This window comes from Pseudopipra pipra, chromosome 18 (genome assembly GCF_036250125.1).
Source record: "Pseudopipra pipra isolate bDixPip1 chromosome 18, bDixPip1.hap1, whole genome shotgun sequence".
In the NCBI taxonomy this organism is placed as follows: Eukaryota; Metazoa; Chordata; class Aves; order Passeriformes; family Pipridae; genus Pseudopipra; species Pseudopipra pipra.
This window is the reverse complement of record NC_087566.1, coordinates 6,878,056-6,990,170: the sequence shown is the minus strand read 5'-3', so window position 1 is coordinate 6,990,170 and position 112,115 is coordinate 6,878,056. Positions and strand designations below refer to the sequence as shown.

General features: G+C 54.3%; 6 protein-coding genes across 10 annotated transcripts; 2 read left to right on the top strand and 4 right to left on the bottom strand.

Annotated features, from left to right (window-relative positions):
* Nucleotides 1-805: 805 nt before the first annotated feature.
* HPS4 (HPS4 biogenesis of lysosomal organelles complex 3 subunit 2) lies at nt 806-14,828 on the bottom strand. Of its 2 annotated transcripts, XM_064674850.1 has the most exons (13): nt 14,685-14,828; nt 13,758-13,848; nt 12,942-13,085; nt 11,914-12,021; nt 11,497-11,613; nt 11,280-11,374; nt 10,144-10,216; nt 9,449-9,482; nt 8,747-8,843; nt 7,355-8,273; nt 4,776-4,908; nt 3,782-3,890; nt 806-1,992 (listed from the first exon to the last, which is right to left on the bottom strand). In XM_064674850.1, exons 1-13 carry the CDS (start codon nt 14,717-14,719, stop codon nt 1,821-1,823), a joined length of 2,127 nt encoding a protein of 708 aa, XP_064530920.1. In that variant the 5' UTR covers nt 14,720-14,828; the 3' UTR covers nt 806-1,820. The 2 variants fall into 2 exon arrangements, with proteins under 2 accessions (XP_064530920.1, XP_064530922.1); XM_064674852.1 differs by lacking the exons at nt 13,758-13,848; nt 14,685-14,828 and adding an exon at nt 12,791-12,854 and having other exon boundaries at nt 12,942-13,053.
* A 16-nt stretch (nt 14,829-14,844) lies between these two features.
* On the top strand, nt 14,845-16,758 carry SRRD (SRR1 domain containing). The gene is made up of 7 exons (XM_064674859.1): nt 14,845-14,997; nt 15,084-15,124; nt 15,248-15,384; nt 15,460-15,558; nt 15,664-15,818; nt 16,053-16,098; nt 16,379-16,758. The coding sequence occupies exons 1-7, from the start codon at nt 14,852-14,854 to the stop codon at nt 16,583-16,585; spliced, it is 831 nt and encodes a 276-aa protein (XP_064530929.1). The 5' UTR covers nt 14,845-14,851; the 3' UTR covers nt 16,586-16,758.
* Nucleotides 16,759-17,550: 792 nt separating this feature from the next.
* TFIP11 (tuftelin interacting protein 11) lies at nt 17,551-26,413 on the bottom strand. The gene is made up of 12 exons (XM_064674853.1): nt 26,031-26,413; nt 25,432-25,585; nt 24,599-24,755; nt 23,949-24,076; nt 23,335-23,487; nt 21,972-22,481; nt 21,319-21,425; nt 20,914-21,082; nt 20,481-20,724; nt 19,718-19,860; nt 19,047-19,212; nt 17,551-18,000 (listed from the first exon to the last, which is right to left on the bottom strand). Exons 1-12 carry the CDS (start codon nt 26,225-26,227, stop codon nt 17,645-17,647), a joined length of 2,484 nt encoding a protein of 827 aa, XP_064530923.1. The 5' UTR covers nt 26,228-26,413; the 3' UTR covers nt 17,551-17,644.
* Nucleotides 26,414-26,575: 162 nt separating this feature from the next.
* On the bottom strand, nt 26,576-43,998 carry TPST2 (tyrosylprotein sulfotransferase 2). 2 transcript variants are annotated; one of them, XM_064674854.1, is made up of 7 exons: nt 43,912-43,998; nt 35,997-36,056; nt 32,105-33,007; nt 30,102-30,300; nt 28,400-28,450; nt 28,157-28,205; nt 26,576-27,382 (listed from the first exon to the last, which is right to left on the bottom strand). In XM_064674854.1, exons 3-6 carry the CDS (start codon nt 32,938-32,940, stop codon nt 28,176-28,178), a joined length of 1,116 nt encoding a protein of 371 aa, XP_064530924.1. In that variant the 5' UTR covers nt 32,941-33,007; nt 35,997-36,056; nt 43,912-43,998; the 3' UTR covers nt 26,576-27,382; nt 28,157-28,175. The 2 variants fall into 2 exon arrangements, with proteins under 2 accessions (XP_064530924.1, XP_064530925.1); XM_064674855.1 differs by lacking the exons at nt 35,997-36,056; nt 43,912-43,998 and adding an exon at nt 33,620-33,731.
* An 818-nt stretch (nt 43,999-44,816) lies between these two features.
* CRYBB1 (crystallin beta B1) lies at nt 44,817-49,543 on the bottom strand. 3 transcript variants are annotated; one of them, XM_064674858.1, is made up of 6 exons: nt 49,276-49,536; nt 48,478-48,637; nt 47,488-47,606; nt 45,688-45,820; nt 45,416-45,558; nt 44,817-45,145 (listed from the first exon to the last, which is right to left on the bottom strand). In XM_064674858.1, exons 2-6 carry the CDS (start codon nt 48,616-48,618, stop codon nt 44,965-44,967), a joined length of 717 nt encoding a protein of 238 aa, XP_064530928.1. In that variant the 5' UTR covers nt 48,619-48,637; nt 49,276-49,536; the 3' UTR covers nt 44,817-44,964. The 3 variants fall into 3 exon arrangements, with proteins under 3 accessions (XP_064530928.1, XP_064530926.1, XP_064530927.1); XM_064674856.1 differs by having other exon boundaries at nt 45,416-45,820; nt 49,276-49,543; XM_064674857.1 differs by lacking the exon at nt 49,276-49,536 and having other exon boundaries at nt 48,478-48,660.
* CRYBA4 (crystallin beta A4) lies at nt 48,630-63,104 on the top strand. The gene is made up of 7 exons (XM_064674861.1): nt 48,630-53,095; nt 53,215-53,333; nt 53,545-53,686; nt 53,778-53,920; nt 54,071-55,898; nt 56,410-58,323; nt 58,546-63,104. Exons 1-5 carry the CDS (start codon nt 53,057-53,059, stop codon nt 54,216-54,218), a joined length of 591 nt encoding a protein of 196 aa, XP_064530931.1. The 5' UTR covers nt 48,630-53,056; the 3' UTR covers nt 54,219-55,898; nt 56,410-58,323; nt 58,546-63,104.
* Nucleotides 63,105-112,115: the final 49,011 nt, after the last annotated feature.

Below are 112,115 nucleotides of genomic sequence, written 5' to 3'. Positions count from 1 at the left end.
AGCCCAGAGCACCGAAGAGGCTGGAGAACACAGCCCCTCCCCTCCTGCCTTCTCCCACCCACGCGATGCCTCCCTGTGCTCTGCTCCAGACCCAGAGCAGCTTGGCCATCACTCAAGGCAAGTGCACAGGGAAGTCACACAGGGAAGCAGCACCTTACCTTCCACATGGATGTCACTGAAAGAGGAGGTCACTAGGATGGCTCCAGCTCAGGCTTCCCAGTGAGCTTTCACTCCTACACTGCCAACAGGCTCCTGACAGCCCTTCTGTGCAGAGCAGCTTCCCTGCCATCGTGCCCAGGACAGGAGCAGTGCCATACGGCCCTGCTCCTGCTGAAACACCTCCTCAGCTGCCAGGGCTGGCATCCAGGTGGCAATCCATGCCCAGCCACCTCTGAGCAAGCAGCTGGCTTGTCCTCTGGAGTCCTCTGAAGTTCCCAGCAAGGTCTTCAGAGTAGCCCTGCAATGGCAGAGACCTTGGGAACTGCCTGTGTCAGAGCAGAACCATGAGCTGTGACCATGGTGACCTTGCCATGTCCAGCTCTGATGCTGACACGAGGCTGCTCACCATCTCACCATGTTCATGTCTCTCTCACTATCTCTCAGTAACACCAGTAATGCATCTACCTTCAGGAATCTTCCAAGAAGTTGCTCTGCAAGAATGACTGAACCAACAGGCACTGCCTGTTCAACCCCACCAGTGCAGGAACTACCCTTGGCACAGAGCTAAGAGGGGGAACAACTCACCCAACCCAAGCCATCACACTACAAACCACAAACACGACAACCAACATGACTCTGGCCTCTGACAGTGCTAGAATGAGCCTTGGAGACTCTCTTTTATTTCCAGTCACACTGGGGGGGGGGTGTACATACCAGCAGCAGGTTTCCAAGCCCAGCCAAACAGCTATCCATCCCTCAGGTCTAAGCAGCCATCACCACAGACCCCCCCAGCCACCACTGAGAGGGGACACTCTGTCAGAGCAGGAAGGGAACAGTTGCTGAGGGGCTACAAAACCTCTTTGGTCCCATCAGCTTAAGAGGCGGTTTCAGGGTCAACAGTGCGTGGGCAAATGGAGCATCAAGAGCAGCAAAACAAGGTCCTGCACCAGGAGGGAGGGAGCAGAAGGACACTCACACCACCACCACCATCACAGGGCCCTGTGAGGCCACGGGGTCCAGGTGTGGACAGCACTGGGCTGCACCATCACTGACCAGGCAGGTGTGGAGGGACAAGAACCTCCCAGAGTCACCTACAACATAAAAGCCTCCTGAAAGCACCCGGAGGAGGCTTATGAGTTCTGCAGCACTTCTTCAGTCTGAGAACAGGCAGGCTCTGCTAATCAAGGTAAGGCACTACATCATGGCAGGGCTCATTCCTGTGGATTAAGAGATATAAATAAAGCCCAAGTCTGAGCAGGGCAAGTGCAGGCACAGACAGTGTCTGACTGACGTGTCTCAAAGCCAGCGCTGCCCGGGGTCTGTGTGGCTCAGAGGAAGACGAGGTTTTACATCAGGTCAAGGCACATGGGGAGTCTGCAGAGCACCAGGAACTGGCCCAGAGTCCATGTAAACCAAGCGCCCAAACATGGCTGTGTTCTGTCTTCAGTCTTTGGTAAGTGCTAATGTCAGTAACACCTGCCCTGGCCCCAGATGAGCTGCAGGACAGGGCAAAAAGTGACCCTTTTGAGGGTCAGGCAGGCTGGAGACCCCATAGAGGCAGGACAGAGCCTCGTGCCTCTGACGGAATAAATAGCTGAGATTTTCCTTATTGGAGATGAACATTCAGCAGGAGCTGAGACACGTTGTCTGAGCACATCAGCTCACAGCAGGTTCACCCCGTGCTTCAGCAGCTTCTGCTTAGCCTTGCTGGGCAGGCTGAAGGCACTGTCGTGCGGGTTGGGGACGCCTGAGTTGCGGAGCGGAGCACCCAGCTGCTGGAAGTAGGTTTCCTGGACGGGATTCCGACAGGCGTACACGGCTGTGGAGGCATTCCTGGCAGGGCAGCAGAGAGGGAAGAGGTCAGATTTACAGATTTGGGCCAGATTCACAGGTGGGCACTGGTGTGTTTACAGTACTGGGCTCCCAGCTACTGAGAGGGACTTTCAAATGTCTCAGCGAGGGAACACGGAGCTAAATGGGCACCAAACCCCTGCAGTGCATTCCCAGAAGACCACAGGGAACCAGACCCTTCTTCTCAAGGGTCCTGGCATCCTAAAAGGGAAAATGGGATATCACAGAACCTTTGAGGGCTGAAAAAGACCTCCAAGACCATTGAGTTCAACCTGTGACTGATCCCTACACAGTCAACCAGCCCAGAGCACTGAGTGCCACGTCCAGTTGTTCCTTGGACACCTCCAGGGGTGGGGACTCCACCACCTTCCTGGGCAGCCCCTTCCAATGACTGATCAGCCTTTCCATGAATAAATTCTTCTAGGACCCACTCAGCAGCACTAACACCTGCATGTCACCAGCCCAGGACACCATGAGCTGGGATGGAACACTCCTCATGCCCAGCACTCCTCCCTCTCCCACAGGAGCCCATCTCACTGCTGCTGGCCATAACCAAATCCCAGTACAGCACCTTGCAGCAGGAACCACATGCAGTCACAGGTGTGATGAAGCTCAGACAATAGCCAGATACTGTAACCACAAAAGCTGTGATTATTAACAGCAATTAAGATTAAGAACCCCCACAAAGCATTCTCCTGCAGGAAGGCTGGCAGGGAGAAAAGCCAAGGACCCTGGATTCCTCCTCAACGGAGGAAAGCAGCAACTGCTATGTTTGCTGACACCCTTCTGTGACAACTCTCCATAAAAGAAAGCAGTTTTAGTCATCTTGTTACTCAGGCTGATTCACACATGGAGTTGCTTTTTTTGGGGTAACACGGAATACACCAGTTTAGGCAGCCAGTTTAGGATTGGATTTAAGGAGCCAGTCAAGCTCATGCTAAACAAGGAGTTCTCCAGCACTGAAGTGTGTGATTCACATTCCCTTGGCAAGCTGTGCCAGAGCAGTGAAACTGTTTAATTCCCAGAAGCATCTTTATTTCATCATGTTTTGGACAAACAAGCAGGACCAGGCAAGCAGAATCTGTGCACTCACAACACAACCCCCCCCCAGCTCAGCTGAGGAATGGAGGGTTCGCTTCAGCCGTGGCCTGGGGAAGGGATCTGGGTGTGGGGAAGGGATATGGATGTTGGGAAGGGCTCTGGTTCTGGGGATGAGCTCTGGATGTCAGGGAGGACTCTGGCCAGGAGGAAGGGCTTTGGATGTCATGGAGGGCTCTGGAAGTCGGGAAGGGCTCTGGCTGTGATAAGACCATCCTGCCTGGTGCATCACAATTGAGTTTGCCACGCACATCACAGTGTGTTTCCAACCCAACAAGCCGTGTAAGAAAACAAAATCTAGGTTGCCAATTCTGGGCGCCTTTGGCTCCCCGCCGAGACACAAATTTATTAGGAACAGCTATATTTAACACTGCGTCTTAGAATCTTACGGTGCCAGGAACTGGCAATGTTTGAACATTATATCTTAATCCAACTCATGGCACCACTCAGCTGTGCCCTCAGTCCCGGTGCCACTGTAGCCTCTCAACATCCAGAACACAAAGGAACCCACAATTAAAAGCAGACTTAGGGAATAAGGCGATGTGACTGACCCTTGCCAGGAGGCACCGGTGTGGTTACAACATGTGCCAAAACCCAGCCAGACTTAAAAAGAGGTTCCCCCCTTCTGTGACCACCCAGCCTGGTGTGAGGAGGGGTTGTGAGCACCCCTTACCTGATGATCACCTCTGAGGCCGAGGGAAGCTGGCTGAAGTCAGAGTGGATCAGCGTGGCCGCCCTCAGGAAGTGCCGGTCCAGAGGCCCAGGTGTGTGGGGTAGGTTGGCTGCACAACAGGAGCAAGGGGGGGTATTAAAAGCCCACTCTGTATTGTGTCCCCATTTACTGAACAGAAAAAGGCCCTGGATCTTCCCACAGACCCTGCATAGCAGCAGAACACGCTGGTGACACCTTAAGTCCCAAGGTGACCTCAAGGAACCAGTCAGCGACAGCCCCGTGCTCAGCCAAGCACATGCTGGGGTACCTTTCCCTGCAGGCAATACACATCGAGGGGTCACAAGGTGGCCTGAGGCCTAGAGTACCTAGAAACATTGGGGTTTCTCTCTCTCTTTAAAGCACTCCCAAGCTGGACAGAGCCAGGCCACTGTCTGGGAGGCTGCCAGAGAAAGGGAACAGCAAAACCAACTGGAGCAACACATGCACAGGGCTTTCTGCAGGTCAATGGTCCACCCACACCCAGGGCAGCAGCCCCCCAACTGCTGCCTGGTCCCAGCTCCTGCTTCTCACAGCCAGAAACAACTGAGAGACCCTCAGGTGTGACTGACAGACCCTCAGATGTACAGTGGGACACAAGGCATCACACCAGGGATGAATGGCTGGGGGCAATGGCTGGGTTTGAAGGGGATGTCAAGTCCTGTGCTCACACCCAGCCCTCAGCAGAACCCCAAGGGACATCATTCTGAGCAAAGCACCAGTGGCAGCTGCTCCAGCTCCCACAGCCTCTGGCTGTCACCCAAACAAAGCCATCAACAAGTCTTCAGCAGATTATAAACTCTCAACAAAGTTCCCTCAACAGGGCCTTTCAGCCAGGCTGTGTGGTAGGAGTTACAGTGAGAAATGCTTCTGAGCTGTCTGAGGTATGAGAAAAGGTTCCCCTAAAACCCATTTTCCTCACTATTCCCTCCTGCTGTTCCAGAAGATGAAGACTCACCTGTAAGGACATTCTGGACACGGTCATAGTGTGTGAAGCTGTAGGTTGTCCTGGCTGAGGCTGAGGAGTCCTTGGGCAGAGTCTCCCTCAGGTGAACCTCGAGGCCATTCAGGGATGCCAGGCTGCTGTGGTACTGCAGACAGGGGAAAGGCAAGGGTCAGAGCTCCACCTGTGCTTCACCTGGGCTTCCAAGGAGATGCTGGAGGGCGCTCAGGTGACAGAGGGACCAGACCCTTCCATGCTCTGCTGTGCTGCCCAGGCTCCCACATGGAATGGCTGGGAAACTTGGGCACAGGGGAAAGCAGACAAGTCCCACAGCTCCCATGTCAGTGATGGAGCTCAGAACACCCTGGTCTAGTGGAAGGGGACCCCATGGAAGGGGTCCCTGCCCATGGCAGGGTGGTGGAACTGGATGATCTTTACCAACCCAAACCATTCCTTGATTCCGTGACTCAGGAAAGGGCACTCCAACCTGAAAATAAGCCAATAAACCACCTGATGCTATTAATTCCAGGAAAATGCAGGGCTCCATTAATGTACCATCAACCATTACTCTCCAGGGCTCATTTTCACATGACTTTCAGCCACAACAAGGAATATTCCTTTGCTTCCCAGCCCTTATTACACCAGGCAGTACAAATACACACAACAACGTACACACAGACACACACAACAACGTACACAATCAATGCCAAGCTGTTCTCCTGAGTGGACTTTCAGTAGCCCAGCTGGATGGCTGTGCTGAGGCTCCCTGGGCACAGGCAGAGCACAGGCAGGGGCCCTCCACCACTCCTGGGAAGATTAACTCCATAATCCTCATCCTGCCTGTGTGCTTTCCTCTGCTGTGGAGAGGATAAAGCCTCTGTTCAGCAGGACGGCACTGCATGGCCTATGCTTGACCCCCTGTTAAAGAACAGATTTTCCCTTCTGTGCAGTGAAATGGAGGGATTAGACCTAAAGAGCAGCAGGAAGGAAGCCCCAGAGCCTCCTGCTCCACAGGGAAAGCCTGCGATGGAACCCGCCCTCCCAGAGGTTCTCAGCAGCACAAGTAGCATATTTTACCCTTCTTTGGTGTCATTTTTGGGCCTCAAAGCATTCAAAAACATTAATTATAATGCAGCTTTTACATCCCTGAGAGCTGAGGGTCATTTTTAATCTACAGATAAACAAAAGGATAGACAAGCTGAGGTTATGTCTCAAATCCACCAGCAGAAGAGCCCAGCTGGACCTCCTCAGACAATGCTCTTCCTCCTGGGATAACTGGACATGCAATGCAGCTCTAAGGGATAACAAACACCTGCATTCACAGGAGGGTGTAGCAGAAGAGCCCAGTCATAGCCAAAATCCAGGCTGTGACAGTGCAGTTTGGGTGAGATCCAAAGCAAGGGTATGTGAGATGGAAGCAGGATGTTTGGGAAAACAGCAATCTGGATGGAATGGAGCTTTGTCGACCCTGGGGCAACACATAAAGGAAAATGGACTGTGCAATCTCTGTGCAACAGGGACAACCTTCAGCTCTCCACAGTGACAATCCCCACCTGCCTGTTTCCCTCTTCCCCTCTTTGGAGAAGACATGGCAGAGCAGATTTGTGCAGCTGCCTGTTCCAAATGAACAGAAAGGGGACCAAGTGCAAAAGGCACCAGCTGCAACTCCTGCCCTCAACTGATTCTGCAGCAATTCCTCCCCAGGCACATGATCCCTCCCATGCTGAGTGAAGGAGATGCTCCCCAGCTCATAGGGGAGCCTCTGTGTCCCACAGCTTCCAGGGAAAGGAGCAACCTTGAGGCTCTGCGTTAGTCTGAGCTTCCCTCCACCTTCCAGTCTAGCTGGGTAGGGAAAATAGGTTGTTCCTATGGCAACTGGCATATCAAACAGGGCTCTGCAGCTTTGACTCAGCTCCTGGGAGGGAGGCAGAGGCCAGGCAGCAGCTCTGCAGGCTGAAGCTTCCCAGGAAAGGCGGGGGACTGGCACATCTTGCCCCTGCAGCCTCATCGGCTCCATTCACAGGGAAGCCTTGGCACCCAAATCCCACAGCAGAGTAATCTGGGATTGCTCTGATACAGCCCCTGTGCAGTGCCCAAACGGCATCCTTCTCTCCAGCCCTGGGGAGCAGGCTGGGGGCTCCCACAGCCAAAGGAAACACTCCAGGACCTGCTGCCAGACACGTCTCTGGTGCTCCCAGAGGGAGAAGCTGTGACGTGCAAAGTGGGGGTTAAACAGAACAAACCTTGCTTCCCAAAAAGCACTAAACTGAGGGGTTTTCCCAGTGAATCCCAAATCCAGCCCAGGCCTTCTGACGTCACACCCACACACTCTGCTCCAGTGCTGGCACTGACAGACAACAGCAGCACCAGGAGCTGTGTGAGACAAGGCTCTCACCTCCCTGCTCGCTGCCTCACACCCTCCCACACAGCCAGGGCTGTGGTGACGAGCCCTGAGCCAAACGGCTTCGCCTTGTGCAGCACAGAGCAGGTGAGGAAAGGATGGGAAGCGCGATCCAACATTCCCTCTTCAGTTGTAAACCCTGTCCCTCCCACCAGGAGGGCAGCTGAAGGTGGGAGAGATCTTTCCCACTCACCACATCTTCCATGGCACTCTGGTCCCCTCGGAGATGGTCCTCAGCCAGCAGTGACAGCACCAGCCCCTTGATGCAGTGAACATAGAGGCTCATCCGGGCTGGATCGCCCTCTCTGCCCAACTCCACGGCAGTCCGGGCTCCCAGCCGGTCCCCTTGGGGTGCCCAGCTGCCCTCCCCACTCCTGGGACACGGCGTGTGCCCTGCTGGGTCACTGAGCAAACCCTCCTGAACCCCCACAGCCGGCAGCCGACTCCCACTCCAGAGCTGTGACTGTCCAGCAGTGCCTGGACCATCCAAACCCCACACATGGTCACCAGCAGAGCTGCCGCTTCCTCCGGACACACGGCTTTGGCTCACAGTCTCTTGCTCGTTGTGTTCTCTGGATTTCCTCCTGCTCAGCTCCTGAGCAGGAGAGGGAACAGGAGAGGAGAGGGAACTTTGGTTCTCAGCATCAGAGTGCTCAGTATCAGAGTCCACAAGGGATTTCCCCATGTCCCGACTCTCCTGCTCCCGGGCATAAGGGTTGGGAAAGGAAAAGCCTTCCAGGTATGGACCCATAGTTTGAGCACATTCAGAAGTCCGGAGTGTGGAAGGGCTTGGGAGATGCTCTGTGTCACTCTCTGATGGGATGTGTGTTTTCCTGCTGAGCTCTGAGCTGTCACTGCCTGGTCCACTCAGGTTTGCAGCTGAGGAACTCCTTGTGCTGGCTCCCATTCCAGGGAAGCCTGTCAGGGGACTTGCAGGGTTGCCTGACTGCAGAGCATCTCCTGGGGCAGCTGTGCCTGAAGCCTCCTCAGGGGACTCCTGCACAGATATACCATCCAGGGCTTGGTTTTCATGAACTCCTGTTGACTCTGGAACTGCTTGGGAGCACGAAGCACTCTCCTCTGCTCCGGTGCCTGCTGGGGACATGGATGCCCTAGCGGGAGATGACAAAGGGGTTAAACTACTGAGCATGATCTGTGTGGAGTTATCCTATACCTAATAACCCCACTGCCCCCTGGTACTGATCAATGGCTGCTATAAAGAGCATCTTCCTGGGAAAAGGAGGGGCTGAGGTCTAACACAGGTGAAAAGCCTGGGAATGTTACATTGCAGGCGCCTGGGAATGTCCCTCCCTTGTCCACAAAGCACAAAGGCTCCAAGCAGTGCTGTAAGCTGAGAGACAACAGGTCACAGATGGTCTGGGGAAGCAGTTCTGCTTCAGGCTGCTCACAGCAGGGATATGGACACAGGAATTCCGTCCAGCCCGAGAGGCCTCAGACAGCTCCAACAGGCAGCAACAGGGTCCGGGTTAGTTCCAGGGAAAACAGTGACAATGACAACAAGGACACAGAGCCATGTGTGAGCTTCTGCTGCAAATCCTCTCTCCGTGTCAGGTTGGTTTCCTACCTGGCCATCCACTCCACTGGGAAGTCCCGGAGCACTGAGACTTCGTCCCCTGTTAGGAACACTGGGATGATTCGGACACCCTGCGGCAATGGAGACTCTGCAAGAGCAGTGGAGGTTTCAGGATTAAATGAACATGCCCCAACATAAAGAAGAGAAGCCAAACTCCATCAGTTTAAAGGCTTCTGCAGGTGGAATAGGTCTGCCATTGTCCTGCATCCCAACTGAGCTGGGCAGCATTTGCCCACCCTCCTCATACACAGTTAAATTTTCCCTCAGTGTTTCTTCCTAACCATCCTGGCAGATCATCTCTAAACTGATGCTGAGAGATGATGACTGGAGGTTTGGACTGCAAGAATCAGCCATCTGTTGTCAGGGTTCCATCAGGGCCAAGTAGGCACATGAGGAACTGGAATGAAGGCAGGCATGTTGGGAATCTGCAGAACTGACAAACCCAAAAGAGCAAACCCTCTGCTTAGCCAAGGGAAGGAGCTGGTTCTGATTACACAACACCCACTGGTACTGCTGACTAGTGCCAGCAACACCCTCTGGGATATACTGGATATACTCCAGTATACATCCAGCAAGATCTTGGATGTGAATCCCTGAGACCCAGCTCATGCTCCCATGCAGAGAAGGCAGCCTGGGGAGTGCCCACGTGCTGCTGCTGGTGGGCACTCGGCAGAACTGCAGCTGGATGCTCACCAGGCTCCCGTGGCTCCTCATCTCCAGGATCCCTCTGCAAGAAAAGTCAAGAATCGGCTCAGTGCCACCAGGACACCCCTGCCACCCTGCTCAGCCTCCCCAAGGCCACAGCAGACCCCACATCACCCCTCCAGCAAATGCTGTGACTGGTTTATAGTGCTGGGCAGGGGTTTGTTCCTTAGAGAGCTCTCAAAGCCAAAGAGACCTTCCCAAGGACCAAAACACACCTGAAAGCCAGGACAGAGCCACAATTTGCCATTACTGCCTTCTCAGGCCACAGAAACTCAGGTCATTACACAGAAGAGCAGACATATTCCTCATATCTGCATTGTGGTAGCTTTTCTGTCACATAAATAATAACTTTTGACAAGTTTTAATGCAAACAAAAACTGCTCTGTTTGTCACTTTCAGACATTCATCGTATTTCCCGCTAAATACTTAAATGTGGGTAAAAAGCCAATCAAAACAACCCACAGATGAGAACTCATGAATTCAGTAACTTAAAGACTGAAAAAAACCAAATTCCTAGTGCAGAAGTCTCAAAACCTTATTCAATCATAACTAATAAAAGCTTTGAGCATCAGCATCAACATTTGTCCTTCCCAGTAATGGCACGTGTCAGATCTGTGTGACAAGAGCTCCCACACCACATCCTTGCAGGTATCTGCATGCAGGGAATGTGTTTAGCAACATACCTGGCCTGGAGACTCGCTGCCTTGGAGGAGAACTTTGGCAGTGAGGGAAGGTGGCAGCTGGGTGCTCACAATCCTAAAAGGACAAAACATAGTCATAGAATCACAGAATCATGGAATGGTTTGGGTTGGAAAGGACCTTAAAGATCATTTAGCTCCACTCCTCTGCCATAGGCAAAGACACCTTCCACTAGACCAGGTGGCTCCAAGCCTCATCTGACCTGGCCTGGAACACTTCCAGGGATGGGGGAGCCACAGCTTCTCTGGGCAACCTGTGCCAGGGCCTCACCACCCTCACAGGGAAGGATTTCTTCCTAATATTTAATCTAAACCTACCCTCTGTCAGTTTGAAGCCATTTCCCTTGTCCTGTGAGCAGAGAATCCTTCCCTAAAGCTCAGCCACAGGCTCCCAGGGCTCCAGGACAGGCAGAACCAGCAGCAATGCTCACGATGGACACACTGGACTTGTGCTCTGAGCAAAGCCAATGGTGCTGCAGGAACCCAAAAATACCCTAAAGAAGGAGAGGTTTAACTCCAGTTCAAAGCCCTTTGCAGTGCTGCAGTAAGACTTAGAGTTCACAGAACTCTGAGGACATTTGGTGACAAAATATCTCTACCAGACGCAGCAGTGATACAGTGACACACACATATGTGTGGCAGAGGCAGGACAAGGCTCTCAACTCCCTTCTCAAGCCAAATGTCCACCTCCCTGCACATGCTGCCAGCTTTAAGGTGCTGCAGTGACTCACGCCCAGCATCCTGGCCATGGGTATGAGATCACTCCCTGTCAGCCCTGGAAAATGCTCCCACTGTGGCACATTTCCAGTGCTCCTAAAAGGTGTTACTGGAACAGTTTATGCCAAAGAAAAATGGCACTTAAATGCTGCTGCCAAGGAATTCTCGGAATTCCCCACCTCCTGCCTTTCAAGGCCACCTTAGAGGCTTTCCTTGAAGTCGTTCAGTCATCTTCGGTTGTAAGAAGCTGGAATTCCTCATGGGAAATCCTGCATTTTCTGTCAGTACAGACAGTGGTCCTAGTCAGCAGGTCAGACAGAACCACGAACACACAGACATGCCTGCACTGATCTGCAGTGGATTTAGGGGCAGGTCAAGCCTTCAGGGAACACCTGGTTACTTACAAGCCTCTGTAGAGGATGCAGCCTGCCAAGACATGGGGACAGCGCTGGCACGTCTGCAAGATGAGAGCTGCCTTCAGCAAGAGCAGGGGATCCACCTGGACAGGGAGAACCACAGGGAGTGAGGCCACAGAATTCTGGGAAATGGTCAGAGCAGCAAATAATGCACACTCCCAGGTAGGGCAGCTCCAGCCAGGTAGTGCAGAGGATTGGCTCTTACCTTGGTTTTGTCCAGATGCCAAAGAGAATTGAAAATCCTGTGGAGGTCACTGGTGTTTTTTTGGATGTGTTCAATGTACCTGTCCCACTGCCTGCCCAGCTCCTCCTGGGAAAATGCCTGTGGACAACAAAACCCCACACACTGTCACTGCACAGGTGTTCCTGCATTGGGGATGGGCAACGCAATTCATGTGGGACAGAGCCTCCGAGGGACAAATCTTGTCAGGATGAGGGGGAAGATGATACCGAGAGGAAACTGCTTTAGTCTGAACACCTAGGAAATGTTTAGCAGACACCCAGACATCCTTGGAGCAAGGGCAGGACGGGCCTGCACACTTTTCCAGGTCCCAGTTCTTGGATATGTGAGGAAGAAACACAAGAGAACATTCCAGCCCCAGGGCCAGGGGTCTCCCGTTACCGTGTAGGCGCCGCGCACGGGGCCGTTGTAGAAGGTGAAGAGGCTGATGAGCTGCTCCAGAAAGCGCCTGCAGCTCACGTCAGGGAGCTCCACTGCACAGCCCAGAACCTGCAACAGGAGAGCCATGAATGGGGGATGTTCACTGACAAAACCCAGGCACAGCAGGTGAGAACAACTCTTATCACTTTCCAACAAGGACAGACAGCTCTGTCAGGCAACCCCCCCCCCAGACTCACGAGTCATATGAAAAGGAAATTCAGAAATACCCACACAAGAGCCCTGGCACAGACAGGATAAATAAATGATATCAGAAATGCAATGCTTCAGACACACTTTCTTCCCACGCTAGATGACCCAGCTTGGTTCTTTAATAGCTAACAACATTTTCCTGAGACGAAGTACTTTGAAACATTCAAATTAAGCTGTTATTTACAGCAATGAAGACACTTCATTCAGCTTTTAAGTTGCTGAGAGAAGTAGAAGCATCAGGCCTCGTGCCTCAGAGCAAGCCATGTGAGCCTGAACAGCCAGTTAAATGGGGCTGACTGGTCTCAGCCCAGTTCCCAAGGGATGGTTTGGGGGCATTTTTGTCACAGCTCCGCCACACACTGTTCTTTGTATACTAAATGTCTGTGGACACTGACATGGCTCTGTAGCAGGAAATGCTGAGGGTTAGAAGGAAAGAGCAATCAGACCAGCTTGAGATTCTGTTCCCAGTCATTGCCAGTAGCCCACAGATACACACAACGATGTGGAGCTCAACATTTCACAGCCATTGGACAGGAACATCTAAAGAAATCATGTTGGGAGTAGACACACAAATGAGGTACATGAAGCCTAGTGACTTTCAGGACACAGTGACTTAAACTCAAGTTACCTTGCAATGAAATTCGTGCACTGCAAGGTCCCTCCCAGCTCTCCCCAGGTGTGCAGCCCCCACCCTGAAAAATAAACCCTCTTTGTTTGACACAGTCCTGTAGCCTCTGACTGTTCCCATTCTGGGACTGCTCCAGACCTCCTGAACTCACCCACAGATAGTCTCCATCCACCACCACAGCAAATTTGAGCTTCCTGAGGCGGATGAGGCTGGGAGGGACCCCGGAGATTTCGGTCATGCAGCGAACCACCCCTGCCATCTGCCCACACAGCAGCTCCTGCTGCTCTGGGAGGGTCTGCCCAGGGAGAGAGGGAGGAGAAGCTTTAGTTTCCCTTTAAAAGAACTTGGAAAAAAATCACTACTGTAATCAGGTATAAATAAAAACTAATTATCAATTCAGTTATACAGAAAGAATTGTAAAGCATTGGAACAGGCTGCCCAGGGCAGTGGTGGAGTCACCATCCCTGGAAGTGTTCAGAAAACACGTGGAAGTGGCACTTGGGGACATGGTTAGTGGTGAAGGTGGTGCTGGGTTGATGGTTGGACTTGATCTTTTCCAACCTTAATGACTCTGTGATTCTATGAATCAAACACAGTAGCACAGGCATATTTCTGGGAGAAAAGAACTGGATTGCTTTTTCCAGGCAGCACAAGGGCCTGGACCTTATGGAGGGGAACTTTCATCTCTCACGTGTGTTTATATACATCACCAGGACAGACCTGGACTGTGCTGGACCATTCCACAGTGGGGGAGCAGAGTGTAACCCCACTGCTGTGTCCCGAGCCAGGTGGAGCCCAGCTCCACTCCACCTGGAGTTAATTGTACAGGATTTCTTAAAACTTTTGTGAATACTAAATAGGGATTAATCTGAATCTCCACCTGGGAACCAAACCATTCCTGATCCAGAACTATCAGCCCTGACCCACAATACCCCTTCACAGGTACTGAAATGAGAGCAGACGTTACCTGAGAAGGGTAAAAGTAACAGATCCCAGCACTTGTAGGATCTCCTTCCTCCTTCACCTTTGAGCCGTCGTAAAGGAAAAAGTAATTCCACCTAAAAAAGCAAAGCAGTACCAGGAATTATTTTGCATTTGAAAACTGTTGCACTTCTCTGTCTCCTTTCTATTAGTTCAAGAAGAGCAATTAAAGGTTATTACAAATGGAGAGAGACATTGTTCTTGCACAATCACACTAAGTTTACACCCAAAAGCAGCACCAAGTGTCCCTTACAACTAAATTTGACCTTTTTTGTGGGCTTAAAATAGGTTCTATAACTCAGCAGCTCAGACAGGTGGAAAAGGATATGGACTTGTGAGATATTCTACCTGAGCCCAGGGAGGAGTTGTCATTGAGCATTATCCACGTGCATTGTAAACAATTCCTGGGACCTGCTACTATTAATTCAGTTGCTGCCTGCACCCGACAGCCCTCGAGAAGCATGAGACAGAGAGTTCCCTCGGAAGACAAAATGTTATTCCACTCGTAACTTCTTTGATTCACATATTCATAACACTTTTTGTCCTCTCCTGTCGTCACATCTCGGGACAAGCTTCCCCCAGGAGTATTCCAGCAGGAACAGCCCAGGTCTGGGGCAAAGGCAAAAGACGGCTCCAAGGTGGTACCGAGGAACCCGGGAACCCGCGTTACGGCCGGGCCAGGAGCAGGAGGCTGGATCCGTTCCCGGGGCGCCTCTCCATGGCCCTGGAATGACTCCGGGAGAGGGACGGAGCTGCTGAGCCCCTGCTGGGTTCCCGACCACGGGATGGGCTCTCCGCTCCGCGACCGGTGACCGTACCCACGGTCCGGCCAGCAAAGGGCCGAAGCGCCTTCCCGGGACACCCGCCACGCGTGTCCGGGCGGTGCGGACGGGAGGGGAAGGGGCTCACTCACCACGGCGCGGGGCCGGGCTCGGTGGGCCGGGACATGGCTGCGGGCGGCTGCGGGATGCACCGGGATGCTCTGGGCGGTTCCGGGATGCTCCGGGACCCCGCGGTCCCTCCCGCCGCCGGTTCCGGGCGCGCCCCCGCCGGTCCCGTGACCGCCGCACGTGACCGCGCATGGCGGCGCCGGGCGGGTGGCGCGCGGCGCGCGCGCGACGGCGGCGGCGGGGCCGGGACCGGGGAAAGGAGGAGGAGGAGGAGGAGGAGGAGGAGGAAGGCGGTACCGGCACCGAAGCGGTGCTGCGGCGGCTGCGGGAGGCGCGGTGAGTGCCCGGCCCCGGTACCGGTCCGTGTGTCCCTTCCCGCCCCGGGGCTGCCGCGCCCCGCTGACACCGCGCTCTCCCCGCAGGGACGATCTGCTGAGCTCCGGCTTCTGGGCGGCGAGCGCCGGTGAGTGCGGGGAGCGGGAGGGGAGAGCAGGGGGAACGGGAGGTGCGGGGGCAGCGCGGTGACGGAGGGCGGCGAGAAGCGGCCCCGTCCCCGCCGCGCTGACCGCGCTCCCCGCGCCCGCAGGAGCCGTGCGGGCCCCGCTGAGCGGCCCCGCCGAGCCGCCCGCCCGCTGCGTCTGCTACGGGCTGGGCCGGTTCGCCGCCTGCCCCGCCGCCCGGTACCAGCTCGCCTTCCTGCTGCTGCTGCTGGAGGAGCTGCGGGTGAGCACCGGGGCCGGGGAACGCCGGGGGCACCCCCGGGCCGGCCCCCGCCCACGCCGCCCCTCTGCCCCGCAGGTGCCGCCCGCCCGGTGCGCCCTGTTCGACCCGGCCTTCTCTGCGCGGGAGGCGGCGGCGCTGGGAGCGCTGGGGCTGCGGCTGCTCCCGGAGAATGAGGTGAGCGGGACTCTCGGCTCGGCCGCCGGGACCCCCGAGGCCAGACCCCCTCGGGACCCCGCGGCCCGGGCTCAGCAGTGACGGGAGACGCCGGTTCTCGGGCAGGAGGGGAAACACGGCGTGGGGGACTCGGCCACGCTGTTCTACATGGTGCACTGCGGGAAGGCCTTGTACAACAATCTGCTGTGGAGCAACTGGAGCCCAGCGGCACTGTCCAAACTGGTCATCATCGGGAACAGCTTCCGAGGGATCGAGGAGAGGTCTGTGCATGCCCCGGAGACGCTCTGATGCCTCCAACCCCACTTTCCTCTCCTCCCTCCCTCCCTCTGCTCCTTATATTCCTTGTGACAGTAAGGTCCCTGTTTTGCTCATTTTCGTTGCCATCAGTTTTACAGTCATGAGCCCTCTTTCCCCTTCTCTGTTCCACCCCCCTGTACAGAAAACCCACCTCACAGGAACCTTGTGTCTAACATAGGCACGTTCTGTTATTCCAGACTGCTGTCCAGAATACTGGAGAGAGATTATTCTTACATAGCAAAGGTATGAGGCAATAGTTTAACATTATTGTTTTGTGTTGACAAAGCACCTTTAATGAGAAAGAAAATGAACTGCAGTTGGAAAGAAGAGGGTGGTTGTTTTTAAAACCTTTTTCCTGGACACTGCAATATAAAAACTAATTGCCTTAGGATTGTTCAACATCTGCAGAACACTCTGCACACAGGGGCTGGGGGTAACATACACCATCCTCATCCTCACTGACTCAGCTTTGTAGAAAGGGACTTCTGCGTCATCTATAACTCTTTTCCCAAATGCTCTTTAGGTCTTGAAAGGGACGGAGGAAGTGGCGCTCCCGAGTCACCCCCGCTACCTGGACACCTTCAACGACACCTCTGTCCACTGGTTTCCCTTGGACAAACTGCAGGAACTCTCCCCTGAGGTCTGGAACTTTGTGGAAGAGCCAACATACCAAGATTGCGAGGACCTGGAGATCATCAGGAATCAGGACAGAGCTGCTGCCCAGTCCTGACTGCTCCCTGTGTCAGGAGGGCTCGGATCCTTATCTCTTCCCATGGAAGCTTCTGCACAGCTGAGATGAAGCTCAAGAGTGACACTGACATTAGGCTCTGCCAAAAGTGGCAGCACCTGAACGCTGAGGTGATGGGACATTTTTGTATCTTATTTAATAAAATGTAAAGCTGAGCTTTGACTTGCACTCACTGAACTACAGCAAACTAATTCCCCTAAAACCTGCCTTTAGAACCATCTGTACTGCAGTGAGTGCTCTTTGATTCTCTCCCCTTGCATGAACAATTCAAGGCCTTTGCACATACTACTCACATCTCAAAGCATGAGGAAGAGGGAATTATCTGAGAGGAACTAGCAGCTGGAGGTGTTGGTATCTAGTTCCCAGTGCAGGCTTGTAAAAGCTCTGAGAGCTGCTCAGTGCTGCTGAGTTCAGTTCTCCATCTGTTCAGTGAACAACCAGGTCACCTCCCTCCAGGGACAAAAGCCTCGGGTTTCCTCCCTCACCTCTGTGTCCCCTGAACCACTGTGGTCCCAAAGCACCTTCTGTGAGTTTGCTGGGAGAAATCCCCCTGCTCCAGCTCTGCACTGACAGGGCAGAGGGAGCACAGGCACCAGGCTGAGGGAGAGAGGTGGGACAGGTCCTGGCTGCATGTGGCAAAGAGGAGCCCACTGTGTGAGGGGCATGGGGACAGCAACTCCCTGCCAGTGCAGTGCACAGGCAGCAGAAGCTGTGACATCTGTCACTGGATACCCTTGGGGCTCAGCTAGACCAGCCCTTGCTCATCTCTGGGATCAGGGAATCACCTCCCATGTTCCCTTCTAACCTGCTGCTGAACCTCTGTCACAGGTGGCAATTGTGTTGGAACTCCTTTTTCCTCCCTCAGCCTGGGTTTCCAGGTCGGGAAACCTGCTCTCAACACTGCCTGAACAGCTCTTCCAGAACAGAAAACCATTCTGGCATACAGCTTCAGTTTCACTATTTACAAACCTGTAACTTCTTTATTCTAAGAGTTACACTAAAGCTATTCCCCGGGAAGGTCTCTGGGTCCCCAGCAGGGCCTCACTTGGCCATGTCGATGAGGCTCTGGAGGGAGGTGGGCACCCACGTCTTCTCCCCCTGCACGAACACCACGCCCCTGTCGATGTAGATGACGATCCGGCCGAACGTGTACAGCTGCTTCCCCTCGTGCCGCTTCCCGATCACAGGCATGAACACAATGTTGTGCTCCTCGGCCTTGGTCTGGATGAGGTCCTTGAAGTTCATGGGCACGGAGCTGGCAGCCACGCCAATGCCACGCTGGGCCATGTTCTCGGCCTCCCGCCGCTCCTGCATGGCCTCGTACTGGAAGTCCTTGCGCCGCTCCGTGTGTGTCAGGTAGGCGATGTTCTCCCGGGCTCCCGGCTGCATGTACCCCCCTGTGGGAGACAGGACAGTGAGAACAGGGTCCTGGTCTGTTCCCAGTGCAAGGTCTGTGGGTAACTCTGTCCAGGACACGTAGACATCAACACATCTGGAGTGCTGTGTTCAATTCTGGGCTCCACAGTTCAAGACAACTGCTGGGGAGGGTCCAGCAGAAGCTACAAAGATGGTTTGGGGTCTGGAGCATCTCCCTTATGAAGAGACTGTGGGAGCTGTGCCTGGTTAGTCTGGAGGAGACTGAGAGGGGACCTTACCAATCCACACAAATATCTCCAAGGGGTGTGAGGATGGTGCCAGACTGTTCAGTGGTGCCCAGTGATAGGACAAGGAGCAATGGCCATAAACTAGAACACAGACATTTCCTCTTAACTTGAGGAAGAACTTTCCATGGATGGTGGCAGAGCACTGGAACAGGCTGCCCAGGGAGGGTGTGGAGTCTCCCTCTCTGGAGACATTCCAAACCCACCTGGATAAGTTCCTGAGCCACCTGTGACTCTGTCACACCATACAGCAAGAAGGCAAGAGGAGCTCAGGATAGGATATCTCAGTCTTTGATAGAGGGCAAATTCCAGGTGCTGCTCCCTCAGGCATGGCCTTCCCTTTTATACAGTGTAATTCCCTGTGAAGTCCTAACAATCTCTTTTAGGTCACAGGGAGAGTCATGTGGAAGGAGAGGGCACTGTTCTAAAGCTAAGGAAAAGAACCAGTAATCTCACTATAAGGGGAAAAAAAGCCAGTAAATTACAGTTTTAGAAGTCAACCCATAAACGAGGGTGTCTGACAGGAAATCCACTGTAACAGGGCAAGGCTGGAAGAGAATCAGTCATTTAATGGCCCAGGCAGCCACCAAAACTGTTTCTGCTTCAGTGCAGCACAGAACAATTGAGCAGCACCTCCAAGGACACAGCAAGGCAGAGCATATCGACTTTCACTGCTCATAGGAGCTGCTGCCATGCTGACAGCAGGGCCATCCCAAATCAGCCTCCCAGGAGCCACACGTGGCCTTGGTGCCATCCCAGAGCCACCCCCATGAGCCACCTACCCACGCTGGAGGACACAGCCCGGTTCATGATGTCCAGAGCCTCATTAAACTTGTCTTTGATGGAGGGATGTGCCAACACCTGGTCTGAGAACATGGACTTCCAGCCCAGGTACCACTTGGTGATCTCTTCATAGTTGGGGCTGTTACTGAGCCAAGAGCAGAGCACCTGCAAAACACAGGGACGTGTCAAAGGCAGCACAGGTTTGGGGAAAAGAGGCCTCACTGCCACAGAATCCCAGAATCATTCAGATTGGAAAAGACCTCTAAGATCATCAAGTCCAACTCTTGACCCATCCCCGCCTTGTCACAAAACCAGAGCACCGAGTGCTACATCCTGTTGTTCCCTGAACACCTCCAGGGATGGGGACTCCACCACCTCCCTGGGCAGCTCCTTCCAATGCCTGGACACCTTTTCCATGAAGAAATTCCTCCTGATATCCAACTTGAACCTCCCCTGGCTCAGCTTGAGGCCACTTAGTTTATTACTGAGCTGTCACTAAAAGGAAATGCTGTGACAATCTGAGGACAGTCTGCTCTGATGGGTACAGAGCTGTGAGTGGAAATCAGCCCATTTCAGCATCACGGCAGCAATTCCTGGTCAGGAGTCAGGAGTCAGGAGTCACTAAAACAGTCCCCAGTAACCTCTTTCCTCAGTCCTCACAGCATCTCACCTGCAGCCACTTTGGGAAGAAGTGTTTCTCCAGCAGCCCAACAAGGCTGGAGACAGAAATCATCCCCTCCCAGTCGATCACCCAGTAAAAGGCATCCATGTGCTGCTGGTGAGGATTGATGATGAGCTCGTTCAAACACATCCCTGGGAAAGGGAGAGGAGAGTTAGAAAAGAACCTGACTCAGGTTTATCAGTTCCCTGACATCTTTCACTACCAACACACATGATTCGAGGAGCACCTATTTATTGCACTAAGGGACACTGGGGATTTTTAAACTCTTTGGCTGATCCTGCCACCAAAACAGTGCATTTCCTCCTCCAGTAACTACAGTTTGCTGCCAGAACTCAGAAACTTAAAACCTTTGGTTTTTAGCATTTGAGCCAGTTCACGTTACAAAACGCATGATGTGAAAGCATTAGCACAGACCAAGGAATTCAGGAGCAACAGAGAGACATCTTACAGCTTGGTCCTACCTGACAGCTGTCAGATATTCCTGCTAGTTGAAGAACAGAAGAATTAGATAATTTTATAAAAAGTAAGACAGAAAACACAGAGAATAATCAGAGTAATTCCTGTAGTTTTCTAAGCTGTCTGCCTCTTCATGGGACTGGTAGCAGAAAAGAAGAGGGAAGCTTGGTCTAACCTTGCTAATAACATTCTCTGAAGTAACATTGGCACCCACATTAATGAATACCTTTCCTGGGTGTCAGGGGAAAGAGCAACCAGCAGATTCCCAAAATTCAGCACTGTCTGGTTGTCTCACCTAGTTTAGGCACAATGTTTTTGACCATGAAAGCCTCCCATGAGCCAGGAGTGAACACATCCTTCCAGGGCTGAAGGATGAGCTTGGCAGAGGAGTCACTGGGATGCCACTTCTGCAGGGCATTGGCCAGCTTGTTCCTGATAGGAGAGTACAGTGGCTCCAGCCGTGCCTGCATCAGGGGCAGCCAGGGGTGGATCCAGGAGTGGATCGGGACCGTGTCCGTCAGCGGATTCCAGCTTTCAACCTTGAGGTGGAACAAAAAAGATTAATTAAGTCCATCCATTACCAGCAAGTCTTGTCCTGAAGCACAAGGAGCCGTGATGCAACCTCCAACTCCTCTATCCATCAGTCAGTTGGTGTTCTAGAAGTTCCAGTTGGAATTCAAACACTGGTTCAGAGCATGGCTTCGCTCTACCCATCCCTCTCCTCTCACCTCCTTCTGTAGCTTGGGGAAGATGAGCTGATCCAGAATGTTATCCAGTATCCACACAGGAACAACGTTTACCCAGCTATCCAAGAAATCCACCATGGATCCACAGTTCCTTGGCTGCCACCGTGCCACGATGTTTCTGACATATGGCATCCAGATCTCCCACATCAGTCTGGGAAAAAAACCCAAACAATTAAATCAAAGTGAAGCTCAAAGGTATAACCCAGGCCTACATAAATCAAATATGAACTGTTAGTTAAAGCTGCTTCTCTTCTGTAGCTGGCAGCTGGATTTTAACAGGCACAGCAAGAGAATTGTAAGGAAAGCTCCTTTGTGTCTGCTCTTTTCTGTCCCTGAGGAAACAGCATGTGAAGATGCTGCACAAAGTACAATTCATTTGCTCTTTACCTGTGGAAAGCATCTGTCGACAGGTCCTGCCCACTGTGGGATAACAGCTGGTCATTTTCCAGAAGGCTCTTCCACTTGGCTATGATCTCTGTGCCATAGGAACAGTCCTGGGAATGATAAGGCACTCGGGGTCAAGGTCTCTATCTTTTTCCATTAATTTCAGCTGGGACCTGCACAGAGCAGGCTGATGGTGTGCTGGGCTACAGCCACCATTCTCACCCCTCACAAGCCCAGCCTATCTTACCCATCCCAGCCTAAATGGCATTGAGACTAGACTGAGCATCTGTGATACCTGACAGACAGACCTCTCCTACTTTTGCTAAAAAACAACTGGAGACTTTTTTTTCACCTACTTTTTCTTTCCAACACTCATAAAAGGGATTGATTTTAACCTTACGAACTTCTCGGCAAATGTTTGAGAGGGGGCACAGAGCAGGGTTTGGTTTTGTTTCTTTTCTTTCTCTCCAGACTGATCAGGAATTTAGAATCACAGAACCCCAGACTGGTTTGGGTTGGAAAGGACCTTAAAGCTCATCTCCTTCCACCCCTCTACCATGGGCAGGGACACCTCCCACTAGACCAGGACACTTAAGACAAAGTAAAAAAGACTGCTGAAGCCATCAAGTGAGAACTGCAGATAACCCAACACACACCTTGAGGGGATCCCAGTTCTTGAAGTAATCCTTCATGAGAGGATAAACTATGGCCACTGCCAGGTCCACTCTGTCTGACATCCTGTACTCCTCGTAGTACTTGTCCTGAAGTGTCTCAAAAATCTTTGCACACTCATCCAAGGTCAGAGGGTTTTCACAGCCGGGCTGCATCCGCCTCTCACACTCCTCCACCATGTCCAGCACCTTGCTGAGGTTGCTGATGGCCTTCTCCTCGTGCGAGAGCACCTCGGACATCTTCTGGATCTCGTGGCTCAGGTTGACCACCATGTCCCTCTCGTACTGCAGCTGCCGGTCGTTCTGGATGATCTCCTGCTCCGTGATGTCGATCAGCAGCTGCAGGTTGTGCTCCAGCTCAGGCAGGGCGAACCCCTGGGGCTTGGAGTCCTTGCCCAGGGGCTGCTGGGGGCTGTCATCTGGGATGTTGTGCTTGTGGCTGATCTGGCTGTAGCTGTAATAAACCTTCTGCTCCCGGCCTGTCATGTCTATAACCTGCCAACAGACAAGGACAAACAGGTCTTAAATAAAATTGTATCTCAGAATCACAGGATCACTGAGGTTGGAAAAGACCCCCAAGATCATCGAATCCAACCTTTGACCCATCCCCACCTTGTCAACTAGACCAGAGCACTGAGTGCCACACCCAGTCGCTTTCTGAACACATTTAAAGGAGGAGGTAATCCCTGACTCCACATTAAAATCTTAATTACTCCAGGAGGCTGCTAATACACACTGTATCTCCAGGAGGGGATTGCCTCCACAGTGGCCTTCTCCAGACATGAGGAGTTAGAATGAATAAGGGACAACCTGGAATCAGAGCTGGAAAAGTCTCCTCCATCTCATCTCAGTTTCACTGAGTAATTCTACAAGCAGTGATCATGCCATTACTATTCTATTAGTACTCAGGTACTTTTATACCTTTTTTAAAGACACTGTAATTTTAGATTAATAATTTTACTAAGTACACACCAGACAAATCCCTTACTGTCCCCTTGAGGCAGAAGAAGGTTCAAACCATGTGTTTAGTTGCATAATCCCAAAAAGGATAACTGTGCTTTCAGAAGTGGGTGAGTGTTGATCTATGACTAATGTGAAACAATTAAACAACCTGCAATTCAAAAAAACCAAACCCACCCACATTTAATCTAATTGGCATGTTTTAAACCAAACCTGATGTCCAGGTGACACAGGGGGCTATTACATGGTTCAGTGATGAGTCCAAAAGGCTGCACAGGCAGCTCCTAGAACTGGCTTTACCAAGGTTACTGGTGGCTAAAATGCACCCGTGACACCAAAGTGGACAAAGTGTTTCTCAGAGGTGTCACCTCTCAGGTATCAGCCTTACCTTGACCTGGGACAGCTCCTTCTGAGGGGCTGCAAGCTGCTTGTTGATCCTGCCCTTGGCTTTCAGCTCTTCCACTGTCTTATAGCTGTACTTGGGCTTCTTCTTGCCTCCGTTCGGGTCCTTCCGCCACTGACTGAGCTCCTTCTGAAATTCCTGAACAAAACAACAGGAAACTGTGGGAGCTGCTCTTTGCTGTGCCCCGAATCTGCCTCTTTCTACAGGACAATAACCATCAGATCAATGAGGAATTCTGTACAGAAAATAACTGGGAAGTGGTGAAGCTGAGTGCCAAAGCACCACAGATGCTGTGGGTCAGTCACCCACCCTACGGCCTGTGCTTACAGGGTGTTTGTGGTCTTTTTTTTAATTTAAATAAAAGACAAAGACTATTTACCTGGGGGGACTTTTTATAGGTGGGATTCTGAGACAAAAAACAACAAAAAACATTACAGTGACATGAAAAATCTGTCTAAATTAAATCAACATGCTCAATCTTTGGCTTCTTACCTAAAACAAGCCCAAACAGTTTTCTCTGACACAGAAACTAACAAGAGAACTGAACTTTGTACACACAGCACAGCACGGAAACAGATACAGAAGAATCACACCAATACCTCCTCAGCTTCCTCTTCTGAGTCCACCACAGGGAAGTCCTGCAGGGACTGAGTGGTCCTCTCAGAGCCATAGGCCCCCACGGCACCTTTGCCTTTCCTCTGCTTGGCCTCGATGGGATTGATGATGCCTGGGAGGATGGAGAGGGGTCAGGAGGAGCAGTTTGTGTGCTGGGGGAGCACAACAGCCGGGTTTTCCCTACCAGTTACCAGAATAGCACCAAGCCCCTTGTTGGCACTCTGCCCCCAGCACTGGGGTACTTCCACCACCTCACTAATTTCCTATAAAATCACTCAATCCCAGCACATACCAAAATGCCAAAGCCCAGTATTATTCCCATCCACATTTCACTGCCTTTTTATTCTGCCAAATAAAATAACATTTCTTTTTCTGTGAGGAGTTTTATATCCTTTGGAATTTATATCGCAATTTTTGTTCAATATTTTCTCTCTTGCAAAATACCAAGAGGAATAAATGACCAAGGGCCAATTTTAACACGCCTGACTCTCACCACAGGACCTGAATCATTTACAAGAGAGGCAGGAAAATAACAATGAAGTTTATGCCACCTTGGGCTGGCATTTCTTTAAGGAATCCATTCTCTTCTCCACGTCACCAGTTAACAATAAACAACCAAACACACTGACAGTACCTTGAGCATTCTTCCCAAGACCTCTTCCAGGGACATATCCCATCTTCTGGAGAAGCTTCTGCCCAATTCCCTTAGTGTGTCTCTCCCAGCTGCCAAAATCCATGAAAGATTTGGTGCCCCCTACAAAGCCTTTCTGGCTGGGCTTGAAGTTTCCTCCCTGTTAAAACACAACACAAACCCCACAGCCTTGAAGCATTGCAATAACCAAGTTGTGTAGAATTTTCCTCAAAAGGCTCTTCCCAGAAGTGATTCCCTTGTCCCCACAGTGCCCAGCTCACCAGGACCTCACTTGTGCATCCAGGAAAGCTGCCTGACACCTAAGGAGCTTCCTGAAATTCCTCAGATGGAAGATAAACATCCTGACAAGCTCAGACCGACAACCTGACATTTCTCAGTCTCCACCACCAGCTTTAGCTGAACCTGATTCCTGATTTTTTCTGTTTTTAACTGAAAATAAGAGTTTGATTTTTAATCTGTGACATTGTTGGATTTGTCTGTTCTGTGAGATTAAAAAAATAGGTCTCCAAAAGGAAGCAAACCATGGGAGTTCTTCTCCTTAAACCTCCACTGACCAAAGGGAATATTAAGAACAATGAAAGGAGTGATTCCCAAGGACATACAGTGATCCATCATTAGATCAATGATTTATTATTATGGTTGCTATTTTATCAATTATACAAAAGCCAGAGAAAACACCTCCCTTAATGACACATTTGGGTTTCTGGTTTAATTATTTCCCCCTTTTTTAGTGCTCTGTTGTAGTTTCACTGGTTTGGCTACAGTTTCACAAACACATTAGTTATACAGGTCAGAAAGTTTCCTGGAGAGCTCACTGTTTTCAACTTCTTGGGCACGAACTCCTTGGGGATCTCCTCCTGCTTCCCAGGTTTCTCATCCTCATCCGAGTCCTCGTCTGACTGTTCCTCGGCCGCCGCCTTCCTGAGCCCGGCGCTGACAAAGCTCACGGGGGCGGAGTAATCCCTGGAGCTGAGAAACACGCCGTCAGGGAATGCTGCTCCAGAGCACCTTCCTGGGGGAGCCTGGGGGCTGCTGTGCCTTACACCCGCCCAAAATGAGATATTAAAGATGGTCCAGCTGTTTGACGCTGGTTGTGCCCCTCCATCTCCCCGGACTGCAGGGACGGGGAGCAAAGGGGAAGTCCCGCAGGTGAGGGGTCCCAAAGGCAGCCCCGGGCCAGTCTGGGCTGCTCAGGGGGGTGTCCACAGCATGGGTATCCTCAGGGAACGGGGAAATCTTCACGGAAAGGAGAAAGCTCTAGGGAACGGATGAATACCCAGGGAACGGGAGGAACCCAAAAGGAATGGGGGGAGCTCCCCGGGAAGGAGAAACCTGTAGGGCACGGGGGGAGCTGCCGGGTCCGGGGCAGCCTCAGGGGCGGCACAGCCCGGCCCGGCCCCGCTCCCGCCCGTACCGCTTCCCGCCGAAGCTCGGCCGCTCCTCGTCCGAGTCGCGCTCGGCCCACACGCCGTAGGTCGCCTCCTCCTTGGTCTGGCGGTGCCGCTGCCGGTGCGGGTTAAACTCGTTCTGTAGGTCCCAGTCCGACACCTCGAAACTCTCCATCTCCACGCCATCGGCACCGTCCGTGCCGTACAGGTGCGACATCGACATCGCGGCAGCGCCGGGGCCCCCGGCCCGGGGACCCCCAGCCCCTCAGGGACCCCCGGCTGGACACCCCTGGCCCCTCCGGGACCGCTCAGGAATCCCCAGATACCCCAGGACCCTCTGGGACCACTCAGGAATCCCCAGACCGCTCCGGCCGCGCCGCTAAACCGGATGAACCCCGTTCACTTCCGGTTTACTTCCGGTTACGCTGAAACCCCGCTACAAACCATAGAGTCGCAAGGGGCGGAGCGGCCGCGCCTGGGCCGCGCCCGCAGCGCCACTCTACGGCCCGGCGGAGTATGGGGGGGAGGCGGAGCCCGCGCTGTCAAATATCAAATATTGAAACATTAAATATTAAATATCAAACCAACACTTTAATGGTGTCCGACACCGGGGGCAGGGGGGCCATATATTAACTCTGCAATAGCCTCTGCAGGGTCAGGGAGGGGGTGTGGGGAGGGGGGCACGCGCACCACAAAGTCTCTGCAGGGCCAGGGTGCTATTCCTGACCCTGGGAATTGGGAACAGCAGGGACAGGGCGGCTGTTCTTGAGCCTGGGAACAGGGAATGGCAGGACCAGGATGGCTGATCCTAACCGTGGGAATAAGGAACAACAGGCCCAGGATGACTGTTCACAACCCTGGAATTAGGGAACAGCGTGGCCAAGATGGCTGTTCCCAACCCCAGAAATACAGAACAGCAGTGCTGGGAGGGCTGTTCCCCACCCTGGGAACAGGGAACAGCAGGACCAGGGTGGCTGTTCCCAATCCAAGGAATACAGAACAGCAGGACCAGGGTGGCTGTTCCTGACCCCAGGAATACAGAACAGCAGTGCTGGGAGGGCTGTTCCCAGGAACAGGGAACGGCGTCACAAGACACTGATACGAGATGTAATGAGTCCTCCGGCCACGGCACACACGGAACCTCCTCCCGCCACCCCCAAGCCTGGATTCCCACAGCTGCTTTTCCCACGGAGCGCTGGGAGAGGCCGAGGACATTCCCGCTGTGGAGCACATTTGGCCTTTGCAAATAAATGCAAATACATTCCTGGAGCGCAGTCATTTGGCAACAGTAGGAGCAAGCAATATGCTTGGAGAACCGATTTCCACGGGCCAGTGCAAACTCTTCCTTCTTGGGCAACAAAAGGCCATTTGCAACGTTCTGGAAGAGAGAAACACAGGGAGAACACAGGGCAGGATCCCCTCAGGGGCAGGATCTCCTCGGGAACAGGATCCCCTCAGGAGCAGGATCCCACACACCAGCACAGCAGTGCCCAACAGATGGTTTAAAGCCCCTGTGACACAAAACACAGTCAGCAAGGAACCAAATCCCAGCCCAGGACATTGGACACACAATTCCTGATCCTCTCTCAGCACTTCTGATCTTCTTCTAGCTGAACCAACTGCTTTCACACAGGAATTAGTTTTCAAAGGGTCAGTTTTAGCACCAAAAATGACATTTTATGCTTTAGCGCAGAGGGTAGAGAGGGAAAAACATCCAACACGTCAACAGTTGTCTCTGGAGCAGAAGCCCAAGGCAGCATCTTTGTTTCCCATCATGTTTCCCTTTGTTTTCTATCCCCTTCCTCAGGTCCATGGCACGTCCTTGGAGGCAGCTGGGGAACAGCTCAGCCCATCCATGCATTCCACATCCCCTCCCTGTGCTGCCTGTGGGGACAGGCAGCAATGACCCTCCCAAGTGGCTGATTCTCATTTGGCTGCTTTAAGCCTGTTCCCAGAGCTCAGGAAGAGAAATCCTGACAAATGGTCCCACACAGCAGCATTGTTTGGAAGATCTAAGGCAACTGTGAATGATCTTTGGCATCAGAAGCGTGCCTGGAGCCCTGGCTAATCCACAGAAATTACACAAACCAAATGCCAATCCTGGAGCAATGTGGGCAGATTCGCCCAAATCCCAAAATTACAAGGGTCTTACCTGGAAATCATTAATTTTCTTAGTGAGAAGATGACGTGTTCTGAGTGACCTGAAATAACCCAGAAACAGAAGGGTCAGCTCTGAGCCACCATCTGCATTCCCCAGGAAAGGGAGCAGGGACGTTCCCTGAGGGAAGGGAGCAGGGACATTCCCAGCCTGCAGACACCCCTAGGAGGGAGGCAGGGACCAGACACCCCAGATTAACCCAAAAACACAACCCCCCAGGGCACACCAGACTCTTACCTGCAGGTGACCTTTCAGATTGGCCGGTGTTTTATAATCCCCCTTTAAAACCTGTGGGAAAGAGAACCTGGAATGACCCTTCTGGGGCAGTGGCTCCACGAGCATCAGCCAATCCACCCCATTCCATGTGTCCCATGTCCCAGGACACCTGAACCAGGTGGAACACCCTGATGGGAGTTTGATCTACATCATGGGGTCATATCAGGGCAAAGACGGGAGGTTTCATCCTTTTTGACTATAAAGACAGGGAGCAGGGAACCGACACAAGCAATTCCCAATTCCCCCCTTAGTCTGAGAGGGGACAACGTTTTGGTTTTACCACCATGCCAATTCTCCAAATTCATCCAAAAACCACTGAAAGGTCCATATCAGAGACCCAGAGTGGCCCTGACCCTGCCCAGGGCAGATGTTCCCCCAAACCACCCGTGTCCCAGGACAGCTCTCAGCAGGCACTGAGGAGCTGTGAGAGACCAGAGTGCTGGGAGTACAGAGCAGTTCCAGGGAAGCTCTTCCCACCTCCCAGTCAGTGCTGCCACTTCCCTGCCTGCCTACAGCACCCTGGGGACTGGTCCCACCCTGCTCCCACCACCATGACAAAGGACACCTCATCCATGAGCACTGTCCCAGGGAACTGGGGGGCTGCAGAGCCCCACCCCAAACATGGGAACCTCCCTCTGCCTCCTAACTGCTGGCTGGGACTGCAGCTCCTTCCTTCTTGTTCTGCTCCAGGGACATGAGTCAATATTCAAAAAAAAAAAGGAAAAATCTGTTGGTTTTGCCCAAAGGCATTCCAAGCCTCCACGTGTGTTCCTGGTGAGAGCACGGGAGTGGCTGTGGAGCTACACACAGACACAGCACAGCCAGAATGTTGTCCCAGGTCCCAGCCAGGGTACAGTGCCCAAAGAAACCATCAGCACACACCAGGAACGCCCACACCGGGGTTCAGGAGCAGGGCTGGGGCAGGGAGGGACAAGTCAGGATCTGCCACAGCACCACAAACAAACACCACCACAAAACCATCGGCAGCACCGTCAGCATGAGCCCCATCAGGCTCCACCCGGAACACGCAGCTGGGCTGGAACCACCTTGGGGGAGCTTCAGCCATTCCCAGCCTTCCCAAGGAGAAGACTGCACCTCAAATCGTGTGTCCAGGTCTGGACCCCTCATTCCAAGACAGACAATGAGGTGCTGGAGCGTGTTCAGAAAAGGGAACGGAGCTGGGAAAGTGTATGGAGCATCAGGAGTGGCTGAGGGAGCTGGGGGGCTCAGCCTGGAGAAAAGGAGGCTCAGGGGGGACCTTCCCTGACAGGAGAGGGAGCCGGGGGTGGTCGGGCTCTGCTCCCAGGGAACAAGAACAGGACAAGAGGAAATGGCCTCAAGCTGTTCCAGGGGAGGTTGGACATCAGGAGGAATGTTTTCACAGAAAGAGTTGTCAGCCATTAAAAGGAGCTGCCCAGGGAAGTGGTGGAGTCCCCATCCCTGGAGGTGTCCATGTGTCACTCAGTGCTTTGGGCTGGGTGACAAGGTGGGGATCAGGCACAGGTTGGACTCAGTGGTCTTGGAGGTCTTTTCCAGCCTCAGTGATTCTGGGATTCTATGTCCATTTCCCCCCTGCTCTCTCCTGACCTGGCTCAGCAGCCTCCTCTGCTCCAGGGGCTCTGTGAGCCCCCCAGCTCTGCTCCCCCATGGCAGTGACACTCACCCTGTGTGTGTTGTTGACAACCAGGGGGTCGGGGTGGCCGTAGTTGGGGGGGTTGGCGTAGGGGTCGTAGCCCAGCCTGGCGAGCATCGGGGCGATGTGGGCCATGTCCTGCAGCACATCCCCTGGGATGTGCCCGATCCATTTAGATAACGCCTCCATGTTCACCGGCTTGATCACCTGGTCTGTGGATCTTTCTATCCTGGGGAAAAGAAATAAAAAAACCAAAAGACACTAAAGTTGGATTTCACACACGTGCTGGGGTCACACAGAGCAGCCTCAGCCAGGCTCACTGTCACCTCAACATCAAATCACAGACTGGTTTGGGTAGGAAGGGACTTTAGAGCTCATCCTATCCTACCCCTCTGCCATGGGCAGGGACATCTTCCACTAGACCAACCCCCGTCCAACCTGGCCTGGAACACTTCCAGGGATGTGGCAGCCACAGCTTCTCTGGGCACCCTGTGCCAGGGCCTCACCACCCTCACAGGGAAGAATTTCTTCCCTAAATCTGACCTAAATTTCCCCCATTTCAAATTGAAGCCATTCGCCCTTGTCCTGTCACTACAGTCCCTGATGAACAGTCCCTCACTGGCTTCCCTCCAGATCCTGGGAGGTACTGTGAGGTCTCTACACAACCTTCTCTTCTCCAGGCTGACCAGCCCCAACATGTCCCTTCCACTCCCAGGACACAAACAGTCATCACCTGCCAGGCACACCTGAGGCAGAGCCAGGGTGAGGCACAGAGGGGCAGTCCCAGGGCAACCCTGTCCCCTCACAGCCCTGATCTGGGGGAGCACACCCAGCAGGGGGTTGCACAGCCCCAGAGGTGGGGTCCCCCTGTATAGAATCATGGAATCATTAAGGCTGGAAAAGCCCTCTAAGATCATCAATTCCAGCTGTTCCCCCATCATTGCCAAAGCCACCACTAACCGTGCCCCTAAGCACCACATCCACGTGTCTCTGAACACTTTCAGCAAGAGTGACTCCACCACCGCCCTGGGAAACTTGTTCCAATGCCTGACCACTCTATCCATGAAGAAATTTTCCAAAAGACCCAATCTAAATCTCTCCCAGCACAACTTGAGACTGCTTCCTCTTGTCCTAGAGGGGGGATTCATCCTTCACTGGGGTCAGGGTGTTACCAGGACACCTCTCCTTACTACAGGAAAATAATGTAAGATGTGTGGGCTGTAGCACAGATGCACCACAGGGCCTCTAGGGAAATCCAAAATCTTATCTGTTTAAGGAATCTGGGCAAGATTTCCTCAGAGCAAACAGGGAAGCAGAGCCGGCTGCACACCCACGGCATCCCAGAGCACCGGAGCAGCTGCACATCCCCCCTGGCTCCTGCTGCCCTCACCACCGGGGCACCAGCAATTGATACGGAGACTCGGATAATTCCCTTACACAGCTGATTACATTTTGCTAAGCCTGACTTAAGCCTTTCACTTAGAAAAGAAAAAGCATTAAAAGAGGAAAAGAAAGTGGGAGCAGGTAAACACCCCCAACACACAGAGAGGCCAGGAGGGAGTGCTGGGTGTGCCTCCACGGAGCAGGGATTGCTTTGATTCTGCAATACCAGCCCCAGACCTGGCAAGAACTGCTGCTCATCATCATTAGCAGCACAACTAATCACACTGAGGAGGCATCTGAGGACGGGTAGAGAAAGAGGCATTAAAGAGCTCACGTTTCAGAGCAAGCAGTTCTTTCCAAATTAGAGACTGAAATAATTTCTGCAGTGTCAAGAGAGATTAAACAGTCACCTGCTCCTGAAATCCTTGCTTGACAAGCTGCTCTGTGGAGTACAACAGATTGGGAGCATTAAAACCATCTCTTACTCAGAAACACAAACCCTATTGCAGTACAACTGATGTGTTGCTCCTTCTGCCCCCCAAAATCACACAAAAACACCAGCAACACAGCTTTGCCCCCAGTTTTAGCCTTGACCTGATTCGTGTAATGAAAATGCTTCTTGAAAAGCTGAGGAAGGAGCTGAGACTCACTTGGAAAGCGACACCCCACCAGGCTTCCCAATGAGCTCCTCGTGGTGCAGCACCGTGTCGCTCCAGGAGATGTCCAGGAACTTCATGATGTTGTGCATGGACTGCTCGGGGTGCAGCACCAGCTGCTCGTAGTAGACGGGCAGGCAGCGGGCCCGGCCGACCTCCAGGCACTGGGAGTACATCACCTCGATGGCTTTGTTCCACTTGGTCAGGCAGTCCCGGTAGCTGTTCAGGTCAAAGCCCGCGATTGTCACTTTCCGTGTGATCATGGAGTGCACTGAGGCCCGGCCATCCCGCACCATCAGGAGGAATTTGGAATTGGGGAACAGCCTGGACAGGTAGACAGAGGACTTGAGCGTGAAGGGGTCCTTGTTGCACAAGTACCTGGCGGGCTCGCCGTGCTTGGCGATCACTTCCAGGATGAAGGCCTGCATGGCGGCGTCCAGGACCTGGTCCGTCACCCCCGCCTCGTCCAGGCGCATCTTCTCCCGCCCGGACTTGGACCAGGCCTGGCGCATGGCCAGCACGCGGGGGATGATGCGGGTCTCCTCCCCGCAGCGCACCTCGGGGTGGGCGTCCAGCATGGCCCTCATGAGCGTGGTGCCGCTGCGTGGGACCCCCCCGATGAAGATCAGGGGCATGTCCTTGCTGTAACGGTACTCGACGTGGTTGGCGTCCATCATGACCAGCTCCTCGTTCTCGGGTCTCATCAGCCTGTGCCTCCTCTCGCTCAGGACCTGCTGGCACTCCAGAACCTGATGGCCAAGGTGCAGAGTCACCATCAAGGCAGCCACCGAGCCCAGCACCAGCAGCACCCTCCGCATGGTGACCCGCATCCTGCTCTCCTGGGCACAGGCTGGGGACTTCAGCTCTCAGCTAGCAAGTGTCCAACCCCACGGGCATCTGCAAGAGAAATGGCATGGTCAGAGGAGCAGGACCCACACTCCAGCCCAGAATCCAGCCTGGCTCCAGAGGGATGCTGACACCATCCAGGATTTCATCATCTCGCTCACTTATCAGCAACTCCCAGACTCGCTGCCTTCCACCCAGCAGGTAATTAAAGTCTCTGTCAGTGCACACCCAAAGAGACAATTTCTGTGCTGTTTGTGTTCTCAGAAACACAGGTTTACAGCTGGAGCAAAGCTCCAGGAATGTTTTGGAGAGGAGGGGCCATGTATACCCACTGAGTCCTTAAAGAAAATCTTTACAGAGAGCCTGTCACATGCCAGATGAAGCCCAAACCCTCCCTAAAGTTATTCCTCCCAAACCCGAGTCAGCACTCCACCACTGCTCACATTTCAGCCACCTGCCTCCTTCCTACATTTTCTTTAGTTTAACCCTGCGGTCAAAAGGGAGGGGGAAGCTGAAATAATAGAAAAACAAACGCCTCTCATGCAAATCTTAAGTGTCTGAGTCAGGAGAAGCCGTTAGAATGAAACACTGAGAAACTCAACCATCTGACAGTGAACAGCTACACACAGTGTTCAACACCCTGCCCTGCCTCCGGAGACTGACCTGACGGAGAAATCCTTGAAACTTCATCTGGCACGAAGACTCTTTGGGTTTTCCAGGGCTCGGTAGGACATCCAGCAGGAAGGCTGCAGCCTCTGCGAGTGCCCAGCTCTGCTGCGTGCCCAGAGGGACTCCCGGGAAGGCTGGCACCGCTTCCCACCCCCTCCCCCCATCCGCCCCAGTTGCGAGTTCAGGTTTTGCAATCCTACCCTGGGCTCACCCCAGGATTTCCAGTTCTTTGTGATTATGTGGCTGGGGCGGGAGCTGAATGGAGTGGAAGGAACGGGCCGTCCGAGCATTCTGTTTTGCTGACAGGCCAAAGAACTGCTCCAGAAAAGTGTTCTCTCCTATCAACTCTTTCCCGAAGGAGCACACTGCGCAGCGGCCCGTGCAGAGCAGGGAGCAGGCAGGAGAGAGCCCGGAGCCCGGCAGCCTCCCTGCCCCTGCCCTCCCTTCCAAGCACTTGGGGACTTGCTCTGCTCCCCCCTTCCAGCCCCTGACATCCCACTCCATTGTTCCCATCTGCCCACTTGGTGTTTATCCACTTCTGCCCAGGCAGAGCCCCTGTGCCAGCCCAGGGACACACTTTCCCAGCCCAGCAGCACAGTAACATCACCACCAAACTATTTTTGTGGCTCTTTACTACCTGGTCCATCTTGGCCAGCTGCTCAGTGACATACCCAGGTTAAACAGTCTCAACTGCATCCCCAGGTCTCAGATAAAAGTGTGTGGCTTTCTTGGGATGTAGATCAGAGGGATACCCGACAGCTCTGGTATTTTTGCAGCACCAAGCAGAGTCAGAGCCATTAACAAGGCAAGTGTTGCTCCTTCCTGCTATCTTCATCTATTTCAGTCATGTAAATATATTCAGATGTTCACCCAAAAATAAATGCAAATGCCACAAGACCCATTTCAAAGGATGGCAGTGGATTGCAGGATTTAGGGCCAACTGGAATAATTAGGGTGATGCAGACCAAGACAGGCTAATTAGCAGGAAAGGCTGCAGTGTGAAAAGAGGCTGGAGCACAGAAGTACTCTGTTCTCCCAAAAAACAGCTGACAGGGAGCAGTTCCCACCGAGATGCTCCAGCAGCTTCATCTGAGCTGCGGAGGGAACAAAGGGACTCGCTCATGTGCTCATGTTGAGTGCCGGGGGCTGCGGTACCAGCACCACAAGCAGGACACGGCCTCGAGCTCTGCCAGGGAGGTTCAGGTTGGACATCAGGAGGAATTTCGTTACAGAAAGGGTGGTCAAGCACTGGAATGGGCTGCTCAGGGTGGAGCCCCCATCCCCTGAGGTGTCCAAGGAATGACTGGATGTGGCACTCAGTGCTCTGGTCTGGTTGACAAGGTGGTGATGGGTCACAGGTTGGACTCAATGATCCTGAAGGTCTTTTGCAACCTAAATGATTCTGTGTGCCTGGGGACTGTCCTGCCTGTCTGGTGGGCAGGGACACAGCCCCCCCACTCCCACCCAACACCACCAGTGTGGGGAAGCTCTCAATCCATGAAGCAGCAGAAAAGGAAGCTGCCCACAGGAGCATGGCTTCTCCTCACTGTTGTGCTCTGGGACTCTGCCTCTGCTCCTGCATGGCAGCCACAGGCCCTGGGAGGGCTGGAATGGAACAAACTTCTCCAGTGGGATCATCCTGGTGTGCCAGGTGGGCTGAACAATACCCACGAGCACGTCTGGCAGCAGGCTGGGAGCAACCACAAACAGCCCGGCTGGCTCTCAACTCTTTGTGCAATTCTCTGTTAAGAATTTCCTAAAATATATGGGGCTCATTAGTCTGTGAGGGAAGAGGGATGGGTCATTTCCTCCAGAGCAGACACTGTGGTGGAATCATGGCATAATTAGGCGCATAGCTGTCTGATCAAAGACAACCCTTCCAGAGACAACAGTCGTTCAGATTCCCAAACTGGCTCTGAGAGCTTCTCACTCCAGCAGGAATTAGGGAGCTCTCGGGGGCTTCTCTAGCACATCATGGCAGGCACTGGAGACATGGGAGCAGAAATCAAAGTACCAGCAGCCAACCCCAGGCTGAAGTCCCCCGAGTGCTGCTTGGACACCAGGGGACAGGGAGGGGCTGTGACCCACAGCCAGGGGCTCCATCCCTCACCACCATCAGGGCAAGGCTGGCACCCAGAGCATGGGGGAGGATGGAAACCAGCAGGGAAGTGACAGCAGAGTGACAAGAGGTCCTACAGGCACAGAGCCTTCCCTATTCACATGCTGATGAACCATTAGCATGAATAAGGCTTACACCACCTCCTGTCAGCTTGTGAAGGCAACAGTATTCATTGGGCACCAGTGCTGGTGTGGACAGATGTGAAACATTCACCCAGCATCCCAGGGGAACCAACAACCCATGTGTGCTTACCTTGCCCCCATAAGGTCATTTTGCTGCTAGCCGAGCTTCATGCTGCAACCTCCAGAACACCTGATGGGGAAGAGAAGCCATAATGTTGATTTATTTATTGCACATATGTGCTCTCCTCCTTGGCACCTTCCACTCCTGCCCACAGCCTCCCTCTCGTCCCTCCCAGGGAAAGGTGGTCCCAGCAAAGCCTTGGCACCAGAAGCTGCCCATGCTGCCAGGACCTCCCGGCTCCAGCCCAAGGAACAAAGCTCTCTCCAGCCTCACCACCCCCCAAGGCAGCAGCACCAGCCCCTCAGAGCACATGAATCCCTCCAGGTAGGGAGCCGAACCCCTGTACACCAGGTTTCCCACAAGGACATGGCACCTGCACCACAGGGATTGCCCCCTCCCCGGGGAGCCCGGCAGCTGCCTGCAGTGCCTTGGCTGGAGCCACCCTGCAGGCACATCCCAGGGACAGCTCAGAGACACTGCGCTGCAGCAGAGCACCCCGAGGGGCCGGACCCAGCTGGATGGGAGGATGTCACTCTGCTCCAAGGATCACAGTGGGTGCACAGGGCGCTGGCTTGTCATAGGGCTGCTGCCACTTGGCCCTTCCCAGTCAGCTGCCCCTCAATACATGACAGTGTCCCGGCCTCGGAGGATGTTTTTTAGAACATTTCAAGGACAGACATTAATTGCTATTCCAGACACTCAAGTCTCCTCCTCTCCTGCCATCGAGTGTCACCAGCCCCTCTGCTTCAGCATCAATGAGAAACCAGAGGGAAACTCCACCCAGCATGAACTTCGGGAGGCCTTATCCGCAGTGCACATGCTGCCCTTCTTCCCTGCCAGGCTTCCTGCTGGATTCTGGCCTGGCCTCCATGGACCATGGGATTTCAGCTCTGGACGAGGCTGCATGCCCACGGAGCAGCATTTGCATCCCTGGATGCACTTCTGCAGTGCCACAAATGCTCTGGATCAGGGAACAGCAGCAGTTTAACAGCCCACCTCAAGACACCCCGCTCCGGAAACAGCTCCAGCTCCTGCCTGTGCACAGACACACACAGACAGACACACGGACATGCACTCGCTTTGCTGACTTCCTTCCTGACACTGTGCAGGGTGTCACTGCCAGCCGGGCTCCAGCACTGAGCTCTGAGCAACCACAGCCTCATGACCCAGCACCTGCGGTGGGAGCGGGTAAACCACCAGCAGCACCGGGAACAGCCCCGTGTGCCAGCACCGCCGGGCCCAGCACCACCTGGAGTGATGAAACAACATCGACCCCATTTTTTAAAGTGTGAAAACAACCGCAAAAACAGTGTCTACAAGAAGCTCCATACGATCAGAAGCTGCATTTTTCTTTAAAACATTCCCAGAAATGATTGTCACTAACTGCAGCTTCCCCAAAAGACGTAGGTGTGGCCTGGAAAATTTGAGCTCAATTTGTTGGTGCTTAATAAAAGGATGAGGAACTGGAGGCGCCTTTGTGGCGGAACAGCAGCAGGAACTGTGGTCAGCAAGAAATGTCCTAATATATCCAACTCACATCTTTATAAATCAGCAATATTTAATTACTTAATTAGTAGTCTACAGTTCATTTACAAAAATAAACACAGCTTGCCTGAGGACAACTGCTTCATCACAACCTGAGCTCAGCCCAACTCTGTCACTGCCAAGTGGTGGCCATGACAGCAGCCCTTTTTCTCCTGGTCCCTGCCTGGCGGCAACATCACATTTCAAAACACCTGATAACTCCCAGGTACCTCCCTTAGCAGGACAGGGATACTCCCATCCTGCTTGGAGGGGGCAGCAGCAAACAGCAGAGCGGTCAAGCCTCCAGGAGGAAAAAGCCGGGAAGAGCTGTCGGGGACTGAGGGCAGCAGGAAGGGACAGGCTGCTGGCACTGCTGGCACACAGACACATGAGGCGTCTCTCCATCTGTTTCCAGGCAGCCCGAACAAAAGCTGATCAACAAATTTCAAAGCATTAACCCACTCTGATGAGCAGCTCCGGGACACAGCGAGCACGGGACAGCCCTGATCCCCGCCGGGTGCCCACGGAGGCACCGCGGGGGCGGCTGCGGTCACCGAGTGCAGCGTCAGCCCCATTGCACAACCCCCAACGCGTGCTCATCCGCCCAGCATGGCATGGATCGGGATTGGTCCCGTGGGACAGCCATCTGTAGCGAGCAGGGTCCAACCTGCCCACCCCAATCGATGTTGCAGCGCTGGCAGTGGAACAGGGGCTCTGCACCCACCTCTGCTGCAGGAGAGCTACAGCTGGAGCCTCAGAGCCACTTTGATATGCACAAAATTAAGCTGCAGCACTCAAAAAAAAAAAAACAAACACAACAACAAAAGAAGCTGCTTTCAGCCACCACGTGGCAAAAGCAGCACCACCGACAGCAGGACAGGTTTGGTGACTAAAGCTGAAAATGCACTGCGGGCCATGAACCCAGAACATCCACCAGAAACAGAGGCCAATCACAGTAAAAACACCGGGAGTTTAGAGCACTTCAGGGTTCTGTGCCCCTTGGAAAATCCCCAAATAGCACTAGCAGCACCGTGGTTTGCATTTGCACCGCCAAAAAAACTGTAAAATCCAAAAAAATCCCAAATAAAACTGAAAGAAACAGTCAAAAGTCAGCAAGGATAAGTGTTCAAGCACCCAAATCACACAGAGGATGCTCCAGCTGCATCTTAGCACACAACCGGCTCAGAAGGGAAGGAGGAATTTATTCTCACTGCTGGGTACCTAGAAAAATAAACCAGCAGAATCTGACGCCCTGAGGATTAAGGCAGTGTGTGCCAGTTTCAAACACTGGCTTTCTCACTTGGAAAAGCCTGAGAGGTGAGAGCCTCGAGCCACACTATGGATTCCAGCTGAGCACCCCAGCACTCCATCCCAGAGAGCCTGGCCAGGGATACAGACACGGTGCACCAGCTGGCTCCAACAGGCTCTAAATCACATCAGCAAAGAATCCACAGACATTTCACAGCACAAATGGACGGCTGGTTTATCGCCTCAAGGCTGTTATGATTAGCAAAACATTTTATTATCCCGCTCAATGCTACAGTGTTCCTCAAACAATAAAAATCCCACCAATTTACAGAATCTTCCCTCTGCCCGTCCCTCATTCCAAGCACAGTGATGGCATTTTATGGTCCGGCAATGGAAACCGCAGCATCCACCCCGCCAACCCCGGACGGCAACGGCCCTCGGCCCAAAGTGGCTGATTAATTATGGAACGCCCAAAGTGAAAGCTGCTGGCAGGAGCTGGGCATGGAGGCACCTACCCAGCACCTGGCTCCATGCCCACCATGCCCCAGCAAGGCTCCAGCAAAGCCGGGGAGAAGGGGCTTGACACGTCTCCCCTTTGCTCAAGGAGCAGGGTGGGGAGGCAGAGCTGCTGCTGGAAGAACCGAGACGAGTGAGGGGGGACAGGAGGGGAAGGGAGAGCCCCCCACTCCATGCTGCGGGCTGTGAGGGATGGGGACCAGAGCAGAAGGGGTGTCTGTGACCCCCCAGTGATGGATGGAGCCACCAGATCAGCTCCATCTCCACGTCGGAAGTGCCTGTGCCGAAACAGGACATGAGCTCTGTGCTTTGGAGAGAGCTCCTGATTTTTAATCAACCCACAGAGCTTCACCTTTCCTTAATTACTCTGCAGTCACTGCCTCGGGGGGGACAAAGGCAAAGCCAGCGCAGGTGCCACTGCAGCACGCTGCAGCCAGAGAGACGCTCCCTCGCTGGCTCCCCTTGTGCCCTGACCCAGGAGCTCACCATCCTGCTCCCTGCTCAGAGCTGGATGAGGGGGCTCTCGGGAGACACAGAGCTGTCCTCCTGTTCCCCTTGCCCAGAGAAGTTGTGGATGCCCCAACCCTGGAAGTGTTCAAGGGCAGGCTGGCTGGAGCTCTGAGCAACCTGGTCTAGTGGAAGGTGTCCCTGCCCATGGCAGAAGGTTGAACTAGAAGATCTTTAAGGTCCCTTCCAACCCAAACCATTCCATAATTCTGTGATGGTTCCATGAGCCCTCCCCATGCCTCTGACCAGGTCCCTCCAACTCCCTCCCCAGGGCCAGGGTATGCCCCAGGGATCCCCAAAGGAGAGAGGCACAGGGCGATGGGAACTGGAGGTTGCAGCCCCCGTGTTCACTCACCACACCCAACGCAAACACAACTCTTCCCTCCCACAACTGCACAAAGATTCCCTGTGGGAATGTGGGTGGTCAGAGCTTGCCATACAATAGGGAGAGAGAGAAGTTAGAGGAACTCCTAGAAAAAACAGTAAGTATCTTCAAAAAATATTTTCCCAATCCACAGGCCAAACCCTAAGTCTCAACAAGCTCTATTCTTGCACGCACAAGGATCAGGATTTGCAAATAAAAAGTTGTTTCTGCAAGAGAAACCCCAAAACCTCAAATTTGCTTAAGAAACAAAATCAAAGTGGTTTATTTCCCCATGCAGGAGCAGCAGCGGCAGCCCCAGGACTGGAGGCACTGTCTGAGGGGAGGGCAGGGAGGACAGAGGGGCTGCTGCTCATCATGGGCAGTGAGGGGAGAGGGGACACGGCTGTACCTCATCTCTGCCAGCCCCTCTGCTCATCCTTGTCCCATTTCCTGCAGCTCGAGGCCTCAGGAACCCTGAGCATGGACCAGGCCCCGGATCTCCACTGTGGCCCAGACGGCCTCGGCACAACCGATGCCACAAGGGCAAGCATTTGGCGTTTCCACAAAGCCAGAAACTTTGGGAAGCACCGGCACCCCAAGGCCGTGTGCTGGCATAGCCCCAGCAAGGACAGGAAATGAACCCCACCAAGCCCCAGCACGGGAGTAGCCCTTGTGAAACCATGGAAGGAAGAAACGGAACCAAACCCTTCCAGACTGCGTGGCTGCTGACTGTCAGCCAAACCACCCTGCACGGCACATCCGAGTGCTTTCCTGTCTGCAGGAGCCCAGCTGTGAGCCCTGGTCCTCTGCTGCCACTTGCATCTGCAAATGCTGGGCACCAAGGCCTTGTGCTTGGTGCCCTTCCCCTGCTCGGTGCCCTTCCCTTGGATGCCACCCAGCCCCGCTGGCCCTCAGCCAGCTGTGAGCACAGCTGCCAGGGGGACCAGCTGCTCTCCCAACCCCCTTGCAGCTCAGCCACTGCCAGGAACAGCCACTCACACCGCAGGATCCATCCCAGCACCGAGCAGGAACAGGAGCACTGGAAAAACCCTGGCTGCTTCCCCCTGCCCCACCAGAGCAGCCTGCGGGCTGCAGCAGCTCCAGAGCTAAAACACCCATGGTCACTTGTCCATGGAGAAGCATCTGGATGCTGCAACCACCTGTGGAGTCCCCGGTCTCAGTTTGGGGTCAGTGGCCTGGGAATCCACAATGGGAACCAGCCACTTGCTTCACTTCCGAGCACTGTGGGTTGAGCAATCCCCTGCTGCTGTTCTTGTTTGCTGTCCCTGTGAGGAGACAAAAGGCTCCTCAGCAGGGCCAGCCCCAGCACACCCTCCTGCCTGCGCCATGAGGCCAGCACAGGATGGACTGGAGACGAAAAGGGGGAAAAAAAGCATTATTCTCCTTGAGACAGGATTTCTGTGAGAGAATTGCTGCAGAATTGGAGGCAGACAGGTGTTTAGAACTGCAGAACTAGAGGCTTGAACAACATTGTGAACCAAAGCAGGCAGCCAACACCATGGCAAGCTTCTCCCGCGTTCCGCACACTCGCTGCCCGCAGAATCCAAAGGGAAACACGCCTGGCTGAGGCACAAGGCTGAGGTTCCTCAAGGCATCACAAATTCATCAGAAGGCGCATCTGTAGGGTGCCAAATAAAACCACCTGCTGGGGTTTGTTTTCTCTCTCCAAAAATCTTCTTGACAGTCCCTGCATTTTAACAGCACTCCTGCCATCCCACACATCCCTGAAGGCTCAGCGTATCCGTAATGCAAACTGCCTTTGGAAAAATCCCCTTAAAATAGCAACAGAAATTACTAATACAGTTTGTAAAACCTACAGGCAGAGCACGGCAGTGGCCTGGGCCTGCCTGTCCTGGTGAGTCCACCAGTGTCCTGCAGAGACTCCACGGCAGATCCCACCCCCTGGCCTGGCACATCTCACCAGTGTGGAGGGTACAACTCTGCACTTATCCCCCTGCAGTGATGCCCCTCCAGTGCCAGCTGCTGCAGGTGACACTGGGAAGGACCCACATGGTCCCCAGCTCAGCTGCTGCCCCCATTGTGTAAGCCCCCCACAGACCTTCAGCTCCCTGTGGGCACCACAGCACGGCCGCTCCTGCTGCGCCTCACGCAGCAGCCACCGAGCATCAGCTGCCACCAGGCACAGGATGGCAAACCCTGCTCGCAGCAACCTGCGTTGGCACTTGACAGCTCCCCACGAGCACGCTGCACCGTTCCCAGAAAAGCAACGGCAAATTTGGAAACCTGTTAGCACCAATCACTCTGAGCTCTGCACTCACCCTTGCCTGGTGCCCGAGCAGAAGGGAGCAGCACTGCTGTGCTGAGAGGGGACTCGTCACCCCACAGTGCACCCAAGCAGCTGGCAGGGTGGCTCTGACTGGCAAAGGGAGGCAAGTTAAGGGGTTTCAAGCTGTGAGATGGTTTTTGGACAGAGCCTGAGTGTGCAAACAAACACAGCAAGGGACAGAGCAAAGGTCCATGTGATGCAAACCCCCCTTTGCCCATGGAGGACATCGGCCCAGCTCACGCTGCCCACCCTGGGACACACTGTCAACAGTGCTGGGATGGCAGCTCCAGCCACGAGTCCCAAGAACTTGAGCTTGCTATGGACACAGGGTGGATGTCACATCCCTGCCACGCAGGGCAAGTGACAGATGGGCACAGCCAAGGACAGCGTCAGTGTTTTGGGTGGGCTGCAAGGTGCCAACGCAGCCGCCTGGGCACCCACCTGCACCCCCTTTGCCAAGGGATCTGCACCCCACAGCCACCCCAGCCTCAGCACTGCAAACATCTCTTGTGCCAACAGCAGAAGCTGATGCTGACCAAGACCTGAAGGTGCAGGTTGCCCCTGACGCTCACCTGCTCAGCTGACTGCAGCACGGGCCACCACACTCACCCTGGCAGGGGAGGGCAGCGCTGACACCAGTTCAGCTCTGGACACCCAGATGGATGGACAGTCCCTGCCTATGGGTGCCCTTCTGTATGGTGATGCTTGGGTTATGGGGGGCACGGCTGGGCTGATGCTGGGCTGCCAGGAAGGTGCCAGGGGAGCAGGGGCATGAGGAGTGGGTGCCAGATAGCAGGAACAAGGGGAGAAAGGCACAAGGAGCACCCCGTGCTGAGCACCCTGTGGCACCTGCCATGTATCCTGCACCGTGCACTGAGCACCCTGTGGCACCCTCAGCACACCCTGCACCCAGCACCACCCCGTGAACCCAGCACGGAGCGTCCTGCTCCCAGCACTCACCACCACTCCGTGAACCCAGCATGGAACACCCTGCACCGGCCACTGCCCTGTGTACCCAGCACCCAGCACCCCTCTGTGAACTCAGCACCGAACACCCTGCACCACTCCGAGCATCCCTCACCGAGCACTCTGCACTGCTCTGAGCATCGAGCACCGCTCCGTGCACCCAGCACCGAGCATCCTGCACCGGGCACCTTGCACCGTTCTGAGCACCCAGAACGGTGCACCGAGTACCGTTCCGAGCACCGCTCTGTGCACCCGCGCACCCCCCGCACTGCGCACCGAGCATCCCCCGCCGCTCCGCCACTCACCGAGCCCCGAGCCCTGCCCGCGCTGCCCGCACCGCCCGCCGGTACCGAGTACCGCGCGCCGCCCGCCGCGCAGCCCCGCCGCTGTCACCTGCCAGCCGGGGTGACACACACGGTGCCGGGGCGGGGCCGGGCGGGGCCGATCCCCCCCTCCCCGTTCCCCCCCGGTGCCCCCCCCGCTCCACTCACCGGGGCCGCCGCCGGCCCGGAGCGGCGCGAGACGCGGCGACGTCACGCGCACGAGGGGCCGGGATCCCCGCGCGCCGCACCGCGCGTGCGCCGCGCGCCCCAGGCACCGGGCGGCACCGGGAGCGCGCGGGCGTGTGCGCGGGTGTTTGTGTGCGCGTGCCCGGGGCGCGCGGGCGGCACGCGGGAGCGCGAGCCCGTGCCGGCGCCGGTGTCGGTCCCGGCGGCAGTGCCCGTACCGGCCGTGGCACCGCAGCCGTGCGGGGTCCCGGGCCCGGGAGAGCCCCGGACCGCGCTCTCCGCAGCTGCACCGTCACCCCCGGCCCCCGTGCTGCTGCCTGTGCCAGCGCTGCCGTCACTGCTATCGCTGTAATTAATCACCGCCGTCGCTAATGAGCGGCGTGGGAGCGCAGGAAAACGCCACCCGAGGTGCTCGGACGGGATGGAAAACGGGGAATGAGGCCGAGGAAGCGCCCGGTGCGGAGCGACAGCGTCCGAGGGGAATAAAAACTCATTGAGAGTGAATTGGTCTTTGATTGCAGTTACGGCTGTTAATTAGTTCCCAGGTGGATCCCACCGGCGGGCCCGCAGCCCCCCGTCCTGCCGCACGGACGGAGCCCGGAGCCCTCCATGGTCCGAGTGCTCTGGAGGTGCCCTGAGTCCCCCCAGCCGAGACGGTCCCCGCGGGTGCTGGTGGGGTCCAGTTGAGGAGGCTCCTGCCCTTTCCCACACCACCTCTTTTCCTCCACACGGAGGGTCTCCCATGTCCCAGCAACAGCATGGGGAGCAACTCCCCTGGGAAGACCACCCTGCACCATGTCCCACCCGGCTCCAGCACAGGGCTGGCACAGGCCAGGAAGGCAGAGTGTCCCGCGGCCGCGCTCATGCACCACCAACCCCCGAGCAGCTCTAATCTTCTGTTTTTTTAATTTGCCTCACAAGGTAGAGTACATCCAGGGAATGTGCAATGTACAAGGAAAGTGCTGGGCAGGCGAGCGCGAGGGGAGGCGGGGGTGCCCCACGGGGCCCGGGACTCGTAGCTAGCAGGCGGCACGCTCAGTCAGAGGGCGCGTCGGGGGTGACGAAGGTGCCCTTCTGGTCCCACTGCATGTCCCGGATGCGGCGGATGGACTGGATCTGGGGCTGGAAGGCAGACCACTCATTCCAGTGTCGGAAGTCTCCGGTCTCAAAGAGGTACTGGTAGCCTCTGTAGCCAGGGTACTGGTACCCGACCCAGCTGCAGGGAAAGCAAAGACAGGGCACCTGAGCGGGCTCAGGTGTTACAGGCAGCAGTGCCACAGCCGGTACACACTCAAGGAGCCGGCAGAGCGCCCCTGCCTCCCTGCGCTGGGCACAACCCTGGGTGATGGGCCACCAAAACAGCCATGTGGTGCTTTCTGGCTGCCTGAGAGCCCCGTGTGGGTGCTCAGAGCAGCAGCAGTGGATCGGGGCACAGGGGAGGACAGGGAGCCTGACACAAGACAGCTGCCACTGCAGCCTGGCTTACGTTCCACTGGGCACCTGCACGCTGCCCACACGGTCGCAGAAACCATAAGCCCAGAGGCTGGGCACATCGTCCTCCTGGATTTCCATCTTGTTGCCCTTGAAGTCAGCAGACTCGTAGAGGGAGATTTTGTGGTCCTCAGCCTCCTGGGGAAGACAGAGGGAAGGTGTTGGCTCGCATGGCTGAAGCCCTGGAGCTGCTGCAGCGAGGCATCGAGCAGCACAGTCCTGCCCTGGGCAGACCCCGGCAGGTGCTTCCTGCTCCCAAGCACTCACCATTTTGATGGGACGCATGGACATGAAGCAGTCGCTCCGGTAGCTGCTGGACCAGGTGTCCCAGCGAGGGTACTCGCCCTTCTCCAGGATGAACATCTCCCCACGCATGTTGGCCTGCTCATAGGCCACCCAGCTGGGGAGAGGGGTGGGCAAATGGCAGGTCAGATGCCACCCTGCAGCTCCCCTCCTGCTCTGCCAGCCTGTGGAGTGCTGGAGGGGACTCCCAGCATCCAAAAAGGCTGCAGGTACCAGGAGTGGCCCCACCACCCTGCTCCAACCTTTCTCCCAGCCCAGGCACTGTGGTCTGGGCAGAGCTGGTGCTGATGCGAAGCAGAGGTGAGGACTCTTGGCTGGAAGCTCAGTGGTATGTGTGTCCAAACCTGCAGCTGCACCCCTTCCTCAGCTGGGGAGCAGTGGGACCCCCAGGCAACTGGTGATCCCCACACGCTGCACACCACAGAGTCATTTCAGGACTCTGTTTTCCCTCCCGCACCCCCAGGCCCAGGCTGCCCAGGCTGTCTAATCCTGGCACGCTCACACGCCTCACTGCACCAGTGCCAGCCAGTGCTGGCACCCGGCCCACTGCTGGGGCACGGGGCTTGCTCAGCTGCAATGTCACCTCTTTAGCAGTGCCACGAGGTGCTGCAGTGCTGTGAATGTCATGGGCCTGGGGCCTCAGAAGCCCTTGGCACCACAACAGCCCTGCATTTGCTGCTTCCCATTTCCCTGCAAAACTGGGCTCTTCCTGCTAATGCCAACAGGTGTTTTCCCGCTGGCAGGAGACATTCAGGTGCCCCAAGCAGCATGTCCTAACACTGGCTTCTAAGGCTCAGCTTGGTTGATTTTGCTTTTCTCTTTCCTTAAGCACATTTTTAGGCACAGAATCTCACCAGTGACTCTCAAGAAGCCTCCATGGGCCCCAATGATACCTAAGTTCTCTGTTCACCCAATTTAACCCTTTATATCTAGTGCAGCTTCCCAGGTGTCACACCTGAGCTCCTTCCAGGCTTCTCCATCCCCCTTTCATTTCAAGAGTTGAGCATTCTGGGTTCCTAATAAAAAAGTCATTGGTGCTACATGGTGTCATTTGAGGTGACCACAGGTCACTGTCCTGATCCCTCAGGGCCGGTGTCAGGGCAAGCTGTGTCCTGTGCATCCTGCTTAAAGCCCTGCAAGCCCCCCTGCCCTTCAAGCACACCATTTCCAGCCAGGCACAATGCGGAGGGATGCTCTTTCAACATGGAGATCATCTGTCTGTTCAGTTATCTGCTTTGGGGATCGTTTATGTCCCTGCCTGTGTCAACTGTTCCCATGGCTTTCAGACCTGCCCAGCCCCATTGTCACTGCTCAGCTGCCTGGGTGCAGGCAGGCGTGTGAGTCATCCCTGCCTGTCCTTGCCCACTCCAACCTTGTCTCCATAGTGGCCCAGACCACCAGCCCGGTCCAAGGCTCCCAACTCATTTCACCTTGGCTTCTTTAAAATCCGCAGGTTCCTTGCATTCCATGGACAGCTCCAGGTGTCCAGGTGGACACCTTTCTTCAGCACTTGGCTTTGTCTGGTGCCCTTTGCTTTGCAAGTGGCCCTGGCATCCTTCCCACCCACCCTGGCCTTCTTGCCCCCCTTGAAGGAGATCTGGGACCCCCACCCTGCTCCTGTGCTGGCCCTCCACCGCTCTGCCCAGGCTGCAGGGAAATGCCCCTGTATGCCACATTGTGCCCAGGGCTGCCCCCAGGGCTGTGTCCCCACCCCCTTGGGGCATCCCCAGGGACACGGTCCCCTCTGTGGCTGGGGTCACTTACGGTCCAGAGATGACAATGACACTGCGCACCCGGTCGAAGCCGCGGTCAGCCAGGTTCAGGCACTCGGCGGTGAACTCCATCTGCCTGCCCTGGAAGTTCTCCTGGTCAAAGACGACGATCTGGGGGTACAGGAAAAGGGTCAGATGGGGACAGGCATGCTCAGGGAGAGCAGGGTGGTGCTGTGTGTCCCTGCATGACCCTGCACACATGAGCCTACTGCCCCACGTGTCCTCCTTAACTCTCCAAGCCTTCCTGCAGCTTTTCAGCTCTGGTGCCCAGGCAAGCCGAGCTGGGCTCTGTGTATGAGCAGCTCTGTCACAGCACAGACTGAACACAGGAAGGTCCCGCCTGACAGCTGTCCCTGGTCCAAGATGGCCTCATCCAGCTCCCATTTTTGATGCTGCAAAGCCACATCTCCCTGTGCCGGTGCCCAGGTTGCTGGGAAGAAGCTGCTTCTTCCAGAGCTGCATCCATGCCATGGCCTTTGCTACCTGGCACATGCACAGTGTCACCACAGTCCTTGCATCACTTGCCCCTCATCCCCAGCCCCGCTGCAGTGCCTCGGTGGCATTCTGCCCTAGAATCACTGCAGCGTTTCAGTGCTGGCCCTGTCACCTACAGTGTCCCCTCCACCCTCCCTGAGCACCACAGAACCCCCACATGCAGAGGGTGACCAGAGGGAGCAGTTGGCAGCAGCCAGTCCTGATGCTACAACCCAGGGGACAGCGTTTCCAAAGCCTGTGGTCCCCAATGGTCACTGATGAGCTGTCCTGACCAAGGAACTCCCAGAGTGTCCCTCCTGCAGCAGTTGCCCAAATCCTGTGCCTGTGCCAGAGGGACAGAGCAGGGAGGGATGGTGGCACCTGCGCTCACATCCTGCTCTGGGAGGGGGGTCCTTCCCTGTGGGATGATCTCCTCCTGCCCCAGAGATGCTGCCACTGTCCTGCAGCCCCGGAGTGTGTCCTGCGCGTGGGGAGCCGCGGCGCTTACCCTGAAGGCTTCTGGGGAGGGCTCCTCGCCCTTGCTGTTTGCGACAGGAGCAGGGTCAAGGGATGGAGTTGGCGCAGGAACTGCCTTCTCCTTCTCCTCTGCAGCCTGTCCAGGAGCAGTGGGTTTTGTGGTCTCAGACATCGCGGTGGTGGGCTCAAGTCTGTGACAGGGCACCAGCAGCATGTTAGAGGAAGGCATGGTTGGGGCACCCACCACCCGCCCCAGGGATGGTCACATCGGGATGGGGTCTCTCAATGGGGTAGGTGGCCAGGGCCAGGAGAGAAGCCGCTGGAAGGTTCTCCAGCAGGCACAGGCAGAGGATCTGCCTTCACCAGGAGGATCGCATGAGGTTCTGGTGTCCACACTCTCCTTCTGTGGTCAAAAGATCTCTATCACTGCAGAGGTCCTACCACTGTGGGGGTGCCCAGGGCAGCCCCCAGCTCTGTGTCCAGGCACTCCCTGCTCTCCCTGGCCAGGCTGGGGCCTGACACTGCGCCGGGCACTGGGGCCACCCCGCACGGGGTGCGCATGGGAGCCCAGGGGGCACGGGGTCAGCATGTGAGGAGTGGGAAGGGGACAGCCCTGGTCTGCTGAGGCCCTGCAGCAGGCACCCTGCTGCGGCCCTGCAGGTGAATGTCACCAGCAGCTCCCCAGGGAGAGGAGGGCAGTGGGATGCTGAGCACCGAGGTGCTCCCAGACGTGATGACCACAGCAATGGCCATGGCTTAGACCCTGCATTTCCCTCTCCCCACCTCGGGTCCGGCTGCAGCCCGGTGCCCGGGGACTTTGTCCTCTTACCTGGGCAGCTGCTGCTTCTTGTTGGAGTGAGCGGGCTTGTGTTTCGGGGCGCCGCGAGGCCCCCACTTTATAGCCTGGCAAGGGCAGACCCCCGGGCGGGCACACAAAGGAACTGCCAGCTCATCAGTGTCTGCGCGGCCGCCCAGTCATCACATCCTGCAAAGCGCTGGGCGAGCTGGAAGCCTCTCCCCGGCCCCGTGCCCAGCCGCTGAACCCAGCACTTTCCTTTGTGCCCGCGGCACAACAGAAGACCTGACCGTGCCACTTTGCAGCGCGCGGCGGCACCCGCTGCCCCGCGTGCGGCAGCCCCGGCAGGGCATATATAGCCCTGGCACGGCCAGGCCAGCGCCGGCACCGGCACAGGCACACTGCCCTCCCCTGCCCACCGCCCCTGGCACCAGGCTCGCACGGACGCCCCAGTGCCACTGCTGCCGCAGCCCCACAGCGCCCAGCCTGCAGCCACACTGTACCCATTTCTCCCCTCCAAACACTGAACCTCTTGCTTTGAACATCACTCTGTGCCCATAAGTGCCTGCAGCAGTGCTCTGAAGATGCCAGAAAGTGAGACCTGAGTGTTCTGAAATGCTTCAGAAACTGTTTTTTTTCTCAAATGATGTGTAATTGAAGCTGACACTTTCTGAACCATCTGAGTGCCTGAAAATGGAAAATGGTGTTTGCTCTCTGTTGGGAATGTCCCTGCTCACTGGCAGGGCTGTTCTCTTGCTTTTTAGCCCATTTGCCCCGTGCTGTGCTCCCCCTGTACCACCCCTAGTTTTGCCACCACCACACTCACGGTGCCAAACCCCATACAGTGTTTTGGGGCATCAGCTCTGTCTGACTGGCACAGGAGAAGGGTTGCAGGGTGGCTGGATGGGGACATGCCAGCACTGGGCTCTGTGGCAGATGAGCCTGAGGTGCCACTTCTCCTGCACGCCATGGTACCTTGGGGAGACCTTCTCCTGAGTTCCTCTGAGCCTCTGATCAGATCCTCTCCCTGTTTGCCTGCTGTGATCCTTTTCATCCTGTAAATACCTGCACACTCCTTTGGAACACCCCCAGCTTCCCGCAGCATCCAGCATCAGTGCTCCTGGGCACTACCTCACCCGAGGGTGTGTGGTCAGAGAGTTCAGAGCCCTGTGTTTTGCCCTCATCTTTTGTTCCCCTCATGTGTCACCCAGCAGCAGTGGGATCCAGCTGTGCCCTCTGGGCTATTGCTCAAAATCCCTAACAAAAAGGAAGTATTGATCTGCTCTTTTCCCGAGGTTTTTTGGCGGCCGCGCTGTGCCCATGATGTGGCTGGGTGTGGGGGCTGCTGCCCCATTACCCTGGGCACTGCCACAGTCTGGTTCTCACCTGGACACTGGGCAGTGGTTTAGGATTCATGATTTCAATTGGCACCATGGATTTTACCCGACTTTCTAATTTAACCTGCCCTCTCTTCCTCTGGGAGCCAGAGTGGATGTTCTACCTGGCTGCCTCCCCTGTGCCTCCTGGGCATTAATCAGCAGGTCTCACCCACCCCCTGCTCCTGACTCTGCTTCCTCTTCCAAATCCCAGCACCTTTGAAATTGGGTATTGGGAAAACATTTCAGAGGGACTGAGCTCTGCTCCTGATGGCTGCTCTGTGCTGCTCCACGTTACTCTGATCACACAGTAGCTCCATGGTTTTCCTGAGCCAGTGCTGTGGCAGGGCTGACAGCAGGGATCTGTCCTCGGTGGTTCCTGAGCACCCCAGACACAAAATCTCTGTCCTCCCTGTGCACCATCCCTGCCGCTGGCTGCAGGTGCTTTAGAAAGCCCCTCTCTGCTCCATCCCACCCTGGCACGGGGGTGCCTGTGGGATGCGCAGCTCCAACAGCAAAGCACAAGGCCAGAGCTGGCACAGCAAGGCTGCAGAGGGCACGGGAATGGGCACAGGGGTTTGTTCTGCCCTGGTGAGTTCCACTGCCCACGGAGCTCCCGCTGCTGCAGCCCTGCCCAGTGCTGAGTGGTACCGTGGGTACACCCGGCACAGCCCAGCTCTGTGGCCATATCCCCGTGCCAGGACATGGCGTGGAGAGCAAGCGCATGGTGGTCACTGTGCTGGTGGCCAGCACAAGCTGAGTTTAGCTCAGGCCACTGTAAGAGGTTGGGGACAAATTGTGCCAAAAGGCTTTTGCTGGGGTTGCAGATGTCGGGACAGCCTGTGCAGCCGTGGTGCAGCCGGGGATGGCTGCTTGCATTGAGCCCCCCAGGCTGCTGTGCTCGCCTGCTCTGCCTCCCCTGCAGTGCCCAGGGCTGACGGGGCTGCAGCTGCACGAAGGATGCTCCAGCTCAGCTCCCTGGCAGTTTCCTGGCAAATGCTGTCCCAAAACACAGCTCTCTCTGGGAATACAAGTTTTCTCACTTGGCCTAACAGCCTCCATTGGCTGCTGCCTGCTCTGAGGTGCAGGCTGGGTGGGTGGCTCTGCCCAGCCCTCGGAGCCCTGGCATGCTCCTGACACGACCCCGGGGTGATTTATGAGGTGTGGGGGTCACGGTGAGTAAAGCTAAAAGGTATTTAGGTTCCCAAAATGCAGGTGCAGCAGACTCTTTTCAGTGCACAGAGGCAGGAGGCTGCTGCAGCAGCGGCCCAAAACATGACCTACACCTCCAGTCCCTCACATGCCTTTGCAAACCCACCCCTCACTTCCCATGCCCTTGTTCCCTGCTTGTTACAGTGTCCATGGCTGCTGTGTGCCCACCCTGCAATGAACTGCCCTGGATTTCAGGGAGAGCTGTTCTGCCCTCCCAGGGAGAGCAAGTACAGACGTGTCCTTCCTCCCACTTCCCAGAACTGGGTGAGGAAATCTCCCTGCGCCCCCAGTGCAGGCAGTGCTGCCTGCAGGCAGGAGGAGCACTGCCAGAGTGGGAACACGGCCCCAGCTCAGCCCTGTGCTGGGGAGGGCACGCTGCAGAAATGCTGGCAGACCCGGGGGGCAATGCCCCGGCTCTGGAGCTGTGGGGCCGGGGGTCAGAGCCCACGCCCGGTGGGCCCGCTCGATGTCCCGGCTCATCAGCGTCTCTGACACGTTTCCTTTGTTCTGCCCGGTCCCTCCTCCCCGCCATGTGCTGAGTTAGGGGTTTCAGTAATGCTCCCCTGGGCTCTGTCTCTATCTGGAGGCTATAAAAACCCAGCCAGAGGCTGCGGGACGTGTCACCTCCCTGGGCACCAGTGCCTCACCCCAGGTAAGCGGCAGAGCCTGGGGCAGCTGCCCTGTCACCGTGGCTGGGGCCTGGGAGCAAGCAGTCGTGGGAACACGTGGAGGAGCATCCAAGATCTGGGGTTAGACCTCACCTTGGCACAGGAAGCAGTGGCAGTGGATTGGGGGACTGGGGGCTTGGGAGACTGGGGAATCAGGGGTCATCGCTGGCCATGGCAGTGGCAGGGTGCTGATACTCAGTGTGGGCACATGGCCACCTCCACAGCACTCCCAGCTCAGCACTCCTCTGCCTGCACTAGCTGCATGCACGGGTGCTTTGGCTCAGGGATCTGCCAGTGGGAGGAGTCTCCCCGGGCACGGGCAGGCAGTGCTAGGATGGCTGCCAGGGACAGGTGCCCACTGCTCTGCACAGCCCAGGCAGCAGCTCTGGGTAGGCAGGGAGAGCCCTAGCCCATGCTTTTCTGCTCCAGCAGGAAGCAACCCCCTTTTTGCCACCCACGCTTCTGGTGAAGAGATGTGCGTGGGCTCCTGAGGGTGTTTCATCTGGGCAGAGGGGCAGTTTTGACAGTCCTGTTCCCCTGTGCCCTGGCAGAGCCACCATGACCCACCGCTGCAAGAGATCCTCCGGTCTCTGGAAGGTACAGGAGCCTGGGCAGTACCAGCACCACATCCTGTGAACATCTGGGAATGGGGCTGCAGCGTCTACTCAGGGCCTCCGCACCCCCGGAGCCCCCTGACTCCCTCCATCCACCCCCAGATCGCGGTGTGGGATGAGCCTTTTTTCCAGGGCAAGAAGCATGAGTTCACCACCGACTGCTACAGCACCCTGGATCATGGCTTCAGCACCGTCCGCTCCTGCAGGATCGAGAGCGGGGCGTGAGTGGGGGTCTCGGGGCACTGCTACCTCACGGTGCCACGGGACCCCATGGATGGAGGGGGGTTGGGGGATGGAGGTATCCAGTGCCTTTTGCCACCTGAGCCATGGGGCCGCCTCCTCTGGACACCCGTTGTGCGCAGCGGGCACAGCCCTGGCTGTGAGTGGGGCGGTGGGCACCCCGAGGGTCTCAACCCCCTCCCGCCCCGGTAGGTGGGCAGGCTTCGAGCACTGCGGTTTCCAGGGGCAGCAGTTTGTGCTGGAGCGCGGCGATTACCCGTGCTGGGAGGCGTGGAGCGGCAGCAACGCCTACCATGTGGAGAGGATGTGCTCCTTCCGCCCCATCGCCTGCGCCGTGAGTGCCCCCGCCCCGGCTCCCCCCGCGGGGCCGGCCAGGTGAGCCGGGCAGGGCGGCCGTGCCAACACCGTGCTCCTCTTGGCCGCAGGACCACGGGCGCAGCCGGCTGATGCTCTTCGAGCAGGAGAACTTCCAGGGCAAGCGGGCAGAGATGAGCGACGACTGCCCCTCCCTGCCCGCCCTTGGCTGGGGCAGCAGCACCGTGGGCTCCTTCCTTGTCCGCTCCGGCGCGTGAGTACCCGGGGGCTCGCACCCTGCCAGGACCCAGCACCGAGGCACGCGGCGGGGCCGAGGATGCTCTGGCAGCTTCTGGCACCCGCAGCGCGGGGGCTCCATGGTGCTGCCAGCCCTGAGCCACTGCCGTTCTCTGCTCTGTCGCAGGTGGGTCTGCTCGCAGTACCCGGGGTACCGAGGCTTCCAGTACCTCCTGGAGAGCGACAGCCCCGCAGGCGAATACAAGCATGTGCGGGAGTGGGGCTCCCACGCACAGACGGGACAGGTCCAGTCTATCCGCAGGGTCCAGCAGTGACTGCGGTGCCGGAGCCCCTGCACCACCGGCCACGTGCCCTGGGCACCGTCTGTCCCGCGGGGCAGTGGGGGCAAAGCTCAATAAAGGCTCAGTTGTCCAAGGCGGCACTGGCAGTTGGGGAAGGGGGGACCATGAGGGTGTGTGGTCGGGAGTGATGTCATGTGTGGAGGCAGAGTGGGGGGTCTGCAGGGGCATGGATGGAGTGAGTGGGATCTTTTCTGCCCCTGCAACCAGCACATGTCCCTGTCACAGGCAGGTAAAGCCCTGTGCCAGCCCAGCTGCAGGCTCAGGGGCTCTGCAGAACCCCCACATCCCACTACACTATAGACCCCGTCTGCTCTACCAGCACCTGCCAGGGGCTGGAAGGAGCTGCAGGACTCAGCAAGTGGCAGGTGCATGCTGTGCACCTATCCCCACATTCATGCACACCCCTGCACCCATCCGAGCACTGATCCCTTACTGCCCTACGCCCAGTGCACAGCCAAAGCTGGAAATGTGGCAGGAAAAGGCTGGTCTAGAAAAATTCCTCATTTCAGAAGAGCTCTGGAGAAAAGGTTTGATGTGATGAAAATGTCCCATCCATGACATTTGCAGTAGCAGGGCCACCAGTGGAGGGAATGGGGAATGCTGCCCAGAAAGGGATTCTGTCTGCTGGAATCACAATAAAAAAGGCAAAATAGAAGAAGAAACAAAAAGTTTTGGGAAGGGCTGAGTGAAACCCTCCTGCACCCCAGGGCAAACCCGTCCAGGGCCAGCAGCCAGCGAGACCCAAGGAGTGGAGCTTCCTGGCCTCTCTATGGCCAAAGATGGGGGGGACCCCTGTCCTGGGCCCCCTTCCGACCCTGCCTAGCTCCTGAGCCCCAGGGTGGGGCAGGGGGCTGGGTGATGATCCAGCACACAGCCAGACACGGTGGACAGCTGGCAGAGGGACCGGTGGTCCCCAGGGACCCGGCAGGGACCTGGAGAACAATGCAGGAGCCCAGCAGCTGCACAGCTCTGAGGAGGGGCTGTCACGGCCCTCTGACCGGGAGTGGGGCTGTCCCCGGGATGGAGGGGCTGTCCTCCGGCAAGGCTGTGTCCCCAGGCCGGGCTGGGTCTCTTGCCATCCCCCCTACCGAGCCCAGCCACATCCTGCCCACCACGGCCCCAGGGATGTGCCCGCAGCAGCCCCTGCCCAGCGACCCGTGTCCCCTGGGCCACCCCAGGGCTGTGGGGTGCCCACACCACCCCAAAGGGCTGTGGGGAGCCTGTGACACCTCGGGGGACGGTGTCCTGGCAGGGGGCATGACAGTGGCCTTTCTATCGGCTGTCGTGGCAAAGGGGTCCCCGGGGTCTCCCGAAGCGGGATCGGTGCAGAGAAGTGCGGGAAGGGTGCGGGGAGCGATGCGGGAGCAGGGCTGGAAGCGATGCGGGAGCGATATGGAGCGGAGAGCAGTGCGGGAGTGCTGCGGGGGGAAGGTGACTTGGTCGCATTTCCAGCATTAAAATTTAAAGCGAGTTGCAGCATCCTCCTACGCCGTAGGTAGGGCCGGGGGGGCCGGGGGCTGCGGGAGGAGGAGTTTGCGCGGCCGCCTCTTCCTCAGGGATGCTCTGGGAAAGCTCCAGCACAAAGGAGCGGCGCGGAGGGCAGAAGCGAGCGGAGCCGGCGCCCCCCAGCCCCAACCCGGTCCCCGGGAGCAGGTAACGCTCCGCGGACATCGCTCCGTTCCCTCCGGATGGAGGTGGGGCACCAGTGGGGTCTGGGGGCGCGGGGAGCCCGCGGGCCGCCCCCACCTCGGGGCGGGAGCGGGGGGCGATGCCGCCCCGGGGCTCGGGGGGTCCTGTGGGCATCGCTCCGGGGGGTGCGGAGCCGGCAGGCGGGGCTACTCCTGCCGCTCCGTCTCCAAAAAATACACCCCACCCCTCCCATATATTATTCCCTATAATCCCATGAGAGCCTCGCGCCCCGGCAGGAGCCCCCGCTTCCCGGGGGTGCCAGACTGGGGCAGCCCGGGCCCCTTCCCTTTGTTAAGGCAGGGGCAGCCGCTCATCCCGCAGCCTGTTCCCGGCCGCTTCCCGGCCCGGCCGGCGATCCCGCGTGATCCCGGTCCGGAGGCGGCACCGGGCAGCCTGGCCCACCCTGGACACAGCCTGCAGCCCCCGGCCCAAATCAGAACTAATTGCTGCACCGCTTGTTTGTATTTTTTTTCAGAATCCTCACCAAGAATAGGGCTCCTGCCAGGTAAATGGATTCTTGCCTGATTTTCAATGCCCCTGGGAAGAATTGTAGCCAAAATGCTGGTTTACTGCTTTGTCTCCTAATCCCCGTTTTCTCCTGAAGCTGGGGATCCTGGGTGGGGATTAGAGGCGAGGCTGGGGCCAACACTCCTGGGGCACAGCACAGCCCCTCCTTCAGAGTTAACCTGCCAGATGCTCCTCTTGCGGAGCCATTTTCTCTCCCTCATTGTCTTGCAGCCTTTTGTGTGTGTGAGTAGGTCCTGCCCAGGGCCCCAGGAGGAGCCCAGAAATAATCAGGTTTTCTGGCGTTCTGGGTTTTCAGGGAGCCTTTCACACCCTCACCCTCCCTTCTCCCAGGCTGCAGACTCAGAGCTGCAGACAAAGGTGGTAGTGCCTGGCACTGCTGCAGCAGCACGGGAGCCTGGGATGTGCCAGAGCCTAGGCTCTGCTGGATGGCAGCAAGGGTCAGGCAGCGATGGCAGGGCCCAGGGCAAAGGTATTTGGCCACCCTGCTGGGAGCTGGGGGACTGGGGTGCCCAGATGCCACATCCCACAGATCATCTCTCTGGGCACAGGCAGTTCATGGCAATGCCGTGCCTGCTGTGGCCTTATCTCCCTGCTCCTGCCTGCTGTGGAGCCTGTGCTCCTGTCCCTCCCTCTTCACTCCAAGGGGGGGGTCTAGCCCCTGTTTAACCCAGGTGCTCAGCAGCACCGTATGTGCCACCCACCCTGTGTGGCAGAGGAAGCTCTGGCTCATGGCTGGCAATCACTGCTCACTGTGCCCCAGACAGAGTGTTTAGCTGAGCCCTGCCTGCACAAAATTGTTTTCCCTCCCTGTCTCCTGGGATGTGTTTCGTTCCCGGGTGAGAGAGGCCATCCCACAGCCATCATGTCCCGCCTGCCTCACCACAGGCACCTCCCGCTCTGATCCCACCTCCCGCTCAGATCCAGGCAGGGGATCCATTTATCAGATGCTCGATGGCATCTCCGGAGCTCATTCCCGCAGCTGGGTTGCAAATGCTGCCTGGACATGCTGTCCCCATGGGAGGGACTGTCCTGCCAGCAGTGCCTGCGGCATGTGGTGACAATGAACAGCGGGAAGCTGGAGCAGCTCCACAGCTGAACATGCAGAGTCATCACGGCCCAGCTCCCCCAGGACCTGCTGCAGTCCTGGCTTTTCCAGGTGGGCAGGGCAGGAGCAGGAGCAGGGCAGCAGCAGGAGAAAGGCAGGAGCAGGAGCAGAGCAGGAGCAGGAACCGGAGCAGGTCAGAAACAGGAGCAGGGCAGAAGCAGGAACAGGGCAGGCAGTGTGGCTGGCTGCAGACATGGGCTGGCTGCTGGCACCAGCCACGTGTCCCTGTATCCCTGTAGAGGTGGAGTAGCATCCACCACAGTGCAGTTGTGACTGCCAGCTGTCCCAGTACAACTGGTGCCTGCGAAACCACAGGGTCCCAGTGACCCAGCTTAACCACAGGGCAGGAGCAGAGCTGGCAGAGGCAGCAGTGGCAGTGGCAGTGAAAGTCAGTCCCTGCCCCCAGTGCAGGGGTTCCCACACCAGGTAGGGACAGTTTGGGGCATTGCCACCATTTCTGATGTGGTGGTTCCTGGTGCCCCCCTGTGCCTGGTGGTGGGTCTAGCTCCCCGCTCTGCAAGGGGAAAGGGACAGGAGGATCCCTGCCCAGCCCTCCTGCCAGGCTCCTGCCAGCTTGGCTCGGCTCTGCCTGAGGACGGTGCTGTGTGTCTCTCCCTTGCTGCGTTGGTTGTTTCTTTTGCAGCTGCTAATGACTGACCTGAAGTCTGTTCACACAGTCCCCTCGCGGCCTCCACAGCGCAGAGCCACACAGGATGGGGGGACATTGCACGGCACTTGCATAGCTGGTGACCACAGGTAGGATCCCCAGGGAGGGGACACAGGCAGTACCAGCCCCAAGCTCTCCCACCCCTAGCAAGCTGGGAGGGCTCTGGGCAGCCAGGAGCCTTCCTGCCCAGGTTCCAGTGGTGTCCAGGGGGTCACACCATCTTCAGGGCCACCTGCATGAGAGAATGCTCACCAGTGGGGAGGGGGTGGTTGCCACGCTGCCCAGGGTCTCACAGCATCTCTGCTCCCCAGTGCCACCACCCCAGAGGCACGGCCTCAGCTCCTGCCTGGCCAGACCGGCTGTGCCTGGAGAGGAGCCAGGCTCGGGGAGCCGACGTCGCCACCTGCACACAATGCCAGAGCCGGGCTGGCCCCAGCAGAGCAGCCTGGTGCTCAGTGCCATGGGCCAGAGCCACGAGCCTGGCCACTGCGGGGGACACAGCCGAGGACACGGCGCTGGGGATACCTGAGGACACGGGTCTGCACGTGCGCGTGGTTTTCCTGCAAGGTGCTGGGGTCCCCTTCCCTTCCGCTGCTCCACCCCAGCCATGGGCAGGATGCGACCCATCCCCTTTCCTGAACACAGTGTAGGGAGAGGGAGAAGAGGAAGACTACAGGGATGGAGCTGTGCCAGCTCCTCAATGAGACACAATGGCCAGAGCACAAAGGGACTCTGGTTGTCCCCACTGATCCTGCCTGTCCTTCTGTCTATTGGTGAAGTCCTGGTGCTTTCTGCCCTGGAACTGCCTTGCAGTGCTAGTGCTGTGTTCCAGCAGGACCCTGTCTCCCCTGCCCTGTGGAGCAGCCTGGAGTGTGTGGAGGGACATGGGCAGTGAATCCTCCTCCCATGACCTCTGTGGGGGTGGCAGTGGCCCAGTAAGTGGTTGGGCTGTGGCTGCACCGAGCAGTCGCTCCAGCCCCTGTCTCTGCACAGGAGGGAGAACTGGGAATGAGGTGGGCTGGGAGCTGAGGGCAGACACAGCTTGTGGCAGGTGTTAGAGCCTTGAAGTCCAAGCTGGAAAAGCATCCTCTTGGAGACCAGCAGGAGTTAGTGCTGCAGGAGGAGGTAACCCAGAGGTACATGGGGCAGAGGGTGCCCTGGGTGCCCCACCACAGCCCTGTTTCTCAGGGCACAGTGCTCTTACTGCCCCTCAGAGCACTGCTTAGCTCCATGGAGAGGCAGCTTCTGACAGGGAAGGAGTAAGCTGTGGACCACTTTTCCTCTGCTCCATGGCATGGTTTTCCCTGCTGAATCTCTTCCTCCCTTCACAGGCAATGGGAGCTCAGTGGAGACCCAGAGCAGCTCTCTGCAGAAGCCCTGCTCTTGCAGAGCTGCCCATAGCCTTGCCCCAGGCATGGTCAGTAATGTTTTCACCCCTTTCCTCTCTGCTTCTTCCAGCTCCTTTAGTGCCCTGACCTGAGTCACTGCCTTGCACTGCTGGGACTGTCTCCTCCATGCATCCAGTCTCCCACCCTCACCAGTACCAGGAGTGGGAAGCACACTCTGTGTGGGGACACACTGCTTGGGGCATTTGGTACCTCACTGGCCTGGATGAGAGGGGCAGATCCTTGCAAAGCATTTAACTCAGAACAGGTTACATCATGCAGGTTAAACCCTCCAATAACACCTTCCCAAATCTCGATGTGGTAGCAACGCCCCAAAACGCCTCCTGCTCTTGTGAGCCAGAGCCCTGCTGCTCACTGGGCCCAGCTCTGCATGCTGCCGCTGCGCTCCGACATTAACCTACTAACCCGCTGGGACCCTGTGCCCTCACCGGGGGCTGGCACAGCCCCTGGCACACGGACTAACCCACTAACTGGCCCCAGTGCATGCCCTACTAACCCACAGCCAGCCCTGCCTCACACCCACTAACTGTGGCGGCAGTGCTGCCTTTAAAGGGGAACGGAAAAGCTGGGAAAGGAGATTTGGAAGTGCCAGGTGTCAGTGCCAGGCTGTACAGGCAGGGACGGGCAAGGGCAGCCCCAGCTGTGGGCAGGAGAGGGGATTGGCAGCCCCTGCCCAGCATTGGGCCGTGTCCATCAAGCTTTGCCTATACAGGCAGCCCCAGCCCCAGCTGTGAGCAGGAGGGAGGACTGGCAGCCCCTGCCCATGCAAGCAGCCCCTGTTCTGGGCAGGAGAGGGGACCAGCAGTCCCTGCCCCAGGCAGGAGAGGGAACCAGCAGCCCCTGCTCTGGGCAGCCCTTGCCAGCACGAGGAGAGGGTTTCTCCTCGCACGCCCTGCCCGGCTCTGCCCGTGAGCCTGTTGCTGACTAGGAGCCTAAAACGGTTTTATCAGCAGAAGCTTTTCAGTTCCTTTTTAAGCCAGTAGATCTCTGTTACTAACACATTCCTGAACTGAATTAAACAAACTAACCATTGCTGCTTTTCTCTTCATTTCTCTTCCAGTGTGTGTGTCCTAAGGCAGACCGGTGCCCTGCTTCTGTTACTAACCTGTACTTCTGTTAGCACTGTACTAATCCTTCCTGACCTGTTTCTCTCTTGCTACTAACCAACTCTCTTTGCACTTTGCCTCTCGGATGCTATTTGCCATGACAAGTGACGGTGGCTCCTCCTGGACTTCTGGTTATCAACCTGCAGCACCCCAATTTTCAGTGCTGCTGAGCATCCCTGGCTCCCATTCGGTGCGATGGAAAGGAAGATACCTTTACTGGAGGGTTTTGAAAATTTCCCCATTTGCCTTCTGTTTTCTGAGAAATTTCATGTGGCACAATGAGGAAAAGAGGCTGAGAGGCAGTAGGACAATACAAAACCATTAATAATGACCAGTAATGGCTGTAAAGATCCAGCAAACCCAGAGAGATTCAGCCACAGAGTGATGCTATTGCCCATGAGCCCCACCAGAGCCTGAGTTTGGAGCTCTCCTGGGGCCCCACGTCATCTGTCATGGGGAATGGTCTTGTGCTGCTCCCTGAATTGGCTCACGGACACTCCCGGGCTCCTCTCTTCACTCCCTTTGTCTTTCCACAGTTTATCTTGTGCCTGGTGCATGTGGAAGCTGTTGCCAGCAGCGTGGGCGTGACTAACCATACCTGTGTGTGACCGCTGGGCTGGTAATGAGCCAAGGGCAGGAGGGGGCAGTGGGTATCAGAGGGGGCTCTGCCATCAGGCTGTGATGGAGGCACAGCCTGGGCTTTGCTTTCTGTTTGTCTGTCAGTTGGAGGAACGTTCCCAGCCTCTCAGGGGTCCTGCCAAGGTGAAGGCTCCAGGACCTGGCCTATCAGTGTAGGTTTGGACATGGGCTGGTGACCCAGGGCCAGGCACCACCAGTGTTCAGGACTGCCATGACCAGCGGGGCAAAGCCAAGCCCTGTGTGCCAGCAGAGGATGGTGGCCCTGTGCTGCTGGTAGGCATGGGCTGGCTCATGAGGACATCCCAGACCGTGGCTGCTGTGGGGACACAGCAGTGTGGGGCTGTCCCTACCAAGGGTCAGGGCAGCTCTGTCTGGGGGTTACAGATCCAGGCAGCATCCAGCTCTGGCTGCTCTTTCTTGGCTTTGCTTTATGCTCACTAACCCCATGGTCTCCCCAGTCACTATCACTGGCTGGTGTCACCATCACCCCACAGCAGCTCCTGCCTTCAATGGAAGGCAGAACCAGAGTGGGGTCCCCCCGGATGGCTGGGTCCACCCCCTAATGCTGCCACTACTCCTGGGCATCCCAGCTCTGCACTGACACAAGCCTGCTCCTTCAGCTGGGGTGTCCCTGGGCTCTCAGGCTGATGGGGGTCCCCTCCTCACCCAGCTCCGTGTCTGTCCAACCTCCACCTTATTCCACTAACCGTGTGCCTACCCTTCCCCCACACAGCTGGCACCAGGGTGGGTTTTTGGGCTGATGCTCCTATGTTTGATGGAAGGGGGACACAGGGCCCTGCTGTGGGCTGGGGGCAGAGGAGGAAGCAGGGCTGTGGGGACAGGAATGGGCTAGGAGGATAAGCCAGGTTGGGCACAGGGTGGGCAGGTTCAGGGCTCCTGCACAGGTAGGAGCACCACCAGCACTGGGCTGGGGTTTTCAGAGCCCACCATTGTGAGGGACTCTCCTCTCTGCCCCATAACCCCTCTTTCTGCTCCAGAGCAGCCCTCCTGCACCCAGGGGGACCTCCCCAGGCTGGTCACTGAGGGGAGTCATGGGACCACAAGTCACCCTGATAGCTAAGAGGATGCACTGGGCAAATGTGGCCCTCCAGGGGCAGCCAATGCTACCCACAGACCTGTCAGTGGGGACAGGCCACTTTGGGTAGCTGCTCCCCTTGCAGAGCCACCATTGCTGAGCTGAGCAGGCCTGGAGGGCAGGGAGGCTTCCCCAAACAGCCTGGTTGCTCCTTTCCTCTGCTCCAGCACCTTGGGGCTCCCTGCCCCTGCTCCCCAATTCTTGCAGCTGGCAGAGGAGTTGGTCAGTCTGTCTGTCTGTTTCTCCCACTTCGCTGGTGCAGGGAGGAGTGGGGCTGGGGCACCCCAGCAGCAACATGGGCAGAGGTCAGAAGGTGTCACTCAGCCCTAGGTGCACCATCTTGCCCAGGGTGCCCCAGACCAAGCTGGCCAGGGCTGCCCCTGCTCTGCAGGACCCCACACTCACCCCATGTCAGCACGGTGAGAGCGGGCACAGCCACAGTGGGACTGGACTGGACACTGGAGTGGGGCGTGGGGATGCTCTGGGGCAGGGAGTCCTGGAGTGGCCTCAGCGGTGTGAGCAGGAATCCCGCAGGTCACCACGGCCCTGAGGATGAACCCACAGCCCCGAGGATGTCCCCGCTGCCTGTAATGTCTACTGTGAACATGGCAAGTGTGCAACCACCCTGCAGTCTGGTGTCTTTGTGAGGTGTGGGGGGCTGGGGGAAGCGGGTGGGGTGGGGCAGGGGGTGCCCCAGCTCCCACGGGACACACTATGGGGTGCGGGGTGGTCAGGACAGATGGTTCTCACCGCAGCCACCTCGGCATGTTGCTGAACATCTGGGGCCACCCGGGGCGGGCGGAGGGACAGGAGGGGATAGAGACGCCCCGGGCCCTGAGTGGACGGTCCTGTGGGGACTCAGGAGGGGGATCACCCCCCCACCCGCGCACCGCCGGAGGGTGGTCCTGGGGGCGGTGGTGATACCACCCAACGCGGGCAGCGATCGGGGCGGGCAGCGCGGGGTGCGGGGTGCAGTGCGGGCACGAACCCCACGCCGCGCTCCCAGCCGGGAGACCCCGCGGCGGGGCCGTGCCCGGGGGTCGATTGGGGAAGCCGCAAGCAGCGCGGAGCGGGGAGGCAGCGGCCGGGGGCTGCGGGGGCGGGGGGCCGGTCTGGGGGGTTCGGGGCACCCGCAGGTACCGGGCCGGGCCGGGAGGGCGGCGGCAGGTGGAGCTCGTGCTCCAGGAAAGTCCCTGCCCCGGCTCCATCCCTGGAAGTGTTCAAGACCAGGCTGGACGGGGCTTGGAGCAGCCTGGGCTAGTGGAAAGTGCCCCTGCCCATGACGGGGTAGTGGAACGAAATGAGCCTTCTTCCAACCCAAACCATTCCATGATTCTGTGATTCCTGCCTGGGACACGATGGTCACACAGAGCAGGGCGCGGTGCCTGTCCGTCCCTCTCCTGTGCGGGAGGCTGGAGACCCCCCCGGCTGTCGCGGGGAGGGGTCGCGACTCCATCCCCTGCCCGGCCATTCCCGGCGGAGCGGGAAGGCAGCATCCAAAACGCCGTATTTATTTTCCCCGCCGTGAGCAGCATTTTGACATGTCACAGTGAGTCTCTTCAACGTGTGTTGACAGGGAATGTGTACAAGCAAGAGAAATGCTGTTCATTTGCATCAAATTGCGCCGCGGTTCTGTGAAATGGATGCGTGGCATTTCGCGGAGCGGCTGCGAGCGGCGCTGGGGTCTCTGCCACCGAGGGGCCTCGAAGGAAGGGCTTTGCCGGAGGGATTGTTAAAGCCCCGAGTACCGGATGATGGCCACGGAGCTGCCAAAAGAGCTGGGCAGGCGAGCAGGACGCCAGGCCAGGGAGCAGGTCCAGGGCAGCTCCGTGTCCGGAGCCTCGAGAGCGCAGGAGGCTGCTGCTGCCATGGGAGCTCATCCCCACCTCATGCCCCTGCTCCTGAGTCCCTCCCCTGCCCCTGGCTCTCCCACTGTCTGGCATTCCCTGTGCTGGCTGCTCACCTCTGGGCAAGGAAAGGTTTTCCTCCCCTAGAGCTGTGCCCACCGCCAGGAATCTTCTTGTTTCCCAGGTAGTTCTGACTATTCCATATCTTGCAGCAAGCAGGGCTGAGAGAGCCATATGTGGAATAATGAGTGAAGCTGGAGCTGAAGGCAAGATATTCTGGCACATCTTGAAGCAATTTAAGTCTCAGTTACAGAGCTCTGCACATGTGAAGCCACTGTCCTTCTCTTCCACCTTTGTAGAACAAGGCAGTGGCTGCAGCTTAGTTGGGCACCAGGATAATGTCTTTAGGCTGACAGAGAGTAGGTTTAGACCAGATATTAGAGAGAAATTCTTCCCTGTGAGGGTGGTGAGGCCCTGGCACAGGTTGCCCAGAGAAGCTGTGGCTGCCCCATCCCTGGAAGTGTCCAAGGCCAGGTTGGATGGGGCTTGGAGCAACCTGGTCTAGTGGAAGGTGTCCCTGCCCATAGCAGAGAGTGGAACTGGATGGCCTTTAAGGTCCTTTCCAACCCAAATCATCCTGTGATTCCATGCCATGCCCAGGGCTCCTGGATCCTGGTTTCTCCAGGAGTGATCACATTTGGGCTCTCCCCTCTGCCGAGAGTGGGCTCTGGGCCTGCGCTGCCGCACTCTCATTAATGCGCGGGATTGTGAGGCAGTCCATAATTAGATGCTAACTGAGTTTTCTCTAAGTTGGGTGAGAGAAGGTCACCAAGGTAGGACTGGAGTCAGCTTATTGTTATTATCAATCAATAACCTATTTATTTTCCAACATTCCTATTAACCTCTGCGAGCCACTCGCCGTTTCCCTATGAAAGGGCTGTGCCGCTGCTTTGCTGACTGGACAACTCTGATTGAAAATGGAGCAGTGACCTGACCCCAAAGGCAGAATCCAATTAAAACCATTTTCATTTGTAGATTAATATTTTTTAACATGTTCTACATCCCTTGCTTCAGCATTTCACACAGGAACTGCTGCCTCATTACACGAGCACCTGTATCGATAGAGCCATAAGGAAATAATTACAATTAATTAGTCATGGAGAAAATAGGACTGTCCTTTTCCAGGACTGAGGGACAGTGTCCAGTTGTGACGTGCCATCCCTGTGGTGGCAGTGACCAGGATGCCTGTGGCTGGTGGGACAGGGCTGCTGTGCTTGTGGCGAGAAGAGGGACAGGGTGGTCTCTGCGTCTGGCTCCTTGTGCCACTGTCCAAGCACCAGCCCCAGGGAGGAGGGTGGGTGAGGGTCACTGGTGGTCCAGCCTGTGCTGATGGAAGAGCCCAGATGCCCTGGCACTTCACAACACACAGGGTCCCACCCTCAGCCCCTTGCAGACCCTGGTGCTGAGTGCTGCTGAGAGCAGTAATTGCCTGATGGAGCTCGGTCTCAAGGTAAAGCCTATTATTAATAATGTGACTTTGATAATAAAAAGATTAAAATTAGGTTTATGGTTTGCTGACTGCCCTTTCCACACTGTAATCATCTCTCATTCATATTCATGAGCCTCTCATTAGTAACCACTGCTTACAAGGCGGCTAAACAGCCCAACCCTTCAGCAGCCGCCATCTCCTTAACTGCTTAACTTGCTCGCTGATTACCAACATCAAATTAACTCTGCAGAACGGATCTAATAAGCTTCCCGGTGGCTTCAAACCTCCTTGAAAATTGCTCTGATGTCTCCATGGGGCCCTATTAAAAAAAATCCTTCCCCTGTGAGTAGAACAGGGAACTCATTGGGCTGCGGCCGCGGCGCTGCTGGTGCCCAGCCCTGTCCAGGCCCATGGCCCAAGTGCCCATAGGCAGCTCCTGGGATGCCCCCACAGTGCCCAGCAGAGCAGCCGTGCTTTGTGTCGTGTTTTTGCGATGGGAATGGCTGTTTGAACCAATGAGATGTTTTCCCTGATCCTTCATTAAACACTTCAAGACTTAATTTGACTATTTGGTAGCTTGGGGGTTGTGTAACAAAAGAATAAATAAGAACGACCTTTCCATTTAATTACTTTTTTTTTTTAGATATGGGAAATGCCTTGACTTTCCAGCAGTGTGTGTGTGGTGTTTAGGAGCGAGGAGACCAGTCTGATGATGCTGACCCCAGTCTGGGCCAGGTTTGGGGACAGCAGAACACCTCACAGTGCTGGGGACAGCACAGTGCCATGGGGGACAAGCCATGGGCTGGAGATGAGACTCAGCACAGAGCATGGGGGTGGGTCCCTGGCAATTAGCTCTGATGAACATCTCAGCATGTCCCAGCAGCAGCCAAGGCCGTGTGGAGGAACGCTGGTGCCAAGCATCAGGGAGTGAGGGAGCCTTCTTCCCTCATTGCCATGGCAACTGCGCATAGGGATGGAGAGATGAGGGGCTGGGGGGATGCATCCCTCCCATTACACAGACCCCCCCTGGGGCGACTGTGGAGACATCCCCAAAATACCCTCTGAGAGGGATGGGTGGGCTGCACCTGCTGGGATGTCATGGACCACCATCACCCGGACCCCCTCTGGTCCCCAGCCCACCTGGTGCTCAGGACCCCCTGCATGCAGCCAGACCCACTGCAGCCAGGTTGGATGGGACATCCAGAACTGGGACATTCCTTGGGACAGCAGGCAGAGCTGGCTGCAGCTGCCCATGCCTGGGAAATGTGTGCAAAGTGGAAGGCTGAGACCCCAGACCCTTCCCTGTGTCCCCCAAACTCTTGGCACAGGAGCCCCCTGCCTTGCCCAGTGCTGATGGAGTAACCTGGGTGGCTGCAAATTCCCACATCCAGCTCATATTTCCTGCCTGTGGAGAGTGTGTCTTGCAGCAAGGCAGAGACAGGTGAGATTCAGGCAGAAAGTAGAGAATTTGTGTACAGATTCCCTGCTTTGTGGCACCGGGGGCTGGAGCGGGAGGAGGCAGCAGCCAGCTGTGCTGCCCCCAGCTCTCCGTGTCCTGGACTCCTCGTTCCAAGGCTGTGAGGGACAGGGATCCTCCACTTAGTCCTGAGCCCTGGAACCCCACAGCTTTGGGGTCTAGCATTGTGCTGTCCCCAGAGCCAGCAGCGTTTCCCTGAACAAGCAGAGGAGTCAGGGATGGTGTGCCCATCTCCCGCCCTGGGATGGCCAGAGGATCCTGTAGCCCTGCTGCACACAATCTCAGCCCCACACCATTCCAGGCCCATTCCAACCCTGTCCCACACCATCCCTGAGCAAGGAGCCCCCTGTGGAAGAGCTCCCTGAGCCACAGCTTGGCCACAGGGCAGGCAGAGGGGCTGGACATGCAGACTGGGACAGGGGCACGTGGCCACCAGCTTCTTGAGCAGGGAAGGAAGGGGATCCCCAGCCTTCTGCCCAGCCAGAGGAGACCTTTCTTATCTGGCCCCAGCCCCACTCAGATCTGGGGCCCCTCAGGTAGGTAGAAGCCATTCTGCACCCTAATCCCCTACTTTCACTCCCCATCCCTTACCCACAACCCTCCTCCCTGCACATTCTCCCTACATTCAGGCTGATATTAATAATAGCTTATTTCAAGCTTTCAGCCCACTTTCTCCCAAGAAAATATTTATCCTGAACTCCATTTTCCATTTCTTTTCAATTACCCTGTGTCTGATCACCACCCCACAACTCTCCTCTTTAGCCATGAACACAAATCCTATTGCCTTTTCTCTTTCCGTGTATTTGCCCTTTGATTTAAGCTGCATTTTCTCCTGTTTTCATCAGTTCTGGCCCTCTCCTGCTGTATATCTCCCTGTTTATCTACTTTCCAAAGGCCTCCTCCTATTTCTCCGTCCTGGATCAATACGGCTGCAGAGCCGACTGGCAGCTCCTTGCTGCTGCTGCCTGTAGTTTTTCTTGGGGGACTTGTCCAGTATTTCTTGTTAAGCTTCTGTCTCAGCTTGTTCCATTTCTCATTAGGTTTTAGCACTGGCATTGTAGTATTTCTTGTATTTCCATGCTGCCCAGCAGATCTCTTGGAATTCTTAATGACGAGGCTTAAAACCTCCTCTTTAGTGGGCTCCTGAGTCCTCTTGGACAGGCTGGAAGAGGCAAGCAGAGAGACACTTGGATTTTCAGGTGATGAAAAGAATGTCTCTGGCTCCAAGCTGGGCCATGATTTCTTGTTATAAAAGGGGTGATGGGGATTATTTGTATTTTATGGCTGATTTTCCAGGGGATGCATTTCCTGGGGCCATGGTGTGCAGCAGTGCTGGAGGGTGGGTGGCAGCACCCAAGGCTGGGGGGCAGGGATGTGCTGGGGTCGTGACAGCTGGAAGGGCAGAGCAGGGCAGCCCCCACAGAGCCTCCTCTGTGGCCGCTGAGAACACCAAATCATGATCCCTGAATCCCTGGCCAGTCCCAAGATGTGACCCCTGCATACCTGGCCAGCCTCCAAACATGACCCCTGCATCCCTGGCCAGTTCCAAACCATGACCCCTGCATCCTGGCCAGCCCCAAACCATGACCCCTGAATCCTGTCCAGCCCCAAACCATGATTCCTGAATCCCTGGACAGCCCCAAAACATGACTCCTGCATCTCTGGCAAGGCAGCGAACATTCTGGCTATTCCAAAGGGGTTTTTTTTTTTCCATCTGCATCCCTCTCAGAATTTTCTTTCCAAGAGAAAGGCTGCTTTTAAAATCCACCCCAGCTTTCCAGCTGTCAGGAGCCAGCAGATGTATTGCTCTCCATGGCTGCATCTCTGAGTATTAAACATGACGCGCAGCCGCCACCATGCAATATTTCCTCGGATGCCACAGCACTGCGGGAGCCAAACAGTGTCCTTTAAAATCAAACCAATTTTTCCTGTCTCCTCCACAGAATAGTCTTATTTATCCACACTCAAGCAGCTGTTACTGCAGGTTAACCAAAGGTTGTAAAAACATTTTTCAAATGCCCTTAACTTTGCATGGTTTGTTATTGAAATTATTAATCTTGGCTTTAGGGTTTTTTCCTAATCAGATTGGTATAAAAAAGGGGAATTATGGCCCTTCCCTGCAGAACACTCTGCCCATCCAGCCTGGAGCCTTCCTGGGCAATGCTGGGGCCATGGATCCTCTCCACACTGCCTGGGAGGGATGGGGATTTGAGGGATGGGGATGTGAGGGATGGGGATTGTGTGATGGTTCAGTCCTTGTACTACTGTGCTAAATCTCTTCCTGGCAAACCCGTTGGTGCATTCCCACATGCAACCCCCTGAGTGCCATTTCTGTGCAGGTGATTCCCTCACCTAGGAGAGGAAACCAAGGTGGATGAAATCCAATCTCCTGTTCAGTCAGACTGGGATTATTCGCAATGAGCTAAGCAAAAGAAAATTATTATTAAATGCAAATAAAAATGAAATAAAGCTGTTTGGGACCTGCTCTGTGTCGCACCATCCACATCAGTCAGGGGGATGTTTAACCCAGGGAAATACATTACTGCAGGTAGTGACAGGTGCCACTACCTGGTCAGGTGTCCAGAGCTGCCCAGACCCTCATTACCTCCCTGTTAGTGGGGGACAGTGATGACATCATGGGGTACATGGAGGGGAACCAGAGCTCTGACACAGCCTGGGCACAGGGGAGCATGGTGGGCAGGGGAACAAGAGATGGCAACAGGGGCAGGACATGGCTGGAGGTGTCTGACCCACACTGAGGAGCCACAGAGCATCCTGATGGTTGCACATCCCTGTAACTCGCTCACCAATTCCATGGCTGACAAAGATGTATTTTTAGCTGCTGCAGCACAATTAAGTCTTCTCGTTAGTCTCAGGAGGAGAAGGAGGCTGTTGGTTTACTTGCAAATGCTTGAGGTAATTCTCTAATGGCTCCTCCACCATTACACAGACACTGTTTTCCATCTCTTATCATATGTAATCCCTAATGATTCCTCCGTTATGTCCTGTTTTATTAAAGCGCCATTGAACTATAGCCTATTGATTTAGATTTCACAGACAATTGAAATTTAAATTGACTCCAAATTGAATGTCTCCATGCAATCTGTGTTCCGCGCTAAAGATAGATAAAATGCTTCTATTTTTGATAACAACTTATAGCGGAGGCACATTTTAATTTCAGGAAGCATGGAAGGGCATTAGGATTTCCATGACAATGACAGGTGGCCGGGGGGGCAGCGGGTTCCTGACCCCCGTGGGCATTTGTCATCACCGGGGGGCTCAGTGGGAGCTGCAAGCCAGCATGCAAGTGGTCATTTGTGTTCGAGTAGAGAAAAATGGAATTAATGCCATGAAGGATATGGCCAGGGAATTCCTGGAGGGCTCTTGGCTTACTGAGCACCAGCTGAGCCGCCTCAGGTGCCAGTGGGGTGCTTGGCCACTGGGATGCTTTTTATAGAATCATAGAATCACAGAGTGGTTTGGGTTGGAAGGGACCTTACAGATCATCTCATTCCACCCCCCTGCCATGGGCAGGGACACCTTCCACTAGACCAGGTTGCTCCAAGCCCTGTCCAACACGGCCTTGAACACTTCCAGGGATGGGACAACCACAGCTTCTCTGGGCAACCTGTGCCAGGGCCTCACCTCTCTCACAGGGAAGAATTCATTCCTAATATCTGGAGCTGGAAAGGACCCACAAGGACCATCAATTCGACTCCTGGCCCTGCACGGGACACCCTCAAGAATCACACCGGCAGCACACAGAGAGTGTACAGTCAACACACGGCACCAGATGGGAAAACCCCACTGGATCCCAGAAGTCTGACACATTTTACTCACAAACTCCAGGGCTAAATCCAGCTCTGGGGGTGCAGAGACCTGGCTGGGACAGAAACCTATTTCCAGGAGTGCACAGAAGCTATGCCTGGACCTGGCACCACGGCTGCCCGTGCCCCATCCCCAGTGTCCCCACAAAGCACAGGGTAGTGTGGCCATCCCTGCAGCTCCAGGGCCCTGTGCCTCCACCTCCAGGAGCTCTGGTGTAAATAATCAAGAGTTACAGGCTGAGATCTGCCACCGGCTCTGCTCATGTGCCTCCTGCTGGGAATAATGTCTGTGTTACAGCCGACCTTAATGCCAGCGGAGATAACTCTTCCCATCCAATGAGCTGTTTATTGGCTGATGGATACAGACTCCTCAGGAAGGGCCATCCCCACAACCCTGCTAGCCCCTGTGCAGGGATGGGAGCGTAGGGGGTCCTCTGTGGGTCTGGAGCATCTCCTGATGTCCCTCAGCAGCACTGGCAGCCCAGCCCAAGCTCCTCTCCAAGACGGGGGTACGGCAGCATCCTCAGAAATGAGGGACTGGGAAACATTTCTGAGCATCCCTGGGCAGCATTTCTAGGGGGAGATCAGCCCTGGGCAGTGTTCTGGGGGCCCAGATCAGCCCTGCTGTGCAGGATAGGAAGGATGATTTCCAAGTATCATCACACATCCATTGTGGTACACAAATATTGTGGCCTCAATTTGCAGCAGGGAAGGCTCAGGTTGGACATCAGGAAGAATTTCTTCACAGAAAGGTTTGCCAGTAGCACAGGTTGCTCAGAAAACTTGTGGCTGCCCCATCCCTGGAAGTGTTCAAGGCTGTGTTGGACAGGGCTTGGAGCAACCTGGTCTAGTGGAAGGTGCCCCTGCCTATGGCAGGGGGGTGGGACAAGGTGATCCTTAAGGTCCCTTCCAACTCAGGCCATTCTATGATTTCATGATTTCCCAGTTGTTGGGTCTGTGTGTGGGAAAGGTGCCTACTCCAGTGATGGGGAGGTGACAGGAGACCCAGCAAAATCTTCTGACACTGATGTTCCCCACCTGGAAGGCCAACCCACCCCCAAACACATCTGCTTGAAATCACCTGCCTTTAAAGCCCGCCAAAACTCCTACAACTGGAGCTGTCACCTAATTTCTCAGGGCACCGCAGTTTTCTACAAATGATAGACAGTAATTAAAACTCAGCTAATAACCTCCTCACTCCTGACATTTCTACAGGGGTTTTCTTCACCATTATCTACATATAGATTAAAAATTGTAATTGGACCAGAGATAGGGTTAGAAAAATCCACCCCCTTCCCACTGATCATTTGCTAGTGAGTGACACTTGGAAATTTTATTTAATCTGAGGAAAATTGAGTTGAACTCCTGTAAAAGTTGAGTTAACATGAAGTATCTGCATTGGGTAGAAAATGCGCTTGGCTGAGGGATGGGCAGAAAGAGTGGGAAAGGGAATGGAGCAGCAACAGGGATCATATCAATGTTTCTATACCGAAAAAGTGAAAAATTGAGGAATTGATGATGTTGGCAGCTTCACGTGCTTCAAAGATTCATTGGGAGCAACCAGCCAAGCTGAGAGTTAAATCAGACTCACCCAGCTCTTCCCAATCTCTATCCATCCTATCCTATGGCTGATGCTTTCCTGGGATGCCCAAATGGCTGCCCAGTTGCCCTCTAGGCATCCCAGGAAAGTGAAAATACTGTGAACTCTGTGCATCCTCCCACCTATCCCAACCCCACGATGACTACAGACACTTAATTACGACCTCAATAATTATTATACCACAGAATTAGTAATGGGATAATGACAGCATTTATTGGAAGCAGTGACATATTAACTAAGCAGGGCAGTATTAATTGCAATGGTGAATTATCCTCATAGACACTATTTCAATTCTTGTTTTGTCACTATTACGTTTATGACAGCAATAATTACATCTCTAATATACTCATTATTGGGGGATATACAGAATAAGTCTGGATAAATGCAGCAATTAAGGGATAATGTTCCTGGTGGGGAGTTGAGGAACAAGAAATGGTTTTGGAGGCTGGTTTTAAGGACTCTCCTGATGGAGACGACCTTTGGTGGCTCAGCTGCTGGTTGTGCCATGGGGTGAGGGCTTGGCATGGGGAAGCATCCAGTGATCACATTGCCCCAAGACCCCAAAGAGACCTCAGCTCCTAGAGATGGGGTGGTTTGAGCAGAGATGTCAGTCTGGGGGGCCCCCATGGGCAGGGGTGCCCAGGGATGCCTGTCTGGGGGTGCCAGTGAGCTGGGGTACCCAGAGTGCCCTCAGATGCCTCATTGTCAAAGATCCGCAAGTCCAACTCTCAACCGTCACCATCACCATGTTTAGCACTAAACCATGTCCTCAAGTGCCACATCCACACTTTTTCTGAGCACCTCCAGGGATGAGGACCCCACCACCTCCCTGGGCAGCCCCTCCCAATGCCTAACAACCTTTTTCATGAAGAAATTCTTCCTGATGCCCAGCCCAAACCTACCCTGGCACAACTTGAAGCCACTCCCTCTTGTCCTGTCCCTTGTTCCCTGGGAGCAGAGCCAGACCCCCACCTTGCTCCACCCTCCTGTCAGGGAGTTGGAGGGAATGAGAAGGTCTCCCTCTACAGCCCGTGCTGCTTCTCGACGTCATTCCTGCTCCTGCACTGTCCTATGTTGTGTTTATCTCCAGGAGAGAGAACAAGGACGTTGGTCTCAAAAAAAGTGCTACTCTCCCTCCTTGTGGCCCCTTCTCCAGCCACATCCTATTCTTTCTCACAGTGTGTTATCACCAGCAATTTCTGGTTGTCTCCATAGCCTGCCGGCTATCGGCGTTCGAGACATTCACATCACCGCTGATCTTCTGGGCTTCCACAGGTGCTGTGCATGCGGCGGTGCCTCGGTGTGTCCCCACACGGTGTCCCTCTTCACCCGCGGCACGGCCGCATCCCGCCCTGCCAGCGCCGCCATCCATCACCGCCGACCCGCCGCTCCTCTCGCAGACAATGAGGGAAAATCGGGCTTTTCAGGAGCGCCACTTTGTTGTTTGTACAAAGGAGTTGGGCTGTTAACACGTGTAAGGTAATGGGATCCCCCCCGGCTGCGCAGGGCTCTGCCTGATGGATTACCCACCCCATTCATCTAAATTATGTCACAGGCAATGAGCAACTTGCTTAATCTGTCCAAAGGCAGGGCCGGGGTGGCTGCGCTGACACGCGCTGACGCTCCCTCCTCACCGTCCCCGCAGCGCGGCCCGGCGACAGCCCCGTCCCCACCGGGATGGGACCAAACCCGCGGGGCCAGAGCGTCCTGCCCAGCACCTTCCAGCGGGGCACTGGAATCACATCCACCGAGCAGTTCCCGGGGGGCAGGGTGGGTGCCAGCCCCCGGGAAGGTGTGGACAGGGTGTGGGCACGGGCAGGATGCAGGGCACGATGGTCCTGCCCCGGCTCTGGCACAGAGACCTGCCTGCCGTTTTCTGTGCACCGTGGCATTCCAGTGCATAAAGGGGCTTGTAAAAAAGATGGAGGGCGGCTTTCTACATGGGAGAGTTGTGACAGGACAAGGGGGAGTGGTTTTAAACTAAAAGGAGAGATGCTTAGACTTGATTTTGGGAAGTTCTTTACTCAGAGGGTGGTGAGACCCTGGCACAGGTTGCCCAGAGAAGCTGTGACTGCCCATCCCTGGAAGTATTCACGAGCAGGTTGGACAGGGCTTGGAGTAAGCAGGTCTAGTGGAAGGTGAAGAATTTCTTCCTCCTAGTGAAGAATTTCTTCCTATTGCCTACATCATCTCCCAAATACAAAGGATCCCCAGGGATCACACCAGTGACAATAAATTGGGTCCATCCCTGCTCACACATCTCATGCTGGGGCTCACCCAAAGGAAGAATCAACCTGGCTTATTTTAGAGATGAAGAAAGGAAGGAGAGGAGAGAGAAAACCCAATTTTTCTCCCAATTTGGTACCACGCTGATGCCTGGAGATGGTGTCTAATTTGACAAGGGCATTGGTCCTGCAGTGATGATGTTTGACTAATGACAGGATGAACTCTCTGCCAGTGCTGCTTGCACTGGAATAGCCCTGGGCGATCACCCAGCCGCATGTTCCAAATGTGGCAAAGGAAATTGTCTAATAAAGCGATAAAGTGAGGGACTCGCTAAGTGATTTGTCTTTTAACTATTGTAATGGATTTTTTTTTTAACATTGTTTTATGTTGGAATGCAAAAAATTATTACAAGTAATTAGAGTCATTTCGATTCAAATCTCTGCTTGGGCTTGACATATTTTGCATACTTCCACCCCATATAACAAGTCAGCTCATAAAAATGCAGGCAGCTCGGAGCGTGGCGGCTCAGGCGAGAGCTGGGGTTGTCTAAACTACGATCAGATGCCTTTGCCTTAGCAAGAGAAGGGAAGGGGAGCGGGGGGGGGGGGGAGGATACAGCACCACGTAAATTTATTTTGTCTCATTAGGGAGCAAGGAAGACGCGTGGTTCTGCATCACCACGGAGCCGCAGCGTCCCCACTCCCCTGGCACCACACAGCCCGGCACTGACACAGCTCCCTGGGCACTCACATCCCCAGGAACCACCCTGGAAGTGGAATGTTGAGTGTTTCACCCTGATTCTTCAGCATCCTGAGTGTGCACAGGCACTGAGATGCTCTGAGCAGGTGTTTATCCACCCTGCCTAAAGCAGGTGTGTTTGAGCACAAAACCTTTGGATCTTCGGGGTGCTTGGCAGGCACACCCCCTCTCCCCCGCCCCCTTATCTTCCCTTAGGTGATCATGGACTTATCAGCGTTTTAATAATATGATAACTAACTGAGTCACACCCAGGCCATGGCACAGATCCCATCAGCCTTGGGCACAGCGCACCAGCACAGCTGATGTGCCAAGGGCATCACTGCCCATGGCACCGGCCAGCCTGGAGCGCTCTGTCCAGGGAAGAGGAAGAGCTTGGGAATCAGACTGACTTTCTGACGGAGAGAAATCCTGTAAGGTAGCACTAAGCCACTGCAGGAACAGTTTATCACAGGGCAGATGCATCTTTTCAGGTACCAGGAACAGGTTGGTTCTGCCCCAATGGTCAGGTCTCTGCTGTCCCCTGTGCTCAGGTTCCCACCTGGCTCCTGGTGGGCTCAGCTCAGGGCGCTGTCTGCCCTCCTGCCTCTCCTGCCCAACACAACCTGGATCAACTATAACTTAGTTTCAGATCCCTGAGCTGTGAATGGTGTCACAGGCAGGATCACAACAGCAGCAGCAGCAGCAGCAGCAGCATTGAGGTCAGTCCCAGCAGACTAGGAGGGCTCAGTGCCGGGCTCTGTGTCAGGCTCTGTGCCAGGCTGTTAGACTTAGCCCTCAGGTTTCAGGAAAGACACTAAGGATGGCTGGGTGGCTGCATGGTGTCCGTGCTGAGGCTGGTGGGTCTGCTCAGATCCACAGAGCTGTGGCACAGACGAGATGATGCCATTCAGCTGGGGCTGAATCCTGCTTGGACCCCCAGTGCTGTGGCTCAGAGGAAATGCTGCTGCTCATGGGGGCTGAATCCTGCCTATTCCCCTGTGGAGGGACTGTGCTGCACTGACAGCACCGTAGATCTGCTCCCGACAATCAGATGGGATCTTTTACCCGCCGCTTTATGTATCTCAGCCTGTACACAGCATCTCAATACCAGATCTTATTCTTTCTATTTGTCTTGTTTGAAAGCCCCTGTGTAAGAGAGACAATTTTTTAACTGTAAGATGGATTGCCTGGAGCTGTGCGACAGCAGGGACGGGGAGGCAGGGGATGATGGATAACGTACAAATGATTAGAGGACAGGCCGCACAAATTCAGATGGAGAAAAAACCATTCCCAGCAGTGTCATGGCTCCTTCCCCTCTGGTCAGTGCTGGCTCAAGTGCTGGGGAGTCTGACACAAACCTCCTCACGGCCACAAAACTGCAGCAGGTGTGATGCTGGTGCTGCAGGGTCCCTTCAGCCCCTCACCAATCCCTCCTCCAGTGGGAGGGCACAGCCTGGCACGGGCAGCTCTCTGCAGGGCTTCATCCCTGTCCTTGTCCTGCTCTGGCTGAAAGAGTGATGAGTGCCAGTGAGAGGGGGCAAAGGCAGACGGAGGGAGACCTTGCTGCCAGACCACAGCTCTGCCGTGGTACTTGCCAAGGGGGTGTGTGCCGGGGACCCCCGGCCATGCAGCACTGCCCAGTGGGACAGCCTTGCCACAGGCAGCAGAGGACCCATGGCCATGTGGAGTGAGGGCTGGCTGTGGGCACACTGCTGGCACTGCCACTGCCTGGGGACAGGGGGGCAGGCCCTGCTCCCAGCCCAGCATGAGCTTCACAAGGGTGGAGTTTCCCCTCCATCTGCTCACCCAATACAGATGCTAGCACCCTATTACACCTCTGTTCAGCTATTTTTCAACTTAAAGGGCTAATAATGCCTTAATAAAACTGTTTAATTATAGAAAATGTCCTTTATTAAACATAATCACCATATGGTTGCAAAGTACTTATGGCCACATTCATTACCTGGGAAAGTAAAGCTTCTCTGGTGACACCGGCACTGCCATTAACGGGGTGTGTTGAAATTATTCTACACACACCCATGTTAATTCTTTGAAGATTAAAGGAGGCACAAGGCAGGAGTGAAAGCCTGTACCTGAGCTGCCACCTGTGCAGCACCTGGCCTTGTTGCTGCCTCATGAGCCCAGCTGCCCGTTGTGGCACCCCAGGGGTTTTTGTCACACCACAGCCTCCAGATCCACAGCAGGTCCCTGCAGCCTCGTGGGCTGGGACCGGCCCACTGTGGCACCAGGTGAGACACTGCCAGGCACAGTGAGACCTTGTTTTGTGGCAGGTGGTGCTGGTGGGTGGTGCAGGGGCAGCTTGGAATGGGGTGCAGCCCCTTCCCAGCACCTCGAGGCAAACTGGTCAGGGGCGGCCAATTAATCCTTTACCCAGAGATACATTTTCCATGAGCTGCTGAATCACTGACTCCAAAGCAATTAGCAAAAGTAATGAACTTCAGTGCTGCAGCAGAGGGGAGCCATTAACCCCCTCTCCTCCAGATGAGGTCACTGGAGGTGCTGGTCCATGAAGATCTCTGGACCCCACATCCTGACACTCCCACCTGCACGGCATCAGCTGCTCGCACCTGGGTGAGGTGTGAGTGACACAGTTGTGTTGTCTCTCTTGCCTTCCCACCACAGCCCACCCGGAGGGAGCAGGGATCGCCCTGCAGAGCCCCAGTGTCCCCATGTTCACCCATCCCTCTCCAGAACAGACATCCCTGTCCTCTCCTAAGCCACCAGAATCAGTGCAGGGTGTCAGGGATCAGCACCATCTGCACAGGGTGATGTTCTGCATCACGGACTCATTTAATCTTCCAGCACACAGGGACTGATCTCTTTGCACAGAAGCAGCAAATCACAGACACAAAGAAATGTCCCTTCTGAGGCTGGATCCCACTTCAGGCAGCTCCACTGGCACTGGAGACCCAGACATAGGCCCACAGGAGAGGTTTATTGCAGATGAAGGGGGCTGCAGTGACACCTTTGCACCCTTCGTCCTCAGCAAAGGCTTGGTGCAAAGCTGGAGGAGAAGGAATTGCACTCATTTTTCAGCTGCCGCAATTTTACGTGTAATTAAGTTTATTAATTGTGTATATTAGTGATGAAATCAAGACACATGACTGTGGGAGCCCACCCCAGCAGCCATCCGTCTCGCAGGCACCATCTCCCTGCCCCTCACCCAGAGGAGTTGCAGCTCTGTCACACCGTCTGCTGAGGGGTCCCCAGGTGAACCCACTGCCCTGCCCTGGAACAGGGGGATGTTGCTGCTACTAAAGCTTGTGCAAATGGGTCCCAGAAATGCTGCTGAGACGATCCCAGGGCTGTGTTGGGGGAGTTTGGGTGCTCCTGGGAGCAGACCCTGCCCAGCAGCAGAAGGATTTCTCTGGAGGACAGGGAGGGCTGTGCCTGCCCTGAGGATGTGTCCATGCTCCTCAGCCTGGCAGCCAATAGACAACTGCCTGAAGACAGCTGACTCCTGTCCTTGCAGAGTGTCCCAGGAGCTGGCTGATCCCGGATGCCACACTCCTGCTCGGGTCCATCCCTGAGGTGACAGTTGGGCTGCTTGGCTGTGGAGCCCCTTCAGCCTCCACAGGTGTAGGGTCAAGGACTGACCCAGGGAAAGGGGAGCAGGGGGCTGTGGAGGATTGGCTGGGAGATGCTGGAGTAGGGACTGGGGATACCAGTAACTCCAAAAGCCACGCTGGCAGCCTGGAGGGAGGAAGACTGAACCACTCTTCCTGCTCCAATGTGTCCATGCGTGGCTGGAGGGATCTTCCCTGCATGGGGTCATGAGAGCTTCCTGGGCAGTCCTGGGCTCTCACTTCATTCTGAAGCTGTGTTACCTGCTCCTGGTGATGGGGGACCCTTAGAAGCTGCTGCAGATACTGTTCATCAGGTGCAGCATCATCACCCATTTGTGCTAACGAACTGTTCTGCTGGTGCTGCAAGGACTGCCAACATGGATAGAACAGAATCACAGTGAGGTTTGGGTTGAAAGAGACCTTAAATCTCATCTTGTTCCACCCCCTAGTGTGGGCAGGGATGCCTTCCACTAGACCAGATTGCTCCAAGCTCCCTCCAGCCTGGCCTTGAACACTTCCACGGATGGGGCAGCCACAGCTACTATGAACAACATGTTCCAGAGAGTCCAAGGAGGAGAGAGACGTTGAGAACGCAGATGGGTGGAGAGATGGACAGACTGAGGCACCTCAAAAAAAAATAACTGTGATCATTATTCGTAACTAATAGACAAAGTCTGTTAATGGCAGCATTAACCTGGCAGCCCCTCTGCCCAGTTTGTGTCTCAGCTCATTCCCAACATCCCCTCCTGGCCAGTGCCACTGTCCCTTTGGGGTGGGCAGGGGTCAGGGGAGCCGGTGGCCACCAGCAGGGATGTGACCAGGGCCAGACTCAGAAAAGGAGCAGCCTCTGGCAGGTTTCTCCCTTTGGCTGCTTGCAGAGGTTCAGCCCTATTAATGATTTGCTGATTCTCATGGCCCTGGGTGCAGCCAGAGGCTGAAAACTCCTCATTTCCCCACTCCAGGACCCCATGCAGTGATGAGTCTCCTTGTTTAGATGCTTCCTTGGCTTTTTGTCCTGATTTGATTTAGGTTTTGCTGCTAAAAAAAAAAAAATACAAGGGACAGTATTAGAGTACATGCTGCTCTGTGTTTGCTGTCTGATTTCCACTAACAGGCTCTGGTGCTGCTGCCTGATCTCAAAGTGCCACTGGCTCTGTGGGCACACAGCTCAGGGATGGGGACACACATACACCTCTGCAGGTGTTTGCTGATGTGGTGACAATATCCATTTGTAGGGAAAAAAGTTATGACCTGCCGTTAATCTCAGGTGAGACCCCCCACCCCTGGGTTTAACCCCAGCCCCGAGCTGGAGCTGGGGGCTCCTGTCTGGTGGGAACTTCAGCGACCTCAGCTGGGAAGAGACCCCTGTGGAGCTGCCAGCTTGGGACCCAGCAGCTCTCTCTGGCTGCAGGAACAGGAAAATGGGGTAATAATGCAACAGGTTGGGTATGTCCATTATGTCATCAGCACCCACTGAGCACATGGCCATGAGCTGGTGGAGGTAACCAGGGCACCAGCCCTGTGGAGTTTGTGCCCCAGGGCTTTGGGGACACAAGTACTCTGGTCCCCAGCTGGGTGCAGGGCAGGCACCAGGCACGCACATGTTGTCTCTCACCTGGAAGAAGGTAAAGTGGGAGCCGTGTGCTGGTGCCTGTGCCAGGAACAGGAACCATGGCAGCAGCGAGAGGGGCACCAAGAGCAGCAGGGAAGTGACACGTTAGCACATGGGGACATGGTGGGTGACACAGTGTGACTGTGGCAGTGCCACGAGGTGCATGGTGCTTTGGGCTGCAAATACCATGATTGCTTTACCTAAAACTCTGCAAAATTTAGTGGTTCTAATTCTGAATCACAGCTGTTTTTCCCTTGGCTCTGACATCTCCATGAGCATCCCAGGGCTCGTGAGCCAGTGTGGTGACCTGGCACTGGGAATGGGGCTCTAGGAGCTGCTTGACAGGAGCTGCAATCAGAGCACAGAGAAATGCAGCACCTGAGAGCAGCAAGAGGCTGCTCTTTAACCCAGGATGGGGATGGCACCTGGGGCTATGGACAGGGATGTACTGAGTCTCAGGAGAGGCTGAGCTTGGACTCAGGTGCTTGAGAGCCTGGAGGGATGAGGGAGCCCTTTCTTCAGGCCAGCCAGTGTGTGTTTCCAATCCACAGCCATGGGCACTGGGAGTTGGTGCCTTCCCAAGTGCATCTGCCTTTGTTTCAGCCCCAGCAGCCCCAGGGTGCAGCCCTGCAGCTCCCCGGGGCTGGGGGTTAGTCCCAACCAGAGACCTCATTCATTCTTTCCATGACGTACTTCTTGTGAACATCTGGTTAACATTTTCCGAATGAAAAGAGCTCTTCTTTGCTGAAAAATGGCTTCTTTCCTCTTCTCAAAATTGCTGAGATATGTGAAAAATCGTCCTTTTTTTTATCTTCCCCAAGGTGTCCTGCCCTTGACCTGCTTTCCTGGAGGAACCTGCCTGTGGGATAAGAACCTGCCATTTGTGTCCCTCCCAAGAAACATCTCCCATGGACAGTGCCCATTGGATCAGCCACTGCCTGCAGACACCCAGCAAAGTGGGGCAGGACCTTCTCCTGGGGGTCCTCTCCTCAGGGTCACCCTCCTCACCTGCAGGAGGGGACACGACTGTGGTTTGATACCCAACCCCAGGATGGGTCCCTGTTCACACAGGGCTGAGGGTGTCCCCACTCCAGCAGAGAGCTGGAGCTGCTTCCCACTGTGAGGCCAGCGCTGGTGGGTCTGCATGTCCCATGGCTTGCAGGTTCTGGGGGAGACGTCCATCCCACAAGTTCCACATCCTCCTCCCTACAGGAGCCCAGCCCGGCTTTGGCTGCCCAGGATAATGGGATTCCAAAGGTTTCTATAGGGGGGAGAGTTTGCATTTTTTTTCCCCCTTCAAATTTCCATCCATCGGATTTGATCGGGCCCTCTAGGGACCACGATGCCGTTTGATCTCATTTTGTGTTCCATTTCTGATGTTACACCTTGTCACGGTGTATTAAGTGCCATCAAGCTCCGTAACGCAGTGACACGAGAACCTGATGCTACATGATCGACAAAAATACGCTCGTCCCTGGAGAGCTGCTGACAGTGTCAGCTCCGCCGGCTCCTGCCGTGTGCCAGCCACAGACCCCCTTTCCTGGCAGCTCCGGCGCCTCCGCCGGTGCCGCGGAGGTGGGGGGATGAATTTCATTAAAGCTGATGTCCTGGAGCCTGACACCTGCAGAAAATTGGGCCCCCAATTAACAGCAGGATCCATATCCAGAGGTGGTTTAAGCACTTTGGGGCTGTAGAGGAGCAGAGCTGGCAGGGACCAGAGCTGCTGCTGGGCTCGCACACCTGCTGATGGGCATTACCTGCCTGTTTGCACACGGGGCAGTGGCAGGTAAGGCCTCCAGGGGATGCTAATCCTGGAAAAAGACTAAAACCAAATCGTGTCACACACAGCCAGACCGACCCCCTGCCCTGCCAAGGGTTGGGGACAAGGGGAGGACCTGGAGACACGTGGGGTGCCCAGGACACAACAGCCAAGTGGTGCGATGAGGGGAGGAGCAGCAGTAGGTGATGCTGGGGGTGTGCTGGGTAGGAGGCCATCACCCCGCGGCCCCTCCCACCGCTGCAGAGGGACGGGGACTCAGGGAGGACCCCAGGACATTTGGGGATCCAGGGATGGGCACAACAGCCAGGTGATAGGATGAGGGGAGGAGGAGCAGGTGATGCTCAGGCTGTGCTGGGCTGCAGGACATGCCCCCCCCCCAACCCCTCCTGTCGCTGCTTGGGGGATCCTCGCTGGTTTAATCCACAGTTATTTCCCTTATTTCCCTCTCCCAGGTTTCTTGACAATCGTTAATGTGCGAGTTGACTGATTTTCATGGTAATATGCTAAACAAGTGCCTCTTTCTTTTCACAGCGATCCGGCGGCTCTGCCAGAGCCCCGTGATAGACTTGGTGCACAATACCCTGATGCAGGGAATGTGGCATGCCGAAGTAATTCCGAGTGAAATCCCAGGGGATTTATGTCAAGGACAAAATAGTGTATCCCATGGGTAAATATAGTTAGCACAGCTGCAAAACAGAATTTATTTCTTGTTTGCGATATCATTTGTAAAGTATGGCATAGGGGAAGCTTTAAAAATGAAATTATAGCAGGCAATAAAAAAAGCTCATAGCACTGTATTCAAATTATGCAACAGTAATATGCCGAGTTCATAAATAAACATCTCTTATTAACCCTTCTCGTAGCAAAATGGTGTTTTTCCCTGGAAATGAACAGTCAGAGTGAAAAACATCAGCAAACACCGGTGAGGCAGGTCTGCAGACGGTGGTACCGGTGGTACCCACACCAGGACAAGCATCCCACTTCCCATCTGGACCCCAGCTCCCTGGAAAGCGGGAATTTGGGGGGGTGGGCAGGGCGGTGACACCCTCAGCCCTCAGCCCTGCTCCCCCAGCCCCTCCTGGGTTATTAAGCCAAGCACAAAGTAGTTAATCAATTTTGTTTGCATATGCAGGGAAGGCACTGCCATTTCATTAGCTCAAGTAAGGACTCAGCACACTTTGTGCAGCTTCAATAATTCTCTTTAAAGTTATTGAGAAATGGATGCTTAATTATATTTGCATATGAAAAATAGGGTCTAATTAGTTTGATTGATTATTATTTTAACCTTAATGACATTTTGAGTATCTGTCCCAACTAATAGCAAATGTATCGTTAATAAATCACGAATTTTTATAGCATGTTCTATCGAGCTTCCTTTTGAAATACATTTTATTAATCCACCAGAATGTATTGAAAGTGAAACAAGTCAAACAACTGCTCATTTATTAAACTGTTTAAACGTCAGATTTATACAAGAGTAATAGTACAGGAAATACGTCCCCATGAAAGACATCTGTGGGCCGGGGACACTCCAAATCTTCGTTATTTTAGGGAAATATATTAAGGAAATAAAAATTCAATTATGTCATTTATTGCACTAAATAAATTTATATCGACTGGCATAAATGTTTTGCATTAGCAGATGTTCTTCCCTGCGAACTCTCTGATTTGCCGTGGCCAAGCCTGTGCGGATGCTTCCTGATGGAACAGCAATCCTGGAGTAGTGGCACCTTGCAGCAGTATCCAGAGCTTTGCAGAACTCTGGGATTAGCTCAGCCTTGGGAACACTGGGAAAAATCCCAGCCTGAGCTGGTGGTGTCCAAGGTGGGGTTGTGGGCGCTCCATATGCCAGGCTGGGAGTAGGTTAGGAGCCCCCCACACACACACCCACCCCCCAAAAAATAAGAACCCAGATCTGCTTTCTGCACTATCCATGATTGGAATTCTTGGGCAGTGGTGGTGTCCCTGCCATCAATGCCTTAATTAGAAATTAGGATAGTCACATTGGCATAAATTAAATCAGACTAAAGATGATTAACAAAGTAATGCAAGAAATCATTAAATTAAACCACTGTGCCAAGTCCACTGCTGATCTATCACAAATTTGGGCTGCTAATGAGGTCTTAATTAGTGATTTCGGTCAGAATAATTCACGTCATTCAATTCGGAGAAGATACTTTATTTTTTTCCCCGAGACTCAATAAAATGTATCAACTAATGGGGCCATAAATAAATGAATAAACAAACACTCCCCTGTGTCAGCTCAGCTCAGCCCTGGAAGCAGTGGGTAGGAATTTACAGCAGAGAGTTTGTTCCCCAGCGTCCCCCACACCCACCAGGGTCTCTGGCAGCTCAGCCCCCCCTTCTTCAGGGCTGAGTCTACCCTGCACCCCACACCCTGCACCCCACACCCTGCACCCTACACCCCACACCCTGCACTCCATATCCCACACCGACTGGAAAGGCCCTGCCCACCTTTTTGGGGTTGGAACCAGAACTTTGCGTTCCAGGGCTGGGCAGCAGTGAGAGGGTCCAGCCCTGTCCCAGGGCACAGAACCACACTGCAGCCACCTCCTGCAACCCAGGGGACACTCCCCTGAGCCCCTCGTCCCCACTACAGCTTGTGGCACCAGTGGGTTGCCTCTCTGGGGAAGCAGCAGCTGTGCCACCACAGGGCTGCGAGTGGCAGTGTCTGCAGAGTAATAAACCCAGAGTAAAGCCTCCCCTCCCATCCCAGGGGCTGTGACCCATCTGCCCTGGATCCCCAGAGCCAGAACTCCAGAAATGGTGGGATTTCCCCACCGGGAGTCTCTCCAGAATAGGGTCCTGCTGGGTCTCCCTCCCCGGCGCAGCACAGGAGAGGGACATAAATGAACCCTGATCCTGCTAACCCAACAATACAGAGCAATGGGAACACGGAATGATCAGAAAGAGCCAGGGAGGGTGACCTGGAAACCTCGTCTGCATGCACCGAGGCTGCTGCGGTGACTGCTGCGCGGGGTGTGTTTGGGGAATTAAGCAAAGCACATCACTTTTTTTGCATAATTGAATTCTCTGCATATTTTTTTCTTTCTGTGCATAATCTTCCTTTCATGTTGTTCATGTACTTCCTAGATAATTCAGAGGTTACTTTCCTTGAAAAGAAAATACTGAAAGAACCTATGGCACTATATCCTTAAGTATTCCACTTGTTGTAAACTCCCTGAGGAATCTTACAGACACTAAACATCAGTGGAAAAATATTCAATACATTTTCAGAACAGCTCTTTGTACTTGAAATACTCTGGTTGATATTAAAATATTCTCATCTGCCTATAATTTATAAGAATTCATAGAAGTAAAAGGACTCTATTTCTTCCAAATTCTATTTAGTGGTGGCACCAGTGCTGCCAAACACTGTGAGCATGGGGCAGTTCTGGTCAGTGTGTGCCTGGCACTGGGGCCACATCCTGCACCTACCACCCTGACTGAGACTAGGGGCAGGCAGGGATCACGCTCTGCTTCCCAGCACAAGAACAAAAGGAGATCTGGAGGAGGAGAGGAGCGGAAAATTGCCCACTGACATTTCACCAGCAGCTCTGGCGCGGCTCAGCCCTGGCTGGCGTGGGGTGGGGGGACACAGGAGCCCTGGGGGACTGGGGGAACAGGCCAGGGGGTGCAGTGGGGCCAGTGCACCCACCCAGGATCCCATGGCTGTGTGTGTCTCTGCCACAGCTGTTGGCACATGTGGCACCTGCATGGCATGGCTGGATGGGGTCAGCTCCCTCCAGGCTGGGGGTGATGCCTAGTGCATCCATTAGTATTTTCTGCCTGTCTCCTGGGAAGGGCACAGGGAGGGTGACAGGGCCAGGACAAGGTGCAGAGGGATCCCCAGAGCCAAATAAGGCTCCCAGCAGGCCACGGGTGAGCTGAGCCGCTTCCATTTTGGTGTTAAAAGGGAATTTTCCACTCCTTATATGGACCCGAGTGGAGGCTTGAGGAAGGAAAAAGAAGCCAAGGCAGTGCAATCGCCTCGTCCTGCCCAGACAGGATTCATTGCTCCAAAAAGCCCACTTTCCCCCCAAAAGCAGCGCTGCAGCAGCTGCCCCTGACACATATCCCTGGTGCGGGGACGCGGCCGCCCTGAAGGGCATCGGGAAGGAGCTTCCCAAATTCCTAGCACTTCAGTGGTTAAAATGTTATCACTTTTATTCGTGTAATAGAGATGAAGTTCCTGGGCCTTCCAGGAGCATCAATCTAGAGATTTATTAACCAATTTAAAATACTATTGTCTTTCACTTCAATGTGAGATTGAGGTGTGTTGTCGGAGGAATATAAAGCCACAATCAACGAGCGGCAGTGCTGGGAGACGCCAGTACCTGGAACTCAATAGATATTCATGAACATTCTCGTATTTAGTGAAGGAAATAACTTAATACCGACAGTGTCGATGGAATAATAGCCATTTCCTGGCTGACTTGCAGCCCTCAGAAAATGAGATTGCGCCTGCCTTCATTTTTCTTGTCTTTCCCGGGTTTCTTGCCGGGGCCCGCGCGGCGCGGGGATGCTCTGCGCATTCCAAATCAGCCGCAGGGCAAGCCCTGCCGCCGCCCCGCGTCCCACCCGGCCGCCCGGCCGCGCCAGGAACACCCCTCCCTGCCAGCACCGCAGCCACGGCAAGATTATAAATATTCCAATTATTATTCCAGGCAAAAGGAGGGCGGGCGGGCGGGCGGCTGCTCTGGCATCCCACGCCGAGCCCCACATTTCCCCCCGCCGCACACGTGCAGCCTCGCACGCTGCATAAATATTCATGGCAAAATCAATTTGCACCTAAAGATCTCTCCTGAAATTGCATCCCCGATGCCGCGGCGTGGCCCGGGCGGCACAGCTGGGACGTCACTGGAAATGCCACCTTCAGCCTAAATATATAGAAGGGGGTAAATCTCCCGTAATTGTTACATGATTTCTCCATCATAAACGGCACTAAATTGGGTTTTATCATTTTGGAGGCTGCTGGCAGATGCTCCTAGGCAGGCTCTGGAAAAACGAGGGCCCCCCCTCTCCCTATAGCCCATGCCACACTTGCTCCATGCAACATATATGAGGGATCCCTCAGAGAGATTCCTGAGCCCCCCTCTCCATCCTGCCAGATGGGACAAGAGACAGAGGGATGTCCCCCAAGGCCAGCAGGATGCAGTAGGATCACTGCCCAAACCCTGGGCAGCTGGGGACTGCAGGGACGTGGCCACAGCAACCAGCTCAAGGCAAAGGGGCTCAGGTTTTTGGACCTGTGGCCTCAAAAGACAGGTGGCCAAACCTAGAGATACTGACAGAGTTTAAAAAAAATTACATTAAAAATGACCTAATATGTTTCCGTAACTCCAATTAAACCACAGTGTGCAGAAATCTCAAGCCTGGAAAAGTATCTCCCATTTCAGTGCTCTCATTTGTTTTACTTGCTTCTCACCAGCCAAAACCAGAGCCCAGGGTGTCCTTGAGTTGTGGTGTCTGGGGAATTTCCCTGCTGCTTCCAGCACCCACCTGCGTGACAGAGCTCAAATACCAGCTCCCAGCTCCCTGTGCTCCCTTGGAGTTTCCAAAGCCTGTGGCTGCCTGGGATCTTCCTCAAAGAAGCTCTCTGTTTCCTCAAAGCTCCAGCTCCTGGAATCACATGGAAACACATATCTGTCCAGAAGTTCAGGAGCCTCTTGGTCTATCTTCCTGCAGGAGCAGAGCGTGGAGATGACCTGTGGGGTAGGTGCTGTGGATGTGCCTGGGGCTGGGGACACGTCTCACAGGCTGGGGACAGACTGTGCAGTGAAAACACTGATCTTCCAGTCTCAGAAAAAGCTACAGCTCCCACCAATCATTTTTATACCCGCTAAACAAAACCTGACAATGAGGATTTATTGCTTATAATATTAAGTGAAGTTTAATTTAGACCATCTATAAAAGTCCCATTCCAGAGTGTTTCCCAAAGATCCTCGACACTTTAAAATAAAGAGGACAAATACTGAAGTGCTCTTGGAATGTTATGGGACAATTTCCTTTAATGTTGCCATTCAGTGATGTTTTCTCTCTGGCTGGAACCCAACATTTCAATGAATTTTTCAGACTCCATCAGCCTCTTTCCCCCCCGAGCTGCCAGATGACGCTCAGACAAATGAGCTTGCACTGGCAGGACAACATCCAGCACTCAGCATTCCCTGTTCATTCCAGCTCATTCTGCTGAGTACTTGCGCCATGCAGTGTGTGAGGGGACCCCTCAGAGAGGCTCCTGAGTCCCCCTCTCCCCCCCGACAGAGGGAATGGGGACAGAGGGATGTCCCCCAGCGTCAGGTCCCTGCAAGACTGCAGCAGGGTCACTGCCCCAGCCCCAGGTGATTAGAGATGGCAGGAATACCATCAGGACTTGGCTCCATCCAGGCTGTGGCCCTGAGCACAGCCCTGTGCACCCCCAGGTGAGCGGGATCACTCCGCCCCATTCCCAAATCTACCGAGGACACACAGTGGCCAGTTGAATCAATTCTGGGCACTTTGGGCCACTGAGAGCCAGGTTTCTGCATCCTCCAGTGTGGCCTCTCCTTGAAGGCGCTGAGGGGGAGAATTGGGCAAGAGACATTCTGGGTCTGAAGGAACTGAGCCTGTCCCCAGTGCAGGCACTGAGCAGCATTCAACATTATTCAGAGGGGTAGGAATGAGATGAGCTTTAAGGTCCCCTCCAACCCAAACCATTCTGGGGTTCTACTCTTTTGTTCTGGATGTTTTCTTGCAGGATTGATGACACGTGGGAGCAGGGTTAGAGAGCAGCAGGATATATTCCCGGGGGTTGGTGGCTGGTGCCCCCGGGTGAGGCAGTGCCTGTCCCAGCTCCACTGGGCTCTCAGGTGCCAGAGGCTTTCTGGGCTGCTCCCACTCAGCTCCTCGGATCAACAGAAAGCAGAGTATGATCTGCTGGAGGCAGAGCTGGAAATGGCAAAGCAGTGATGAAGAGCATTGCTATGGAAACTCCATCAGTTACAGTCCTCCGGCTCAACCCGCTCCTGGAGCCAGCCTGGCTGGGAGGAGAGGCTGGGAAAAATTAGAGCTGGGAAGAGAGAGAGATGAACTCACTTGAAGACAGCGAGTGCACCAGGCTGATCGGATCCGCTGCTGAACATGGGAGCTGTAGTTAGGAAGCACTGCTTTAAAAATAAGCAGAATTTTAATTAAGCATTGACACACACTTTATTACTAATGACGAGGAACTTGACAGCTGTGGCAGGTGCCATTAATTACAGCTTCTCCCTGCACTGCACTCACTGCCCTGGCGAGGAGCCCCACAGCACCCACAGTCCCTGGCACTGCACTGGGGGTGTCCCACAGCCAAGCCCCCCCTGGACCCTTGGAGTGGGATCTGGTGTCTAGGGGGTGAACATCTCTGTGAGGGTGACCTACTCCTGAAGGTGAACCCGCAGTTCTGACTTCTGTGCTTGGGTCACCCAGTTATCCCAGTGAGAGACCAGTAACTGGGGAATTCAGTCTTTTGCCCTGGGGTGGGCAGACCAGAGGTAGTTCCATCCTGGTGGTGAGTAAGATTTCTTTATTTTGCTATTCAACCCTAAATACGAGGGATGAGATCTTTGGGATGGATGTTTGTAGTGCTCTTGGCTTTACTACTTTTAAACCTGTGCTCCTGGCACCCAGCCATGCAGCAGCCCCAGTAGGGAAATCCTGGCCAGACCAGTTTGCTGCTTGGAAGGCAAACATGGCAAGCAAGCCTCTCTCTGGGACCCGCCGGGCTTGCTGCTGGGTACAGAGTAGCTTGGAAAGAGGAAGTTCTTGGTGCCACTACCTTTGATTTTACAAAGGCAGCAACAGACTTTTCCCAGTGAGACGGAGCCTGATGCCACGGGCGAGCAGGAGGGGCGAGTGACTTGAAGTGGGTTTGCTTGTTCATCTCTCAGTGTAGTGAACTGGTGCTTCTAAAACACCCCAGAAATGATGGTAAATGTGTTTTAAAATTTTGTGACAGTGCATGCACAAATCACCAATTAAAGACTCCCTAAGTGCCCATTAACATGATAAGTCGTAACAGCTCCAAAAGAGACATTATTGTTTATCACGTCAGCGACCCGTGGATTAAGGACTCCCCAAGTACACATTGACAGGGGGAGCGGAACATCTCCAGAGCTGTTCTGTGCACTGCTGCAGTCAGCTGTGGAGAATAGCAGCATCGGGAGACACGGCAGCACCCAGCCCTGCTCAGCACCTGACCTTCACAGCACCCAGCCTGCTCAGCACCCAGCCCTGCCCAGCATCCTGACCTGCTCAGCACCCTGACCTGCACAGCACCCTGACTTGCTCTGCCAGGAGGCTCTGGTTCTGACAGCTCCACCATCCACCCACACCACTTTAAAACAGCCTTAAAAATTAAATTCTCATTAATCTCCTCATCCCACTCATCCCCATCCTGCCTCATCAACCTGCAACAATTTGAGCAGGAATATGATCTGTTTCACTGCCCCTACTGTTTTCTAACAGAGGGTCTTTTACTCCTTTATTTGCAAATAGCAGCACTTTGTGCTTAAAAATCTTCACTTTGAATTGAAAGCACAGTTTTCCCAAGTCAAAATATTACAGCCAAAAATGGAAGCATTTTGCAAGGGCTGTGCTGCCACGGAGCCTTGTGGGAGCTGTAGTCCCACAGCTCCCGGCACAGCCGTGCCCGGCGTCGCCTCGCTCAGCCCCGGGACACGCCACCACCACCTCACCTGACAAGGACACACCGGACATTGCTGAGTGAGGGATGGGACTGTGGGTGCCGGTAACTGGCAGCAGGAACTGAGCCGATGCTGTGCCAGAGCGGGAGAGTCAGCAATCGCTGCTCCGTGGGATCATGTCTCTTAATTTCCAGCCACCCTCATTCCAAGCCTGGCCAGACAATTATACACAATACACAATTTGTGCAGGGAGTGCCAATTCCCAGGCCTATAAACATCCCATTTCCCATTCCAGCTGCAGTGACAGAGTTGTACGGTTCAATTTCTACTGAAGCCCTCATATGCTGTCTGGTCCCATGAAGGGCTCTCAGCTTTACTCTGCTCATCCCAATTATTGTCTCAGGACCTCAAGTCAGGCAGGATTCAGACTGAATTCCCCAAATCTCTCCATTAAACAGATCTCTTCTTGTTAGGACCTATTTATTCAAGATGCAAATGACAGGCTCCCTCCTCAAATGAAATCATTTTCATCCAGAGCCAAATAACATACTTTAGTCTTCCTGGCATGAAGTGGTGAGCTATTAAAAATGGGAAGGAAATACAGTCAGGCAACTCCATTCCTCGCTTCAGGCCTTCTTCATCAATATTTCACTTAGGGAGTCACAACTCCATCTTAATGGGAGCCCAGATGGAAGCTTTGTGAGCGTGCAGAGCGATGGCCAGGAATGCTGCGGCACCTGTTGAATCCAGGACTGGCTCCATGGATGGGGCAAAGCAGGGCGCCTCTGCCTCAGTGTCCCTCGTACCAGTCTCAAACAGCAGCCCCAGTACAACTGGTGTCTAACAGCTCCTGGCTCCAAAGGGCTGTTACCCGCTGGTGCTTCCCAGGGAGGGGGAACCAGGAGCTCACTGGGGAGGATGCTTATGATGAAGTGGGTGCTCCTGGCTCTGCTTCTGGCTCAGTCAGTCATCAAGTCATGGCTCAACCTTGCAAAAAGCATCAAAGACCAGATTCTGAGTCCCCAGATGTTGTACCCCGCCCCAAGTTTTGCCTGGATCCCTCCGAAGGATTCCACCAGTACCTGGCTCAATGGGCCGTACCCACCTGTGTCTGGATTCCTGCGTGAGAGGAGAGCTGAGGAATGGAGCAGGAGGAGGAGGCAGGTCAGAGCAGGGCCACTCAGCCCAGGGAAGGCATCTCCCTGCTCCTCACTCTGGTTTTCTGCTCTCTCCATTCCTGCAGCCCCGCGGGGAGGCTCCAGGGAGAGGGAAGGCTCTGGGAGATAGCAGGCTCCGTTACAATGGAAGGGAAGCGTGTTATTCGATCCAAGAGCTACAGGAGCAGAGATGAATAATGAGTCTACAGCACATCCACTTGTTTTCCTCAATATTCAGACTTGGCTTCTTTCCCTTAGATCCAATACTAACAAAACTGTGTTTGAAATTCTCCCAAGTGTACCGTAACCATGCCAATGTGTTCTCAACTTCCTCCTGGCACGCTGCTGGTACCTTGCAATTACACCTGACACCGTGTATTTAGTGGGTTTCAGTCAAATTAAACACTGTGCCGGGCGGTGTTTAAGGCAGGGTCTGCCTCCAGCCTTGCAGCCGTGCCAAAAACTGCACACATGCGCACACGAATGCACGTGTACACACCCCTCCTATGCACCCCCCCCACACCCATACCTCTCATACCTCTATACACACACACACACACACACACACACACACACACACACACACACACATATCACCTCTGCAGGTGCCCAGAGCCCAGCCCAGCCTTGCCAGTCCTGCCCCAGTGATGCTGTGCCATGACACCCCTGTGATGTGCCCTTTGCCACGGCGCTCCCACCCCAGAGCCAGCACAGGTGACCCACGGGCAGGTGCCACCCACACTCCCTGCGGCGCCGGGGCTGCAGGAGAGGTGGGATGGGCCACATCCTTTCTGGAATGATGGTCCAGCATGGCACAGGGCTGGCAGCTAGCATCCCCCCCAGCGGGGCTCCTGTGCTGAGGACCAGAGAGCTGAGCTGTGCCACTGGCTGCTGCCTGGGCCAAGCAGATGAGTAATCAAAACTCTCATTGCCAGCTCTGGTGCCAAGATGGGAACAGAAATAGGAAGTACATAATGAAGCCACTCACATGCTAATGACTAGGGAGAGCAGGAGCTGGGGCTGAACCTCTCTGCTTGCCCTGACTGCAGCCTTGGGACCCTTCCCAAACGTCTCATGTCCCTCTGTGCCCATGCCAGAGAGGTGCTGATTCGGCTTGCAGACAGGCTGGGCATCCTTCTCCGCTGGCTAAGCCACAAGAATTCCCAAGGCTGGGCCCCAAAAGCATCTCCACGGCCTCATCCCTTGGAAATGCTGTGCTCAGAAGATTGGTGCTGGCAGCTTTGGGGTCAGCAAGAAGGGTTTGCTGTGCCAGGGTCAGAGTGTGAGGAGAAGGATTTCCTGTGCTGGTTCCCTCTGTTTCCACCCACAGGGACTGGAGAGCAGTGTCACTGTGCCCTGAGAGCCACCAAGAGCCAGGGCTTTAGCTGACATCAGCCACTCTAGGTGAGTGCAGCCTCATGATCTGTCTTATCCCTGATTAGTATCCTTGGCACTCGCTGGGGACTCCCTGGCCAGGAGCTCCCCAGAATTATATAGAGAAAATTAACAAGGATCAGCAGGTCAATTGTGAAGTAATGGGAGCTCTTAAGGGTTTGTTTTATTGAAACATTTTAACATTAAATCAGCAATTTTGATGTCAATACTTGAAGCTCTTTCTGTACTTGTCAGTGAATTTTACTGGGGGCAGAGCAGGGCTGAGCACTGGGTCCTGCACCTCACAGAGCAAAAAGGGTCTATTAATTAGTAACTAATGCCATTAACAGCACCTTCAGGGTCTCCTGCCTCCCACCATCCCACGGGCACCACATGTCCCTCCAACCACAGCCACTGGGGTGCTGTGAACCCCCAGAGCTCTGAGCACCAGGCTGTGACCTTGGGGATGAGGAGGTGGCTGGAGAGGGGACCCTGATGCCAGTGCCCACCGAGCTCTGCAGCTCCACAGGACTTCTCCTACCTTCCCTCACCATACATGCTGGATGTGTCTCTCACTCGTGGCAGGGATATTGGATTGCTCTCCTGAACGTGTATGAAGTATATGAAATGTTATAGACAATAAATATACTTAAAAGCTGGGGATGCAGCGTGTCAGCAGAGCGATTTCCCCTCAGTAAAAGGAGCTGGGAACGGGAGCACTGAAGTCACCACGATCCTATTTCAGACTTCACACGGCATCTGCAATAACATCAGCGCCATCCAAAAAGCAACAATACACAGTTTATGAGCACCTGAAGTGCCCGTTGTACCTGTATTTACTCCATTAGGTTGTGTCACATCGCATTTGAACTGGAGGCTTTGCAGCTTAGGCTGCTCCTGCACTGCAGGAGGCAGGAGGAATCCTCCCAGGTGAGGGAAGGATCCCGCAGAGCTCCCTCACCACCGTGATTGCGAAGGAAACCGGAATATTGGCACCATGGCAGGCAGCTGCCACAGTGGGCAGCTCCTTGGTGGGTAGCATCTGCTGATGGGAACATTCACAGTGGGCAGGATCCATGGTGGGCGGCATCCGTGCAAAAAGGTCACAACTCTCTCTCAGAACTTCATAGGATCAGACAAAATGCAGTTGAATGAAATGGAAAGGGGGTAAAAAAATGAGTATTTTGAAAAAAAATAGATACATAGGTAGATAGGCTGATAGAGAGACAGATGGATAATTAGATAGATGGAGATAGAGATGGCTAGATGGATGGATAGATAAATAGATGGATAGAGTGTGAATGCACATTGTAGAGGCAGATGAGAAGGTTTCCATAGGGTTTTCCCTTCCACCTGCTGGTCCCCCCCTTCAGAATTCACTGTTTCTCTTACAATTACTGATTTGCACTGATTTACAGTGTTTTTTGCACAGTGGGCAGCAGTGCCCAGGGTAGTGTCACCAGTGACCTGCACAGTGGAGGTAAGAGGGGACACACTCGTCAGCACTGCTAGGGTTAGGGGTGACTGTGACAATTGTTATAGACAATAATTTCCAAATTTTAACAATAGGTGGAGGGAAAAAGTCCCCACTTTCTAATTAGCATAGCCACGGCTCCATGCAAACTTCGGGGTGATTCTGTCTCTCTTCTGCTTTGGCAATTTCAGGAGAACATGAACCATCCAATTATCTAATCAATTCTACACTGCCCGAGTAGCAGCTAAGAAAGGGGGAAAGGTCAGCACATTCCAGAGTGCAGGACTAAAATGCCTTCATTTTCTCTAATATCTGTCTGTTTAATTAGTGGAACAATTGTTTGAACATTTTAATATATTAATTTAGCAGGAGGATAATTGTATGATTACAAATTCACTTCTAATTTTGTGATTACAAATTCACTTGGGCTGTGATCAACCGAAAAGTTGAAGCTTGCACTGAAATGAAATCTGGAATTTGTATGGGGAAAAGAAAAAAAAAGGAATAGGGAGTGTACTGGGTTCTGTTCTCCCTCCCCAGGGTGGGAAATGCTTCAGCAATCATGTGCTGTGTGTGCCATGCTGGGAGGGTGCTGGTCCCACCAGGATGGGGCAAGGACTGCCCTGCAAGTGGGGTTTGGGCATCTGGAAGGCACGTGGAACAGCAGAACTGACAGAGGGAGCAATAGCCATGAAAGGAAATAGATTCAGGAATTTCTCCCTGAGCTGCTCAGAGGATGTTTGATCCCGATGCTCCTGGGAAGGGCTTGGCTTCAGGTTTTTCAGTTTTCCCAAAAAAGAGCCTTGCAAGGAGTGGAACATCAATGCTCAGCTCTTAGGATTGGGCATTTAACACAGCATTTCAGCTTTTGCTTGAAAAGGTCCGTGTTGACTTTTGACTAATTTATGGGGCGCTGGACCTGCGGGTTTGGTAATTTCTGAAGTGAAACTTCTCTGCTGCTGGACCCTGGGAATTTATATTTACTGAAAAATGAGGGTTTGGTCCCTGTCCTGTCTCAGACCAGATACAGTTTCCAGCCTCCTTCCCTATGTTGAGCAGGGCATGGCTGCAGCCCCAGAGGGGCCAGGGTCCCTGTGCTGCTGCAGCCCCTCAAGCCCCTGCAGGTCCCCCAAACCCCCACAGCCACTCAGGCCCCCACAGTGCCACAGGGACAGGGACAGGCTTAGCCACAGGGGTTTTCCTGCAGCCACAGCCTCATTGTCAACATCTGCCCCCACTGTAACCACGAGGGTCCCTTGATGCTCCTTCGTGTCCGGCACTGACCGCGGTGGTGGCTGGGGACCTACTTGGACCCAGGACTGGGGTCCCTGGGGACATTCCTGGCCCCAGCTGGTCCCATGGAAGCCAGGGCTGGGTGTGTCTCCCCACACAGCTCAGCTGGCATTTCTGCAACAACAGGCAAGAGAGAAAATTGGTCTTTGACAGCTCTTCCTAGAAATGTGACCAAGTATAAACACAGGGTGGCCTTTGCTGCTCCCCCAGCTCCTCAAGGAGCCACCAGCAAATTCAATAACGCAGCCAGCGGGTCCTAAATGATGTCACCTCCCCTTTAAAGTAAATTAGTATCAAATCCACCTGGCCTGGCGCCTTTATTGGTCATCAGATGAGGCACCTCTGTCCTCCAGGCTGTTAGAAAATGCCTTCCCAGCTCCTCACACCCCTGCTCATGGTGTGTCCCCACGATCCCACTACTGCCCAGGGCTCTGCTGCCTCCTTGCCCACACCCCGTGTGAGTAATAGAGATTGGGGTTCAGGCAGGGTGGGAACACAGGGACCCGGGGGGAGTGAGATCCCTGGGACCAACCAGATTGTTCCCACATCCCATAGGATATGTGCATCCCTCCCAGCTCCCCTGCCCACTGCCGGCGGCGTTCCTTGTGCTAACGTGATTTTCAATTATCAGAGAAGTTCCCAGATTTCTGCTTTTGTCCAGTATCTTCTGAAGTATCTAATTCCAGACAACAATTCTATAATCCAACCGTGACAGGACAATCAGTCACACTCTAAATTAAGCATCTCAAATAGGGATTTATTAGAATTAATCAGACAATTAATATATGGCCATTAAATAGAGTTTATTAAAATACATCTAAGTGTACAGACTATTTAATAGAAGAGATATTGGTTGCAGAATGGGCAAAAGGCTTTCCAGTCGTCCTCTCCATCCCAAATTCTGGCAGGCAGCACTGCAAGGGCAGGATCCAGGGGATGAGGAGGAGGAGGAGGAGGAGAAGAAGAAGGAGGAGAAGGAGAAGAAGGAAGAAGACAGGACTGAAGAATGCTCAACCCCAGGGGTCCAGACAGACTGGAGGTCCAGGGGTCCCTCCTGCTGCTGCAGGCTGGTTCTGCAGGAGATGGATCACAGGATGCTCAGATGCTGCCTGCCAACCTCAGCCTGAACAGCTCCCAGCAGCATCATTACTGCCCGAGGAGGTAATTAGAAGCCTTTTAATTAAAAAAACACTAAGAGGGCAAAGCAGGGGAAGCCACCACAGCACCTCTGAGTCCTGGCAGAGCTGTGCCATGTTCTGGGGACCATGGCATTGTGCAGGCTCTGAGGCTGGTACCAGCACCCCCATCCCTGCTGAGCATCCCTGGTGCTGCCCAGACCAGAGCTGTGTTTTCTCTCAGTCACAGCTTCACTTCCATCTGGCATCGCTGCCTTCCTCTTCCTCCTCGCCTCTGAAGTGTCTCCATCACCTCGAGTGCCATCTCCAACCACTCCGGATCATCCCATTTATCCTTTGCACTTGTGCGGAGCTTTACACTTGCAAAGCAGCCCTTAACTAATTAATCAGATGTTAATGATTCCTCCAAGGTGCAGCAGAGCAGACAGCTATCAATCCTCTCCTCTCCTTCTGCATCTCCCCCGCCTCCACAATTAGATTCCAGCTGATCTTCCTCCTACTTTGCTCTGTTTTCCCTGTGGCCTCTGTTCTGGGGAAGGACGGCACAGCAAGCATCCATCAGCCCTGTGCTCATTACTGGTTCACACTGAGCCAGGTTTGGCTGCCTTTCCTGCCGGTAATTCCAGCCTGGGATCACGGGAAGGCCAGGCAGGGAGCACAGGAAGGCCAGGCAGGGAGCACGGGAAGGCACAGCAGGGAGCATGCATGGGCAGGCTGCAGACATTTTGGTTTAGTCTGAAAAAGCTGAAGCTGTTCTTAGAAAAATGATGTGTCCTGGAGCCATCCCACACTGCCCACTGTTGCCTTGGTGGCCCAGGAGGGAGGTGGCATATCCTAGGTGTCCTTGGGCACACTCCCGGTGCTGTCAGGTCCTGGAGAAGGGAGGAGGGTGATGGTTATCCTGTGTGGTAAGGGAGCAGGTGTGGGGCAGGGGCTGCTCCCTCTTGCTGACTGGCAATGGCTGTGGCACCTCTGCAGACAGAGCTAACCTTCCAGGAAAGCAAAACACCTTGTTCCCCAAAGCAGGATCAGGCTCCTGCTGTCCCAAACTGGCTGGACACAGAAGTCCTGTGGGACAAGGAGAGGGGGAGCTGCAGATATACCCAGCAACTGAGCTGTAGTTTTCAGGGACCCCACTCAGGGACCACCTCCTCCTCCAGAAAAACAGCCCAGGATTAGGCAAAGCTCCTCATCCTGTGCAGCATGTGATGGATCTGATCCGCAGGGCTCTGCACTTCCATTTCCTAATGAAACAATGGGGAGAGGAGGAAGGGGAAAAGGGCAAAGCAAAAATATGGATCTTTATGATATGCAAAAATATTCCAAGACTATGCAAATTAAGCAATTTAGCCTTGCAGGCATTTCTCTGCGCACCGGTATTAAAAGTTCCCAGTCTGGAATTGCCATTTCTAATCACAAATGGGATACAAGGCAGGTGGAGCCAGAGCTGGGGTCCAGGCAGGGCAGACATGAGGAGAGCAGGGCAGGATTGGACCCTGCCATGCCCATGCTCTGGCCGTGGGCTCCTGATGGAGCCTGCAGGAACACCAACAGGGGGTACGGGCAGGGAGGTGGGCAGGGATTCATGGAGAAATTACTTGGAGTTTACTGAGTCCCACTGCCCTGAATCTTTGGTGTGGAGCAAATGCTCAAACAGGTCCCAAGATGGGACGGAGGACTCCAAGCCACCCCCTCCCATCATGTCCACACCCCAGTGAGCCTCCCACCTCTAAACTGGGAAGCACTGGAGAGGTGGGGGGAGCATGGCCTGAGCAGAACAGCCTGGGCACGGGAGGGGGTTCTGAAGGAACACATGAAATACATAATTATAATTACAATAATGGCAACTCCGTGAGCAGAGCAGACATGCTGAATTCACTCCAGCAGTGGTGATACAGCCTGGCAGGGCTTATCAGAAGGAACAGCAGATCCCATTAGGAATTAACAGTGCTGCAACCATGGAGCAAACACCCCTCACCCAGCCTCTGCCGGGAGAGCCTCTCCCCTCCCCAGATTCTCAAGTGAGGTCCCCTTCCACTGATAATGTCTGTGCCCTGGTGCTGAGACCACTGGCCCTTGTCCTATGGTGGCCCTTGTCCCGTGGTGGCTCCTGTCCCCTGGTGGCCCTGGCCCTGCCTGCAGCTGCCTGCCTCTGCCTGCACTGGCCCTCCTGGCGCCCTCCCCGCAGGCAGGAGTGCAGGGGCAGGGCTGGGGCTGCCCCTTGTACCCCACCTTCTGCAGAGAGACACAAAAATATCCAGGCAAAGAAGCCAGGAAGGATGTGAACTTAGGAAAAAATCAACCTGGAGTCTAACGGAAAAGGGGAGGGGTAAGATTCTTTGTGGATTTTGTGGAAGTGCAGCGGAAGCAACTGGACTTGAGGTCACTAAGGATCTTGTGATTCTTGTATTTTGAGATGGCTTGTTTCTGTGTATTAAAATAATTTATTTAAGGAACTGGCTGTTTCTGTCACCTTTGTTTCCAAGGATGCTATTCCTGTTCAGTCTCTGAATTTCCTCTTTCTAGAAGTCCAGCTCTTTTCTCTTTGCTTTTCTTCATTTTTTCCTCCTAGGAATTATAAATTTCATTCTCTTACAGTCGTTTCCTAACAGCCTGCTGCCTTCACATTCCCAACCCATTCCTCTGCTGATTAGCACCAGATCCAGAAGAGTTTCCTCTCCGTTTGTATTTATATCTTTACTTACAAATGGTTTGGTGCAGAGGAATTCAGCAGAGCCCTGTGAAATAACCTGGAATGGAGGAGTGAAAGGAGAGACAGAGGAAACAGCTTTTGTTTGGCCAAAGAAAAGTCCGATGGGAGAGGAGAAGACAGGCTTTGGAAATGCAAAAGGCAGCTGAAGAAGAAAGTCACGCACTGCTGGCTCCTGCAGGGAAGAAAGGGAATTTGGGCTTTGTATTAAGGATAAAGAGGCTTTTCAGGACAGGAAGGACAAGCAGCTGTCGGGAAAGGCTCAATCCTTGCTCCTGCCTTGCCTGTTATCGCCTCGTTCTCAGGGTGAGTGGAAGGGCCAGGCAGGTTGGAGCTGATCCCCAGCAATGGCTCAGAGCCCCTGGGCTGCCCCACGGTGGGATTTGTACCAGTGGGGACTGGCCACGGCCACTGGCTGCTCTGGGCTTGAGTTCTCATGAACCCTGCTGAAGACAGGAGTGCTGAAATCCCCTGCTCCTGCCCCTATCCATGCCCCTGCCTGTACCCCTGCCTGTACCCCTGCCACTGTACCTGCCTGTCCCCAGCAGCTCCTGCCCAACAACACCAAGGGGTCATCGAGGAGTCATTTCCCCATTCCATAATGGACTAACAATGTCAGATTAATTAATAAGCAAGGGAAGTGTAAACAATGGTGTCAAAGGGAATTTAATTATTGGCTATATAATATGATTGTGATTAATACAATTAGATTATCTAATTACATTAGTAAAACCAAAAACTAGCTCCAGGTCACTAATTTGATTGAAATTTCCAGCTAAATGAGGTCCAGCCCTTCTCTCCTCTCTGGGACAATGGGCCATGGATGCAACCTGTGGCACAAGGACAAGGACCTGCAGCACTGCCCAGCCCAGCCCGACCCGGGCTCAACACAGGGCAGTGCTATAGGGGACACCCACCCAGCTGCTCCCTGGCCCCATGGCAGGGGCTGGCAGCCCTGCCTGCAGCTGGGACTGTGCACAGGGGGCAAGACTCCCATGACCCCATTTAAACCTGAGCCCTGGGCATTCCTGGTCAGTCCAGCATCGTCCCATGTCCTGCTGCTGGCTTGGGAGAGCGGTGCCATTGCTGGGCAGGTGGAGATGCCACTGATGGGCTTGTACGCATTGGGAAGAAAACATCTCCCCAGATTTTCAGATTTTTTGTGTAAAGACTCAGAGAATGTTCACATTCCTCCTGGTGTGGGTTATTCCTGCACAGCAGAGCTGGCCTCGGGGTCCAGCCATGTGCACGGTGTGCAGAGAGCAGCTCAGCTGGCTGGGCAGCACTTCCAATTATGGGTGATCAAAACCTAATTATTGACTCTAATAGCAGCTGAATCCAGCCTGAAGAATCCAAGAACAATTATTCCAGGTTCCTGTTACATTAAATAGGAGCGACAGGACAGCTCCTTTGCCTTGTCGTGTGGAGATCAGAGCTGGAGAAAAGATGAAGAAAAACTCAGTCCAATGCGTTTTGTTTTCTTCCCAGTGCAGGAAGTGGAGAAGCAGCAGAGCTCAGCCCAGAGCACTGAGAGCACATGTGTGGGACACCCCAGGGATGCGGGTTCATGGAATCACAGACTGGCTTGTGTTGGAAGAGACTTTAAAGCCCATCTCCTTCCAACCCCCTGCCATGGGCAGGGACACCTTCCACTAGACCAGGTTGCTCCAAGCCCTGTCCAACCTGCCCTGGAACACTTCCAGGGATGAGGCAGCCACAGCTGCTCTGGGCAACCTGTGCCAGGGCCTCACCACCCTCACAGGGAGGTTCCTCCTCCCTGGCCTGTTCTGGTCTGATGTTGCACATGAAACAATTAAAAAATTGAGCTTAATAAAATAAAATTTGCCTTGGCAGAAAGTTCTCGTGTGGAAGTGACAACTTGCTGGGATAAGGAAGAACTTCTAAGCACTTTTTTCCCATATTCCCACAGAATTTTTTTTATTGTTATTTGAATTAATATGCAAAACAACATGTAAATTATAAATACACACATGTCTGTGCGGGAGTACAAGTCACTTTGCAGCTCACTCATGACTTTGCAGAGTTTGCAGGCACCAGGACCTGTTCCTAGGTGCCCTCCCAGCACTGTGGGAAAGCTTCAGCCCCATTCACCCAGCCCCAGGGTGTGGGGCTCCAGAGCCTGACAGGAACATCGTCTCCATCCTGCAGGATGCTCAGGACACCAGGGCTGGGCTCCAGCCCTGCTGTCAGCTCGGAATGGGGGCTGCTGACAGTGGCTTCCCAAGATTTATCACTTCTGTAAGTGTGTGAGAATTGAGACAATTTTTTCAGCTGTGCATTATCCACCCACTGGACTGTGACGGCTCTTTGTGAGCTGTGACGCTGCATCCCATAAAAGCTGTATTTAGGATCTAGTTTAAAATTCATATTTTCTACCACATAGAACATAACGGCTCCTTGGGAACTGATTCAATGATTATCAGAGAGATACATTCATGGAGATATTTTTTGAAGAAACTCATCTATTTAGAGGCTGTTTTAAAGAGGTGCCCCATGGTCCAGCTGCCTCGGGGCACAGCCTGAGGGCTGCCCTCACACCAGGCAGGGGAGGTGGCTGGGTTGGAGATTGGCAGTGAGGGGGGCACATATCCACCTATACAGAAGAAATTATTTCCTGTCAGGCTTCCCAGGGCAGTGGTGGGGTCATCATCCCTGGAAGTGTTCAAAAAACATGTGCATGTGGCACCTGAGGACACGGTTTAGTGGTGAACATGGTGGTGATGCTGGGTTGACAGTTTGACTCGATAATCTTTTCCAACTTAGTGATTCTGTGATTCTATGCCAGCCCTACTGGCTCTGCTCCTGCTGTTCACTTGGTGCTCCAACTCCTGCGTACCTAAACCCCTCTTCCAACACCGTCCCTTTTATGTCTGGCCTGTGTGATTAAAATTTGCCAGAGTAACACTCAGGGTTTGCTGGTCTGGTCACGGCGTCTCGTCCCTTCCAGCACCAGGAGGCGTTGGAAGCTGTGCTGGGCTTTTTTTCTCCCACATTCACATTAGAGTTTATTAAATCCTCATTCCAATTGAAAGTATTAAGTTCCTAATCCCATTACAGCCAATTAGCTGGCTCTCCTGGTGTGCACAGGGTGGGTGGGCTGGCAGCCCAATGCTGGTGCCAGCGCCACCCCATCACCCTCCCAGGCAGGAGCTCCCAGGTGAGCACAGGTCTGAGGCAAACAGGTAGCCAGCGAAATGAGAGTATCTGCTTCAAAACAAAGGCATAAAATCACTTTTTAGGACAAAAATTTCCTTTGTTTCTAGCAAAAAGCAGATTTATGGGTTAACAAACATCTACGATTGGCCTCTGAAAAAATACGCTCAGGTAGACAGGAATTATTCATTCAAATAAACTATAAATTAAGATCAGCCTAATTTACGTCCATTAAAATGGAAAAGCATATTATCTCCCATTCAAAGGAATTTGTATTTGATGCAAATAGGACAAATTCAGAAAGTTTGGAAATGTTCTCTGATTGTTCATTTGCATCGTTAACCGGCAGAGAATGGGCCTGTGATTTCAAAATGGGAGAACAGAAGGAACAATAATTAGTTATGTAAATAATGTGGCATTCTTGTTTATAATTAGTCCAAGAATAAAATAAAATTCATGCATGTCACAGGACTCATTTTCGTATGCAAATGAACAATCAAAATTATAAACGGTAATAATGCAGTTTGGGAGAATGTGGCATTTCTAATTTATTAGCCCAGGCAGAAGCCAGAGCTGATTCCAGTTGACGTTGGGAGATTTCAAAGGTACCTCTGGGTTGGGAAAAACATCCAAAAAAAAGAGAAAAATGAGAGTGTGTGAGGAAATGATCACCTGTTGGAGTTCCTCCTGAAGGGAGGAGTGTGCAGAATTCCCTGTGGCTCTGGGAAGGATGGGAATGCCTGCATGCTCCGGGGCCGACAGCCTCTGTGCAGGGTCCCGTGCCAGGAATGCTCCTCCTTAACCAAAAACTGGAGGGATGTGGGAATGCTTTAAAATTCCCTAAACTTACCATGGTCTGTAACCACAGACATGGTCTAATTTTCCAGGAAAGTGTGGTAGAGAAGGAAGCCGAGGCTGGAAGCCCTTCCTGCTGACATTCTGCTGGCTGTCCCAGCACAGAGGGGGATCTCCACCCCATTTTGCAGGGTGGGTGCCAGATCTATCATCAGATGACAAAGCCCAAGGAAACACCCCATCACACCCCTAAAATATCCACATTTCCACCCATTCCTGTCAATCCCATTTTAGCCCCTGCCATGAATTTTGGCCTCTGTAGATCGACACCAACAGCTTTTGGCAGTGACAGGTCCTTGGAATGTCTCTTCCTTTCTGACCCACATGGCTGGGGGCAGGAGCATGAGCATCGCTCCCAATTTTTCTACCTTGCTCCCATCCAAGGTCCTCAGAGTCTCCGCCAAGGATGTAGCAGGAGCCTCTGCACCACGGCCAGAGCCCTCCCTGTCCATCCTCAGGAATGGCTTGAGCCGGGGGATCCTCAGGACAAGCTGATCTCTAGGAATGTAAGGGATTAAATAATGGTATTAATTATTAATTATGGCTTATCTTGCTGCAGAGTGTGGAACAGGAGTCAGAATCTGCACCAGGGAGGACGGGACATCTCGGGGACAGGAATGCTCTGGCTTCTCTCTTAAATTATGCTCCCTCCTCCACTTGACACCAGAGCTGAGGGCTCTCAGTGGAGCAGTGGAGCCGAGCAGAGCGTGTTGGATAATAAAAGCAAGTGCAGGAACTTTAATTAAGGCTCCTCAGGAAGGTGCAAAGGAGGCCGAGTAACTCAGGCTTTCCTGATGAGGGCTGCTGGGGAAGGAGCTGCCTGAGGGATACTTGGGGGTGAGCTACATCCTGCACCCCCAGACAGACAGATGGACTCGCCTTGGATGCGGCCGCTGAGGTCCTGGTCACCCTGTGGGGCTGTGGGGGCTGTGGAGGTAACCCCCATGGAAATGCCAGTGCTCCAAGGGAACCAGCACTTTTCCAAGCCTCAGCTCCTGTGTTCTTGAGGGAATTATCAAAGGAAGCACATCCAGAGGTCAGGCTGGGATCCCCAGCATGTCTTTCTGCAACACAGTCAGCGGGATCCCAGGACATGGGCTGAGGTGCTCAGGGGCTGCTGGAGACCATCAGGACTCCCTGGGAACATCTCAGGGCATCATCTGGGGGCTCCAGCCCTCTCCAGAACACACTGTGCTCAATACTGGCAGAGGAAACCTCAAATCCCATTCCCGAGCCTTGCAAACCTGGAACAAAGCCTGAGCGACTGTTTACTCGCGTCACCAAGGCCCTCGATGCCAAACCACTGACTGAACCTTCCTGTCAATCCGACACTTTTAGGGTAATTTAACTTAATAACACCTTTGTCTGCACAAGCGTTTGTATCTGAAGGGTTATTACCATCACAGTTATTTTAGGTGGGTTAATGGGATGGAGTAGATTTGAAATTGTCAGCGCAGCCACGCAGGCAGCTGCTGGCAGTGTTTACTTTTCCAGTCCTTCCCTCGCTTTACAAAACTTCCTACCCTCACCTAGAAGTGTCGTCATAAATCATGAGCAATTTTCCCCCAGGTTCTCATGCATCATTAATTCTTTGTTTAGAAGGAAAAAACAAACTGTCCAGGTCTTAATTGCTACTTCTTTAAGAAGAGCCGGAGCTGGGTGCGGGGGCCTCTGGGGTCTGTCAGAGTTTTTGGACATATTTTAGTTGAAATTTAACTCAATGCATCATGGGGCTCACAGGAAAAGGGGAGGGGGAAAGAAGTCTTCTCTAAAGAAGAAAGGAGAATTACTGTTAAGAACAATTAAGAATTAGCCAAGGCAGTGGCAGAGCCCAGGTTCCCTCCTGCTCCTCAGCAGAGGGATTTTAGGAAAACCTGTGACTGCAGGTGTGGAGGGAGAAGGAACTTGGAACCTAGTGCCTGGCAGGGGGAGGGCTGCAGCCACTGGTTCCCTGCAAGGGAGGGAAACCCAGCATTTGTTGGGAGCATCCTTCATCCCTTCAAGCTGCTCCCCTGCTGCTGACAGTGCCAGCTCAGACCAGTGCCAAGGCTGGGGGATGCAGTGGTGGTCACCCCTGCACAGCAGCTGGCACCTGTGCATGGCAACTGGCACCCCTGCTCAGCATCTGGTATGTCTGCACGGTGGCTGGCACCTGTGCATGGCATCTGGCACCTCTGCATAGCATCTGCCCCCCTGCACAGCACCTGACAGGATCCTGCAGCAGCCACAGAGGGGGGGAGGAAGGGAAGGAGGGGCCTCTGCCCACCCTGCTATGCAGCCCCTCTCCCCTTCCCCAGAGCCCCCCAGCTGGGCACTGCCTTGCTCCCAGCACAGCACACAGCCCACATCTCCTGCCTTTCCCCTACCCTGTATTTTTTTCGAAGTGAGAATCATGTTAATGGCAGTGGGGAGGGCAGCAAGGGTTGTCCCATGCCAGGGCTAGCACCATCCTGGTGCTGCCATGACCCCATCACTTCGGCGGGTCCCCTCAATGCCTCCCAGCCACCCCTCGGGCCAGGTGACCTTGAGATGGCTTTGCTCTTTGGCTCAGCTGCAGTTGGAAGATTAAATTCTGCTCCTGTCCTGGGAATCTGATGATAAAAAGTCCTTTCTAGACAGAATCCGGATAATGAACAGCTCCCTGGCTTCACGCTGGAAGAGGGAGTGTGGAGTTATTACTGCATTAAAAAAATCTCCAAAGTCAACTAAATTCACCACAGACACTGAGAACCAGAATTCCTCTTCATTATAGCAGGGTGGAGCATCCAGCATCATCAATAACACTGTGCTAATTGCTGCTGGGCACAGAGCACAGGGGACTTTGCTGGGGGTGCTGACCTGGCACAGGAACCAGCTCTCGTGCTCACCCTCCTCCCCCTGTGTCCATCACTCCTCTTCTGAGGCCAAAGAGGGATTTGTTCTGTAGGAAAACACACTTCCAGTGCCCATCAAAAACCCACTCTCCAAAGCGTTGGGGGTGCATGGCACTGCACCACACTCAGATGTGGCAGTGCCAAAACCCAGGACACGGCCCCTTGCCTTGTGTCCCCGGAATGTCACCGACCAAGGACCGCTGCCCAGCACTCAGGGACAGCCACAGCTTTTTAGGTATAAACCCCGTGTTTTAATCACCCAGGACAAAGAAAAGCCAGGCCAGGAGAACAGAACAGCTGCCATAAACAAAGCTGTGGTGTGTCTCTGGCATTAGTCATACACGAAAGGGATGTGGGACATATATCTGGGCAGGATTCGGGATATCTGCTAATTAAAAAAGCCTCTGACTGCTGGAGAGTGTTAATTCACAGACAGCGTGGTCCCTCAGGCAGTGTTCAGGGCAAGAAAGGATTTATTTACACCTCACAGAAGTTGTTCTTTTTTGCAAAGGTTGTGCTTAATTGGAATTTTTCAGAAGAATTTGTTGAACAAAGAAGGAATTGAGCCTCTGATGGAAAGTCTCTGGCTTTCCTCGTCCTGTTTGCCTTTAGTTAAGGCCGGAGCATGTCTCCACAAGCACAGCCCACAATAACTTCCATTTCTCTCCCAGGTGTCACACAGCCCAAGCCTTCTGTCACCACAACATCACCGTGGTCCCTCCTGAGCTCCAAGTCAGACCACTTGGACCAGGTCAGTAAATTTTCATAGAATTCCTAAATGGTTTGCGTTGGAAGGGACCTTAAATACCATCTCGTTCCTCTCGTTTTTCCAAGGGGTTGTGTGAAGCAGGATCTCTCAGCACAGCCTGCTCTCCCTGATGGATTGTTTTCTGGGTGATAGGAGCACGGCAAGAGGATGCCTGCTGCTCCTATCGCCTTCCCTTGCCCTGCCGTTCAGCAGCAAGGGCTCTTTGGTGCTGGCAGACACCTCCAGCATGAAGATGCTTCCTCACCTTCAAAAACATCATTGCAGAATTTCCAGAAAACAACGCACGGGGCGAGCGGCGCCGGGGCGGCCGCTGGAGGTTCAGCCGTCAGCGCAGGACGGCTCTGACAGCACAGAATAAAAGCAGAAATAGCAATTTCTCACTGAAGAGCTCGGCTGACACCTCCCTGACCTGTGAGCAGCAGGGACTCTCGGCACACCGGCACAGCCCAGTTGTTTGCTGTTGCTGGGGTTGACACTGCTGATTAGAGGAGACAGGCGGGCAGGCGGGTGCGGTGCGCGGAGCAGGAGCTCCGGCCGGCGATGGGGGTGCCTCCTCCTGACCCCAAACCTGAGAGCTCCTGCCCTGCATCTGCAGCTAAATAAACCAAGTAAATCATCCTGGCAGATAGATAATTAAATAATTATCAGCCACTTAATAACAAGGAGTGGGTGTTCAGAATTAGCATATTAGACAGTGTCTTTAAGGGCTAATTGTTGCATTACATCAGAGTTACTCATTCATTATTCTTGTCATTTTGGGTGATAATTTGCACTTTAGGAGACAGAGACAATTTTAGCAGGCAATTAGAGACATGTCAGGCTTGGCCTAGTGAGTTACTGTCACAATTATTGCATTTTTTCCGGTGTCCTCATTTGCAGGAGTGTATTTAAGGGCAGTCTGATAATTTCATGGTGAGGCAAAACAGGCACCAGCACCCGGAGAGGCAGCAGGGACGGAACAAAACCCGATTTCACAGCGTCGGAGCCGGCACGGGCTGGTGGGGAGGGGGCTGTGGGCTTGCACAGGGAAAGAAACTAAAGAAAAGCAGGCATTCTACATTGCTGATGGAAACACTTTACCACCCCCTTGTTTGGGGTCCCTTTGGAACCCAGTTGCACGTGGCCCCCGTTGCCACCGGTTTGTGTTCAGGAGCTGTTGGTTCTCTTCACCCAAGGCACCGATGGACATGGCACCTACAGCTAACACACATCAGTAATTGATGGACATGTGGGTTTATCCCAGTTTTTGGCACCTTTGGTGACCTGGAGTGATCTCCAGTCAGTGCCTGGGGGCTGGGGTGGGCTCTGCTCAGATGGGTGGTGTGTGCTGAGACCAGTGTCGCATGGGTGGCACCTCCTGGGTTTGGGCCCCAGGATCTCCCCAGCAGTGAGACTGTGGTAACTGAGCTCAGAAACACAGCCCTGAAACTTGGCTGCCAGTTTTACCTTTCAGTGCAGCCCTGGGAGACAGTGACGGACAGAGCTGCTGCAAATGGGCTATGGGAGGGACAGAGATGCCCAAATCCGTTATCACACTGTGGGAGGGATGGAGATGCCCAGATCCGCTATCCCATAGTGGGAGAGCAGAGCTACATGGAAACTCTCTGGTCCTACCCTCTGAGAGGCAATATCAGCTTATCTCGGGGTCTAAAAAGCAATTCTAGCATTGCCATGGGAAAGCCCTCACCTGCAGCCCCCCAAAAGAGTGTCTGGAGGGGCCACTGGTCCAGCACCTGCAGCAAACTCCAAGGAGAAACCTATTCCCAGGGAAATGGTGCATCTGCACATCAGACCGATGCAATTGTTTCCCTGCTTTATCAGTGAGATTAAATGGAAGGACATTCCCAGTGATGCTGCAGCGCAACCAAGCCTGAGAGCCATAAGGAGGTTTAAATATCCCTTAAACTACAATTGAAGGGAAAAAGCGGATCTGCAGCAGCTGCACCTTGGGATACATGCATTATAAGGGTATATACAGTCAAATAGAGTTAATTAAGCTAAAACCACAGTAAATCTGCCAGACCCATATTAACACTATAGTCAAAATAGTGGAAAATATAGTATTTTCCCTAATAAATCCCGTTCTGTTACAGATTTATGTTGGCATCTGCATAGTTACCAGAGTTTTACAATAATCATTGATCAATCAAAGTTTTATGACAAAACTATAATTTTTCTGTGTTTCTTTCTTACTTAGTTTCCTAGTTTGCTTAATTCCCAGAATGCAATCCAGTAAATCTTTGGGGCTGAGATATTAAGTAGATAATAAGAATGCCATGTAAGATTTGCTTATATTTTAAACTGTCCTTACAAATGATTTATAATTAGGGCCAAATCAAAGACAAAACATTATTAAAGTCAAAACCCTCCATAAATTACTGGAGTTTGCTTATGCCTGTAGTAATTTATTAGGGTTTTGCTACAGTATTTTCTCTGGTGATATCCAAAGCTTTATATGTCATAAATGGGAAATATGGGTTGGTAAAACACACAGAAAACAGGAATGATCCCCAGTGACCCCCAGTGACAAACTCAGATGCCGCTACCACATCAAAAGCATTTTACAGTGAAAATATAGTGGCACTGATAATCCAACTGTGCCAGACCCAAAGTGCATCTTTCCTCTGTGAAATTAAGTCTTTTGTTTATATGATTTTTTAAGTTATCCTCTTTACAGGTGTAACAAAACCTGTAGCTGGACAGGAGGAGGGAAATGCTGGGTTTGTGTTTCTGGCATCACACCGAGGGCTCCCTGTGGGAAACCCACCAGGCTCATCCATGTCCTGGGAGAGTAGGGCCGGCAGTGCCAAGGGAGGGCAGAGGGGCTTTGATGTGTGGGGGTTTGCTCATCCCAGTGCTGGTTCCAGTCTGTCTGTATAAGCCTAAATCCTCCCAGTGGGACAGACTGGGATAGACTGGCAGGTGTGAAGCACAACCCTGCTCCCCTGGGAAGCGGCGAAGCCGGGCGGATTGACCCGGGAGTGGAGCTGGATCTCGAGCTCAGGGTTTGGGAGCTGATCAGACATTTAATTTTCCACTGGGCCCTGAGGGAATGACCTGGATCCTTGGGTTGAACAGAGCCCAGGGCTCACATCCCTGTGGGTGACAGGCAGTGGCACTGTGGGCAGCAGTGAAGGAGTCGATGGCATTGGAGGATGGAAATGAGATGTGGTGGCAGCTCTCGGCTCAGGGCTCGGCTGCTGAGGAGGCTGATGGGAGAGAGCAGAGGCAGGAGAGGAGTCCCCATTCGGGTCATTAAAAACTCCTTCCTCGTCTTTCACAGCAAACAGTGAATAACAGAAATAAACCTGTGGCCAATTTAAATGTCTGTTAAAACAGAGAAAAATAGAATAAAACAACATAAATTAAATTAAAATAAATAAAATAAAATTATGTAAAGTAAAAATATAAAATAAAATAAAATAAAATAAAACAAAATAAAATAAAATAATAACAGCTAAGCTGACAAAGACAAGTGACTGCAGAAGCTGCACCAGTGCATGTTCTGATCATCCCAGCAGCTGCACAGTCTCTGCCTCTCCACCTGCGATACCATCGGAGGCACTGATTTCATTGCAGGTTTGTTATCAGTCTCTCCTCATCCATCTCCCACGGATAATCCCTTTGCTCCGACATCAGGCAGTGCTGATCCCTGTCCTACCCTTGGCACAGTGAGCCTGGATGCTCTGAGAGCCACTGAGATTGTTTCAGACAAATCCTTCTAAGATATGAGCAGTGGCAGTGACTATGCAGGAATGTCTCATCCCATCGAGGACAGGGCCCAAAGGGCCGGGATTTGGTCTGAAGGGAATTTGTATTCCTGAGAATAACAATTTGTGCCTTGACCAATGGGTTTCTGGGGTGATGTATCAATTACAGTGTATTTGTTGGCACCACTGGCCCTGCCACACCCGGCTCCCAGGTGTTGCCAAGGTGTGGGTGCTCAGAACAA

What these genes read in the sequence shown, in the direction of transcription:
- TPST2 (XM_064674854.1), bottom strand. Translation starts at nt 32,940, where the DNA reads ATGCGGGTCACCATGCGGAGGGTGCTGCTGGTGCTGGGCTCGGTGGCT. An exon ending in TTGTCAACAACACACACAGG is followed by an intron (nt 28,451 to 30,101) that starts GTGAGTGTCACT and finishes TCTTTCCCACAG; the next exon opens with GTTTTAAAGGGGGATTATAA. An exon ending in ATCTGAAAGGTCACCTGCAG is followed by an intron (nt 28,206 to 28,399) that starts GTAAGAGTCTGG and finishes GGGTTATTTCAG; the next exon opens with GTCACTCAGAACACGTCATC.
- CRYBB1 (XM_064674856.1), bottom strand. Translation starts at nt 48,618, where the DNA reads ATGTCTGAGACCACAAAACCCACTGCTCCTGGACAGGCTGCAGAGGAG. An exon ending in CCTCCCCAGAAGCCTTCAGG is followed by an intron (nt 47,607 to 48,477) that starts GTAAGCGCCGCG and finishes CTGTACCCCCAG; the next exon opens with ATCGTCGTCTTTGACCAGGA. An exon ending in GTGCAGGTGCCCAGTGGAAC is followed by an intron (nt 45,146 to 45,415) that starts GTAAGCCAGGCT and finishes CTTTCCCTGCAG; the next exon opens with CTGGGTCGGGTACCAGTACC.
- TFIP11 (XM_064674853.1), bottom strand. Translation starts at nt 26,227, where the DNA reads ATGTCGATGTCGCACCTGTACGGCACGGACGGTGCCGATGGCGTGGAG. An exon ending in CCGAGCTTCGGCGGGAAGCG is followed by an intron (nt 25,586 to 26,030) that starts GTACGGGCGGGA and finishes CGTGTTTCTCAG; the next exon opens with CTCCAGGGATTACTCCGCCC. An exon ending in GGCTGTGTCCTCCAGCGTGG is followed by an intron (nt 18,001 to 19,046) that starts GTAGGTGGCTCA and finishes TGTCTCCCACAG; the next exon opens with GGGGGTACATGCAGCCGGGA.
- CRYBA4 (XM_064674861.1), top strand. Translation starts at nt 53,057, where the DNA reads ATGACCCACCGCTGCAAGAGATCCTCCGGTCTCTGGAAG. An exon ending in GATCCTCCGGTCTCTGGAAG is followed by an intron (nt 53,096 to 53,214) that starts GTACAGGAGCCT and finishes ATCCACCCCCAG; the next exon opens with ATCGCGGTGTGGGATGAGCC. An exon ending in TTCCTTGTCCGCTCCGGCGC is followed by an intron (nt 53,921 to 54,070) that starts GTGAGTACCCGG and finishes GCTCTGTCGCAG; the next exon opens with GTGGGTCTGCTCGCAGTACC.
- HPS4 (XM_064674850.1), bottom strand. Translation starts at nt 14,719, where the DNA reads ATGTCCCGGCCCACCGAGCCCGGCCCCGCGCCGTG. An exon ending in GTTACTTTTACCCTTCTCAG is followed by an intron (nt 13,086 to 13,757) that starts GTAACGTCTGCT and finishes CTCCCTGGGCAG; the next exon opens with ACCCTCCCAGAGCAGCAGGA. An exon ending in GCCTCAGAGGTGATCATCAG is followed by an intron (nt 1,993 to 3,781) that starts GTAAGGGGTGCT and finishes CTGCCCTGCCAG; the next exon opens with GAATGCCTCCACAGCCGTGT.
- SRRD (XM_064674859.1), top strand. Translation starts at nt 14,852, where the DNA reads ATGGCGGCGCCGGGCGGGTGGCGCGCGGCGCGCGCGCGACGGCGGCGG. An exon ending in CTTCTGGGCGGCGAGCGCCG is followed by an intron (nt 15,125 to 15,247) that starts GTGAGTGCGGGG and finishes CCGCGCCCGCAG; the next exon opens with GAGCCGTGCGGGCCCCGCTG. An exon ending in TTCCGAGGGATCGAGGAGAG is followed by an intron (nt 15,819 to 16,052) that starts GTCTGTGCATGC and finishes CTGTTATTCCAG; the next exon opens with ACTGCTGTCCAGAATACTGG.